This window comes from Gossypium hirsutum, chromosome D09 (genome assembly GCF_007990345.1).
Source record: "Gossypium hirsutum isolate 1008001.06 chromosome D09, Gossypium_hirsutum_v2.1, whole genome shotgun sequence".
NCBI lineage: Eukaryota > Viridiplantae > Streptophyta > Magnoliopsida > Malvales > Malvaceae > Gossypium > Gossypium hirsutum.
This window is the reverse complement of record NC_053445.1, coordinates 49,831,048-49,974,927: the sequence shown is the minus strand read 5'-3', so window position 1 is coordinate 49,974,927 and position 143,880 is coordinate 49,831,048. Positions and strand designations below refer to the sequence as shown.

General features: G+C 32.9%; 13 protein-coding genes, 1 long non-coding RNA gene and 2 pseudogenes across 32 annotated transcripts; 6 read left to right on the top strand and 10 right to left on the bottom strand.

The window, feature by feature from the left end:
* Window positions 1–11,230: 11,230 nt before the first annotated feature.
* Window positions 11,231–12,658, top strand: LOC107890611 (uncharacterized). Its single transcript, XM_016815123.2, has one exon. The coding sequence runs from the start codon at window positions 11,479–11,481 to the stop codon at window positions 12,142–12,144; it is 666 nt and encodes a 221-aa protein (XP_016670612.2). The 5' UTR covers window positions 11,231–11,478; the 3' UTR covers window positions 12,145–12,658.
* Window positions 12,659–15,105: 2,447 nt separating this feature from the next.
* LOC107890612 (probable ADP-ribosylation factor GTPase-activating protein AGD9) lies at window positions 15,106–18,980 on the bottom strand. 3 transcript variants are annotated; one of them, XM_016815124.2, is made up of 7 exons: window positions 18,628–18,980; window positions 18,392–18,510; window positions 16,891–17,314; window positions 16,487–16,753; window positions 15,916–16,041; window positions 15,726–15,824; window positions 15,106–15,580 (listed from the first exon to the last, which is right to left on the bottom strand). In XM_016815124.2, the coding sequence occupies exons 1-7, from the start codon at window positions 18,715–18,717 to the stop codon at window positions 15,473–15,475; spliced, it is 1,233 nt and encodes a 410-aa protein (XP_016670613.1). In that variant the 5' UTR covers window positions 18,718–18,980; the 3' UTR covers window positions 15,106–15,472. The 3 variants fall into 3 exon arrangements, with proteins under 3 accessions (XP_016670613.1, XP_016670614.1, XP_016670615.1); XM_016815125.2 differs by having other exon boundaries at window positions 15,106–15,574; XM_016815126.2 differs by having other exon boundaries at window positions 15,106–15,571.
* A 12,342-nt stretch (window positions 18,981–31,322) lies between these two features.
* On the top strand, window positions 31,323–33,947 carry LOC107890614 (transcription factor MYC2). Its single transcript, XM_016815127.2, has one exon. The coding sequence runs from the start codon at window positions 31,536–31,538 to the stop codon at window positions 33,513–33,515; it is 1,980 nt and encodes a 659-aa protein (XP_016670616.2). The 5' UTR covers window positions 31,323–31,535; the 3' UTR covers window positions 33,516–33,947.
* A 366-nt stretch (window positions 33,948–34,313) lies between these two features.
* Window positions 34,314–34,703, bottom strand: LOC107892449 (uncharacterized). Its single transcript, XM_016817532.2, has one exon. It carries the CDS (start codon window positions 34,701–34,703, stop codon window positions 34,314–34,316), a length of 390 nt encoding a protein of 129 aa, XP_016673021.2.
* A 2,891-nt stretch (window positions 34,704–37,594) lies between these two features.
* LOC107890615 (protein HAIKU1-like) lies at window positions 37,595–38,871 on the top strand (annotated as a pseudogene).
* Window positions 38,872–47,567: 8,696 nt separating this feature from the next.
* LOC107890616 (zinc finger protein 11) lies at window positions 47,568–48,715 on the bottom strand. The gene has a single exon (XM_016815128.2). It carries the CDS (start codon window positions 48,490–48,492, stop codon window positions 47,668–47,670), a length of 825 nt encoding a protein of 274 aa, XP_016670617.1. The 5' UTR covers window positions 48,493–48,715; the 3' UTR covers window positions 47,568–47,667.
* Window positions 48,716–86,645: 37,930 nt separating this feature from the next.
* Window positions 86,646–87,818, top strand: LOC107890617 (AT-hook motif nuclear-localized protein 23). Its single transcript, XM_016815129.2, has one exon. The coding sequence runs from the start codon at window positions 86,847–86,849 to the stop codon at window positions 87,672–87,674; it is 828 nt and encodes a 275-aa protein (XP_016670618.2). The 5' UTR covers window positions 86,646–86,846; the 3' UTR covers window positions 87,675–87,818.
* Window positions 87,819–89,831: 2,013 nt separating this feature from the next.
* LOC107890618 (beta-amyrin 11-oxidase) lies at window positions 89,832–94,007 on the bottom strand. The gene is made up of 8 exons (XM_041101218.1): window positions 93,891–94,007; window positions 91,777–91,911; window positions 90,953–91,691; window positions 90,781–90,870; window positions 90,627–90,705; window positions 90,427–90,533; window positions 90,224–90,345; window positions 89,832–90,140 (listed from the first exon to the last, which is right to left on the bottom strand). Exons 1-5 carry the CDS (start codon window positions 93,971–93,973, stop codon window positions 90,655–90,657), a joined length of 1,098 nt encoding a protein of 365 aa, XP_040957152.1. The 5' UTR covers window positions 93,974–94,007; the 3' UTR covers window positions 89,832–90,140; window positions 90,224–90,345; window positions 90,427–90,533; window positions 90,627–90,654.
* Window positions 94,008–97,392: 3,385 nt separating this feature from the next.
* On the bottom strand, window positions 97,393–98,468 carry LOC121220981 (beta-amyrin 11-oxidase). Its single transcript, XM_041101219.1, has 2 exons — window positions 97,691–98,468; window positions 97,393–97,568 (listed from the first exon to the last, which is right to left on the bottom strand). Exons 1-2 carry the CDS (start codon window positions 97,981–97,983, stop codon window positions 97,496–97,498), a joined length of 366 nt encoding a protein of 121 aa, XP_040957153.1. The 5' UTR covers window positions 97,984–98,468; the 3' UTR covers window positions 97,393–97,495.
* A 2,288-nt stretch (window positions 98,469–100,756) lies between these two features.
* Window positions 100,757–102,919, bottom strand: LOC107890619 (uncharacterized). The gene is made up of 2 exons (XR_001682004.2): window positions 102,783–102,919; window positions 100,757–101,219 (listed from the first exon to the last, which is right to left on the bottom strand). It is a non-coding gene; the product is annotated as an uncharacterized lncRNA (long non-coding RNA).
* Window positions 102,920–104,635: 1,716 nt separating this feature from the next.
* On the top strand, window positions 104,636–107,994 carry LOC107890621 (tobamovirus multiplication protein 2B). Of its 3 annotated transcripts, none has more exons than XM_016815134.2 (6): window positions 104,750–104,958; window positions 105,726–105,791; window positions 105,890–105,954; window positions 106,397–106,487; window positions 106,627–106,722; window positions 107,311–107,994. In XM_016815134.2, exons 1-5 carry the CDS (start codon window positions 104,809–104,811, stop codon window positions 106,672–106,674), a joined length of 420 nt encoding a protein of 139 aa, XP_016670623.2. In that variant the 5' UTR covers window positions 104,750–104,808; the 3' UTR covers window positions 106,675–106,722; window positions 107,311–107,994. The 3 variants fall into 3 exon arrangements, with proteins under 3 accessions (XP_016670621.2, XP_016670623.2, XP_016670622.2); XM_016815133.2 differs by lacking the exon at window positions 107,311–107,994 and adding an exon at window positions 106,913–106,985; XM_016815132.2 differs by lacking the exon at window positions 107,311–107,994 and having other exon boundaries at window positions 104,636–104,958; window positions 106,627–106,985.
* LOC107890620 (type I inositol polyphosphate 5-phosphatase 2) lies at window positions 107,231–110,797 on the bottom strand. 6 transcript variants are annotated; one of them, XM_041101216.1, is made up of 11 exons: window positions 110,654–110,797; window positions 110,245–110,290; window positions 110,048–110,159; window positions 109,868–109,957; window positions 109,672–109,759; window positions 109,471–109,575; window positions 108,696–109,392; window positions 108,436–108,620; window positions 108,244–108,352; window positions 108,024–108,172; window positions 107,231–107,718 (listed from the first exon to the last, which is right to left on the bottom strand). In XM_041101216.1, the coding sequence occupies exons 2-11, from the start codon at window positions 110,272–110,274 to the stop codon at window positions 107,505–107,507; spliced, it is 1,779 nt and encodes a 592-aa protein (XP_040957150.1). In that variant the 5' UTR covers window positions 110,275–110,290; window positions 110,654–110,797; the 3' UTR covers window positions 107,231–107,504. The 6 variants fall into 6 exon arrangements, with proteins under 6 accessions (XP_040957150.1, XP_016670619.1, XP_040957148.1 ...); XM_016815130.2 differs by having other exon boundaries at window positions 110,513–110,750; XM_041101214.1 differs by having other exon boundaries at window positions 108,436–109,392.
* Window positions 110,798–112,131: 1,334 nt separating this feature from the next.
* LOC107890623 (tobamovirus multiplication protein 2A) lies at window positions 112,132–116,232 on the bottom strand. Of its 2 annotated transcripts, none has more exons than XM_016815135.2 (7): window positions 115,990–116,232; window positions 115,265–115,555; window positions 114,499–114,598; window positions 114,252–114,332; window positions 114,058–114,162; window positions 113,036–113,245; window positions 112,132–112,521 (listed from the first exon to the last, which is right to left on the bottom strand). In XM_016815135.2, exons 2-7 carry the CDS (start codon window positions 115,495–115,497, stop codon window positions 112,414–112,416), a joined length of 837 nt encoding a protein of 278 aa, XP_016670624.1. In that variant the 5' UTR covers window positions 115,498–115,555; window positions 115,990–116,232; the 3' UTR covers window positions 112,132–112,413. The 2 variants fall into 2 exon arrangements, with proteins under 2 accessions (XP_016670624.1, XP_016670625.1); XM_016815136.2 differs by having other exon boundaries at window positions 115,265–115,543; window positions 115,990–116,231.
* A 2,570-nt stretch (window positions 116,233–118,802) lies between these two features.
* LOC107890624 (probable purine permease 11) lies at window positions 118,803–120,455 on the bottom strand (annotated as a pseudogene).
* A 6,846-nt stretch (window positions 120,456–127,301) lies between these two features.
* Window positions 127,302–128,275, bottom strand: LOC107892829 (putative invertase inhibitor). Its single transcript, XM_016817870.2, has one exon. The coding sequence runs from the start codon at window positions 128,065–128,067 to the stop codon at window positions 127,477–127,479; it is 591 nt and encodes a 196-aa protein (XP_016673359.1). The 5' UTR covers window positions 128,068–128,275; the 3' UTR covers window positions 127,302–127,476.
* A 3,504-nt stretch (window positions 128,276–131,779) lies between these two features.
* Window positions 131,780–142,400, top strand: LOC107890625 (regulator of nonsense transcripts 1 homolog). 9 transcript variants are annotated; one of them, XM_041101212.1, is made up of 30 exons: window positions 132,314–132,464; window positions 133,573–133,628; window positions 133,922–134,173; window positions 134,266–134,436; window positions 134,550–134,600; window positions 134,677–134,769; window positions 134,925–135,020; window positions 135,205–135,255; window positions 135,344–135,462; window positions 135,815–135,923; window positions 136,010–136,132; window positions 136,208–136,279; window positions 136,906–136,977; window positions 137,056–137,122; window positions 137,304–137,446; window positions 137,525–137,596; window positions 137,688–137,816; window positions 137,913–138,068; window positions 138,246–138,359; window positions 138,452–138,550; window positions 138,630–138,707; window positions 139,030–139,164; window positions 139,297–139,371; window positions 139,523–139,640; window positions 139,836–140,206; window positions 140,313–140,363; window positions 140,456–140,527; window positions 140,918–141,049; window positions 141,124–141,240; window positions 141,486–142,400. In XM_041101212.1, the coding sequence occupies exons 2-30, from the start codon at window positions 133,575–133,577 to the stop codon at window positions 141,603–141,605; spliced, it is 3,312 nt and encodes a 1,103-aa protein (XP_040957146.1). In that variant the 5' UTR covers window positions 132,314–132,464; window positions 133,573–133,574; the 3' UTR covers window positions 141,606–142,400. The 9 variants fall into 9 exon arrangements, 4 of the variants coding, with proteins under 4 accessions (XP_016670629.2, XP_040957144.1, XP_040957145.1 ...); XM_041101210.1 differs by lacking the exon at window positions 133,573–133,628 and having other exon boundaries at window positions 131,783–132,464; XR_001682010.2 differs by lacking the exons at window positions 133,573–133,628; window positions 141,124–141,240; window positions 141,486–142,400 and adding an exon at window positions 140,597–140,703 and having other exon boundaries at window positions 131,781–132,464; window positions 140,918–141,050.
* Window positions 142,401–143,880: the final 1,480 nt, after the last annotated feature.

Here is a 143,880-nt window from a genome sequence, read left to right as displayed (position 1 = left end):
GATAAGACCTGATACGATCTACTCTGCTGTAACTTCAGAGAGATAAGATCCTTTATTTTAATCCGCTCCACTGTAATCTCAGGGAGATAGGATTACTATCTTTGATCTGCTCCGCTGTAATCTCAGGGAGATAGAATTATCGGCTTCAATGTACTCCACTGTGGTCAGGGAGGTAAAATCTGCCATCTTTGATCTGCTTCGCTGCCAAATACAGGAAGGCAAGATCTACAATCTTCAATCTATTCCACTGCCAGATACAGGGAGATAGAGTTATCGGCTTCAATGTACTCCAATGTGGTCACATGGAAGTAAAATCTGCCATCTTTCATCTGCTTCGCTGCCAAATACAGAAAAGCAAGATCTGATATCTTCAACCAGCTCTGCTACAAACGAGAGAGGCAAGGTTTGTCTTCGATCTGCTTCGCTGTCAGTGCAGGAAGGCAAGATCTGCTATCTTCAACCAGCTCTACTACAAACGTGAGTGGCAAGGTTTGTCTTCGATCTGCTTCACTGTCAATGCAGGAAGGCAAGATCTGCTATCTTCAACCAGCTCTACTACAAACGAGAGTGGCAAGGTTTGTCTTCGATCTGCTTCGCTGTCAATGCAGGAAGGCAAGATCTGATAGCTTCAACTAGCTCTGCTACGACCGAGAGAGGCAAGGTTTATCTTCAATTTTTACTGATCTGTCCTCTAGGGAACATGACCTGTATAATGAACCTAATTATGCCTAATGATTAGGATGGCATGATCAAAATGAATCAAATGCTCCTAACTAGACAGGTGTGAATGGTATTTGAATGAATGCAGAATGTCATGAAAATGATTCCTTAATGCTTAGGTTATCATTCCTCATTGTTCATCAAGGTTCTATCACTGATGCCTTCTTGTTCAGCCAGTTTGACAGAAAACCCAAAGAAATAGACGCTATTTAGACTATCATTTCTCAAATGTTTCCAACCCTTAGGTTTGGTTAGTTCTAAACAATAGTCCTGTTTCAGGTCCTCGTATTATTTAGAAACTTTCAGAGTAATATGCAGAACTCCTTCTGCGTGTGTATTGTCAGTCCATTAATCGTTATTTCAATGAAAAATGCTTGAAAAAGATTATCAAAATGGACAAAATGAAATTTTGTTGAGAGCAAAGCTCTAAACAAACAAATCAATCAAGATAGCAAATTTTGCTGAGATACAAGATGAATAAGATGGAAAATATTATCACAATGGATAAGATGAAAATTTGTTGAGAGCAAAACTCTAAATGAACACATTAATCAGGATAGCAAATTTTGTTAGAATACAAAATGAGAATAAATTAATCAAGATGATGTATTTTGTCAAAAATACAAAAAATGAATAAAATGGGAATAGGTGCCCCAGATATCGTAGCATGAGCTTCTCTGCCCCAAACTTCTTAAGGACCCTTTTGAACTTGATATGTGTTTAGAAGTCCTAGAAGGCTTTGTTGATGCCCCAAGATGTAGCATCTCTCCTTCTTATTAATTTAGAAAGGGTAAGACTACCGCATGCCCCACCTTTGAACAAAATTTGAACTGCCCATTCATGGGTTTTCAATTCAAAACCCTTTGGTCTCAAGGCGCCCTTTGCGGGTTTTCACCTTGGCCTCTCCTTTTTCTTTTTCTTCTTTTCATTTTTTCATTTTTCTTTTCGTTTTTTCAAGTGAAGTATTTATTTCTTGAATCAGAATTCTCGAAATTAGGCAGGTTCTTGCCATCCATCCTGTCAATATCAACGCTTTTTCAGATAAGGCCTTCCACATAAGGTCCTTTCCAGTTCGACATCTATTTTCTTCTGAAGTCCTTTTGTATGGCAGGAATATTCTTTGATATCAGGTCTCCTTCTTGGAATTCTCTGGGGCGAACTTTTTTGGTGAGCTCGCGTATTTTATTTTTGGTACTTTTGACCAAGACGGATAACCTTGAATCTTTCCTCTTCAATCAAATTTAACTGATTATATCGGGCTTGGATTTGCTTCATCCAGATTCAGCTCTAACAAGACTTGAAGGGTAGAAATATCAACTTTGATGGGTAAAACTACCTCTATTCCATATACTAGTGAAAACTGAGTTGCTCCAGTAGAGGTTTTTCTTTTATTTGTTTATTTGTTTTTTTTTGCTTTTTATTTTTTTATTTTTATTTTTTGCCTCCACTGAACTGTTCATTTTGGGCGGCATGGTGTTAATAGACTGCAAACTTCTGATGTCGTGCCGTTGTTCAAATTCAATGCATTGTCTGATATGAGTATTTTTGGCATTCCATATTGACATATGATTCTTCAAGAAATTTTCTGATTGTCAGCTTTATGATATTGGCATATGAAACAACCTCTACCCACTTTACGAAATAATCGACGACTACAAAGATGAATTGATAACCGCCAGAAGCTTTTGGCGAGGTCGGCCCAATGACATCCATGCCCCTCATAGAAAAAGTTAATGGAAAAGTCATAACATGAAGAGATAAATGAAACACATAAGTCTTGTCTCCGTAAACTTGGCCCTTGTGGTATTTCTTGGTTTAACTGATGCAATCCCCTTCCATTGTGGACCAGCAGTACCCAAATCTCATGATTTGCTTGGCCATTGCAAAACCATTAGCACGTGTTCCTCGTCCAAGATCTTCTTAACCTCAAGAGCATCCACTTGTCTAAAAACATCTTTGAATTCTTAGAGTAACTCAATGACGTCTCGCTTTGTCTCTGCAGTGATACAGGCTCTAATCTTCACCTTTTTCTCTTCTCCTAAGCTCACAATTCCTCACTGAATTTTTTTTTGTAAGGTTGGATCTATTTTTTGACTTGCCTTACCATCCTTAACAAATCAGGAGATAAACTACAGTCTTGATCATCTTCGAAGTCTTGAGGATCCTCTAGACACATATCTTGCTTGAAAGAAAGTTCTGAGTCAATAGCAGTGTCGCTAATATCATTGATATCTGGGGACCTATTCTAGGGACGAAGGAAGTCTCAAAGAGCTAACGAATCAAAGGGTAATTACCTGGTGATATGAGTATGAATGAATTGGAAGGAACAAAAGAATATTTGCCAAAACAAGATACAAAGATGCATTTCGTTGAAATAAAGAATAGTGGACATGTGCCTTTTCACAAAAGGATTTTCTATTGCTCCCAGGCTTAGAACAATAAGAGCGTTCCAAATATTACTCTGAAATGGTCCTAGAAATTACAAGAATCTCCTCCACGGTCCAGTTGTTTAAAACGCCTCTAGGGATGTAGAAACAAATTCAAGATAGGTTTTTTCATTTTTAGTTCTTTTTCAAAGGCATACACATCTTCACCTTTCGAACCATCGATATATTCAAAGAATTCCAATCCATCTAGTCTTGTACTAGAGTTCTAAACTCGACGTACTTTTGGATTTTAGGAAATTTATTGTATGCAATGAAATGTAATGTTGATGCATGAAGAGATACGTGCAATGAAATGTAATGCAGATGTATGAATGCAAAAAGAAACGCTGATTCTTGATTCAATTCTATTAGAACAACTTTACTAGAAAACAAATCTCTTTACATAAAATGGATATATACAGTTTTGCCCTCGTAGGCGGAGTCCTTCGATCCTCTTCTTCAATCGAACGTTAAGGTAAGTCTCACGAATTCTTCAAAAGGGACGTCGCTTCTATCTCCGTTTTACTTGATTCGGGCCGTGACTCGTTGCTCACTCAATCTCGTGATCCTCGTTGGCTTCTCTTTTAAGAAAGTTCAGCAGCTCTCAAATAATATTTGTCATCTTTAATTCTCAGGCAACGGAGCAATGGTTGTGTAGTCCTTCATTAAATTACCATCCTTCTCTTATCATGTTTTCTTGGACCATATTCGGACAACCGTATTATTATCCACTTTATCAAGAAACTCATTTCCTTATGACAAGCTCTCTATTTAACAACCGAACGTGAATCAACACCTCTTTTTATGATGAAAATGCAATGCAATCATAACAAAAAGAAAACATGTTAGTACAAAGCAAAAGCAAGCAAGAATAAATAGAACACCTATTTGGGTGAATACTAGGGGTTCGAGGTGGTTCTACCTAGGGTGGGCTCCTAAGGTTCACTACATGAGGTTTAGTTCTAAAGTAAGGGTACCTGAACCAGCAGATTCCTCGATCCTCACCCATTATAGGCTCATACGGACTGAGTTCAGTTCAGGGGAATACATTTCCCTATGGCCATGCGGAGATGAAAATCTCACGAAGACATAGGTACGGATGTATCCCGGAAGCGATTCACTATCCCATGCGGAGGTGAAAACCTCACGAAGGCGTAGTTTCTCACTCCCACTTAAAAGGGTATGGCCAGCGGTCATGCAATGCAATGTGCAGAGGTATAAAATAAAATACAGAACACGATAAAAAATATAACTCAAAACAAAAGAGATGCAATGAGAGGATCGTAAATTAAAATCGAATTTTCAACTTTCGACAAAAAGACAAGAAATAATCAACACGTGGCTTGACTCTCTTATTGTCCCCAGCGGAGTCGCCAATCTGTTGACACCATTTTTTTGATGAAAACGGGGTCGACTTGGATTTTGAAAAAAGAATGAAAACGGGAGTCGCCACCAATCCTTTTTTTGATGAGGTGTGATCGGGTCACCTCAAAAAGTGGTTGTTTTTAATAAATGATTTAATTTTATGAAAACAACGATTTTGGTCTACGAAATTCAGAAAAAAAAAGGTTCGGGAGTCGGTTACGCACGAGGAAGGATTAGCACCCTCGACACGCCCAAAATTGGTACCTTAGTTGATTATTTAATGTCTTTATGTCGAAAATTAAAAACTCGAAAAGAATTTAAAAATAAGATCCTTCTTTATATTGCGTTATTTTTTTTTAAAAAAAAATTACTTGGATAAGTCAAAATGAAAAATGCCTTCTTATCTCGAATTAACAAGATGTCACATCCAGTAAGTTAGGACACGACACCTTGTATTTTTTGAGAGTAAGCTTTCCTTTTATTTTCTATTTAAACCTCATTTATTTTAATTTTAAAAGGATATTCGATTACTTAAAATCAACGAGAAAAATCGAATCTCAGTAAGTTAGGGCACGATTTTCTCGAATTTTCTAAATACGGAATATTGCCTTTACTTTCGAAAAATCCTCATATCGAGAAAACCACGTGTCATATCCAATGCGTTAGGACACAACATATTGAAATCCCGATAATGAGTTTTTATTTATGTTTTTTATTAAAGAGCATTCTCGAGCATTTAGATTCAACAGAAAATTAGAACCCAGCACGTTAGGGCCCAATTCTCTCGAAGATCCCAAGTATCGAGTATTGCTTTTGTTTCCAAAATTTTCCTTTTTTACGAATTCGGGTAAAAATTGATGTGACGGAATATCAATTACGATAATGCGAGTAAAAATAATACGAGCGAAGATAACAAAAATAAATATATAAAAAATCAATTATATACAATAACAAGTAAATAAACAAAATAAAAAAAACTAAAACATTTTTAAAAAAAATAATAATTGACACATAAATAAATAGATAAACATAAAGTAAAACAATAATAATAATAAAGAAATGAATAAAATTATAAAAGTTTTAAAAATGCATGTATGAATTTTAAAAGATTTAAAATACAAAAAAAACTATGTAGGTATATATATATAATGAAAATATGTATGTCTATACATATATATATATATATATATGTGTATGTACAAGAATTATAAAATATGAAAACATAATTACATATATATAAATAACATGCGCATGTATGTATATATATTACATAAAGACAAAAAATATAAATATGTATATTATAAAAATAAAATAACGTAAGTATGTACATACATTTATAAGTATATGAATTAAAATATGTAAATATATAAGTATATATATGCCTGTAGAAAATATGAAATATAAAAATATATACTTAAAATAAATAAAGAATATGTACATGTATATATATAAATTATAATAAAATATTAGAATAAAAATGAAATAAAAATATTAAATATGAAAATATATATATATGTATACACGTACATAATAAAAATATATACTAATACATAATAATAATAATAATAATAGTAATACTAATAATACTAATAATATAAAAATAACAAGGATATTTAATAGAGATATAAAAATAAACGAAAAAAGGACTAAAATTGAATTAAAAACAAAGTTGTGGGGCAAATGTGAAAGGAAATAAAGAGAAATGGGCTTATTTGAGCGCGCACAAAACATAGGGGGACCGAAACAACAATTATTCCATTCCATTAAAACACAGCACATTAGCGGGGACTAAATCGAAAAGCGCGAGAAATTATGGGGCCAAATTGGAAACAAGAAAAATGACTTAATTGCAAAACCTTGAAAAAGCGGAAGGACTGCGCGCATAAATATCCCATTCAAACGAAAACACGCGGATCCTCTAGCGGGTCGGGTCGGATGGGTCGGGCAATGGTCAAAACGACGTCGTTTTGAGGCTTAAGTGTAGCCCCCAAAACGACGTCGTTTTGGAGGGCTATATAAAGGCCTAAAATAGCCAAAAAAATCATTTGGGAGAGGGAAAGAAAAAAAAGAAGAGAGAGAGGGAAGAGAGAAGGGAGAGAGAAGGGAGGGGGAAAGGGAAGAAATGAGGAAGAAAAAGGAAAAAATGGATTTAAGAAGATAATAGAGAAAAACAAAATCACCTTCCGATTTATGTTTTCGTTCCTTGTTTCCTTTTTTTGTGTATTTTTCTCTGCTTTTTGTATTAAAATGCCAAAAAAAACAAAGAAACCCCCCTAAAATACTATCGATCCCCTTTGAAATCTCCAAAAAAAAACATCAAAATCCCCCCACCATTGAAATCTCCAAAAAACATCCCCTGTGTATATAATGACCATAGGGCTTTTATATACCCCAAAATCCAAAGAAAAATACAAAGAATTTCATTTTTGGTGTTTTTCTTTGCTGTCCTTTTTTGTCTTCTTTTGCAGGCATAGAGTGGTGGAGGCAAGTGGGTGTGCTGGTGGCAGACAACTGGTAGTGGCGGGCCAAGGTGGGGCGGCGGCTAGGGTTCTTCTCCTCTCTTTTTTTTTGCTGAAAATTGTTTAGGTTTGGGCTGGGCTTAGGGTTTTAGTCTGTTGGGCTAAATTTGGGTCTTTACACATATATATATAAAAAAACATGAAAATATTTTAAAAAAGATCAAAACTCAAAACAATATACACAAACATTTCAATATTAATATATATGTAACAATTTCAAAATAATTAAGACGATATATATTTTGGTGCAGTATTCACTACCTCAGTTTCAATTCCATAAAAAAACATAACAATTATGCAAGATAAACTCTTCATTAGTATTAGATTTTTTGGGGTTGAAATTAGGGTGTCCATCGATAGCAATGATCAATCCTCTTGCGAGTTCTCTAGATAAGTAAATCACTAGCCATGAAATGATCTATACTTGGTTGATTATTTGATTTGAATTTCTGGAGTTCTTGTAGTGCACGAATGGTCTAAAGCACAATTATTCTATTATAGAAAATAATAATGTTTTAATTTGTAGTACATATTTTTGGTGTAATAAAGAAACCAGGAATTATATGAGAAGCAAAGAAAGGCCAACATATATAAAGATTAAAGAATATTTGCCATCGGCCGTACTGTTATTTTGCACAAATGAATTTGATGCGCCTTGAAATTATAGCTCATGGCATCGCACTATCTTGGTGGCTGCTGCATTACTCAATTAAACAAAATGGAAACGTTATGTGCCCTCAAAGCTATTCCCCGTTTGATATAATAATAATATTAGAGGTGAGTTGTGAATGGGAATGCCAAGTAGAGGAAGCTAACCCCATGTGAAAGAAGAAAGGTGTGGGGTGTGGTCTTCCAATATTCCAACATGTGCATGTGTGTGTGAACGAAACTAGGATACTATTTCGCTCATTAGGGTTTGCATGCATACTTTTCTAAGTACATCATAACAAAACATTATAATCTACAAACAATTAGATATGAAGTTTGGAAAATCACACCTCAAAGTCTCAAAGCTTATAATTGGGCTACATGTATCAGAATTAGCAGTAATGATTATTAGGTAATAGGTGGGTTCAGGGCTAGTCTCAAAAAACCACCCCCCTTTTGTCATCCCTAAATAGAAATTTGATGGCTTGTTTTAACAAGATCATGGGCCTCATACAAAAATGGTGAGGGGGAATGAGTTCACTCGTTTTTTAAAAGTACTGAACCTCAAGCACACACCACGGCCCATGAAGAGATACTGAAAGCTGTTATCTTAGCCCACACCATGGCTCAACCTCAAGCACAACTTTATTTTCTGCGCATTTGAAAGTGTGGGGTGGGTCAAATGTTCAAAGGGTTCAAAGGAATTGGTTGTTAGCAGCTGGACCGACATGTGATTGATGAATGATGGGGATGGGGACACATTAAGGACGGTGGTTTGCGTTGCATTGCTGGCCAAGAGCTGCCGCTAGTCTTTGGTGGTTGAACATGAACCATCCAGAAATAGGCAGTGAGTTGGCTGGGTCGTCTAACATGGTCACGTTTAGACGAGCTGACATGATGGCTTACCGCTTCAAACTTCAAACACTTGTTTTATTCGTAAACTATTAAAATAGTTATTTTTGTTTGTCTCAAGTTACATTTTAGTCATTTACATTATCGTTTTATTATGAAATTGTCACTCTATCATTAAAATTTGTTACCTCTCAAACAATAGTTCGACGTGACAGTTAAAATGAATTTTAAATGCCAATATGGATGTTCAGCTAGGATGATAAAGTTTTTTTTTTATGAAAATAGATTACAAAATTTTGCCTTAAAACCCAATTTTCTCCAATTTAAAAATAAGCAACTGTTAGATTTTTTTTGTTACTATCAGAAAAGAGAAGAGTAGAATGACAGAGAAGAAGAAGAAGAAGAAGAAGAAGAAGAAGAAGAAGAAGAAGAAGAAGAAGAAGAAGAAGAAAAAGAAGAAATGGACGCACCAACCTCTATACTTTCTTGCTATTGTGGTTGCCCACAATAAACAAATAAACAAAGATGAAACATGTCATTTTTGTCGGTCACATATATATAGAAAAATATGAAAAGATGGACCACCATTTGGCAAAAAAAACATAATATCTGAAATCAAAACCCACGTAAAGAACAAAAAGCCTATTACTTACTGTAATCCATGCCTGGACCCTCCATCAAATTGATCATTTGTTCTTCCATCTTTAATAAAAAATCAAACTGATTGATGAAACACTCAATTTGATTTCTATTGTTTCGATTCAACAAAGATGACTATGAAAATGGATTGTTTTTTTAGTCGAAATGAAAACGAAAAACTAAAAGAAAAATGAGACTGAAGGGTTTTTTTTTTCCAGTTTCAGGATTAATCTAATGTGTTGATTTTGATTATTTCGGGAAACATTAATATTTTCCTTTAATTAATTTAGAAATTTCAATTAATTAAATTTATTTAATTAAAAATTAATTAATTTATTTGGCTGGATATTCATGTTGACATTTAAACCTATTTTAACTGTCACGTCGAACTGCCGTTTGGGAGGTAACAGATCTTAACGGCAAAATGACCATTTCGTAATAAAACGATAACGTAAATAACTAAAATATAATCTGAGTCAAACAAAAATAACTATTGCAATAATTTACCCTTGTTTTATTACATTGTTCTCTATTATTAATAATTATATACACAATATTATAATTTTATATTAAGGAATGAATTTGGCACAACACTTTATACAAAGTATGAACAAGAAGTAGAATACTTGAATGTATCATCATGTATTAGATTGATATGGATATTGCTTAGTTTATTTGAAAGGAATTACACCCATAACATGATGTTCAATTAGCACATGTTAATTTCCCTCCATATCTGTCTTCTTTTTTAATATTTAAATGATTATTTCCCTTCTTTTTTTCTTTTCTAATTTGATATTTTATCACAATTTTCTTATTTGATTTAGTTAATCTATAATTTTCAGTTTTGGAGACACATCATCAAGTAATAGTTCATGTTATTGACCATCAAGAAATTCAAGTAGGATTGTCGATTGAGTTTTAGCTCGATTGGCATGAACATTGTTGTTAATGCATGATATGAGTTCAAGTACGTTGAAGCGCATTATCCTCCTATTTATGAATTGAGGAGGAATCATGAATAGTTTTAGGCATTGTACCAAAAAAATAGATGTATACTCCATTTGATTTTTACGTTTAAATAAATTTAAATCATAACCAATTAATTAATTAATTAAATTTAGAGTTAAATTTATTGTTTTCAATATTTTTAATTTTACAAAACATTTTTTCAGTAAAAACAATAAGATCTTTTTTTGTTATTAATTCTTATTTTTGACACGTTTTTCATTTTTTATTTTTCATAATTTTACACCAAAATTTTCTATTTTTCAAAAAATGAGAAACCAAAATGTCTTTATTTTCTGAAATCAACTGAGCCATGTACTTTTTTATAGTGAATACCCCATGCTTTCTACGTGTGAACAAATCACATATTTCTAATGTCATTCTCGTAATAACTACCCAATTCACTGCCTACTCTCAAAACTCGTTATCAGAACGCAACGTTCTGTCTACCAATCCGCGCCCAATAACACCAGGACGTACTATCAAGTACTTACTAACAATTAAAAAAAATGTTAAATCCTCAGTTTGGTCCCTCTATTATTATTATTATTATTATCAAATTTAGGATTTAATCTCCATACTTTAATTTAGTCCATTTGCTTTAGTAATATCATTATTTCAATTAAAATATTTATTTAGATTATTTTTAAAAAAAAAAATTAGATACTTCCAAATCCTTATGATGTCATATATATTTTTTTGGTGTTAGAAGGCATGGTTTAGTAGTATAAAATAGAGGGGTAAATATCAAAATTGTACATAGATTTTAATTCAATGTAATGTGCAATTATACACATAAGCTTTGATTTTGAACAATTATATGCATAAAATTTTGATTGTGGTTCGAATGTATACATAAAGCTTTTGATTTCGATTCAATTGTATACATTTAAAAAAAATAAACACATCAATTTATTTTTACATCATATAAGTATAAGCATTATTTGTGTGTACAGTAGGTAAATGTAAAATGTTGCTATATTGCCAATAGTGTTGGTGGTTTGTGAAAATTGAATCAAATTAAAATTTCATATACAACATTCATATTGGGTGAAAGTTTTTGCTTAGTTTTGGGATTTATCCCTAAAATAGAGGAATTAAAGCACAAGGACTAAATTTCGAATTTAATAATAGTAGAAGGACCAAATCAGAATTTGACCAAACAAAGTTAGAAGCTAACTACGGTTAAAAATCTGACTCTTATGGAAGTAACCATGGTTAACTGATCTGCCCCTATCAAAGCTTCCCTTTTATAAACCACACCCCTAACGAACAGCTCAAAGAACCTGCGTACTGCAAAAATGGCTTTTTACGTGGACGAAGAAAATGTCTGGAAATGTGCAAAGCATCCTTCGAAGCGACGTCATAGCGGGATCTGTCCGGTTTGCCTCCAAGACAAACTAGCATCTCTTTGCCCCGACTGCGCCTACACGCTTCCTTGCGCTTGTACCGCAACCTCTTCTTCTTCCTCATACTCCTCCTTCTCTTGCTTTTCAACCGCCGCAGATGTCTCAGGTGTCGGCGCCGTCGGTCGAGTTTCCAATCTCGTCGAAAGCGAGCCTTCGTTCCGACGATCCAGATCCCTATCGATTCCTTTTCTCCATTTGAAACCCGAGAGTCTAAACGAAAAGAAGGATTTATCGGCGAGCAATAAGAGCAAGACGCCGTCGTTTTGGACGATGTTTAGTAGGGCTAGTAACAAGAGCAAGCGGTTCGACAGCGAAGATCATGGAAGAGAAGTAGAGAAAGAGAGCGCAGCGGCGGTGGAGGACGAAAGGAAGAGGAGGACGATGATGAGGAAGTCGAGGTCAGTGGCAATGACGTCAAATTCCGGCATCGGAGATTTGAAATCTTCGACGTCTACGAAAGGAAAGGGGTGGCATTTCACGAGTCCGATGAAGGCATGGAGGCAAACTAGGGTTTCCAAATTGGTTTTCCAACAACATTCTCCTTTGTATAGAGGTTGATTAATTACTGTAAGTCTTTTTTTTTTTTGCTCTTTATATTTGTATAGTACATAAGTAAAAATGCCAAAAAAAAAAACAATCGGAGCGAACGGAAAAAATAACTGAGTGAAATCGAGTCACTAGTGACAATGATTTTCATTCTGGCTTTTTGGTGTTCAATATATTACTGCAGTTGGTTAAATTTCAATGTGGTTTATTATTTTCCGTAAATTTTATAGACACGAATCCCGAAAGAAGATAGGGGGGATTAAGAAACATAAAGAATGTGAAAGTTGTAGAATGGGAAAGGGACAATATGGATGCACGGCATGCATACATCCACATTTGCATTTGCTTTTGCAGGTGCATATGGAAGAGTTGGTTTTTTGCTTTGTTGTATATTGCTATTATATTTTGGGAATAGAAAGATACTGAAAGAAGCCGACCAACTGCTTAAATCTTTCTGCCTACCCACATTAAAGCTTCCCCTTCTGATTTTTCTTCTTTATATAAATTTAATACAAGATTTAATGGCTATATTGTGGTAGTGGTCCTTTCATTTCCACTGTTTCTTCATGGTTGGACTTTTTGAAGTTGGCCTCAATGCCTTCTGCCAATTTCATGTTCTGTACCTTTTTTCCTTTTCGGTTTCAATGATTTCAGACCTCTCTCTCCATCTCTCTCTCTGCAGACAATTATCACATAAATGTATGCATATGAAACTGCTTTAATGAACAATATCCGCGTATAAAAGTACATGAATGAAATTTGGTGGGTGCTTTCTCATATTATGATTGATTTGGAGAAAATTTACTTTATAATGTTTGATAAAAATCTATTTCAATTATTTGAAACCCCTCTCTCTTTATTTGCAGATAACATGTATGCATATGAAAATGCTTTAATGAACAATATATATACATGCATATGAAAATACAAATACATTAATGAATTTAGGAAGTTGCTTAATTTCCGAAAAAATTATTCTACAATGTTTGGTACTAAATATAATTTATATTACCCTTATTAAATAAAATATAATATTCATGTATTTAATTTTTATAATAAATTTTATTCTTAATAAATATTTGGATTAAATATTTAATAATAAATTTTAAATTATTTTAAATTTATAATTTTAATTGAAAGCAAAATTGTTTCAAATTTGTCTTCCACATTTTCTAAAGAGAATAATGGATGTATAAAATTTATTTTGAAATAAATTTAGAAAACACTTGAAACCAAGTTTGTTTTAGCTAAAGGCTAACCCATAATCATATGAAAAAAGATAGTTGATTTCAGGTATTACTTTGAGCAAAACTATAACTAATTAAATTGCAGTCATAGGTCCTTCACAACTTAAACGGATATTCTCGAAAAAAAATAAGAAATACAAGTGCTACATTAATTTTGTAGCTAGGAAAAAAATAAAATCAGGTAATAAAATAAACTTGCAAAAAATCTGTTGAAGTAATAGATAAAACCAAGTAGTAGGAGGGAGGAAAGAGAAAATAGCTACTTCTCTTTTTTAAGTAGATTAATACCCTAAACTAATATAAAATAGGGTTAATTTTATCTTACTATTTATTTAAATTTCCTTGAAAAGTAATTTTTCTATTTTTTATCATTGGCTTAAAATAATAAAATTTTAAGGGAAACAAATAAAATTTAATATTAGAAAGAATATCTAAACTACAAATTAAATTTGCTAAAGTTGAAAAATAGAAAGAACAATATCATTTAATTTCTTTCTTCCTCTCATATTTGAAGGTTTTTTTCCATAAGAATTTTGGGTATCTGATAATGATGGATTAATTGTGAAACTCAAATTAAATCACATTCGAAATTCTTTCTTACTTGATTTTTTCTTCTTAACATTTAAGAGTTGAAGGCAAGTCATGTGAGGAAATGACCCACATGGAACGTGGAAGCGGGGTTTAGGTATTTGGCGGCACATAGAAATTTATTTTTAAATATAAGGTTCTCCTTTAAATGGGGTGTTTTAAATCAGACATCCTATTTCTAGTAGCGACACATATACGCACACGAACGCCATTCTTCTTTCTTCCTTCACTTCGCCAATTGGCAGGAGTTGTGGGATCCAATGAAAGCCGAAAGCTATTGTTTTAAATCGAGATAAATATAAAAAATTTGATTCTCTGAAATTATATATAATTTTAATTTGATTTGTTTTTTAATTATTAAACATTTTATTAAATAAAAATATTTAATACATTTTCAGTGTAATTTTTAAATTTCACCAGCAAAAATCAGGAGTTAAAATTTCGTCATGTGTTTTTCTTTAATATTTTACCATATATTAAGATTATTTGTGGAATAAAAAAATACATTATCAATGTACTAAATACTCTCACCCTTTATTAAATACAGTACTATTTTACATTTACTTTTTGTATATACAAATAATTGTATCAAACAATACAAATATTAATTTCGTATATACAATTGAATCAAAATCGAATTTCATAATGAACCCCAAATCAAAATTTCATATATACAAGTACACCAAGTCAAACTTAGAGACTATTTCAATTTGTTCATTGGCATCGTTATTATTATAACAATATATAAAACCTAGATTTAAGTGTGCTTAAATGCATAATATCTTTTACTTTAAAAATAAAATAAAATTTGATAGTTTTAAATTTGCGTTAAATTATTTTTGAAACTTAGCTTAGCAGCAACTCCTACATTGCAATCTGAATTTTTTTATTCAAATTAATCCATGAATTTAGCAATTATTCCTATTAAAGCCTCAACTAAGTAATTCTTCTCACATTAGAGTTTTAATTTTTTTAATGTTAGTCCCTGAATTCAACAATTATTCCCATATTAAAACCTAAACTTAAAATTATTCTCATATTAAACCCCAAATTTTAGGATTTTCAAAGAAATATCAGGGACTAACTTAGGCAAACCAAGTTTAAAAGTTAACTTGGACTAAAAAATTTCAAGACTTAGTTTCTGAACTTGGCAACTTTAAGTACTATATAGAAAAACAATTCTTAGTTATACATTCCATGACTGAATCTAAACATCAATGTAGTTTTTTTTTTTTTTTGTCAATACACAACTCCATGAAACCTTGTTACGTTTTCACGTCTTTGTGATGACAATTTACACTAAATGCCCAACACACAAACAATGCTACCATATCAAGTCCCAAAACAGCACCTGTGCGCTGAAAAAAAGAAAGTAAAAAGCTAGCTTGCCAATAAACCTGGATTTTCTCCTTGACGATATTCACTATGAAACACATTGGCTGGTAATGGTAATGTAACAATCAACTCATTTATATATGCTTTAAAACTCCACAAACAATATAATATCAGAGGATTCTGTCTTGGAAATCTGTAATAAGAGTGGATGCCAACGAACTTATTTTCTTTCCCGTCTCTCCAGCAATGTTCTTGAGGTTTGAGATATCCTGCTGTGCCTGAAAGTGTGACATTTTCATCAAATGAAAACGAAACAAATCAACTTAACAAGATAAGAGAAAAGTATATGATAATTTTCCAAATATCGTATGCACTCGTAAAATTTCATGTGAAGCATAAATGACTAGATTTAAAAAAGCATACCTGGAAAGAGAGTCGATCGATGAGGTCACTAGCGGTGAGGTCAAGAGATTTATCTATACCATGACCAAATAGATCAGCGCTGGATATGGCTGTCGAACCCTGCCAAAACACAAAACATGCTATTGATCTCACAAAACATAGTCTTTTGAGGCTTAAAAATGAAGATAGCTTTCAAGAAAGGGACACATACTGAGAATTTCTGCAATGTAACTTGAGCATCACCATCTGCTGCTCTGGTCTGATCGCCAAAATATTGGGCCGAGGAAATAGATTTTGCATTTGAGAACTTTTTCCTAGCTTCATCGGTTTCCTGAATCTGAGAATAAGATGAAGCAATACGAAACAAAATCATAAAGGCAGATGAGGGCACAAGCATAAATTAATAACGAAGACTAATCACTTTCAGGGAACCAATATAAAAGTTGAAAGATAAATCATTCGAAACTTCCCTCACATCAAATTGTCATACATTATACTACATCAACATTTCCAATATGGGAGTATTTTCCATTTTTAAATATATCAATTTGGAAGGCAAAACCATACAAGTGAAGCATTCAAGTAGATTCCTTGTGGCTCCTAATGTTGGATCAGAATAAAGTAGATTCAATCTCTAGCTATACAGGTTCGAAATTAATAACAAGTCATAAAAAGGAGCAAGATATTCTGAAACCAAAATGAGAATATTCCATCAATGATCAAATTAATCAATCATTAATGAACAAAATGTGCAAGTTCTAGGTCATTGAGAGAGGCCATACAACTTCTTGCACTTTCGAGGAATTTGAGCTTGATTTCTTCTGAAAACCATTGTCCATTTCAAATTCAGCAAAGAAGCTTGATGACTTCGGTAGAGCAACATGGCCGAGCACTTGTGGACCATCAGAATTCAACTTAGTAGATTGTGCATTTTCCACATACTCAAAACGAGATGGAAAAGGTGAGGTAATAGGTGCAGTGTTAATACTAGAGGAAGCAACAGGGACAACTGGTTCTTCAGGCTTCTGGTCATAGAGATTTTCACTGTGCTGCATTCAAGGCAAATTATGTTGTCAAGAAGAAAAGCACGTAAAATAACTCCCAAAACAAGCAATTATTTTAATAAAGAAATCCTTATGATCATTCCGCTACAATTGCATTATTCACAAAGGATTGTTACTAATACCTTATTAGTAAGCTTTCGGGCACCAAGACCCCCAAGTTTCTTTGCTCCAAGAGGCTTCTTGATGGTGCTGGTAAGAACTCTTAGAGAAGTTTTTGGCACAACAGAAATTTCTGGTTTCTCTACCCTGTCTAAGGAACTTTCTTTAGGAGCCTCCGCAGACTTGCTATCAAGAGGCCCATTAGATGCTAGTGATGACTGAGAAGCAACCGGGGATGAAGGCAAACCTGCCTCTTCTGCCATACTTTTACCAACTTCTTTAGATAGTATTTGCCTATATAAATCAGCAGCTCTTGAAGTATATTTGGCCTCAATTTTGCCTCCATCAGTCCATCCATGCTGCTTAAAGAAAACCTGTGCACGGTTGTTCCCTCCATATATCATCATTCTCAATTGTTCAGGAGACCAGGAGTCTAAATTTGTAGACCTACATAAAATTATATATATTCCTTTTCAGAACAGAAAGAGAAAACTGCAAAGACTCAAAGACATAAGCAGCAGCTCGGAAATTGCATGATGGTATCGACATCACATGATTCTCAAATCCCACTAATAAGCATGTTTCATAATAAACATAAAATGTCCAAAAGATCCTTGCTTTTTCTACCAGTAAGGACTCTTGAATATGAGCACCAACACAACAAACCCTAATAACCAGAAAATAAAGCATATGGAAACAACATACATACAACATCGTTTACTACAATGGTTTCTTGAATCAGAAAAGGAAAATAACTGCAAAGACTCAAAGACATAAGCAGCAGCTCGGAAATTGCATGATGGTATCGACATCACATGATTCTCAAATCCCACTAATAAGCATGTTTCATAATAAACATAAAATGTCCAAAAGATCCTTGCTTTTTCTACCAGTAAGGACTCTTGAATATGAGCACCAACACAACAAACCCTAATAACCAGAAAATAAAGCATATGGAAACAATATACATACAACATCGTTTACTACAATGGTTTCTTGTATCAGAAAAGGAAAATAACCTTTCTAAGTTTTTTTTTTTTTTTTAAAGTTAAATGGAGGGAAAAATATAAACTAAGATGGGAGCAGCCAATCTCATTCGGATGGTAAAATCAGACAATGAATTTATCCTCATTCATAACAAAATCTAAACCTCTTTGAAAGAAAATAGAAAATTCATAATTCAGGCACTCGTAAAAAGAATAAAAGGAATCAAATTTTCTCATTATCATTAATTTCTTCAAGAATTTGAGAAGATTGCAGACCATAGAACATAATGCACTCCAAGCAAAACTTTCTCATATAACCACACTAGATTTTTTCAGTTTTATCTATAAAACTTCCTGATGAGAGAGATGAACCGGAAGTGCAATTAAATCTTTTTTATTCTACTGTATATAACATAACGAAATATTCAACAGTTTCACACATAATTGAGAAGTGAGATAAACAAAATTAAAAACGCATCGAGGAATATAAAAATTAAATTACAAAATGGAAATGGAATAAAAAAAAAAGTAAGGATACCTGACAAAACTGATATGGACACCGAGACTCCGATGAACGGCTGAGCAATCGATGCAGAGAAAGATCCCATACGTAACAGACGCCCACGTCGGATTCTTGGCATTGCAATCGAAACACATCTACGAAATTTCAAATTCAAAAAAAAAATCAAAATCTAAGATCCGTTAACCGAAATTCCAGATCTAAAACAAAAGTTTAAAAAATATATTGAAATTTAGAATAAAAAAAATACAGACCTTGTTATCTGATTTTGCTTTCAGCTTTTTGAAAACAACGTTCTTATCGGTCAGGCTATCGGACAACGACGACGACGACGACGACGCCATGACGTCTTTCTTTTCCTTGTTTTTGTTGAAATTTAGAACGAAAAATTGTAGTTATTAAATTAAAATAAAGAAAAAGTAGTGTTCTGAAGAGGTGTGGAATGGAAATCGAACACCTCCTCAGCCCCTATGGGATGGGAATTCAAGGCTTTCTTATTATATATCAAGAATTTCAAAATTTTGAATTAAAAGAAAACAAAATGGTAATCAATGCATATAATTGTTAACTAAAAAGATTAATAATAAATACTAATTTATATAATCTTCAAACAGGGTTGATGATCTCTAAGCCCATATTTTAAAGATCAAAACCCAAGGGGTAGTTCTTGAAGTTCAAGTTTTGGGCTCATGTAAGGATCTCCCAACAAAAATCTATGGGCTCAATCTCAAAGAAGTCCTGATCAACAATTTCAGTTTTGAATGGAATCAATTATGTAGTATATACCGGGTTTTTTACAAAATTATTATAAATAAAAATAAAAAATAACTAAAATATTATGACTTTTTTATTTACCAAAATATTATTAATTTTTTTATTTATCAAAATATACCAAAAAATAATAATAAAAAATAGAAAAAAAAACCTGACACAGCCTAATCAGGCCAATCACATTGGAGGCACCAAAGGTGGCAAAGAGATGGGCGGCACCAATGGTGCTAAAGGACTAAAATGTAACTTTCTGTAGTTTTAAGGACCTGACATGCAAATTTACCATTTTGAATTTTGAAAGTAAATTGCTGCACTAAAATTAAAATGTGACTAATTGTCTTCTAAGTCCTCCTTATTTATTATTTTAATTAAGTAATAACTCTATTTTAATTTAATAAACTATTCTCATTTAATAAATTTATTTTAATTTAATAAACTATTCTCATTTAATAACTCTATTTTAATTTAATAAACTATTCTCATTTAATAACTTTATTTTAATTTAATAAACTATTCTCATTTAATAACTCTATTTTAATTTAATAAACTATTCTCATTTAATAACTCTATTTTAATTTTAAAAAATTAAGTAAACTATTTTAATTTAATTTTTTTAAATTAAAATAGAGTTATTAAATGAGAGAATTCTAATTAAGCAATAACTCTATTTTAATTTAATAAACTATTCTCATTTAATAACTCTATTTTTAATTTTAAAAAAATTAAATTAAAAAAGTTTACTTAATTTTTTTAAATTAAAATAGAGTTATTAAATGAGAATAGTTTATTAAATTTAATTTAATTTTTTTAAAATTAAAATAGAGTTATTAAATGAGAATAGTTTATTAAATTAAAATAGAGTTATTACTTAATTAGAATTCTAAGTATCTTAATTATCACTTAACTAATATTAGATTTAATTAAAAAAATTAATAGAATACCAGGCATGCCTTATTGAAAAACTAGAAGTAATAATAAAACTGATCACCTATAAATGTAACCCAAATAGAAAAAATAAATTATAATTATAAACTATTCTCATCAAATTTAGTAAATTTTTTAAATAAACTATTCTCATCAAATTACCAAAATAATACATAAAATGCGAATTAGTTTATACTTTTTTAAATAGTTTTACTTTAGGTAAAATATATTTACTTTAATAATAAAATAAAGGTTTTTATGAGTAAATTCATAGATTAAGAGCTTATTTAACTACAAAAATAGGTTGAGGGCTTGTTTATTAAATAAAAAAGTGAGTTAAAGGGGAATAAAAAGAAAATAATAAATAAGGAGGGCTTAGAAGGCAATTAGCCACATTTCAATTTTAGTGCGCACAACAGCAGCAATTTACTTTCAAAATTCAAAATGGTAAATTTATATGTCCAGTCCTTAAAACTGCAGAAAGTTACATTTTAGTCCTTTGGCACCATTGGTGCCACCAATCTCATTGGCACCTTTGGTGCCTCCAATGTGATTAGCCTGATCAGGCTGTGTCGGGTTTTTTTTTCTGTTTTTTGTTTTTTTGGTATATTTTGGTAAATAAAAAAATTTTATAATATTTTGGTAAATAAAAAAAGTTATAATATTTTGGTTATTTTTTATCTTTTTATAATAATTTTGTAAAAACCCCAGTATATATCATTAATCGAATTATCTGAAATATTGAACTCTTAATCACCACTCGAATCAAAATATTTTTGAAATTTATTAACCAAACCAAAGGAGACCCTGAACACAAATGAAATTCAAATCTTCAAGTATGTCACTTGTAACTTTTAAGTTGGTGGTTCGATTCTCTCGTATATGTGTGATTTGCACAATTAATATTACGAACTATAGATCATACCTCCACTAATTGAGGTGCTTCTCTTTCGTGAAGGCTTTAAGATTCTCGGTGGAAGCAAGAGTCAAAATCCTAACATAGAGATAATGCTAACTATTGTTGGGATTTGACCGATTGCACAACAACCAACACGTTAAAAGTTCACTCAATACAAATGAAATTCAAACTCAAATATTTAATTTTGTCTTCACTGTAGATGTTTGAACTTTGGATACAATATTGTTAAGAATGACAACCACAAACTTCAAACATGAACTATAAAATAAATATGAAAAATTCCAAAATAAATAAATAAGCAAATCTAGATAATATACATACGAAAAGTAAATTCGTTCATGTGTAGAATTATACATCTAATCTAATAGGTTTGGTTCTAAATAGTCAAACCTTACATCAATCTTATCCGCCCATGCATATGACTTTAATTAAAAATAATAATGGCAAATTTGTCAATTTGGCGGTAATGAAAGTAAGCCAACGGGCAACTTCAACATTAAATAATTGATTGTTAAATTTAAAATATTTTAATTGTACCCTCAAATTATTAATATTATATTAATCATGTTAAATAACACATAAAACATTTTATAATTAAATTTAAATAAAATTTTACATTTATAAAAATTTCGAAAATCTTAAAAATATTTCACAACAAATTTGTATACCTGTATATATAGGTGGCAAGCATAGCCGAAAAAGGTGAAGGGAAACATAATGATCACAATGTGTATGGTTTTTCAGATATATAATTTATTTGACAGCAATATTATTGAATTGGATTAATAGAATGTTTAAATGGTAGGTGTGGGTACATTGGATGCAAAGCTAAAACACAAAAAGGGGTTAATATATCATTAAATTTGAATTATGCGGGCGATTTGGAATTCGACCCGATTAAAAAAGGGATAATATCTCCTTACTAATTAGCCATCCCTATTAGGTCTCCATTAACTTGTAGAATATTAGTAGGATAATACGTGTCGAGTTTATGTATTATATTTAATTATCACCTAATATGTTATATCAGAAAATCATGTCTTATAAATATTAAAAAAAAAACTTACAAAAAAGATGACAGAAAAAGCCTCAACAACAACATTTTCAAAAATAAATATATAAAGAAAATAAAAAGGATAGATTCAACAATTATCTTTTATATTAAACCCTTGAGTAGTGGAATTTTTATTTTTATTTTTATTAAAAAAAACCCTAGTGGATTGGCCTTAAAAACCCACTTTTTTTTTGTGAGGAAAGTAGCCTTGAGAAATGGCCAAGATGGCTAAATTTTTGTTTTGTTTGTGGACCTTGACTGCCTGAATGTGGACATATCAAGATAATCAAATGGGCCCAATTAAGAAAACAAATATAGGGTTAGAAATTAATTGTTAAAAGCAGCGGGCGGCACGTTTTTAAAATGCAACACCGCATTTGATCAGTCATTTTCTGCGACAGGATTCTTCTTAAATTATAAAAATAAAATAAAATTTAAATAAACTACCGTCAATGTGACTAAACTATTAATAAATTTATGTTTTGATCATTCAACTTTAGAAGGTTATAAAATGACCTTTGAACTATTCGAAAATTTTCATTTAAGTCTTTGAATTGTTAAAATTGGTGTTGTATGGTATTCTTTGTTTACACTCTACCCTAATCGAAAACTCTCATTTTCTTTTTCTTTGATATTTATATCATTTTTCATGAAACAATAACGTTACATGAACTAAAATTTAAATAACTTTCTTCTCCGAATTTTTTTAATAAATTTTTTTTTAATTATTGGTGTTGATTTTTTTGGGTTCATATATGGCATTAACTACGGTCACATAGAGTCCCGACCCGAGATTGACCTTGTCTCACCTCGACATCATCTTTGTGCTATATATTAAGTGTATTAATTAATGCCTTTTATAAGGTCAAAAAGTTATATTTTGCATTCAATTTCAATCATTCTTTACAGGTTTTTTTTTTCACACAATCATAATCTTCATAGCTCAACCACAATAATTTCACAATATTTATTATACTATATAGTAGGAAAAGGTATCAGCTTTGCCAATAATTATGTAATATTGTATTTTTCTTCTTAAAATTCAATTTAATTAACGTGTAAACTACACAACTTAAAGATGAAGAACAATGCCATGCATCTTTTTCATGACCTAAACAATACTTTTTTATATGCGCATTTTGTCAAGTTTTTTAAATGTTATTATATATAGAAAAGTTCATTTGAATTTGTCAAATTATTTATATATATAGCAAAGACGTAGAAAATAATATATTTAAAAAAAGCATTTTAATTATGCTCCGTGGTTGAAGTTATCATGTCATTGTTTTTTTTCTTACATTATAATGAGAATGTGTTGGTCTTCATACAATGAACATTAATAGCATATAGCTAGGTAATAATTTATAATTTTTTTCCAACTAGGGTTGGTGTTAGGCTTTTACCATGTTGTCAAAACAAAAGTGAAACAACTATACAAAATTATAGTAAATTATAAGCTTTATGGTTAGTTGGATGAGAGTCAGGAGTAAATCTCAAAGCATAATGGGCAAACAAAGAACATCATTTCTTAACTTTTTGTTGCAAAAAAATGTAATTTTCGATCGGCGTTTATTTTTAATACAATACGTTTAGCTTAGCTTTGTTTTGTTTTTTTTTCTTATGCTACAGTATTATTATAATATTTAATTTTATTGTTACTATTTTTTTACACTGATTACAAGTAAATACACCGCCGCCCAAGGCTCTAAAATTTCAAATCTTCTCCATTTGCTAGATATCCAGAAATTTTCCTTGCTCCACAACTTTTCATTTGCCTTTTTTTATTTATTCAGATAATTAATCATGAAATAAAATAAAGTGTGGTAGGTTTTTAGTTAGATATGATGAGCCAGAATCCTCATCCAAAAAGAGTGGACCACCCCAGATATTATAAAAATAGTGACATTTTACACTTATTTAATAGGCAAGTTGGATAAAGATGTTCTAATCCCATGTTGGTGCAAAATGAAAATGACCACAGTGATAATGGGCAGGTCACTGCCCTAAAGTGGTAAAATTTCAATTTAAACCTTATATAATTTATAAAATTTTAAATTAGTACTATTAAGATTATATTTTTAACCCTTTAAAAATTATAAAACATAAGTCATTAAAATAATAAAATTATATTTTTAAGATATAAGTTAATTCTGCCACTCAAAAAAAATTTCCGACTCCATCATTGATAATAGCTTGAATGGTACTTTTTGTCCAATGAAGTATTTTTTTGAAATAAAAAAAGAAAGCCACTAAATTGTTTCGACTTATATTTTGGGAAATTTTCATTTGTACCAGAATTTCAAAACAAGATTATTTTAGGGAAAAAAAAGGTAATATTTTTTAAAAATTATTTATACAAATAAAGCAAGTAATGGTTCTCCGGAAAGGATTTCCCTTTAATCTCCCATATCTTTACTACTAGGCCTTTTTTATTATTATTACAAGATAATAGATTAATAGTTAAATTTCAAATTTAATTTATTTAACTTTTTAGATTTAATTTTCAATTATACTTTTTTTATAAAAAATTTAGATTTATTTTTTTTACATAATTTAATACTTCAAAATTTATAATGTTGTTGATTAGTCTAAATATTTTATTCTAATTAAAATATTCACTTGAACTTCAAATATTGCTAACATCATTAAAATTCTTTGTTAAATCTAAACTCGTTACAATGTCAACTTTTAAAATATCACACTAGCAAGTTTAGTACAAGACTTTTAACAGTGTTAAACAATTGGATTTGAATTTTAAAATTTGAAAAGTAAAATGATTAAATTTCTCAAAATAAATAGTGTGATGATAAATTTAGCCCTCCATATTTATATCTTTTGTCAAACCGGCCACTATATTTTTTAGCTAAATTCAACAACTAACCTTCCAAAAAAAATCAAATAAATTTTTTAATAGAAATTTTTACTAAAACATTATTTTTTTAACGATGTTAGCATACAAACCTGCATGGTAGTTTATATATACTTCATATTGATATTATACTATTTATTTTATATGCCACACAATAAATCATTTAAAATTATAAAAACATTCAAAATTTCAAATTTTAAAATTAAAAATATATATATAAAACATTTATAAAAACAGTATAAAGTACAGGCGAATTTTCATTCAGGCTGTCATGTTCAAAATTTTAATGTTTTAGTCAATGTTTATATTTAAAAATATTTATTAAATATGTTTTTAATTTTAAAAAATAAATAAAAATATTTTTAAAAAATCATTATAACAATCGAGACGAAGAAAAAAATGCCTCTATTGCCGTCTAATTCTCCTTTTGAGTTGTGAACATAGACCTGTCTGCAGTACTGCATACTATCTGATAGCCCCATTGCAATATTTATAATTATAAATTTACAATAAAGAAGTAATAAATATATAACTAGTCCTTTAATAAAATTGGCGTTGGAGCAAATAAAAAGCCTGCTAAAAATATAACAGGCTCGTCGCATGTTGAAAATAAGTTGGAAAATTATAGAAAAGGGCCTAATTATTCTGGAGGTCCTCATCTAAATGCCACTTCCCACTATAATCCAACTTTCGAAGTTCCGATTGAAATGGAGTTAACTCTAAATTCAAATGTGCTTTATCTTACGAAGCATTCGACAATGATTTTTAGGGATCATATTGGGATTAATGATAATGATTCTTTGGAGGTTGGTGACCTGACGAATTCTGAATCTAGTATTTCAATCTCAGAACTGCTTGGGACAATTGGGAAAGACACTGTTACTAGGAAAGATCGGGTTCTTAATAAAACCATTAAGGATCGTGGCGAGCGTTTTAAGACTATTAAAAACACCAAGGTCTCTCTTTCAGATTCAATGAACTCTATGGTGACTTTAATAAATTTCTAGATTGATACTGAGCCTAATAAAGTTGTGGGGGTTCCGAATAGCAAGCATCAGAGTACTGGAATTGCTTCTAGGGAGTAGAGTTGGAATGATAGCTTAGCTGTTTTTCTAAGTAGGGTTATTGTAATGTCTTTTTCATTCACCAGAAAAAAAAAACTTTTATTAACCCATGCCTTTGAAACTAACTTTAGTGGCAAATGTAACATTTCAAAAGTTACACAATTGCCACTAAAGTTATTGAAATGTTACATTTTAGTCTCACATCCCTAAACTTTCGTTAAGGAAATGATGTGGTAAGGTTAATAACTAAAATTAGACCTTGAACTATAACTAAATTATTAAATTGATACTTTTTCAATGTTTTCTTAATAATAATTCTATAATAATTAAATGGTAAATTGCTCAGATAGTCACCCAAGTTTTAACGCATTCCTATTTTAGTCACCAATTTTTTTTTTGTTAATTTAGTTACTTCTATTAGATTAATTGCCATTTTTAGCTACTCCACCGTAAAAATGCCTTGGTCACTAAATGAAATGTTGACATGGCAGTCTTTTGATTGATAGAATAACAAATTTAGTCCTTAAAACTTTACACATTTTTCAAATTGTTCCTAATTCTAAAAAATTTAATAAAATTAACCCTCAATATTTCCATATTTTTTTCAATTTAGTCCAAATTCAAACAATTTATAATTTTAAAAACTTTAAAATATATAAAATTTATTATAAGAAGACATAAAAATATATAAAATTACATAAAGGTTTAAATTTGAATTTGGTTGAGGAATTCAAATTAAGATTTATTGAATCTTAAAAAAAAGGATTCAACAAATTTTAACCCTTAATTTCTCTTGAATTTTTTAAATCAATATTTCATTCTTCTTTTTTTCTTTTAAACCCAATTGAGCTAAACGAGTCCTTTGAATTAAAATTTTGAATCAATCACTACCAAATCCAACCAGCACCGTGATCAAACAATTGGTTGAGGGATTCCAATTAGAAAGCCTTTGCTTATAGAAACATCTCTGGTTCCATCTTGGCCGCAAAGTGCTGGGCTTTGACGGATTCAAATGCTTAACGCTAAGCAGTGGTTCACTGATCGATTTTTCCCCATTAAAAAAAATGGAAAAATGAGTTTGGGTGTGTTTGTATATATATATAACACAAACTTTGAGTGTAGGTTTAATGGTGACTGGTGAGTACTTGATGACGAAGTGATGATGGAATTTGGGTCTGGTGAAATTGGGTATGAATTTGGTATGGTATTTGAGGTTGTGAGGTTTGGGTGAGAGCAAGAGAACAATGGGAAGCTTGAAGATGAATGAGGAAGGAGATGAAGAGATGAATGTTGTTTTACAAACTTTCTCTATTTTGTTTGGTTGACCAGAAAATTTGGTAACAATAAAGAAAATTTTGAACTTTTTTCCTTGTAAGTTTTTAATCACAATGCTATGTGGTTTCATATATCAAACGTAGAAGCATTTTGTGGGTTTTTCATGATTTTGAATTTGGAATAAATTGACAAAATTTGTAAATATTTAGGGTTAATTTTGTTGATTTTTTTAGAATTAGGACCAAAGGGAAAGCCTTTTTTGTAATATTATATTTTTATGTCTGTTTATAATAAATTATATATATTCAAGTTTTTAAATTATAAATTTTTTGAATTTGGACTAAACTGACAAAATGTGCAAACATTAAGGGTTAAATTTATTCAATTGTTCTAAACCTAGGAACAACTTGACAGAATATTTAAAGTGTTAAGGGCTAAATTTGTTATTATAACAATTAAAATATTGCCACGTCAACATTCCATTTAGTGACCTAGGCATTTTTAACGGTGGAGTGATAAAAATGACAATTAATCTAATAGAAGTGGCTAAGTTTTAAAAAAAATTCAATGACCAAAATAGGAATGCATTATAACTTAGGTGGCTATATGAGTAGTTTACCCTTTAAAATTTTTAGGATTATTATTAAGAAAATCAAATTGATATTGAGGTTATAGTTAAGTGTTTGTTATTAACGTTTTGAATTAAACGTGCCATGTCATCCTCTTAATAGAAGTTAACGAATGAGTGATCAACATGTAATATTTCGATAACTTTAGTGACAATTATGAAACTTTTGAAAGCTAGACGTCTGAAATATAATTTTAATTAAAGTTTAGAGACAATTGGTATAGTTTACCCATGTAATAATTTAAAACAATCTTAATACACTAAAATAATTATTAAAATATATAGGTTTAGTTATGCCCAAATCCTTGTACTCTTCATAATTTCCAAATTTAGAACCTCTTCTTTTATTGTGAGGAATTCAGTCTATGTATTTGTTTCATTTGAAAATTAAAGTTGAAGTGATAGCAGTGTCAAATATCTAATTAAAAATTTAAAGTTAAATTGATAACACAAATTCAAATTACTAGAAGAAAGTTAATAGCGTTATTAATTAAATTTTATTTTTTAAAAATTTTTTCAACAATAATTTTTAAATCAGACAAATATAACGATGAAATTCTTTAAATTAAAATTAAAAAGACTAGATAATATGTTTTTATATAAAAATTAAATTACCCATAAAATTTTTATATGTTATTTAAACTATCTTTTAATTTTTTTTCAAACCTCTTAATTGGAGGATATTTTAATTTATTACTTTTAAATTGTTGCAATAATGATGCCGTATATTCTATTAATTAAAATTTAAATTATATACTAAAAAGGTATTTTAAAATGTTAAAAAAATCCAAAGCATACATCAAAACCTACATGTGTACCAAAACGTACTAATATACACCTGGGGTCCAACTCCAAAGAGCACGTGAGAAAATTAATTTTGGAGCGTATACTTAATGGTAGGGCCGCAAACTCTATAACAGTAACAACAACAGAAACAACAGCGACGGCGGCCATCCACTAATACCATTTAGACACGTCACCCGCCAAGTGTGAACACGATGATGCTTTCCTTCCATTAATTTATAATTTATTTAATAATAATCATTAAAATATTTTAAAAAAATTTTAAGTGACTACATGGTTAAAATCATTGTTGTATGACATTCTCTATTCGAACCACATACATTAATTAAAAGCTCTTATTCCTCTTTTATTTTATAATTCTTTTTTTTATAAAACAATTTTGTACGTCAGGAATTTACGAACCAAAATTCAAATAACTTTCTTCTCTGATCTTCGACATTGATCGTTAGATTGATTTGGACGTAACGTATGTTTTTTTACCCTTCGATGGGTCTTGGCCGAATCGTCACTTGGAGCTCGCGAGCCGAACTTCAAGAAAAACCTTAATAACCTAGTGACTTAAATTTAATATTAATCAAGATTTCAAATCAATAATTATTTTTATTTTATTTTATTTATCATTTTTAAAAGGTTAAAATATGCTATAGGCCTCTATACTATTTACAGATTTATAATTTAATCTTTATAATTTTTTTTTAGAAATTTAGTATTTATACTTTACAAATCTCAAAATTTAGACCAAGTTTTTAACATTGTTATTTTTGTTGTTAAAATTGTTGGTGTGAAGATTTAAAATTAGAAAAAAAACTCATTTGATAGTAGTGTAACTAAAAAAAGAACGTCATAAGGAACTTGAATTTAACAAAAAAGAAATGTCTAACAATTGGATCTGGGTTTTGATAACTAAAAAGTAGAGAAACTAAATTTCTAACCATAAAAGTATAAAGACCAAAACCTAAGGTTGTGAAGAGTGGTTTTCAATGGTTGAATAATTTTATTTTGGAAGTAAGAAGAGGGCTAAACCTATAACTAATAATATTCTCGTAATAATATAGGGTGTAATGCTGATTACCAATAAATTCTATAACTAGCTTATGCAAACAGATAGAAAATAATATTCAATTCCTCCATTGTTACGCTAGTGGGAATACTTAAAAGTGATAGATTCGCCCTTAAGGTCTTCTCAAATGTGAAACATTGTTTGTTGTATGAGTTTCAAGAGCTTTTTGATCCCCACAATCTTTTTCTTTTGCAAGTTGGTGTTGCCGAAGCAGATAGCCATATGAGCTTAACTTCAATTTGTTGTTTATTATTTTAAAACAAGTAAAATGATGTTAAAATCAAATTTTACATGTAATTTGATTCTTTATAATTTTTAAAGCATTAAATATTTTTTTTTATCATTTTTAGGGGACCAAAGTGCAAATTTACCTTTACTAATTTAAAATTTTAAAAATTTTAAAAGTCTAAATGAAAAATTTTCCATTTTAGGGGAGGCCGAGCCTAGGGGTGTTCAAATTTGGATTAAAACAGAATTAACCAATCGAACCGATCTTGGAGGTCAGTTAATAATTTTTTAGAAGTTCAATTATCCGTTAATTTGGTTCGAAACCAAGTAATTAACCGAACTTAATAATTAATAATACAAATTATATGTAGTTTTAATTCGGTTAATTTGGTCAAATGGACATTATCAATTTATTTATTTTTATATGTTTTATACTTGTTTTAACAAAAAAAACAAAGACGTATAAATTTTGGTTAAATCGGTTAACTGATCGAGATAACTGAAATAGTTCGATTCAGTTAATTTTTTTTGAAAAAATTTCGATTCGGTTAACCGTTTGATCACCTTTAGCCGAGCTTATGTTTTCTTATAAAGAAACACCATGTAACATTTTCAACCCTTCCTTTTAAAAAGAATGATACAGTTTCTATGGTTGCAAAAATGGTCTTATTTGTTTTTAATTATCTAAAGACTAGCCTAATGTTTAAAATAATTTAACAACTTGGGGCACAGTCATGGGAGAAGAAGAAGAAGAACCTTCTGGATAACTTAGCGCAACGTCTATCAATTTCCTTTTCATGTAAGAAAGGTAGAAAGTAGATTTATGAGCATAGCAGGAAGACATATAAGAGGGAGCCGCCAGTCTAGGCATGCAAAACAATGAAAACATCCATTACAGAAAAATATGGGGATCTGTTTGACAATTTCTTCATAATATGTACCCATTCCTGTTTTACTTCCATTATCATAGGCAACGAAGTCGCTGTTAATACAACTAACAACACCCACTCATGCACTTTCTTTTGCAATTCCCAATACTAAATAAATATTTTTTCTTTAGAAGAAAATGGGGATATTTATTTTGAAAAATTTGATAATATCTATCCTTCAAAGGTCAAATTTATAAGAAAGGTCCCCGCATGTGATTTATATAATTACAAGGAGATTATAATAGAGAGGCTAAATCATCCAGAACCCAACAGTACAAGGAGCTTCTAAAAAAATTTACCACAGTGGGAGCTTAGCTTCTAATCCGGACAGTAAAGTGAAACAAAGAGAATGTAGACACGTTTCACGCACGTGCTCGAACGAAGCCTATCTATGAGACACAGCTACGCCGGAATTTATCACCCAGTACTCGGGCCTTCGTAGAAACCGCCTTTATTTTATTTATTATTGGGTTGTCCAGTCTCTAATTCCTCTATTTCCCCCAACCACCCTTAGAGAAAGTAAAAATAATCAGCCCAAATATTAAATAAAATCCCAAAGAAAAATCTAAATCTAAATCTAAATCCCCCCATTGCCATCCTCTCTTCCTCGTAACCAAATCTGCCCACTTTATATGGAATGAAGGACTATGGGTTAGCACCGACGATGAATCTATGGACGGACGATAACGCCCCGGTTATGGAAGCTTTTATGAGCTCCGATCTTTCGTCTTTGTGGCCGCCGCCGCTATCCTCTGCCTCCACTTCCACTCCAGCTGCTTCTGCTGCCGGTGGTGGTGGTGGGGGGCACGACCTCTCCGTGTCTTTCCTCGCCCAACCTCAGCCTTCTGTTTCTCTCCTCAATCAAGAAACCCTTCAACAGCGCCTCCAGGCGCTCATCGAAGGAGCCCGCGATTGTTGGACTTACGCCATTTTTTGGCAGTCCTCGTACGATTACTCGGGCGCTACCGTGCTTGGCTGGGGCGACGGGTATTACAAAGGCGAAGAAGATAAAGGGAAAGGGGAGTCCAAAGCTTGTTCGTCTTCAGTTGCGGAACAAGAGCACCGTAAAAAAGTGCTCAGGGAACTTAATTCTTTGATTTCTGGCTCCACAGCCACCGCCGACGACGCTGTCGACGAAGAAGTCACCGACACCGAGTGGTTCTTTTTAGTATCCATGACGCAATCTTTCGTCACCGGCAGCGGGCTCCCGGGGGAGGCGCTTTACAATTCCAGTCCGGTTTGGGTTGCCGGTTCGGACCGATTAGCCAGCTCGATGTGCGAGAGAGCCAGGCAAGGGCAGCTTTTCGGTTTGCAGACGATCGTTTGTATTCCGTCGGTGAATGGCGTTGTCGAATTGGGGTCAACGGAACTTATCACGCAAAGCTCAGATCTGATGAATAAGGTTCGGATTTTGTTTAATTTCAATAATGGGATTGAAGCTGGTTCTTGGTCTGTGAGTAATAACACAGCTGATCAAGGCGAAAATGATCCGTCTTCGCTTTGGATTAGTGAACCTAATAATGGAGTCGAACCCAAGGATAACAATAACAACGGCAATCACAATCCGCGGATTCAGGACCCAAGTACGAGTAGTTTAACTGAGAATCCAAGTTCTATTCATGGTGGAAATCAGCAGCAGCAGCAGCAGCAGCCGCAGGGACAGAGTTTCCGCTTGAATTTCTCCGATTATGGCTTTGATGGGAATAGCAGTGTGAAGAATGTGAAATTTTCAGCTCATTTGTTGAAACCAGAATCCGGGGAGATATTGAACTTTGGTGAGAGTAAGAAAAGTGGGAATGGGAATTTGTTTTCAGCCAATTCTCAGTTAGTGGTGGAGGAGAATAAGAAGAAAAGGTCGCCTACTTCGAGAGGGAGTAATGAAGATGGAATGATTTCGTTCACTTCTGGCGCAGTTTTGCCTTGTTCGGGTGTGGCCAAACCCGGTGGCTGTGCTAGGGATTCGGACAATTCTGATATCGAAGCTTCTGTCGTGAAGGAAGCTGATAGTAGCAGAGTTGTGGAGCCTGAAAAGAGGCCTCGGAAACGAGGAAGAAAACCAGCGAACGGAAGAGAAGAGCCTCTGAACCACGTAGAAGCAGAGCGGCAAAGAAGAGAGAAGCTTAACCAGAAGTTTTATGCGCTGCGTGCCGTGGTTCCTAACGTATCAAAGATGGATAAAGCATCGCTCCTTGGTGATGCTATTTCGTATATTAATGAGCTTAGGACAAAGGTGCAGGATGCAGATTCAGAGAAAGAGGAGTTGCAGAAACAATTAGATGAGATGAAGAAACAATTGGCAAGTAAAGAGTCTTGTTGGACGGCACCACCACCGCCTGATGAAGACCGCAACATGTCGAACAAATTGATCGAATTAGATATCGATGTCAAGATCATCGGATTGGATGCAATGATTCGAATCCAATGTAGTAAAAAGAACCATCCAGCTGCAAGGCTGATGACTGCCTTGAAGGAGTTAGACCTCGACGTGCATCACGCTAGTGTGTCAGTAGTAAACGACTTGATGATCCAGCAAGCAAGCGTGAAGATGGGGAGCCGGTTGTACACACAGGAGCAGCTCAGAATAGCTCTAGCATCCAAAGTTGGAGATGCAAGATAAGAGAGTGATGAGCAGAGCTTGACCTGTGTAAGCAATTGGGATCATTAGAGCTTGAACAAAAATGATAAAATAGAACCAGAGTTTCATTGTTTAAACTGGCAGCAGGTCTCTGGGACATTTTATGGCTCCCGGTAGCACAAGCTCTGTAAAATATTGTTCCATTTTGCACCTATTATTTGTGTTTAGTGTAGGTATTAGTCTCTTAGCGGTGATCTGAATCAAGGTGGGTTGATTTCCCCCATTAATTCATCACTGAAAACAGCCTTTTTGGTGTTAAATCTTGTAGTTGTATGCCTTCACTCTTCAATGTATATTTGTTTCATTGGGATAAGTTTTACAGGACCTGAAGCATACATGTTTTTGTAACCTTTTGTTGCATGCTTCACATGTTTTGCCTTTTTAATGGGACAAACTGCTTCCCTGTTTTTGCTATATGTTGGGCCTCATATGGTTTCCATGCTAATACTGCACAGACAATTTGCATTTATCTTTTGAAAGGATTGCATCTCAAAATCTGCCTTTCTGCATCATTTTTGGACTAAAACTGAGTTTAGATGTAGCAGGCACCAACATCTTCTTTGGGTAATTTTTAGAAGCTCAAAAGCTAATAACAAATAACAACAAAAAATAAAAATACGATGCTTCTTCCTTTATTCAAATACAAATTTGGCGGTTAAATAATGAAACAGTGATTTAATGAATAGAAACAAAAAAGAAATAAATGAACGATCAGATTACGTAGCCAAGCCATGCACTCTGTATTGTCTCCTTTTCATTGGTTTCATAAGTAAATCAAAATCAATGTACACTCATCTCTTTTCCCGTCTGTTGAACCCTTTGTCCCCTCAAATCCTCAAAGCTCCAATCCCTCCTCATGCCCGAGCTCCTCACCAACCTTGGCTGAGCGCCGACGTTAGCTTCAAACCCCATCGTGCCGTAAGTTGTAGCGATGGTATTAAACCGGATAGGACCCTTCTTTATCTTCTTGGAAGGAATCCCCGAGGTGCTGCTGTTGCTGCTTGGCTCCTTACCCATTTGTTCATAACCTTGAGGGCTCATATTCCCTGACCAACTTCTATTTAACCCTACACAACAAGACTTACTGATGCCCGTTTCTTTACCAAAATCAATATCATCGATTGAATTTGTTCTTTGCAGGACAGGGCAGGTCCAGCAATTTAGACTCATGGCTTTTGTTGTTTTTTTCTCACTTGTTTGATGGTCAAAAGAAGCACGTCAAAAGGGATTGAGGGGTTGAAAAGAGATGTTTTCCATTGCAGTTCTAAGGGTCTCTCTTTTTTTCTTTTTTTTTTGTGAGGAGGTGATTGGAAAAAACAAAAACAAAAGAAGCTTAACTTATAGTTTAAAAGGATATTGGTATTAATTTAGTATCATCCTTTTTTTCTTTCTGGTTTGGGGATTTATGTTTATGTTCGCCGCAAACACAGGTACACCAATTCTAAGTATGGTAATAACAAAAGTTGTGTGTGATCACTGATACGACCATTTCCTGTCATTTAGGTAAAGCTAGCATGATTAATTTAGCATTCAACCATCACTTGTTTATTTTGTGATGTTAACCACCAATCATAGTGCCATTCTAACTTCAATAATCCATCAAGTTTAGATTCTTTTTCATCACCCATCTGCCTTGTACAGCTTCCAAGCTTGAATCTTTCTTTATTTGCTTTTGACAAAAGTCAAAGCTTGGATCTTGTTTCAATGGATAATATTAATATACTGCAGGTGTAACAAATCAAGGATGAGTGTGGCATCAACGCTTTGTCTGAACAACTAAGTTTTGAAGTAACATCACAGTAAACCCATCTAAAGGCAGTTAACAAAAATTAATCCTACGAATCAAAACAAAGCGTAAAAAAGAATATAAAATTTTCAATGTTGCTCAAGGATGTCTGAGAATCTAAAAGTACTAATTTCAGGGTCTTAATGAAAGGATTATCCTTTAAGCTAGAAATTTCAAGGAAACGAGCATTATTCTTACATCAAAATGCAGATTTCATAGCTTTTCTCTGAAAAGAACAATAACAGCTTAAGAAAAAGGGTTAGCAGAAAGGGGTAGTGGCGCAGTTGGCTAGCGCGTAGGTCTCATAGCTACATTGAGTGATCCTGAGGTCGAGAGTTCGAGCCTCTCTCACCCCATTTCATTTTGAACTTTTTAACTTGGATCGTTAAATTCATTATATTTTATTTTGGTGATTTTTAATCTTTATATTTTTTTAACATTAAAATTCCACTCATCATCACTTGATAACTAGTAATTTCATCAAGTTAAAGTTCCGCTATTTTTAAAATTTGATGTGGTAAACATATTTTTATACGTGTAATGTCAATTCAAATTGTTATTCCACATATTATTTTCTAAAAATTCAGTTAATAAATTAACGACTATCATTTGTGTTAAGACAAAGTTTATAAGTATAGGAAATTAGAATGATCCAATAGGAGAACACAGACTAAGTCTACATTGTATGTGTAATACATGACTAGCAACTAAATTTAATTGAACAAATTGAACTATTACTATTTGGGTTAAGACTAAAATTGACCAATTCAAAAGGATAAGGACTAAAATTCATCAAATTAAAGTAAAAAGATTAAATCTACAACTTTCGCAAAGTATAAGGGCTAATACTATAACTTACCCTACTTAAAGCTTGTTCCCACATAATATTTCCTCCGATATCGACAATGTAATGTGGATGTTTTGGGCCCTTTGTGTTTGAATTCACAATAAGATATTCAACACCTACTCAAGGATTGTTAGATCTTTTAGAATGTCTAGTGTTCTATTTATTACTTATACAAAGATTTCCCCCTTTTCGGTGGGGATTGGGAGGATCGACTCCTAAGCAATCTCTCCTAAGGCTTGGTCTCTAAAACTGAAAATCCCTTGGATTGTCTTATTCTCTTTACATTATGGGAGATATGGCTTACTCGTAATGCTCTGGTCTTTGGAGCAGATCATCCTAAAGAACAACTCCTTAATAGAGTTATCACCGTAGCGGTTGAGTTCTTTGTCTTTTCTCCAACAACAGATAAGAACGACTTACGATGTTTTGTTCCACTGTCATGGAAACCACCCTCAGTGGATTGGTTCAAACTTAATACGGATGGATCATACATAAAAAACCTTGAAAGAGCTGGTGTTGGAGCTCCCATTAGAAACCCTTCTAGTGACTGGCCTATTGGAGCATATTGTTATATCCTAAAAGCCACCGATGTTTAAACTAAACTCTGGGTCTTTAAGGGTGGACTCACTATGGCTAAGAATCTAAACATTTCCCAGCTAGAAATAAAAGTGGATGCTACTACTATTTTTCAAATTAAGTCTTTTGATAAAGTTTCTAACATGTACTTATCCTCTTTGATTGATGAGTGTATAATGCTCCTCCATAGTTTGCCTTTTAGGTCACTTAAGCATGATTTTTTTGGAAAGGAAACCAATGTGTTGTTGCCTTAGCTTAACTTGGAAGTAACTTCCAACCTGATCTCTCTTTAATGGTTGATGCTTGAATTCAAAATTGACTTTGCTTATATAGAATTCCTCCTAGTGTTAGCTAAGGATATACTGGGTTGAGATGTATATCAAACAATATATTAATTTTGGTTTAATATTAACTAGTTCCCTTATTCACCAAAGAAAAAATTACGGTTAAAAAATGAAGGGAAAAATGGTTAAAGGAAGAGCTTTTAACAATAAAAACAATTTGTATCCCAGAGGCAGGAACGGCGTGGTGGCGCAGTTGGCTAGCGCGTAGGTCTCATAGCTTCCTTGAGTTATCCTGAGTTAGTACTTTTTTTATTTAAGGGCTCGGTCCAGCAAGCCCATTACCTCAACCCATAAGTTTCATTTCCTAAAAGTAACTCTCCATGGACTGGTACATATATTCCTAAATCATAGGGTCAAAGAATAAAGGAGAAAGCTTCCAAATGGTGAGGACTTTATAATTGCATGCTGAACTGATATAAAATTAAAAAAAGGAGAGAGAGCATAAGATGGATTAACAAAACTCCACATTTGCAGTCCATAAATTAGTTCCAATTAATCATGAATATTCACTATTGAAAATCAACGTATTTATTTCATTTAATTAATCATTTCAATAATAATTTATAGGCACCCTCAACACCGTCGCTAATTCCATTTACTTTGACAGTCTTTATTAACTCTTCCTCGTCGCTAGTTACTATTCTTCTATTTACTATTTTATACGCATCGTTTTACCGTCACTAATTTATGCGCGATTCGAAGAGTGGGTATATTGATCGTCTAGGTGTGAACAAGATTGGGAAGAACATACGGAAGAGTCCACTGCATCGACCTAATTTTGCTAATACTGCAACTAAGCAGCAGCCGCCTCAGCCTCAGGTTTACAATATAACCAAGAATGACTTCAGGAATGCTGTTCAGCAGCTCACCGGTTCGCCTTCACAAGATCTTTTGCCTAGACCAGCACTGAATTCTCCTAAACCCCACTGTATGAGGATGCAGAAAATTTGGCCTCCTCCATTGACGCCTGCTGTTCCGGTCCCTACCCCTGCTTATCCACTAGCAACAGTTCCCCCTCCGGCGCCTTACAACAACAGCTTTGTTAAACCTGGCAAATATGAGCAACCATTACTTACAATGTTGCAACCTACGATATATGGAGATGTTGTTTGGGCAAACGTGACTCAATCTCCTATCTCGAGTCTCGACTTATATGCGATACCTTCAGACAGCTCTTTTAGACCCAAGGCCGGTTGCAAACCAAGGTCAACCTCAGGCTCCACCACCATCTTCTAGTTTACTTCCTAATCCACCAACATCAGCTCCCCCTTCCCTCATAGGAGTAAATGGATCCTTAGCACCGATCCTAACTCTCGCTTTTCCACCAACGAACGGTCCTGCCCTTTTACCCTCACCTACTGGTTTCATGAACTTGTTGTCGCGCTGCTCCCCATACCCCGCACCTTCCTCTGGTCTTGTTTTCCCATTGTCACCTTCTGGTTTTTCTCCCTTTCCAAATCCAAGATGGAGAGATCAATAGTCCATTGTTGTTCACATGAGTTCCATGCTTGTCGAGGAACCCCAACCAGGACCTTCTTCATTCAAGGATCATCTCTTCCTCATGGAGGTTCAATTGTGAAAATATAATGTACATACAGTACAGTGCTGTAACTTGTAAGGAGATAGGATCACAGGTATAAAAAAAAGTTATATACTAGGCAAACTAAGTTGAAGAAATCTTGTGTAGTTTTGGATTAAAAATGAAAGATTGAAGCAATTCTGTAAACCTTGTAATCCATGAATTTAGTTACATTGCCTTGGCAAATCTGGAAAAGCAAAATTGTACATTTATAGTAAAACTACAAATAATTGTAGAAACCTTGATTTGTGTCACAACTCACTAAATCCTACAAAACAATCCATTAAAATAGTGTGGACCATGGACCAAAACAAACAAGCATACATTAATGAAAACAAACATTAGTTATATTTTTATCTTATTTTGTTTCTCCTATTTTAACTTTGTTTATCTAATTATTAAATTTAATTTTAATGGCTAAAATAATAATTTAATTAGGTTAATTTATACATATATCTTTAAACTTCAAAATGTTTTAATTAAACCTCCAAAACATCAATATTACATCAATTAAGTCCGCGCTCCCATCGGATAGAGTCAAACCCACGTTCCAGTGACTGATTTTTGCCGCACTGGAACATTAATTTTTCATTGAAGTATTTTGCTTCAATTGAAAAGCAAACCTCTATTTAAATTCCGTCCCCCTAAAAAGAAACAGTATAAAAGGATTACATCAATTTGTTAACATTAATCAAGCAACGACATATTTCGATCAACAAGTAATAGATCTTATACCGAAATCGAAAGTTCTTCAAACAACTGTAAAAAATTTTCCCACTTTAACCCTGTTTTGGTTTATTTTACAAAGAAATAAAAGTAAATATCTTAGATAATATATATAAAATTAATAATTATAGAAAGTAAATAGATTATAAATTTTATTATAGAATTTTTATATAAAAATATAATAAAAATATAATTATTATTTAACATAAAAGAATTTCAATATATTTTATTATATAATATGAGCATAATTTGAAACAATTTGAAATTTATTATAAATAAAATTTTAATCATTTTAATTATTTTTTAACAAAAAATAATTTAATTTATATTTTATTTTCAATATAAATAACTTTTTTTTATTTATCTTAATCTTACCTAAAATACTTCTTACATCATTGATTTTTATCTCACCGCTACCATGACTAATTTTACTGCTAAAATAATTAATCTCACCAGCGGTGGGCTCCATTTAGATGAGTGGTGAGTTTAGCTCCTATGAGATTAAAAAAAAGCAGTGGCGGTAAGATTAATTATTGAAGCGCTGAGATAGTAGTGAGATTAAAATTATTGGTAGAATACGTGTTTAGATTCAACAATGAGATGAATAATAGTGAAGAAAGAAAATGACCATTAAGGATATTAGACTAAAATATGTATACAACAACGAAAATTTTAATTTGATTTATTTTATAAAATTAATAAATAATAAAAAATATTAAAATTATAATGATTTTATCAATAATTAAAAATAATTAATATTTACTATTATCCATTAAAATGTTTATTTTTAATTTATTAATATAATTAATAATGTCAAGCCTTCCAAGTGAGGAGAGGGTGGGCATTATTACTATTACTATTACTATTTTTAGCTTCAGATTCTAAAAGCAGAAGAAACATGAAAAAGGGAATTCTATTAAAGCAAATGGCTGTAGTTGGGAGGTTTAGTATGTTCGATTACTATAGAAACAAGAGCATGGGAGGTTTCCATCCTTCATTGGATGCCATTGTGGAAGGGCTTGACTATGCATAACCCACTGCGAGAAGTGCTTGGGTTTGAATGGCAATTCATGTGATAATTTATTTATGATGTTTGACACCATTGCCTTTGCGCCCAGACTTCCCGAGAAGCATCATCTGAATTCTGATGACAGCTTTCTTTTGGTACAAAATTTGATGAAATATCAGAGATAGTGCACATAATTTTCAATCTGTGGCAGTAATTCACTCCCTTTTTATCCTATGCTCTAATGCCATTGGATGATGATATTATTATTATATATGCATTTGGATTTGCACAAGAAATGAGTCAACATCATAATTGGTTGCCTGACATATATATAAAGTTAACAGACATGGCAGCATCAGCTTTCCATTCAATATAGAGAATCCTTTTGTCGGAGCTGTTTTTGTGGTTCTGTTTCATGCTATTCCAGGCCGTAATCTCATTCTAAATAATATATATTCTTATACTTACCTGGCTGATCTCACGCCCTACCAATTTCGCCGCACAACACTTTTGACTAAAATGTTATTTGGGGAATTAAGGGCAACTGTGAGGCCAAAACCTTACGAGCCCTCAACTTCATTCGTTCATTCATTACATTCATCAGTTGTCTTAATATGCTAATTTATACCTACATGAAAAAGACATCAGCATGTTGATTAAGCTCTAAATAGTATAAAACTACTATGGAAATGACACATGAAGTCTTAAAAAGGACCTACAACACAAGTGTAAGGAATGAGAGTCTCTCTCTCTCCCCCTCACTCTCTCCCTCTTCTCCCTCTATACCCTTACTTTGAACTATCTTCTTTCCTCTCACGTGCTCCTATCTTTGAAGGGTCTTGTACCCCAATCATCCATAATCACCTAGACACTCATGGTTCTCCGCCCACAGGGTGAATCATAGCGAATCACTATAAGGTTTTTTGACATGAGGAACTACTTTGAAACCCAATGTATATTTTTATAAAAGGTAGTGGCTTATAAGTCCACACAACAATAGAAGGAGTGTTTAGTGGTGGCTTAGGCCTAGCCACTCAATCATTTAGCAAACCCAAAGTTTAGTATTTGTATCAACTCAACCCAGGACGCCGTTACCACAAAGGTCCACGAAAGAGTATGGTTGTGTGTGCAGTGTGGGTAAAAGAAGTGTCACTATATAGTAGCAGAGATGGGGGAAAGAAGAGCCAGCGGCTTCCCATCCCATCCCATGCATGCATGCATGCAGCTGAAGATAAAGAGAAAAAGGCAATGATTACTGACTTTCGTTGGAGGGGATGATTTAGGAATACGAGCCACTCAGTCCCATGCATTGACCATGACTAGTCCTTAATACCCCCATCTTCACACGCACCCTTTTTTCTCCCATTCATGGTTTGATGGAGTTTTCTGTTTGGTGGTTCATGGTTGATGGAGTTCATCATGATGTATGATCCAATGGGGGACCATGCAAATAGGGTGATTTAATTAGTACCTAGGCTAGTTGTTTAAAGTCATCTCATCAGCTCTATAAATGCAATTGTCTCAGCTTAGCTGGCTACGGAATTTGGTGGGGTCGAAGAAACAAAGGTCTCTAACACAGATTCAGTATCTGCTGTGATGGTACTCTTGCCACTGCCACCCCATTACTTATGGATTCATACATTTCTAAGCATATATGTACAAAAACAGTAAAAAACCAATTCTAGTACAAATCATTAAATTCCGTAAAAAATAATTTAACTTGGCATGTAAATTTTATATGAAATTACTTAGAAATATATACATTTTTATAAATTTCCTTGTTATATAATTTTTTACATGTATAAGTAAAAAAAAAAGAGTTAAAAACAATTTTACATCACTAACATGCAAATCCAACTTTATTTATCCATGGTATAATGATTTTTTTAGCCCTCCAACTTTACAAAAAAATTATTTTAGCTCTCCATTTAATTTTTTGTCTCTTTTAGCTTTTCAATTTGTATTTTTTGTCAAATTATCTCGAAATGGATGGAAAAATTAACGTTTATTAACTTTGTTGATATGGCATACATGTGTATTGCCACGTGGATGACATGTAAGCATTTAATTATTTTTTAGTTTTAAAAATATTTTTATACTTTTTAAATTTTAATGATTTTTAATTTTAAAAATAAATTTTATATATTTTTATAATTTTTTAAATTTTAAAAAATTAATTGAATGTTGATGTGTCATCCCTATGTATGCCACGTCAAAAAATTTAAAAAGCGTTAACTTTTCCATCTATTCTGGGTGATTTGAAAAAAAAACACACAAGTTTAAGTGTTAAAAAAGGTGAAAAAAATAAATGAAGAGCTAAAATAAAATTTTTATAAAGTTAGAAGGCCAAATAAGTCATTATGTCATTTATTATTATTCGTTAAAAAAATTAATATTTAATTTATCATATTACATTTTATCTATTACATTCTATCCAAATATTATAAAAATTTAAATATTTTTATCATTTTGATCAAATTTAATTACTTTCAAAATCGTAACCAATAACATTAGCAATAACATACTATTTCCTGCCAGTTTGATAAATAAAAAAAGCCCTAGTTGTAGATTATTCTGAATTTCAGTTTATTTATTTAAGAAAAGTAAAATTAATTTATTAGACAAATGTATTTTTTTAGTAAAACAAAATATGTTGTGTAGTAAAAAAGACAAATTTGTAAAATATACTTTATATGGATCAAAAGGAAATAATGTAATATGCTAAATAAACTCATTTTTACATTTCGTGTGTGATTCAATTTGCATGGAAAGGAAGTGATGATGAGACGTGGGACATCAATGCAAGTGAAAGTGACCCAAAACCACTGTCTCTGCTCAAATATTTCAGTATCCAACATCATGTGTACTAATTTTTTCCTTTTTTTCTTTTACATAAATGTCTGTCTATAATTCAGAAAATATCAATCATTTTGTAGCATTTCCAACTTTAAAGAAGAAAAAAAATTACACCCAAAGAATATTAAAACATAAAAAATTATATGATTCAATTAACGGTTTTGTAGCATTTCGGTATATTTTGTAGCATGGGACGTGGATTATTAGTTTCTCAATGAATACCGATCGTTATTGAACTTTCGGAATTCTCAACTCGTTTAAAATTTTGGGCTGAAAAGAATAATTCTCGAGTTGGATAACACTGAAATGATTCAAGCTATTCAAGAAATGTAGTTGATCAGCATTACTCAGTTATGACACTTGCTATTAAGAATATGTTACAATTTCTATGGATTGATAAAGTTACTCATACCTTCATAGAGAGTAATAAGGTAGTTGATGGGTTAGCATTAATGGCGTTCTCAAGTTCGGTAGGCAAGTACTTTTTCATGTAACCGTCGGATGAAGTCCTACTACCACTACATGATGATTATTCCGAAGTGACTTAGCCCCAAATAGTTTAAGTTATATAGTTTATTCTTTCTCTTTCTACCAAAAAATAAAAATAGCTATCTTATTTATACAGCTTCTTGAAAATCAAGTCCCCTTAATTGAATCATAACCTTTATTGACTTGCCAGGCTCACAAGAAAAATAAATTGAATTTGTGTTATTATATTATTAAAAATTATCATTTAGTTTTTAATTTGATAATTTTTCAATTTGATTTTTATTTTTTATTTAAATTAATGTTATTAACAATTTAAGTAATTTTTATTATATCATTAAAAGGTGATAACCTGACTCATTAAGATTGTTGATTTTTTTTTGTGTGTGGGAACATCATTACCTTATTTTGTATATAAATTCAAAGAGAATTTAAATTCACTCGACTGAGTAAAATTCTATGTTGGGCGATATGATATGATGTTTAGGAGCAAATTAAGGATCTAATCTTTGGGTCTTCTTTAAAATTTCAAGTAGCTAAAAGTAGGAGTAAAATTGTATGAAATTAGGGGAGCAAAACTTGATTCGATCCGAAAAAGGTTAGAAAAAGTTTTAAATTTTGAGTTAGTCGAATCAAATTATTCAAGTCAATTAGAATAAGTTGTTGGAGTTTCGAGTTCGAATCGAATTGAATTTTTAAATAACTCAAATAATTCTAATAATTCAAATAAAAAATTGGTGTAAATACTCCTTTGGTCCCTATCAATTTCAAAAATAAGCAAATTGATCTTTCTCTCAACAAAAAATCCAAAATATTTTTAAAAATTCAAAATACTTATAAATTTTTTTAAAAATTCTAAAAATATATAAAGAAAGTTAAAATTTTAATCTAAAATAATAATGTTGGGACCTGAATAAGTTAATTAATGATTCAAGTTTATCATACTAAAGTATCTTATTTTTTTATTATTTTGTTTTGAAAACTTTTTCAAATATATATGGTTTCAAATTTATTAGCTCAAACATGAAATTAGTGATACTGAAACAATATTTTAATTTGAAATGTTTAATTTTTTAATTTAACTTGAATAATTTCACTCGATTTGACTCGAATTCCATTTCATTCGATTCAATTCGAAAAAATTTTAAATCGAATTAAGATAATAAAATAAAACTCATTACCTCAAAAGTTTTTCATTTGATTCAACTGGATTAGATCTAATGCTAAACCTTGCTTTGAATTCTACATTTGCAAGCACCAAAAAAAAAACTGGTGTGCTTCAATTATCAATTTCAGGCCATGGGTTTTTGTCTGTCCAATAGAATGGACCACACGCACGTGTATCTATATATATTTGATTTAATTGCAGAAAATTAAACAAGAAAATGGACCACAAAGTTAGGATTTATAGTATAAAAAATATTTTGGAAAATGTTATTTTTAATTGGAGTTCAATTTCAAATAAAAATTGTATTTATAAAAATATTTAATCCAATGTAATATTATAGGGACTAAATTAATATATTTGATGGTAGAGAGACTAAACATTTGGATACATTCACCAAATTAAACGTGGTGAAGGTGGTGCAGCTTTGTGAAGGAGGGGCAGCAGCATTGCAGGCCTAAAATAGGGTCCAGTGGAAACGACATAAGCCGACAAAAAGAAAACAAATTTAGAAAAGAGCAGATAAAACTCACCACTAGGTCACTACTGCAAGCCATAAATAATAATATCCCCATCAACTCTACTATTAGTCCCTCTACTTGTATGAATTTAATCTTTTGAACTTTTATTTAGTTATTTTTTTTAAATACCAAATTTCAATCCTCATTATTAAATAAAATTTTGTTATTTCCAAAACCTATTATCATGCCAATTGGAAAAATGGACTAAATCTACAACTATATGAATGATCAGTAGTTCGAAGACTAAAATTTCAAAAAGAAGAAAGAAGTAAAATGACTAATAACAAAATTTAACCATAACACTAATAAAGGTTAGACTATCCTTCTAAGCAGCCATGCTTCTCCCTATGATAAGAACAAATTTTAAATTTATGAATAGTATAAAGATTTATGGTTTATTTTAATAAAAAAAATTGAATAGGAAGAGTTGGAGGGCTACATTGTACATGGTTGGTGGGATATATCAATATTTTATGTGTCACATTGGGCACATTTTAAAATCATATATTATTGATTTATAAGAATTTGTATGCTCTTCCTCAATATTTTGGAAAACTTCCATTTAATTCTGTACCTAATAATAGTAATTTATGAAGTTGATATTACAAACTAAATAATTTCTTTTGTTGTTGAAGAATTGAATTTGCAATTTAATATTTTTGTGGTTAAATTATTATCTTAGTCCCTATCTATAAAATTATATATAAAATATAACCTCAAGATTTTCTACATATAAGTATCAACCTTGGATTTCTCAACTACACATATCTCATGTGGCCATATCATGGTTATGTACATATAAAAGTGATATATTAGGTGGATTTAATTGGCATAATTATAAATTAAATCGGTTTTGGACCAAATTGAATAATTAAGGAGGAGGTTTATTATTTATTTTTACAAGCCTTTCAACGGTGCATATTTGAGTAAAGGCATATGGTTCATTAGTCAACTATCTTTATTTGTAAAATTTAAAAAATTCATTGCAGCATTTTTTTTATTTTATTTTTTAGTAATTAATCTTGTGATCCACAAGAAAAATTAAAAAACCCATGATGTACCAGATAATAAAAATTCCTCAATACCATATAATTATATATACATACTACATGATATTAATGGTGAAGGATTTTTAAATCCATCTCAGAATATTCATAAATCCCTATGATTTAGGTTTCAGGGCTTTGAAAATTAAAACAAGCAAATGCACTCATTCAAATCTTGTTTTCCCTTTCCCAACGCTAGCTCTCATTTTCTTGAAGAATAACAATTTAACACCGAGGCGAAAGGGAAGCCTGGAAGCCTTCTTATAAAGTAATATTTTTCTGATTTAATCACGGGCTTGATCTCGTCATTATTTATCTCATTTCTTAATCATGTAGTTAAGGGTTTGATCTCTACTCATAAGAATGGAGCACATTTCATGATCACTGCTCTTACCAGTGAAGACGCTGATTATAATTAAAAAAAATTAAAAGATATGGATATGACGTCATGATAAAGGGTTCTTAGAGTGAAAATGAATGAAATATATGTATATAACTTGATCTGTATTTCCTGGGGGTTATCCATAAATGTGTGGTAAAAGTAGCTAGTTTCCATTTCTAAGTAACTAAAATGTTGCAGAAGACACACGGGGTTTTATTAGAGTTGAATCTTTTAGCCTTAATTGAAATAGTCCCCACGGAAATACATGCCCACATCATAAACTCACCTTCTCACTTTCTCTGCAAAACCTGTACCGCAGACAATGACACTGCACTGCTCTTTTTACCACTCTATCAATCTAAGTCTAACCCAAATATTTTTCCTTTCTAATTATTTTTGTGAGTAATCTCTGGTTAAATTCGAAGTTGACTTAAATCAATTCTAAGTTTACTTAGACCAAATACTTAATTGAAGGTAAAATTTTTCTATATTATTTTATTTCCTTTCAAAACTTTTGAAATTGTAAAATTTTTTATGGTTTACTCGAACCCAAACCCTAATCTTCATTTCATTTCTTCTTCTTAGATGACAACAATAAACTCTTCTTTCTCTTTAAATTTACAGCCTGCTTTCCTCTTTATTTTCTTTTAAATTCACACATTTATGAAATCAAAAGTTATCAAGCATTTAAAAAAAAAATCATACACCCAGTTAAAAATCAAAACTAGACACTTAATTTCTTATTCATTCCATTCCATTGGCAGTCTTTTAGATATAAAGAAAATTGCACACTCAGTGATCTCTTTGGTTTTCAAGATGTTGTTGGACGTTTATGCCCTAGTCGAAGCTCAAGATCAAGCTCTTCAAGGGGTATTTCCTTGTTGCTGATATTCAATCCCTCGTTGAGATTATTATTATCACCCCGCGTCCTTGAATGTACTGCTTTGGTTGAGTAACAAAAAGAAGAAGAAGAAGAAGAAGAAGAAGAAGAAGAACTATTTAACACCGGAGGAGTTGCCGGAAAATTTATGGGTGACTGCGTTGCTGCCGTCACCGCCATCAAGTTGTAAGAGGGATATGGTGAAACGGAGAGAAGGGTAGAAGATGAATCGATGGGCCATGCATCCATGGGTGGAGAAGAAGTGAGAACCCCATCACTAGGGTTGTGTAATTGGTAGAGAAGGCACAAACCACCATTTGTGACGAATTCTTGTGTGGGTATTAAGAGAGTGGATGAGGAAGTTGTGGATGGAGAAGATGGTGAGGTTGGGTTGTTTAATGCACCATTACCACCAGCAGCAGCAGCAGGGTGTGCTTGGTGAAGCCGAGCCCTGTCACGGTGGTGCACATTCATATGACCCCCGAGGGCTTGAGCTGAACGGAATTCCCTTCTACAAAAGCTGCAAGAATAAGACCTCGGTGGCCAAGTTGTGCCCATTACATTACCTGTGTCCTCGGCAAAGGCCCTAACCTCCCATGAATCATCGTCTACTTCATGAGACTGTCCCTTTGGGTACCACATCAAGGAACCAACGGTAGCTAAGTTAGTATCGAGCTGATGATGGTTGTGGTTTTGTTGAGATTGGGCTAACTTTTGAAGTTGGGTCAATGAGAGAAGGTCAAGCTCAGCAGCCATGGTGGTTTGTTGAAATATATATAAAGATAGGAGATGGAGAGTAGATAATGGAACATGGGGTTAAATATAGGGGGAAGCAAATGGGGATGGGGTTTGAGAAGGTAGGGACAAATTAGAACCCTAACACCGAGCATATCACCCAAGCATTTGGATTTTTGCAACATCAAACCTTAATAATGACTTAGCCCACTCAACTATCTTTCTTGTTCCCCTTTGTGTGCACGGACAATTTATGTCCTACTTCGCCTGCAACCCCATGTTTGAAAAAGAACACGTCTATTACTATAACCACATATTTTTATTTGTTGAACTTGTTTTACCTATTACATATTCTTACCCACGGATTATCTCTTTGCTAAAATCTTTTAAATTTTTGTTATTTGATTTGTTTTGATTGCAAGGTAAGATAATGCTAACGAAGCTTGGTTTTTTCTTTTTACTTTGTAATGTGAACAGAGGTGTAGTTGTAGTATATATGCCCAAATAGCTAAAGTGTGAAGAAGCATAGGATTACATGTATAATCAAACATCCATTTTTCTCCTTTTGCTTGTCGTCTTCCATATGGCCTCATTTATTTGCCAATGGTGAACCCAAACCTTAGAATGATGAATTTAGTCCCCACACCCTCACATTTTATTCCAATATATATGTATTTTACACCATGACTAGAATTACTTATAGCCCCTCCCAACCTATAAATAGAAAGATAATACGCTTCAACGCGTTCAAATCTATACCCTCCTGCACTGACAACAATGTCCATGCCAATCAAACTAATACTCAATTAACTAGAAATAAATAAATTTAAATGCAGAGGTTTTACGATAAAATTCCCATATTTGCGGACCACAAAAAATTAAATATGAGTTCCACTTCCTTCGTACGGAATTTAAAATTAGAAATGATTAGACGAAAGCATTTTCCAACCGCTCTCAACTTGGATGTGGACTGTCATTACATACATTGATAATTTGGTATCTAAATTCTTCATATTCTTTTCTTCTTCTTGCATTAGCATCAACTAAACCCTTTTTACTAGGAAAATGTCTTCATATCTTACCAAATTTATCTGTAAGTAGTTGAAAAAAATTGGAACGGAAATTTTTCCTAAATATTTGGACTAAACTCGAATATTAGAATAGACAATGTTGGCGGGACTTTACTTGAATATAAGGGTGAATTTAGACATTTTTTTTTAATGGGGACTAGAACTAAATTATAAATTTTTAATAGTTCAAAATACAATTTTATCATTTATTAATTTCTAATTTCATCACTTTTGAGGGACTAAACAATTTGTTTTTTTGAGAGATCAAAGTATCTCGTTTCCCATACCAACTACCTTACTAGATGAATCGTTTCCCATACGCACAACTCCACCTTCAACCGAACTGTATGTAGAGAACCATTTTCTATTGGGACACATGTGGAAAGAACATCCCGAATCTAGGATCCACTTGGACGTGAGCTTGGAGTTATCGCTCGTTGACACTAACAAGAAATCATCACCGCTTTCATCGGCCAAATTAGCACCAGCTACATCTTCCTCGTTACTCTCAGCAGCTCTTTTATTTCGCAGTTTATAACAATCTGCTTTGACGTGACCTAACTTTTTACAATAGCGACACATTTTGTCTCGTTTCTTTGATGCTACTAAAACGGAAGCTTGCCTATCTGCCTTGCTATCCAAATGAAGCTCATTGTCGAGTTTGTCTCTACTCAACAAATGACCCTTCACATCTTCGAACGAGATTTTTTCTCTGCCATAAATCAGGGTCTCCCTGAAAGACTTGTATGAAGGGGGTAAAGAGCACAATAATAGCATAGCTTGATCTTCATCATCAATATGAACCTCAACGTTCTTTAAACCATTTAAAAGAGTAATGAATTGACTGATGTGATCTCTAAGAAGCTCACATTCATTCATGCGAAACGTAAATAGACGTTGTTTCAACACTAAACGGTTAGCCAAAGACTTAGTCGCATAAAGAGTTTCTAACCTTTTCCACAAGTCGGATGAGGTCTTCTCCATCAATACCTCTTGCAATACCGTATTCGCGAGGCACAACTAGATTGCAGACAAGGCCTTTTCATCAAGCTCTTCCCATTCTATTTTATTTAGATTCTCAGGCTTTTTCCAGGTAAGAACCTTTTTCAAACCGGATTGAACTAGAATTGCCATCATCCGAACTTGCCACAGATTGAAATTTGTCTCACCATCGAACTTCTCAATTTTAAACCTTGTTGTTGCCATATCTGAATGGACTGATCTATAAAAATTGAACTAGCCCTGATACCACTTGTTAGGAATCGACCCGATTAAGCAATAAGTAACAAAAATAATGAAATAAATTGAGAAATTGAACACACAAATTTAACGTGAAAAAACCCCTCCAAAGAGGATAAAAAACCACTGGCAAAGATAATTTTACTATAATGACAAAAGAACGAAGAGTACAAAAGATGGAGATAAAACTAAACCCAAAAACCCGAAAACAAAGAACCCTCAAAACGTAAACACAAAATTCTCTAAATGTGTTATGAGTTCTAATATCTAATGGGTGTTTTTACTAAGGTTGTAAAAGAGCCTATTTATAGGCTAAATTCATATGTCAAATAATAATAAAATAATCTAAACTAATCAGTATTTGAATGAAACAAATAAACATAGTTTAACTAAAAGATTATTTCTCAAATTTGACTGAAAATAGAAATCATACTTAACAACTTTAAAGTTATAAATTAAAATAATGTTCAAAATTTATAATTCAGTACTTTTGGCTCAGCACAAAATATTTTTGATTTCACCTATGTTACAAGTAGTATTTTAGTTTTAACCAATTATAAAAATATGATTATACAATTACTTTTTAAAAAAGGGGTAAATAATAAAACAGGAATTTTTTTAATTTAATGGGTCTGAACAATTTCTTTTAAAGAAAAAGCAACTTTATTTTCAGTTTTTCTTTTTGTTCTTAATATCAACATGTCGGGAAGTTGTTTCGAAACAATTGATAAATATAAATAAAAGAGACAAATGGTGTTCTCGTGAGTCGTGACATAGCTGTTTTCGTCAATTCCGACTTCAACTAGAAACAATCATATCTTACATTTCTTTAGGGCAGAAAAAATCCCTCAATTAAGGGTAAATTATATCGGTAATCATTAAATTATCAGTAAATTTTGGTCATTAAATTTTTTGAAATTATTTTTTAGTCACTTGGCTGTTAAGTGTTAACTGCAACTTTTTTAATTGATATAATAATAATTTTAATCTCAAATTTTATATTTTGTCAATTTGATCTTGATTCCATATAAAAATGATAAAAAAAGCTCAATTATTTAAAAAAGATAGAGAAATCCTATATAAGAATTCTAGAAAAATACAATCTTGAAAATTGACATCAAATTTGATTTCACAAGCCTCTATAATTTAGTTTCACAAGCATATTGAATGATACTTTTCTTTATTTCCCATACATATTCTTTTTGGTACAAAAATAAGGAAATGAGGAAACTAAATTTGAATTACCCCCTCTCCACAAGAGTCGCTATGGAGTAAGGGTTTAAGTCTCGCCGAAAGCGTCTCAAGACAAACCAAACCTCTCTCGATGTTTTGAGCTAAATTCGCCAAGTGATTTGCGCAACTATTTCCATCATGATGAATGTGTCTAACCTCGGCCATCCATCATTCATTTATCAAGTTAAGCAATCTATAATCAAAGTACCTAGAGGATATATTCTCAAAAGGTCGTCGAAGGAACTATACCACCAGTAGCGCATCTAACTCCACCACGAGCCGACGAATCCCCAAGGATTTTGTGAGACAAAGACCGGCTGAAACCCCCCATAACTCTGCCTGTAGGCTGTACATCAACTCGATATTCACCATAAATCCTCCAATCCAATGAATCTCGCTATCTCGGATAGGACCCTCGGTTGAAGGTAAGCATGAGTGAGATTTTATAGCCCCATCTGTGTTGAGTATGTAACTTCCTTGAAGCAGTTTTGTCCATTTAATCTAGCGTGGTCCTCGAACTAACCTTAGCTTAACAATACTCATGGCAACAAAGATGTCCGTAGCAAACTTCAGCATATTGCCACCCTCACAAACCTATTGGATTTTTCCCTTGGAAAACAAAATTATTTCTACTTTTCTATAGTCCCATATAATGGAAATAAATAGAACATCTCAAGGTAAATTAAACTTTACTTGGCACTAAACTAAATACTAAAATTGTTATTATACTAATTAAGAAGTGTCACTTAATAGGCGGGGATAAAAAATAATTTTAAAAAATTCAGTGATCAAATTGTATTTTTTTAGTTAAGTGATAATTTATTAATTAATGGTGTAATTTACCATTTAATTAATTTACAAGAAAAATTAAGCAAACAAAGCTTACCCCTTTTTAAAAAAAATTATTTTCAGCACTTAAATTGATTTAAACTCCCCAACGGGGCGATCACATGACATTTGATGAACAGATTGATGTTGTCGGTATCGATTTGGAAACATATTCTTACACAATGATCATCGATTCCACTAAGACGATGCCAATTACAAAATGATGAAAAGTTGAAGAAATTATGTCAACAAGCTGTATATTGATCCAGGAATATCACTACAATATTTATAGCTTGCAGAAATTTTTAATTTATATTATTAGATTATACATTACTGATTATTACATGATAATAACACAAATAATATCAATTAACCATTTATTCATTTAATATATAGGATAAATTAAAATTAATAAATGACTTTCGTTTTCAAGGGTGTATTAGGTAATATTATAGTTCAGCCTAGACCTGTTTGAAGGCTCTCCCGAAATTTAGGAGGGTTTAGGCAAAAATATTAGGTTTGAAAATAAACTTGGGCAAAAAAATTAGGACTATTAAAATATGGGTCAGACTCAGGCATTGAACATTCAAGGCTCGAGATCGAGCCGACCCAACATGTTTTGAAGTTTATAATGTTGTATATTATGTAATTTGTAACACCTTAAAAAAATAAACATATATTAAATATATAATACTACTCTAATGTAAACATTAAAATAATGTTAAGAGGAATATATAAAAAATTTCAATAAAAAATAAAATTATTAATACTAAAAATAATATGATATAAATATTTTTAAGAAAATATTTAAAATATGATATGAACGGGTCTAAAATGAGTTTAGATTTATTTTTTGCAAACATAGGCAGGTTTGAATAAAATTTTAGGTCCATATTTTAGGTCAGGCTTGGGCAAGTATAAAGTATGTCAATCATGTTTAGGCCCGGCCCGACCATGACCACCTCTAGTTTAACTTCAAAAATAATAAAATTTTGATTTAGTCCTTATAAAAACTATAAAGATATATGTTAATACAATGATCAAATTATATTTTAACTCCAAAAAAATATAGAACTCGATCTTGTCCCTTCCTCCAAAAAAAAATTTGAATTCCACCTTAAACCACATCTAAAAGTCGTTGCAAATGTTCTAATTTTACACTATAATATTTAATGCCCTTCTTGTATTATACAAAGACGCAAAATGTGATTGCAAAATTTAATTGTTAAAAGTACATTTTGTTAAAAATACATTTAATGCCCTTAATGTATGTTGCATATTTCTTTTGTTCAATAATTATTCGTTTAAATTTAAAATATGATAATGGAGATGAAAAATGGTTGACACGAGGTATAGCAAGGGAGGAAAGTAAGGAGGAGTAGGTTGTGGTTCTTGGAAGTCGATTCACTTAAAAAGACGAAAAGTCAGAAAACAATAAGAGAACAAGTTGATTACTGGAAGAGAGAATGATTATCCAAGGCAACTTTAAGGTGCTAAAAATGGATCTATTTTTCATCGATGGGAAGATATGTATAGAATAGGTTCTCTTGTCCACCTAGCATGATGTGATGGAATAAACGCTCAGCCTCACCAAATGCATAAAAGATATTCACAAACGTGATGGATATGCACAATGGGACTCAGTTTGTTATGTATTCGATCAATACAAAGTTGTTATGATTAGGTGGACCCCTCATCACCTTGAAAATATATTCACACCTAGGAAGTGTTTACACCTCAAAGTCGGATACCTGAAAAACAAATGTTTATGGTGTTATTGAAGAGAGAGAATTTGTGAAGAATGAAAGGATGCCATTCCTCTAATTAGAACAGAAGATCAATCGGTGGATATTTCACATTACACTTTCAAACTAGTAAGAATATGACCCAATTACAGAAAGGCCCAACATTGTACCTCTTATGATATGGCTAAATATATGAATCAAGCCCATTATTGTAACTTGTGGATCCATCTATTATTAAATACACAATTTCAATCATGAAAACAACCTCAAATAATATAAATTAATCTCTAATTAAGTTTGATATTGTACATTAATTCATTGATAGATTATGCTTGACTGAAAAATTATAGTATGTTTTGTTATTGTACTCTTTAGAGGCATGTTTATTGAAATCACTTCTCAATTATTTAATATTGTGATAAAATCAAACTAACAATATCCAGTGAAGATTTAGTTATTCTGTCTCATTGTGATAATTATGGATAAAAGCATTACAGAGGTTTCTGTATTAAGAGATATATTGTATTTTTCTTTCTACATTAGATCAAAAAGTAAGTTGGTCATTCTATTAAAATTTTGTCTATTTTTACTGTTAAAAATTGGTCTTTATACGTCAGTATGAGGTACATGTCACATGTCACTATATGGTTATTCCGACAAAGGAATTAAATTTTTAAAAAAATGACCAATTTACTTTTTTACCGATAATTATATATTATATATTACTTTTCTTCAAAATTAATATATAGTATATAAAACCAGATGCGGGTGTTTATTGAATGATGGAATCTATATTTGTTTCATATTGATAGTATTTATAATGTTATATATAAATTTTTGCATTGTAGAAAGGTCGGTGGAAGTTGAGTTAAATTCTTTGAGTGTAACAATGTGTTAATGATGCCATAAAAAGGGTTTCTCTAACTTCTAACTAATCATTCCATTGTTTTGGAGGTTAAAAATTGTGCATATATTTAAGCCAATATTTGGTATTACCTTTTCATAGGGTTTTATGTATATATATATATATAGTAATTTGGTGGAGCCTCGGATTTAAGCATAGATTAGGTATGTTGAAAATTACTTTGTTTCATGTCCGGTCTATATTGATGATTTCATTGAGATTACCGACTATAATTTTATATATCATGTATAGGAACAAATGCATGAACTTGGCCTCCATGGGAGCACCTACTTGGAAGTTTCATATGATGGCTAGTGGTGAATTTGGAGGAAAATAAACTATAATTAATGAATATAGTGACATTTAAATTCCTTTTGCTTTATATGGGAGGAGATTGGATTGTATATCATTCCTTTAAATTAATCCAAATTTGTTTTGTCAACTAGTGATATTAAAAGGGTAAATAAATGAAGAGTCGGTAGGTTGACCTATTAGTTAGATGCAACCAAGGCATTAATTAGAAATTCTTTTTTAATAATCTCGATCACATAAGGTTTAAAATTATATATAGTCTCTCCCAACTCATAAATAGGAAGATAATACATTTCAGCACATTTGAACTAACGTCCTCCTACATTGACAATAATATTCATATCAATTAAGGTACGACTCAATCAACCATTAGAATTTGTTTATTACTTTGGATGCGAAAATTCCCTTGTACTGAAACCAAACAACAAACCCTTGCCCTATAAAGAAAAACGTTCCAATCCAACAATTGACCAAAATTTTGCATTCAAGCTCTGACTAAAATGCATTCAATAATATAGATAATATATGGCACATCATTTAACCATTTATTGGACAACTAAAACCAAACCATAAGTTAATAGCTCCAAGTTGCTCAATTCATATCCATATTATCAAATTCAAAATAATTTAAAAATCTTAAAAAAAACTCCTGAATCTAACTGTAGATTTAAACTTAAAAATCTTATTAAACTATATAAATCTCACTATTTTATTATTATTATTATCTCAATTATAAAAGTGAGTACTTTTGAATTGGGTTGTACTTAGTTGACAATATGGGTTACCAATGAAATGACATTACTAAACACCAGTTAAAAAGAGTCGATAAGAAAGACTAGTAACAAAACTCCAATGACTTTCGTCACTCCACATCTCTTACATAGGACTAGGTTAAGTCACTCTGACATGTTGCTATAATCTTTGTGCCAACTTCCAAGTGCCCAACCCCCAACTAATTTCCAACTATTACCTTTGAATGTATTTGGGTCAATCTTGGTGTTCTAAGATTAGGTTTAAAACTTATTCTTCCACCAATCAAAAACATTTAACTTTTGCTATCAAAATTGCGTGAAAAGCAGTAAAAGTTGATATTTAGGTGTTTTTAGTTTTTAAGTTGTGTTTGATTCAAATTTTTACATAATCACACTTAAATTTATATCTTTTTGTTCTAACAATAATATCGATGTCAAATTTTTTATTTTTACGTTTGGCCAATTTTCGGCTATTAAAAATTATCTTATTTAAAAATGTTTTTATCGTAATAAATTATACTTTTTTACCTAAGCTTTAGAAAGAAATTTCTTTTAATAACACTTTTCAATACGCTATTAATAAAGGCTAATGATAGTGTGTGTAGAGGTTAGGTGGATGCAAGAAAATGGAATTGACATTAGTGATTCCTGTCTTAAAAATCTTCTTTATTGGTCCTTTTAAAGTACGAAGGGACAATTATGAGCATCAACAAAGTCCTTCACTACCTCTTTACTCTCCATTACTTAGAAAGTGCTCCTAACGCGCCTTCTTCATTAATCATTATGCTTCATTAATTTTGTCTCCAGCGGAAAAACTCTTTTCATTAAGCTGATTTTTTTCTTCAAATTCTCTTAAACTGTATCATCTTCCCTTCATATATTTTTAAAATTTGAAAATTTTGGTCCGAACTAAATGATAGCTATTAAATTAATTTAGTTAATTTTTGTTATTTTTTAGATTTGATATGTCAAACACATGATCGCATGTACAATGGTATATCTATTTTGTTATTTTCACATATTATTTACTAAAAAATTTAATGAATAGATTTAATCGTTTATATTAAGACTGAAATTTTTAAGTTCAAAAAATATAGTCACTAAAAATGATCCAATTAGTGAACGTAGACTAAATATATAACTTCACGTATAATACAAGACTAATGACATAATTTAACCAAATAGATTTAATTAGTACAATTATGTTAGGACTAAAATTTTAAATTTCAAAAAGTACAGAAACTAAAATTGATTAAATTAAAGTATAGGTACTAAATACACAACTTACGCAAAGTGCAATGTCTAATAGCAAATGTTGACCTTTAGCTTTTATTTTTAGGTAAACTATATTAGTAGTCACCTAACTATTCGATTTTTCTTTTCTTTTTTAGTCACTAGTTGCTAAATTACTAATAAAAAAATAACTTGATAACTTTTAAAATTGGTATAATAGCAACTTTAGCTCTCAACATTACACAATGTGTAATTTGATCATTTTTACAGTTTTACTTTTATTTGTGACACAATGTATGAATGTTGAGACTTAAAATTACTATTATGCCAATTTTAAAAATTGTCGCATCATCTTTCCATCAACTAGTTAACTTCCGGTGAATAAAAAAAAATCGAATAGTTAAGCGACAAAAAAATAAAAAGACTTACCAATAGTTGGGTCCTTTACTTTTTAGAACCAAGGTTTATCATTTATAATGATTCTTTTTTATGATCATCTCTTCCAATAACATTATTTTTAATTTTTTTAACAAATTATTTCTAAGATTTATATTTGAGTTTTTCTTTTTAAAAAATGTAATACAACTTATTACAGTAAATTTTAAATGATTTAATAGGGTTTGGCTGACTAGGTTTATATTTAGAGCAACTAGTCTTTTTGTGATTTTATGAGAAGTATTTAGGAGGTTTTTGTATTATAGGGACTATGTTAAATTAGATCTTTTATTAATAAATGGATCAATTTAGTTAATTATTGAAAAAATCAAATAACTCCAAATTAGAATAGAGTTAACACTTGGTGTATAAAAAAAATATCTTGAAAATTATTTTTTAACTGCAATTCAATTCCAAATAAAAGATTTTATTTATAAAACTATAAAAACTTTAAAAACATTAACTATATTTGTAACACCCTAAACCCAACCAAGACGTCCAGTCCAAGTTTAGAGAGTTACATCATGGATACTCAATTGCCACACAAATAACACAATAATACTAAACCATGCTTCGCATAATATTCATCACAAAGATTAGTTAAGTGTATAATCTTCCAAAGTCATACTATCATAGTTTACCGAAACTCCTAACGTAATATTTTAAAAGAAAGGTAAAAGCTTGATCGAGCTCTCGTGGCGCCGACCCGTTCAAGACGGAGAACCACCTGAAATCCAATCAATAACCAAAATGAGTTGTGAACTTAGTGCGTAAAAGAAATTTGTTAAACTAATGCTCACTTATAAAATAATTCTGAATTCAAAGATTCAGTTCGATATAGAAGTAATTTCAGTTCAGATTAAGAGCAGATTAGTTACATATACATGTAAGCAATTTCAGTTCCATATATGATACAAATTAGATTCAAATGCAATATTCCTACCCCCATCCGCTACACACCGTCTTCGGCCATCCCTGCTAGATCAGAACAGGAAAAAGCGCCAGAATCAGATTTATACACATTGTGGCTTAACCACGATTTCAGAACAGATTACATCCTTCTTCGCAATATCTTAACCCATGCAAATGCAAAGCATAAATACCCGTATCATGTTTTCAGTCATTCTAATTTATTTCACAAATAGATAAGACAATTCAACATCAGAATAAGTATCATAGTATACATATAACTATGTTATTCACACATCAATCTCAGAGTATCAGACAGTTCTCATATAATCAAATTCAATCATTCTTACATTAAGGAGGCCAGTATCATTGTTGAGCAACATTCACAGCCTCAAAAACAAGTTTCGAGCCCCAATAACATGCCACACGGCCTGTTCACACGGCCATGTCCTCCGTCCGTGTGGTTCCGAAGCATAAATAGTGAGTTACACTATTTGGACACACACCTGTGTCCCTGCCTGTGTGACTCACACGGCCTGAGCACAAGTTCGTGTCCCTGGCCGTATGGTCTTGTACTACAAACAGTGAGTAACACGGCCCAGACACACGTCCGTATCCGTTACCCGTGTGAGCCCTGCACTAATATGGTCACACACAGCTTAGACACACGCCCATGTGCCTTGCCTGTGTGGCCCCAAATCGATAAATAGTGAGTTACACGGCTAATCACACGGCCGTGGCACACACAGCTTGAACACACGCCCGTGTGTTTGGCCGTGTGGCATCGACAGCCACCATTTTCGACGACTGAATTTTGCAAAAATTAAGGGTTCAGGTATGCACCTGTAGAGATTTCGAAGTAACAACAACGCAAAAGATCCTCGAAGCCTAAAACAATCATTCAGTAACACAATTTAACCATTTAATCAATAGAATTTCCTGATTACACATTTAATGCCTATGTCGAAAGTTCCGACACGAAACCTTCAATGGACCCAAACTTACCGAAACTTCAGCAACAATCACGAAAATTGTTGTGTTGCTATTCCTTATTCCTAATATTCTCGCCTATTAGGGAAACAAACGATTATTTATCAAAGATTCTCGTAACTCACAAAATACCCAATTCAAAGCAAGTTATGAAAACGAAGAAAACCGCGGAAACACTTACATTGACAGTTACTTACCCGATAGCCTTCTAACCAGCGACTAACAATAAAATTTCCGTTAATACCGTATCTCCCACGACTTCGATTAGCAAAATAAAATAAAACGAAAAAGAACGAAGAATAAGATAGAAGTGATGAAGAAGAAAGGAAATTAACCAACGTTAATTAAATTCCTAACTTCCAAGCAGATTTCTAACGTTTGACAAAAATTTTCCTTATCGTCCCCTTCAGGACTCGAACACGGGACCTAACAAAATACAAATGCTTAACTAGTGAACCAACAGACTCATTCTTAGCACAATTTCACACTGAATTGAACTTAACTGGGTAATGTATGATTAAGGGGCATAAGACCATAAATACATAAATGCAGAACTTCAAACCTTAAATGCAGAAGTAGAGCATAAGACCATAAATACATAAATTTAATTACTGCAGATTCTCACAATTAAATTCTTAAAATTTTGGGGCGTTACAATATTAAATAGTAAATTACATTTATTTAAACAGGAAACCTTAACTCTATTCTAATTTGACTTTATAGTATATGAACTAAATTGATTCATTTAATAATAAATGGACTAATTTGATCTGGTCTCTATAGTATAGGGATCTCTTATATAACTTATTTTATGGGTAGGTTAGCTCAAATTATAAAGAAGACGTTTCAAGTAAAATAAATTTATTTAAAATATATATTTATAAAAAGTTCATGTAAAAAGAAAAGATTTTGGTTGAAATAGTAAAATTAAGGTTTTAGAGATTATAATTTCTACTTCAAATCTCATCAAGTGTGAGTAATTTTTTAATTTTTTATTTAAATTGATTTTAATATACTTTATATAAAAATATATAAAAATCCCTCAAATTAATATTTTACTTTGTAAAAAGAATAAGCTTTAATGCATTTTGCAACTAAATTTGTGTCCAGTTATCTCGTCAGATTAACTTAATCAAGGATTTAAATATAGTATAAATAGATAAAAAAAGAAGAAGAAGAAGTTGAGATTGGGGTTTTAAGCATTACTTTAAAAACTAGACCGGTGGTCAAACTAATCAAAGCACTGATTCTCGGTTCAATCAATGATCCAAAAATAAGTAAACAATTAAAAATTAGTCAAATATTTAAAAAAAAGTTAAAAATTTGTAAACCAATTCAAACAATCAAAGTGCTAATTTTTTTGTCCCCACTTTCATTTTTTATCGATTCTAAACAATTCATTCAGAGGTCAATTCAATCTCTTTGTTTGAATCAATATACTGACTAGTTCCTGATCCAACCAGCCGATCCAATCTAGTTTTAAAAACACTATTATTAAGTTGATATTTGCGAAAAGCAATTTCTTTTACTCAAATATTGGAGTTCAATGCATGATCACTACAGGAGTTTGCACCCTATATGTTAGGAGGAAAGTACTGCAAAGTACAATTAATAGGTCTTCCATATGCAAGACAAGTGGTGCTCGAATTCTATGCAAATATTTTGAGGAGCATCATTGATAACCAAGGCAAACTCTACTATAAGGTATTCGTTCGTGGGAGGTGATATGACTTTACTCTTGCCTTGATCAGAAAAGTGTTCAATTGCTACTATCAAAATATAGTTGAGTTGGAGGAATCCTTGGACACTACTGCCTCTATCATCACCAACAATCTTCATATCATCTACCCTAAAAAGGGGAACATTCAAGCCTCATCCCTGGCAGTATCTATGCAACCTTGTTTAGCGTTGCCACAAGAAATTGGGTACCCAATAGCCAAAGGGATGCAGTAAGCAAGAAAGTTGTATTGGAGATGGTTGAATTCAATCTTGTTTAATTGGTTTTGAAGAGGTGGTGAAACATGCTTAGAAAGTCCATGCAAGGTATCTCTTGCCTTTCCCCTATTTAATATTTCAAGTACTAATCCTTCATAATCCAAGGCTTGTGTGTGCCACTAAGCAACTTGAAAGAGCAATGGTTGAGTTAAAATTTTCACTAAAGCGGCTTAAGGGTAAGCACATTTCTGCTAATCAAACTGGTCAACTTGGTGATGAAGAGGAAGAACTTGAAGCAATAGAACCTAAAATGGAAAATGAAGTGCCTACTTCCATAAGCACTTTGAGCAACCTTGTCGGGTTCAATAGGAGAATGATCGACCACTTGTCTTCTTCTATTGACTCTTATAACCCAGTCATTGCCAAACTATGCATAGAAATTCGAGTTATCCAAAAGATTCGAGATAGGGAGATTGCTTTGCGTAATGATCTGTTAGCTCACCCCAAGTAGTGAAGATTTGGCATTTATTTTGAATAAAAAGGGGGAGTAGTGTGATAGAAGTTGGAGGTGCTGATTGGTGATGGAATCTAGTAGTTATTTTGATTCTCATATTGTCAAAAGGAGAGATTCTTGAGGTAAGTTTTTGAAGTAGTTGGTTAAGTGCCACAGAAGATTGGACTGGATCAAATTAAGCAATTGGATCCCTTGGATTGTGAAGAATGAAACGAGTCACATTGAAGAGTGAATCTCCAACAATCCACTTTACTTTGACTTTATTAGTATATTGCTTTTTGCTACTTTGTAGCTGCAATTATTAAAGGGGTTGGATTGTAATTGATCAGTAGTATGTTAGCAAATCTTGAAAACTTTTACATATTGAGACTTGTATAGGTTTTGTATGAGAATTGAAAGAGCACTTTATTGTTTATTAAGGAATGTATTCTGTGAGTGCATTTGAAGTGTAAACATGTTATGTTTAAAACCTAAATTCTCAGGGGAGAATTTAGAGGTGAGTGATCTAGTCCTGAGGCAAAAAAGTGAGATTTACACAATGTGAAGCATTAGGACATGATTCACTTGTTGTATTGGTGAAAATAACAGTAGACTTACTCATTGAGCTAGGCTCCATAGATGTGGAGAAACGAAACTGTGTAAACAATATTTTATGTCCACTGTTCACTCTTATTTTGCTTGTTCATCGCAATGACAATCGAAGTGGCTACCACTGGGGAAGCCACTAAGAGACCCAAGGGGCCATGGCCACCCCAAGGTTTAAATTTTTTTCAATTTCCTCTTTTGTATATATACCATGGCCCTCCCAAAATTAACATCCTGGCTCCACCATTGGTGACTATAGCAATCTAGTATTTCCCCAACATATTAAGGTTGTAAGCAATTAGCAATCATCAATTATTTTATATATACAATCATGAACACGTGGGTGAGGTATCCAATGAAGACGCGTGATTTTTAAATAATGTAAAGAAAAGACTTTGTCAAGTTTTGGGTTGCCATCTTTGCTATGGTTGAAAACTGTAAAATATCAAATATGAAATGCATGCAATTATGGATTCATAATGTAAAGAAGATTGGAATTATCAAACGATTTAAAAATGAGAAAGAAAAAAAAAACCTAATTGCTGCTTGGTCGGAGAAGCATTAGAATTGGTTAGGCTTTCATTTTCAAGGGCTGGCACAGCATGAACTTGCAGGGTTGCCCCTATGAGGGGAAAACAGAGTTTAATATTTAACCCAAATCGACAAGTTGTATTAAGAATCGGGTCAATCTTTTATTATTTCATAAATGGCTTCAAATTGAAGAAGATTAATTTTAGAGTATTCTAAAAGGAAAACAAATTCAAATCCGTGAAAAGGTTTTCACATTTTCCCCATATTATAGATTTAATATATGATCATAATTAAACCAGTCCTTAAATTTTATAGAAATTACAAAAAAGAAAAAATTTAAGTTCTGATAAAACTCAATAGATATAAATCCTCCACTTTAGAAATATTTTTTTAATCTATCGATTTTTTATGTTCATTTTATCAACCTATATTTATTATTTATTAAAATGTTATATGCATATTTTCACTTAAAAGGAGATTAGGAACAAACAATAATGCAGGCAACTTCATGAAAGAAATAGGCATTAGATAAAGTAATGTCATCCAAATTGCAGAAAGTCAAGCTAAAGGCTAAAACAAGGAGCAGTGACGGCCGATGGAGGAGAGAAGGGCCGTCCAGAGTGGGGCCGAAGGAGGACCCTCGCGCCGCACCACTATTCCTCCCATTTTTAAATCATTTTAAATAAAATTTTGCCCCTAATTTTTCTATTCTCTCTTTCTTCTAAAACCAAACAACTACTCTAACCATGGGTAAGGTTTTTTTTCTCCTCAACTAATTAAGTACTTTTTTTTAAAGGGAATCTACAAGTATAATTATATATGTAAATTAGTCTCTCTAAAAAATGGAGTAATTTAATTCACGATCAATTTTGAACAATGACTATTAATCGCAACATTAATATTATTATCAATTTTATATGATTTTAATTGACATAATAACAAATTTAGTTTTCAAAGTTCATACATTCAATCTATTTATATATATATTATTTTTTAAACTTTTTAAAATTTTATATATTTTTCACGTATTCTTTTAGAATCGAGATCAATTGATAAAATATATAAAAATTGAGAGCTTAATTTGTTGTCATTTTAATAAAAAAATTATGTACAATTGACAAAGAATATTAAGTATCGTGTTTAATTGTCCGCTTTCAAAATTAACATAAATAAAATTTACTTTTACCAATAATATATGACTATAGTAAAAATCAATTTAGCATAAAAGAATTAGATAGAGCTGACATACAACCATTGAAATGCAAAATAAATGTAGGAAAAAATCGACACACCGAATTTATGCATGATGAGAACCAAATCAAGCTTCAATCTTTGTCAGGGCTATAAAGGTTTCATTTGTTGAAATTAATGATTAAATCACAATAATTATTATTTATTTGTTGGAGTAAAAGATAATTATTGTCTAATTTACTAATTAGGATAAGTAGGAGTTTAACTCTAATCTGTAACCATCAAAGATAGAAGGCATCATAGTAAGCTTAGTCCTTAATCTTATATTTTTTTGTCAATTTGACACTTATTTTTTTTAGTTAAATTTGACCCTCAACTTTTTAAAAAGAGTTGAATCTGACCAACAACCTTTCGAAAAGAGTCAAATTGTTGTTTTTTTAACGAAAATACTGACTGAAATGTTAAATTTTTAAACATGAAAACTTTGATAGCAATCTATGTGTATTTCATGTTATTTCTTTTGAAATTTTATGAACTTTTTTATTTTTTAAATTTTTTCTAATTATTAAATTATTTGTGGATGTGGCATATAAAACAATTAGTGTCATATTAGCATGAAACACACGTGGACTGTCATGTGGGTTGTCACACTAACATCATTAAAAATTAATGTTTTAATTAGCATTTCCATTAAAAAATAATTTGACTCTTTTTGAAAGGTTAATGATAAAGTTTAGCTTAAAAAAGAATACGAATCAAATTGAGAAAAGATATAAAAATTAAAATTAAGATTATAAATGTGAGGGAGTAAATATGTAATAAAGTTGTTTTCTTTATACATACTAACTCATTATAAGAGTAAAAAAAAATTATCCAATCCCATATAAATTTTTATTGATCATAAATAAAACTAAATCAAATAGTTATATAGAATTTAAGAAATAATTTTTATATAAATATCTCGTTTTGAGAAAAATTAATATATATATTTTGGTTTAAGAGTTCAAAAAGTCTTTAAACTTTTTCAAAAAAAGCTATTAAGCTCCTGCTTTTTTTTGTACACATTTGGGCACTTAAACATTTAAAATGCATCAAAAAGGCCTTTAAACCCTTTCAAAAAAGTTATTAAGCCCTTACTTTTTTTTTGCAGTCAATTGGGTACTTGAACTTTTGAAATGCATAAAAAAGACCCTCAAACTTTTTAAAAAAAAGTAATTAAGCCCATGTTTTTATTAAAAATTATAAAAAAATTAAAATCAATAAAAGATATAAATATTATTAAATTTTAATAAAAAATTCAAATATTAAAAATTAGAAAAAAATACAAAATCTAGAAAATATAAAATTTTATAAAAGTCATAAAAAATTACAAAATATATAGATATATAAAAAATTTATAATTTTTTATAATGTAATGGCCTGAATTTTCAGTGGTGTCGGAACGGTGATTCGAGATCAATAAATCCGAAAAATGAGTAGAAAATATTATTAATTTAGTGAGTATAAGTTTAATGTGAAGTTAGGAAAATTTTTTGAAATAGTGAATAGTGTACTAGGAATAAATATTAAAATAATTAGAATCGAAAATGAGGTATTGAAACCCCAAAATTCATAAACTGAGCCATAAATATTTTTAGAAATATTTATAGAGTGTCATTGAGTTGGTATTAAAGTTTCGTTAGAAAATTCTAACGTTTGGGTGGTCAATAAATTAAAAAGGACTGAACTGAAAATAATGTAAAATTTATTAAAAGTGATTAAATAGATTAAGTGATAAATAAGGAGGGACTTAAGGCATAAATATGCCAATATGGGATAGTTGAGACGGCATAAGAGAAGAAAAATCTGAAAAAGTGATGTAATAAGGGCAAAATTAGAAATTTTGTAAAAATTAACAAATAAAAATCTTAATTAATAGAGTTTCTAGGTAATTCTTCATATTTCTCAGCCAAAAACTCCATATAAGAGTCCCTCCAAACTGGTTTTCATATATTTGAATCATATCGAGAACCCGAAGCAAGCCGAGGAAAAGAAAAAGTAGCTGATTAGTCCCTCAACTTTTACAAATTCTGCAAATTGACCTAGGTAAGTTCATATGGCTGAAATTTAATGATTAAATGTTAATTTCATGAATTATATAATGTATGATGAAATATATTTATTGTTGAAATGAGAATAAAATAAAAATACGAAAACCGAATAAATGATCAAATTGAGCAGAACGCCGGATTTGAGTACTTCTGATCAGTGACAAGTGATAAGTGATAGCTTCAGCTACACTTATCTTATCAGTGACAAGTGGTAAGTGATAAGTGGTAGCTTTAGCTACACTTATCTGATCAGTGACAAGTGACAAGTGATAAGTGGTAGCTTTAATTACACTTATCTAATCAGTGACAAGTGGCAAGTGATAGCTTTAGCTACACTTATCTGATCAGTGACAAGTACAAGTGATAACTGGTAGCTTTAGCTATACTTATCTTATCAAGGACAAGTGATAAGTGACCATATGTAAGACCATAGTTATACTATGGCAAAGTGGAAGTGAAGTACTCAATTTTCCGTAACCGTTCCCTAATTTTGATTAAGGATGGTAAGTGACAAATGGGCCCAAAAGAATTATAGTAAAAGGATAAGTAGTAGTGAGTTTATACCAAGGGACTCACCAGTGATTGTGGTTGACAGGTAAACTTAGTAATGGTGTATAATGTATAAGTGTATAAATGTTTGGTAAGATTTATGTTTTATGCCTATGAACTTACTAAGTTTCTATAAGCTTACTTGAGTGTATTCAATGTCTCTTGTAGATTGATGTGAAAATATACGGAGGATCGGATCAACACTGAGGATCACATTATCCAGATTATCCCTGGTAGCTTTTGTAAACTTCCTTTTTGATTTATATGGCATGTATATAGTTTGATGATAATATAAATACTAAAACTTGTTTAATGAATATGTATTAAAGTAAAGTGAGATGAATATGCTAAATAGTATAATTATAATTGAAGTATGATTTGGTATCAAATTGATTGAAATAGATTGGTTGATTTGGATTGATCTTTGTTTTTAAAAATTGCAGGGAAGGTTGAATATTTATAAAGGGATTATATTGAGTTTTTTAAAAAATAAAAATAAAATTCGGGACTTTGCAAAAAATTCCCTATGGTTTTGATTAAATCCCGGTTTGGTCTCGAAGTATGTTTTGGGCTTTGGAGACCTATCTAAAGGACGTCATGACATGTTCTAGTAAATGAATAGTAATTAACTTGTAATAACGGGAAAAATTAATTAGGTAAACTTCGGTAATGCCTCGTACCTTATTCCAACAGCGAATACGGGTAGGGGGTGTTACATTTAGTGGTATCAGAGCCCGGTTTAGCCGGTTCTCAGAATATGTGTGATGTGTAAAGTGTTTAGAAATACATGCCATATAAATTTGTGATAGTGTGATGTGTATGATCCGATCTAATCTTTGTTATTTTTATAGATACTCTTCGATTATAATGATGTCAGATATACCTGAATGTACTGAGCAAGAAGAAGTTAACAGTAGAATACAGATTTCTGAACAAAGGACAAGCAATGATGTTTCGATATCCCCAATGCGGGAGCAAGAATTAAAGAATATGATTTATTGGATTATGAATCAGTGGTATAATGAAATGATGCAAGAAAAAAATCAGGCTCAGCCACCTCCTCCCCCTACTGCTCCATTGGTGGTATCCCCGGTTGCTCCTTCACCTCCTACAACGACTGAATCCAATAAAAGTTCTCCATTGGAAAGGCTTAGAAAACTTGGAGCCGAAGAATTTTGAGGAAGGACTGATGATGACCCCGTCAAAGTTGAATACTGGTTACAGTGTTTGATAAGAATTTTTAAAGAAATGGCTTGCTCACCAAATGATTATTTGAGATGTGCTGTGAAGAAATCTAGAGAGGAAATTAGTCAAACTATATTAATGCCGAGAAGATTGGGTAGAGATAAATCAAGACAATCTGATTTCAGGATATTCGATATGTAACACCCCTTACCCGAGACCGTTTCCGGAGTCGAGCACGAGGCATTACTTAGCTTATCTTACCAATTCAGAGCATAAAAACTAGGTTTGAAAATTTATTTCATTATTCGCAGCAAATCTGTCCAATCGCGCAGCAGTTACTAAATTAATTATAACTTGAGCTACAGAACTCGAAAATTAATTCTGTAAATTTTCCCTGAAACTAAACTCACATATCTACTCACCATAAAATTTTTAGAATTTTTTATTCAGTAAATTAGTACAGTTTATTAGTTAAAGTCTCCCCTGTTTCACCACCTGACTGCCCTGACCTCTAGTCACTAAAAATAAGTTTTCTCACTGTAGGATTTTCATATGAAGTTCTTACTTGTTTCTACAGAAAATAGACTCATTAAGAAATCTAAGCATGTAAATTTCAACTCATAACCATTTTTTTACAATTTGTAATTATTTTATAAACTCAGAACAGGGGACTCCAAAAACAGTTCTGACCCTATCTTACTAAAATTCACATATCTTAAAATATAAATTTCCTTTTTCTACACCGTTATTTTTCCATGAAAATAGACTCAACAAGCTTTAATTCCATATATCATTCACCCTCTAATTCATTTTATACTATCTTGGGTGATTTTTCAAATTCACGTCACTGTGCTGCCTGAATTCTGTTTCTTTGCAAAATTTTATCCTTTCATAATTTCCATGCATAATTTATCACCTAATCTTTCATAACAACAAACACCTTCATCCTTAATCATTTTAATAACCATACATCATCAAATACTTACACATCACTCATTAGCAAAATCATCATTACAAACATACAAAATAACTAAATCCCTATACATGCCATAACTCAAACGTGTTTCGATATAAAATACCGAGCAGTTGTAGTTGATAGTGTGGACGATCTCCGACTTCTTTAGGATCCTTGAAGTAGCTTTGCAATACTATAAGAGAGAGAAATAAAAGAAGTAAGCATAAAGCTTAGTAAGTTTACTAGCAAATAAATAACAATATTTAACTTAAATAATTAAACTCAATGTCTATATCTCTAGTTTACTCTTTAGTTAATCTCATACTAGTTCTCTTACTTGTTTACTTAGAATACTTGTGTGCATAACTTACTCAATCCTTGCTGCATCGTTGAACATCAATTGATAGTATAATAAGTTCTTAAGTCTCACAACTTACCTGAGCTTGCCATTTATGCTTTAAACTGAACTTTCATGAACATGATTCGTTTACAAGCCCATTGAGCTACATTGGAATAATAAGGATCCTCGGGTCTCTTCTGATAATAACATGCCAAAGCCATGTCCCAGACATGGTCTTACATGGGATGTTCTCGTGATGGTGCCCATGCCATGTCCCAGACATGGTCTTATAGGGGACCTCTCATCTCGGTGCCAACGCCATGTCCAAGACATGGTCTTACATGGGACCTCTCGTCTCGGTGCCCATGCCATGTCCCAGACATGGTTTTACAGGGGACCTCTCATGATCTTAAGGATGCCAATGCCATGTCCCAGACATGGTCTTACATGGGATCTCTTTACCCAAATGTCATGACATTCGTATCCAGTACCATCCTTATGTATCAACGGGACTTTTAAATTTTAATTCTCTATCATTTCATGCTCGGATCATCATCAAATAAATTCATAAAATAATTCATAATTGCTGGAAATTAACAGCATTAATAATGAATATTGAAATATTGCATTTATTTACCGTAAACTTACCTCGGTACCAATTATAGCCAAATTCACCAACTTAGTCTTCAACTTTATTCTTCCCTTTGTCTAACCTCGAGTTTCATACTTCTTGATCTAAAATAGTAAATTTAACTTATTTAATAATCACATTCATCAAAACAGCCCTCGACTCTAACTTTTTCAAAATTACAATTTTGCCCCTAAACTTTTACATAATTACATTTTTGCCCCAAGGCTCGGAAATTAAACTTCATCTCTTATTCTTATGTTTTATAACATTCTGAACATTTTTCCCTTCTATGGCAACATCAAATTCCCACTCTAACATGTACTTATGAACATTAGGTATTTTTACCGATTATGTCGTTTTACTCGTTTTCACTTAAAATCGCTTAGCAAAAGTTGTTTAACATAATTTCTAGCTTCATATTCTATCATAAAACATCAAAATAAACACTTTTCACCTATGGGTATTTTTCCAAATATAAAACCTAGGTTAAATTATTGCTAGAATAAGCTAAATTAAGCTACCGGGATCTCAAAAACGTAAAGAACATTAAAAACGGGGCTTGGGATCACTTACTATGGAGCTTGGAAGCTTGAAAACCCTAACTATGGCTTCCCCCTTGCTGATTTCGTTCATATGAAGAAGATGATGATTTTTGCCATCTTTTTCCCTTTTAATTCATTTTAATTACTAGATTACCAAATTGCCCCTAACTTAAAAATTTTCTATTTCACTTATCTCATGTCCATTTTTGTCTACCAAGTTACCAATGGTATAATTACCATATAAGGACCTCCAATTTAAAGTTTCATAACAATTGGACACCTCTAACATGTAGAACTCAACTTTTTCACTTTTTACAATTTAGTCCTTTTGACTAAATTGAGTGCCCAAACGTCGAAATTTTCGAACGAAATTTTCAAAAAATCATTTTGTGAAATTTTAGACCATAAAAATATAAGAAAAATAAAATTTTTCTCATCGGATTTGTGGTTCCGAAACCACTGTTCCGATAACCTCAAATTTGGGCCATTACAACTCTTCCCCCCTTTTTAGGATTTTCGTCCTCGAAAATCTTACCAGTAAAGAGATTCGGGTATTGCTTCCTCATTGTCTCTTCCGGTTCCCATGTTGCTTCCTCAATCCCGTGCTTTTGCCATAACACTTTCACCAGATTTACCTTTTTGTTTCTAAGCTCATTTGTTTCTCGTGCTAATACTTTAACCGGTTCTTCATTATAAGTCATATCCGGCTGAATTTCTACTTCTGTTGGAGTAATAACATGTGAAGGATCTGATCGATATCGTCGTAGCATAGATACATGAAATACATTATGAATTTTGTCGAGTTCCGGTGGTAAAGCCAATCGGTAAGCAACTGGTCCAATTCTTTCTATAATCTCATATGGTCCGATAAATCTTGGACTCAATTTACCCTTTCGACCGAACCGGAGAACTTTCTTCCAAGGAGACACTTTTAAGAATACTTTATCACCCACCTGAAATTCAATCTCCCTTCGTTTAAGATCGGCGTATGACTTTTGACGATCGGAAGCTGCTTTTAAACTATCCCGAATCAGTCTTACTTTTTCTTTTGTTTCCCGAATCAAATCAACCCCGTGTATCTTCTTTTCACTGAGCTCTGTCCAATATAATGGTGTTCTACATTTTCTACCATACAAAGCTTCATACGGAGCCATTTTAATACTGGACTGATAATTGTTATTATAAGCAAATTCAATCAAAGGTAGATACCTTTCCCAATTACCTTGAAACTCTAATGCACAACATCGGAGCATATCTTCCAATACCTGAATTACACGCTCAGATTGGCCATCTGTCTGAGGATGAAATGCAGTACTGAAATACAACTGAGTACCCAAAGCTTCTTGCAATTTGTTCCAGAAACGAGACGTAAATCGGGGATCTCTGTCTGATATAATGGAGACAGGCACTCCATGTAGTCTAACAATCTCAGATATATACAATCCAGCCAATTTATCTAAAGAATAATCCATACATACTGGGATAAAGTGCGCGGACTTTGTCAATCGGTCGACAATTACCCAAATGGCATCTTTCTTCCTCGGAGATAACGGTAACCCAGATACAAAATTCATAGTGATTCTTTCCCATTTCCATTCCGGTATAGTGATTGGCTGAAGCAACCCCGAAGGTACCTGATGTTCAGCCTTAACCTGCTGACATACTAAACATCTTGATACAAACTCAGAGATATCACGTTTCATACTCGGCCACCAATACGTCTTTTTCAAGTCATTATACATTTTATTACCTCCCGGATGTACGGACATAATACCACTGTGTGCTTCGTGTAAAATCTTCTGTACAAGTTCTGAATTCTTCGGTACACATACTCTGCCTCTGAATAATAAACAACCATCAGTTCCAATCTGAAATTCTGAATCATTACCTGACTCACAATGCACCCGTTTAGCCTGTAATTTCTCATCATTCCTCTGAGCTTCACATATTTGTTGACGAAATGTCGATTTAGCTCTCAATTCAGCTATGATTGAACCATCATTAGACAGTGACAACCGGGTATTCATAGCTCGTAAAGCAAATAGAGATTTTCGGCTCAAAGCATCAGCTACCACGTTAGCCTTACCCGGATGGTAATCAATAACCAAATCATAATCCTTTATCAATTCAAGCCACCTGCGTTGTCTCAAATTCAAATCTTTCTGTGTCATCAAATATTTCAAGCTTTTGTGACCAATATAAATATGACATTTTTCACCATACAAATAATGCCGCCATATTTTCAATGCAAATACAATAGCAGCTAACTCGAGATCATGTACCGGGTAGTTTCTTTCATGTGGCTTAAGTTGTCTTGAAGCATAGGCTATTACTTTATCTTCTTGCATCAAGACACAACCCAAACCATTTAATGATGCATCACTATAAATAATAAATTCCTTACCCGGTTCAGGCTGTACCAACACAGGTGCTTTCGTTAACAACTCCTTCAATCGGTCGAAACTTTGCTGGCATTTTTCTGTCCATTCAAATTTAACATCTTTCTGTAATAAACGGGTCATTGGAGAAGCTATCATAGAAAATCCTTGTACAAATCTCCGATAATAACCAGCTAAACCCAAGAAACTTCTAACTTCAGATACATTCTTCGGTGGACTCCAATTGACAATAGCTGAAATTTTACTCGGATCTACCCTGATGCCTCCTGCAGATACAATATGTCCGAGAAAACCTACCTCTCGAAGCCAAAATTCACATTTACTGAATTTAGCATAAAGTTTCTTTTCACGCAGAATTTGCAACACTATTTTCAAATGTTCTGCATGCTCAGTTTCATCCCGAGAATAAACTAAAATGTCATCAATAAAAACTACTACAAACCTATCTAGATACGGTCTGAATATCCGGTTCATCAAATCCATGAATACTGCAGGTGCATTAGTCAACCCAAACGGCATAACCAGAAACTCATAATGCCCATACCTGGTTCTGAAAGCTGTCTTTGGCACATCTGGCTCTTTTACCTGTAACTGATAATAACCCGATCGGAGATCAATCTTTGAAAATACTGTGGCACCTTTCAGTTGATCAAATAAGTCATCAATTCGAGGCAATAGGTACTTATTCTTTATAGTTACCTTATTAAGCTGCCGATAGTCAATACACAATCTCAAAGACCCGTCTTTCTTTTTCACAAATAGAACTGGAGCACCCCAAGGTGAATGACTCGGACGAACAAAACCTCTGTCAACAAGTTCCTGTAACTGTGCCTTTAACTCTTTTAATTCTGTAGGAGCCATACGATACGGAGCTATGGAAATTGGGGCAGTTCCCGGAATCAGATCTATAGAAAATTCCACTTCTCTTTCTGGTGGCAACCCTGGTAACTCCTCTGGAAATACATCAGAAAATTTACATACAACTGGCACTGCCTGTATCTTTGACTCAGATACCTTAGTATCCAACACATACGCCAAATAAACATCATACCCTTTTCTAACACACCTCTGAGCTGTCATAACTGAAATCATATCGGATAATCCCTTTGTCTGATTAGATTTAACCCAAAGTAATTCTCCATTCTGGCATTTCAACACAACATATTTTTGTCTACAGTTTATTACTGCATCATGCTGAGTTAACCAATCCATGCCCAATATCACATCAAACTCATCAAAAGGCAATAACATCAAGTCAACCGGGAAACAAATACCTTTTACCATCAGTGGACAATTTTTACAAACTTTATCCACTATCACAAACTGGCCCAGGGGGTTCGAGACTTTAACCATAAATTCAGTAGGTTCAACAGACAAATTTTTAACAAATGCTAATTTTATGCATATATATGAATGTGTAGAGCCAGGATCAATTAATGCAATAACAGTAGTATTATAGAGAGAAAATGTACCCGCAATTACATCAGGAGAGGACGCCTCTTCACGAGCTCGAATAGCATATGATCTTGCAGGTGCTCTAACATCTGATCTAACCGCTGAATCTCTGGATGCACCCCTATTACTCGCCCCCACTCCTGGGTTTCTCTGCGGTTTATCTCTGGTAGGAGCATTACCTGATCTCACACTCGTTATTTCTTCTCTTTTAGTTGTTTCAGGACAATCCCGAATAAAGTGATCGGATGCTCCACATCTGAAACAAACATTTTCACCTGCTCTACACTCTCCGGGGTGGCGTCTCCCACATTGAGGACATTCCGGTCTAGGAGGTCGAGTACTGCCAGTACTTGCAACTGTAGTGGTTTGAGCTCTAAAACCCTCGAATCTTCTACTTCTGCTTCGGCCAGAATATATATGTGGAAAATGTGATCCGCTAGAGAGCTCCCTAGGCCTCTTAGATGTAGACTGAAATGATTTACTCATTTGCCTCTTCTTTGTATCCTGCACTCCAGCTTCAGCTTTGCTCTTCTCTTTTTCTTTTAACAAGTCTTCTACTTTACAAGCTCTTTCTACCAGAACAACAAACTCTCTGATTTCCAATACACCCACTGATAGTCGGATGTCATCATTAAGCCCATCTTCAAATCTCTTGCACATGTTGGCTTCGATGGATACAAATTCCCGAGCATACTTACTAAGTCTGACAAATTCGCGTTCATATTCAGTCACGGACATCTTACCTTGTTTTAGCTCAAGAAACTCCTTCCTTTTCTGATCTATAAATCTCTGGCTGATGTACTTCTTTCGAAACTCCTCCTGAAAGAAATCCCAAATAACCCTCTCACTCGGTACGATAGACACGAGAGTCTTCCACCAATGATAAGCGGAATCTCTGAGAAGTGAGACCACACACTTCATACCTTCTTCCGGTGTACAAGATAATTCTTCAAAAACCCTGATGGTATTCTCAAGCCAGAATTCTGCTTTTTCTGCATCGTCATCTTTGGTAGCCCGAAATTCTTCAGCCTCTTGCTTCCTAATCTTATCAACAGGTGGTCTCTCCCTGATAAATATACCTGCAGCTGGGGAAGCTACATGGGGAACCTGTGAATCTTGAGGGGGTGGAGGTCTTACAGCCGGATTCGTACGAACGAACTCGGCAAACCAATCAGTCATGGCTTGGAAGAAGGCTTCTCTAGCTCCTCCTTCCTGTCTATCTGATGCAGGTCTTTCACTAACATTAACATCTGATGGCACCGTCCCTTCTGCGGGAATAGGCGCATTACTCTCTACTTCATTTGTACTAGCTCGTTCAGGATCCATAACTATAAAAGAAAACATTTTAAAATCATCAGGAGTCGTCACACTATCAAAATATATAAGTATGGCATGTATAGGTAGACTCTTATTCTTACTGAGTATTTCCGAGAACCGACTAAACCTGCTCTGATACCAATAAAATGTAACACCCCTTACCCGAGACCGTTTCCGGAGTCGAGCACGAGGCATTACTTAGCTTATCTTACCAATTCGGAGCATAAAAACTAGGTTTGAAAATTTATTTCATTATTCGCAGCAAATCTGTCCAATCGCGCAGCAGTTACTAAATTAATTATAACTTGAGCTACAGAACTCGAAAATTAATTCCGTAAATTTTCCCTGAAACTAGACTCATATATATACTCACCATAAAATTTTTAGAATTTTTGGTTCAGCAAATTAGTACAGTTTATTAGTTAAAGTATCCCCTGTTTCACCACCTGACTGCCCTGACCTCTAGTCACTAAAAATAAGTTTTCTCACTGTAGGATTTTCATATGAAGTTCTTACTTGTTTCTACAGAAAATAGACTCATTAAGAAATCTAAGAATGTAAATTTCAACTCATAACCATTTTTTTACAATTTGTAATTATTTTCTAAACTCAGAACAGTGGACTCCAAAAACAGTTCTGACCCTATCTTACTAAAATTCACATATCTTAAAATATAAATTTCCTTTTTCTACACCGTTATTTTTACATGAAAATAGACTCAACAAGATTTAATTCCATATATCATTCACCCTCTAATTCATTTTATACTATCTTGGGTGATTTTTCAAATTCACGTCACTGTGCTGCCTGAATTCTGTTTCTTTGCAAAATTTTATCCTTTCATGATTTCCATGCATAATTTATCACCTAATCTTTCATAACAACAAACACATTCATCCTTAATCATTTTAATAACCGTACATCATCAAATACTTACACATCACTCATTAGCAAAATCATCATTACAAACATACAAAATAACTAAATCCCTATACATGCCATAACTCAAACGTGTTTCGATATAAAATACCGAGCAGTTGTAGTTGATAGTGTGGACGATCTCCGACTTCTTTAGGATCCTTGAAGTAGCTTTGCAATACTATAAGAGAAAGAGAAATAAAAGAAGTAAGCATAAAGCTTAGTAAGTTTACTAGCAAATAAATAACAATATTTAACTTAAATAATTAAACTCAATGTCTATATCTCTAGTTTACTCTTTAGTTAATCTCATACTAGTTCTCTTACTTGTTTACTTAGAATACTTGTGTGCATAACTTACTCAATCCTTGCTGCATCGTTGAACATCAATTGATAGTATAATAAGTTCTTAAGTCTCACAACTTACCTGAGCTTGCCATTTATGCTTTAAACTGAACTTTCATGAACATGATTCGTTTACAAGCCCGTTGAGCTACATTGGAATAATAAGGATACTCGGGTCTCTTCTGATAATAACATGCCAAAGCCATGTCCCAGACATGGTCTTACATGGGATGTTCTCGTGATGGTGCCCATGCCATGTCCCAGACATGGTCTTATAGGGGACCTCTCATCTCGGTGCCAACGCCATGTCCCAGACATGGTCTTACATGGGACCTCTCGTCTCGGTGCCCATGCCATGTCCCAGACATGGTCTTACAGGGGACCTCTCATGATCTTAAGGATGCCAATGCCATGTCCCAGACATGGTCTTACATGGGATCTCTTTACCCAAATGTCATGACATTCGTATCCAGTACCATCCTTATGTATCAACAGGACTTTTAAATTTTAATTCTCTATCATTTCATGCTCGGATCATCATCAAATAAATTCATAAAATAAATTCATAATTGCTGGAAATTAACAGCATTAATAATGAATATTGAAATATTGCATTTATTTACCGTAAACTTACCTCGGTACCAATTATAGCCAAATTCACCAACTTAGTCTTCAACTTTATTCTTCCCTTTGTCTAACCTCGAGTTTCGTACTTCTTGATCTAAAATAGTAAATTTAACTTATTTAATAATCACATTCATCAAAACAGCCCTCGACTCTAACTTTTTCAAAATTACAATTTTGCCCCTAAACTTTTACATAATTACATTTTTGCCCCAAGGCTCGGAAATTAAACTTCATCTCTTATTCTTATGTTTTATAACATTCTGAACATTTTTCCCTTCTATGGCAACATCAAATTCCCACTCTAACATGTACTTATGAACATTAGGTATTTTTACCGATTATGTCGTTTTACTCGTTTTCACTTAAAATCGCTTAGCAAAAGTTGTTTAACCTAATTTCTAGCTTCATATTCTATCATAAAACATCAAAATAAACACTTTTCACCTATGGGTATTTTTCCAAATATAAACCCTAGGTTAAATTATTGCCAGAATAAGCTAAATTAAGCTACCGGGATCTCAAAAACGTAAAGAACATTAAAAACGGGGCTTGGGATCACTTACTATGGAGCTTGGAAGCTTGAAAACCCTAACTATGGCTTCCCCCCTTGCTGATTTCGTTCATATGAAGAAGATGATGATTTTTGCCATCTTTTTCCCTTTTAATTCATTTTAATTACTAGATTACCAAATTGCCCCTAACTTAAAAATTTTCTATTTCACTTATCTCATGTCCATTTTTGTCTACCAAGTTACCAATGGTATAATTACCATATAAGGACCTCCAATTTAAAGTTTCATAACAATTGGACACCTCTAACATGTAGAACTCAACTTTTGCACTTTTTACAATTTAGTCCTTTTGACTAAATTGAGTGCCCAAACGTCGAAATTTTCGAACGAAATTTTCAAAAAATCATTTTGTGAAATTGTAGACCATAAAAATATAAGAAAAATAAAATTTTTCTCATCGGATTTGTGGTTCCGAAACCACTGTTCCGATAACCTCAAATTTGGGCCATTACACGATAGACCTGCAGCAAGTGTGAGTAGTGCTCAGAATGCTCCCCGGCCTAAGTGTAAATATTGTGGAATACATCATTTCAGAGAATGCATGACTAAGATGGGGGCTTGTTATAAATGTGGGGCTACTAATCATCTTATTCGAGATTGCCCCTAGGTGCAAAAAGATGAAGTGGAATAAAAAGAGATACAGAGAACCACTCTCTAAAGAAGTAGACGTTCGGGCTAAAGTAGTGCTATAGGGACTACCCGTTCGGGTATGAGGGAATCAGTTAGTCGATCAGAGAATAGAGTACTAACACGTACCTACGCCATTCGAGCAAGGGAAGAGGCTACGGCTCCTGATGTAATTGCTGGTACTTTCTATCTTTATGATGTTATTGTTTATGCATTGATAGACCCTGGGTCTACTCACTCATATATTTGCACTATGTTAGCATCTAAAAAGAAATTATTTGTTGAGTACACTGAATTTGATATACAAGTCACAAATCCATTAAGTCAAAGTGTGAAAGTTAATTTGATATGTCGTAATTGTCCACTAAAAGTGAAAGGCTATAAATTTCCCGCTGATTTGATGTTGTTACCCTTTCGGGAATTTGACATTATTCTGGGGATGGACTGCTGAATGAAACATAGTACGGTAGTGAATTGTTGTGATAAACAGACCAGTTTGAAATGTCAAACAGGAGATGTAATCTTAGGTGGGTTTGAAATTATGAGTGATACAGTCAGAATTATTTCAGCTCTTTCTGCTCAGAGATTAATACGCAAAGGCAATGAAGCATTCTTGGCCTATATTCTTGATACTCGGGGTTCCGATTTAAAACTCGAACAAGTGTCAGTGGTGAATAAATTTCCTGAAGTGTTCCCTGAAGAGTTACCCGGTCTACCATTAGATAGAGAAGTTGAATTTGTAATTGATGTGATTCTCGGAACAACTCCTATCTCAATGACACCATACAGAATGTCTCCAACCGAATTAAAAGAGTTGAAGACGCAGTTGCAGGAGTTATTAGATAAAGGGTTCATCAAACCGAGTATGTCACTTGGGGTGCACTTGTCTTGTTTGCGAAAAAGAAATACGGTTCTTTAATACTGTGTATAGATTACAAGCAGTTGAACAAGGTAATGGTAAAGAATAAATATCCTTTGCCTCGTATTGATGATCTATTTGATCAGTTGAAAAGTGCTGCAGTATTTTCCAAGATAGACCTTCGATCCGGATATTATCAATTGAAAGTTAAAGAGTGTGATGTGTCGAAAATTGCCTTCCGAACCCGGTATGATCACTATAAATTTTTGGTGATGCCATTTGGTTTAACCAATGCTCCTGCTACCTTTATGGATTTGATGAATCGAATTTTTCAGTCATATTTGGATAGATTCGTGGTTGTGTTCATTGACGATATATTGATTTATTTAAAGATAGAGTCCGAACATGCACAACATTTAAGGATTGTATTACAGACTTTGCGGGAGAAACAGTTGTATGCGAAATTCAGCAAATGTGAATTTTGGCTCCAGGAAGTTGCGTTTTTGGGCCATATTGTATCAGCTGATGGAATTAGAATGGATCCAAGTAAGATAGCTGCAGTGGTAAATTGGAAAGTTTCGAAGAATGTTACTGAAGTACGGAGTTTTTTAGGATTGACAGGTTATTATCGTTGATTTGTCAAAGATTTCTCAATGATTGCCTTACCGTTGACTCGATTACTACAAAAGAATGTTAAATTTATATGGTCAGGTGAATGTTAGCAGAGTTTCGATCAGTTGAAAAAGATGTTGACAGAGGTTCCAGTATTGACTCAACCAGAATCGGGTGTACCGTTTGTAGTATATAGTGATGTGTCTCTGAGTGGTTTGGGCTGTGTACTTGTGCAGTCAGGCAAAGTGGTGGCATATGCTTCTCGACAATTAAAACCGCACGAGAAGAATTATTCTACACATGATTTAGAATTGGCAACGATCGTGTTTGCTTTGAAGATATTGAGACACTACTTATTTGGTGAGAAATGTTACGTGGATACTGATCATAAAAGCTTAAAGTATTTAATGACTCTGAATGAGTTAAATCTGAGACAGAGACGATGGTTAGAGTTGCTGAAAGATTATGATCTTGTCATTGACTATCACCTAGGGAAAGTAAATGTCATAGCAGATGCACTTAGTCGGAAATCATCATTATTTGCATTACGGGCATTGAATGCTCATTTATCTATTAATGAAGATGGTTCTGTACTAGCAGAATTAAAAGCTAAACCTGTGTTCTTTCAACGGATTCGAGAGTTACAAGATGAAGACCCACAATTGGTGTCAAAATGATAGATGGTTCAAGATGAGTTGAGCTCAGAATACTCCATTGATTAAAACGGTATGTTATATTATCATAATAGAATATGTGTTCCGAATAACTTGGACTTGAAAAATGATATTTTATCAGAGGCTCACAGTAGTATGTGTTCTATTCACCCGGAAAGTACAAAAATGTATTGTGATTTGAAGAAAATGTATTGGTGTCCCAAAATGAAACGGGAAATCTGTGAGTATGTAGCAAGATGTTTGATTTGTCAACAGGTAAAAGCCAAGCATCAAGTGTCGACAGGGATGTTACAACCTATTATGATTCCAGAGTGGAAATGGGAACATGTCACGATGGATTTTATATCTAGATTACCAGTAAATCCGAAGAAGAAAGATTCGATCTCGATAATTGTTGATTGGTTAACTAAATCAACACATTTTATTCCAGTCAGAGCAGATTATCCTCTTGAAAAGTTAGCGGAGTTATGTGTGTCAGAGATAGTGAGGTTACATGGGGTGCCGATATCTATTATTTCAGATCGAGATCCGAGATTTATCTCGAGATTTTGGAATAAATTACAAAAAGCTTTGGGCACCAAATTAAATTTCAGCACAGCTTTTAATCCCCAAACCGACAGGCAGTTAGAGCGAGTGATTCAGATTTTAGAAGATATGTTAAGGTGTTATATACTTGAGTTCGGCGGCAACTGGGAAAGGTATTTAACTTTAGCTGAATTTGCTTATAATAATAGTTATCAAACTAGTATTAAAATGGCACCGTTTGAAGCTCTGTATGGAAAAAATTTGAGAAACTAGTGGGAGTGGACTTGATTCGAGAAACTGAAGAAAAAATTCGTATTATTCGAGATTGTTTAAAAGTTACCTCCGATCAACAAAAATCATATGCCGATTTAAAGAGAAGGGATATAGAGTTTAATGTGGGTGATCGTGTATTTTTGAAAGTGTCACCGTGGAAAAAAGTTTTGAGGTTCGGCAGCAAGGGAAAACTCAGCCCACGATTTATCGGGCCGTATAAAATTATTGAAAGAATCGATCCAGTAGCCTATAGATTGGCTTTGCCCCCTGAAGTTGAAAAGATTCATAACGTGTTTCATGTGTATATGTTGAGACGATACAGATCAGATCCATCACATGTAATTCCTCATACGGAAATAGAGCTCCAACCTGACATGACTTATTCAGAGGAACTGGTGAAAATTTTAGTTCGAGAAATTAAAGAGTTAAGGAATAAACGTGTACCACTAGTTAAAGTGTTGTGGAATCGACATGGATCTGAGGAGGCAACCTGGGAAACGAAGGAATTGATGAGATTTCAGTATCTGAATTTATTTACAGGTATGAAATTTCGAGGACGAAATTTCCTAAAAGGGGGGAGAGTTATAATGGCCTGAATTTTTAGTGGTGTCGGAACGGTGATTCGAGATCACTAAATCCGACAAGTGAGTAGAAAATATTATTAATTTAGTGAGTATAAGTTTAATGTGAACTTAGGAAAAATTTTTGAAATAGTGAATAGTGTACTGGGAATAAATATTAAAATAATTAGAATAAAAAATGAGGTATCATAACCCCAAAATTCATAAACTGAGCCATAAATATTTTTAGAAATATTTATAGAGTGTCATTGAGTTGGTATTAAAGTTTCGTTAGAAAATTATAACGTTTGGGTGGTCAATTAATTAAAAAGGACTGAACTGAAAATAATGTAAAATTTGTTAAAAGTGATTAAATAGCTTAAGTGATAAATAAGGAGGGACTTAAGGCATAAATATGCCAATATGGGATAGTTGAGACGGCATAAGAGAAGAAAAATCTGAAAAAGTGATGTAATAAGGGCAAAATTAGAAATTTTGTAAAAATTAACAAATAAAAATCTTAATTAATAGAGTTTCTAGGTAATTCTTCATATTTCTCAGCCAAAAACTCCATATAAGAGTCCCTCCAAGCTGGTTTTTCATATATTTGAATCATATCGAGAACCCAAAGCAAGCCGAGGAAAAGAAAAAGTAGCTGATTAGTCCCTCAACTTTTACAAATTCTGCAAATTGACCTAGGTAAGTTCATATGGCTGAAATTTAATGATTAAATGTTAATTTCATGAATTATATAATGTATGATGAAATATATTTATTGTTGAAATGAGAATAAAATAAAAATACGAAAACCGAATAAATGATCAAATTGAGCAGAACGCCGGATTTGAGTACTTCTGATCAGTGACAAGTGATAAGTGATAGCTTCAGCTACACTTATCTGATCAGTGACAAGTGACAAGTGATAAGTGGTAGCTTTAGCCACACTTATCTGATCAGTGACAAGTGGCGAGTGATAATTGATAGCTTCAACTACACTTATCTGATCAGTGACAAGTGGTAAGTGATAAGTGGTAGCTTTAGCTACACTTATCTGATCAGTGACAAGTGACAAGTGATCAGTGGTAGCTTTAGCTACACTTATCTTATCAGTGACAAGTGGCAAGTGATAAGTGACAAGTGATAAGTGGTAGCTTTAGTTACACTTATCTGATCAGTGACAAGTGGCAAGTGATAAGTGATAGCTTCAGCTACACTTATCTGATCAGTGACAAGTGACAAGTGATAACTGGTAGCTTTAGCTATACTTATCTGATCAGAGACAAGTGATAAGTGATCATATGTAAGACCATAGTTATACTATGGCAAAGTGGAAGTGAAGTACTCAATTTTCCGTAATCGTTCCCTAATTTTGATTAAGAATGATAAGTGACAAATGGACCCAAAAGAATTATAGTAAAAGGATAAGTAGTAGTGAGTTTATACCAAGGGACTCACTAGTGATTATGGTTGACAGGTAAACTTAGTAATGGTGTATAATGTATAAGTGTATAAATGTTTGGTAAGATTTATGTTTTATGCCTATGAACTTACTAAGTTTCTATAAGCTTACTTGAGTGTATTTAATGTCTCTTGTAGATTGACGTGAAAATATACGGAGGATCGGATCAACACTGAGGATCACACTATCCAGATTATCCCTGGTAGCTTTTGTAAGCTTCCTTTTTGATTTATATGGCATGTATATAGTTTGTTGATAATATAAATACTAAAACTTGTTTAATGAATATGTATTAAAGTAAAGTGAGATGAATATGCTAAATAGTATAATTATAATTGAAGTATGATTTGGTATCAAATTGATTGAAACAGATTGGTTGGTTTGGATTGATCTCCATTTTTAAAAATTGCAGGGAAGGTTGAATATTTATAAAGGGATTATATTGAGTTTTTTTAAAAAAGAATAAAAATAAAAATTTGAGACTTTGCAAAAAATTACCTATGGTTTTGATTAAATCTTGGTTTGGTCCCGAAGTATGTTTTGGGCTTTGGAGACCTATCTAAAGGACGTCATGACATGTTTTAGTAAATGAATAGTAATTAACTTATAATAACGGGAAAAATTAATTAGGTAAACTTCGGCAATGCCTCGTACCCTATTCCGGCGACGAATACGGGTAGGGGGTGTTACATATAAAGTCGTAAGAAAATTATACAAAATGTAAAGAAAGATAAATTTCATAAAAAAAACTTTATAAAAATTATCGTACCAAAAGAAGCATTTTATAATTTTTCTATAACTTTTATTGATTTTTACTTGTTTTATCATTTTTTTTACATGTCACGCTATGCTGCGATACGTGATGGCTTTAATTGAAAAAAAATTATGGGTCGTTAGTTTTTTATGATTTTTATAAAAGTTTACAATTTTTTATTTTTTTACGATTTTTATAAAAAATTCTAATTTTTTAAAATTTTTATTAAAAATTAATAATTTTTCTAAATTTTATTATTTATTATATTTTTTTCTAATTTTTAATTAGAGCAGGGGCTTAATTGCTTTTTTGAAAAAATTTGAGGGTCTTTTTTTATGCATGTTGAAAATTCAAGTACCCAATTGAGTAGAAAAAATAAGCAAGGGTTTGAGGGCCTTTTTGATGCATTTTAAAAGTTCAAGTGCTCAATTGAGTGCAAAAAAAAAAGGAGGGGTTTGATTATTTTTTTTTAAAAGTTTGAAGACTTTTTACGCTCTTAAATCTATTTCTTTTGAAATTAGTTTTCAAAGATGTATTCTATGAAGCAAACGCATCATAATTATATTTATTACAAAATATTATCGAAGCATTTTTTTTTGACAATCGAAATTTATCTTATAATAAATACAATATTTTGTATAAGATTTAATAATAATCAATACCCAGTTACACATATAAAAATAGATAATGAGACATTAAAACTAGAAAGGTTAAATAAAGTTAAATAAGATTTAAATAAATAATCTTATTTGCATTATTTAAATATATTTTTATATTATAAAAAAATTATAATCTATATATTTATAAATATTATTTAATATTTAATTTTATTATTAAAAATTGAAATATTAAATAATTTAGTTAAAATGAGAAATCATATTAATAATTATTATATATTTTTAAATAAAAACAATAAAATTAAAAAATATTATTAATTGAATATTATTACTCGATTAGAGTTACTTTTTATCTAAATATTATGGGTACACACAAAGAAGTTTTCAATCAAATTGGTCAAAACTGTAGTTAAAAGATATCTCCATGTATTATTTAAGTCCACGCCCCAAAAAGACGAGAGTATGATTCGCACAGGGGTTGCTAGCTGGCAGGTGATTCCACCCTTAAAATACCAAATTTTTTATTTACCTCTTTTAAAATAAAAAGTGCCATTATAAAAATTAAAATTTAATTCCGTAGCACAAAAATTTTGGTGATTTCGCACCCTGCATCCTCGCTATTTTTCGTTTTCATTTTATTTAAACTTTAAGGATGAGAAAATGATTGCGATCTTTCAGACTTAGGGAGGGTTTGAATGAAGGATTGAGTGCGGTGCGGTGCGTTTAACTTATTTTTTATTTTATGCTACAGTATTGCTACAGTATCTAATCTCACCGCCACCGCTGTTTTTACATTAATCGCAGGTAAACGCACCGCCCATCCAAACCCACCCTTAGTCCCCCCTCTCTTCGTCCTTGTTTCTTTCCCTTTTCGTGGATACCAGTCCTTCTCCTTGTCTTTTATTTTCTTTGAAAATAATATAAAAAAGCACTAAAACCTTTCTCTCCTTATTTCTTCGGGCCCCCAAACAGGCCCTTCCCTTTAATCTAACTCTTGATTTATTATATATAATTTCTTTAAGAAAAAAAACTATTTTTAATCCATTATTTTCCCTTGCTTACGGCTGCCCTTTGTTGCTCTCGCATGGCGGGTCTTGATTTAGGCACTGCTGCTTCTCGCTACTTTCAACATCTTCAAAGACCCGACCTTCACCTCCATCACCAACCTGAACCTGAAGATCACGAAGTTTCAAACAATCGTCACGGCCAAGATGATGATGGTTCCCACCAAGCTCTGGATTTAGTCAACGGTTCCCACTCGGGTGACCTTGTTATAGCCCGTAGGCCAAGGGGTCGTCCTCCAGGTTCTAAAAACAAGCCCAAGCCTCCGGTCATCGTCACTAGGGAGAGTGCAAACACGCTCCGGGCTCACTTACTGGAAGTTGGGAGCGGCTGTGATGTGTTCGACTGTGTTGCCAACTACGCTCGGAGAAGGCAAAGGGGAGTGTGTATACTGAGCGGGAGTGGTACGGTGACCAACGTCAGCATTAGGCAACCAGCTGCGGCTGGAGCTGTTGTTACCCTTCATGGCAGATTCGAAATATTATCACTTTCGGGTTCGTTTTTGCCGCCGCCAGCTCCTCCAGGCGCCACCAGTTTGACAATCTTTTTGGCCGGTGGGCAAGGTCAGGTTGTTGGGGGAAATGTGGTTGGGGAACTGATGGCGGCAGGACCTGTTATTCTCATAGCATCGTCGTTTACAAATGTGGCCTATGAGATACTCCCTTTGGAAGAGGATGATGACCAACTGCAGATGCAAAGCGGCGGCGGCGGCGGAAACATTGGAGGGAACATGCTTACCGATGACGGTGCTGTCCCAGGTGGGTTGCCTTTCTTCAATTTGCCACCCAATATGCAGCCTAATGTCCACTTACCAGTTGAAGGATGGCAAGGAAACTCAGGTGGTACATAGCTAGGCGTTTTATTTTAGGTTTTGTTTTTTTTTTAATTTTTCCTTCTTTTTGGGATTTTTGGAATCTATGATTTGTGGAAATGGTTCAACAACTTTCTTCCCCATAAGAAGTAGTTTGAAGATGAATTAAATAACTTTTCTTCACTCTCCTGCTTCCATCTTTACAATTTGCTTTATACCTATTATTATCTCATTCACTTACAATGTGTATATATATCATTTTCCTATTACATCAACATGGCATAGACTATGTTCCAAATTAAATCTTGTAGGAGTTTGGTAGCATATCATTGTGTTTTTTTTGTACTGCTTTTAGGAAATTGCATTACATGGGGTTAAAGTTTTTTTACTCTTTCTTCCCAAGTTGCAGGTTTAATCTTTTGAATTTTGACGTAGTAGTGGGCTTGGGCTTTAACTTTGTGATAAAAAATAAAATTGTCAAAAAATAAATTTTGTGGATAATTATTATTATCCTTATCGGAAATGAAATTCGAAATTGGAGAGACAATAAAACGAATTTTATCTTCCTCTATTGCGTATGCATATATAATTTATTTAGAGCAAAAATAGAATAGAAATATACATCTCCCAAAAATCCTATTTTTACTAATAATCCTTGTTCTTGGATCAGATTCTAACGAATCGAATATTTCGACAATTTATAATAAACTCTTTCTTTATTAAATTCAAAAATTCAACTTAGAAGACAAGAACAATAGAATAATAAGAAAAGTAAGAATAAAGTAAGATAATAAAGAAAGTGGATTATCTTATCATAAACCTATTTTATTTGATTTAGAAAGATGGGCAAGTCCTTTTATTTAATTCTACTAGTCATATACTATGCATACAATTGTAGATTTAGTTCATATTATCCAAACAGATTATTCTAAGCCTCTATACTTTTCGAATTTTGAAATTTCAATCTTAATGCGAATGAGAGCTATTAATCTATTGATTGAATTTTTAGTGAGTGCCAATCCTCTCCTTAACAGTCCTATTTGCCTACTTAGATTTTATCTATTATAGAGAGATGACTGCTACACACCTATGACAACATTATTATAGAAAGATAACCGTTGTAAACTTACCATAAAATTTATATAATAAATTTCCACCAAATAAAGAAATTGGGAATTATGTTCATAAAAGAAAGAAAATGAGAATCAAATCAACAAATTTTAAAAGATGTATAGCAGGTGCTTGCGTTATTGCTTTTATGTATCTTTTATTTACATTCTGTCACATGATTAATATAAAATTCATAAATCTAACAAGTTCAATTAACCAATATGAGTTATTTAAATTAAATAATTTATCATGAGTAATTAAATTCAAGTAATCAGTTTCTAAGTTTATGATATTTTAAATTCATAATACAATATTTAATTAGGGAGCTTAATAGTTTTATTGAATTAATATATTTAATTTCACTCACTGAAGATCATTTTCATTTAATAAAATATGTTTAATAGATTTTTTACATGAAATTTAATCATTTTATTGAAATAATATTTTAATTAAAATCATTTTCATTTAATAAATGATAATTAATGGGGTTGCTTATATGAAATAGCTATAATTTTATTTAAAAATTTAGACAATATTTTGTTATAAAGAACTAATTTAATAAAGAATGTACTCCTTAACTATGGATATTGTTGTTATAAGTAAAATATATTATAGAGAATTAAAATAAAACATAAAAAATTGGTTCTCCAAGAAACTTGACTTTTATAGTAAAATTTTGTTATAATGGGTGGCTGTTATAAAAGAGGAAAGATTGCATGAAACAAAGATATTACCCATTTCCAATAGCTTTATGCAACATCAGTAATTTTATCCTGAATTTCAGAATTTCAATTTGGATTTGATTTTGTCCAGGATGAAAATGTTGAAGTTCAGAATGAAAATATTGATGTGGAATAAAACTATTGGAAAAAGGGATACAGATGATGTGGCGTCACTGTTTCATACAATCCTTTCCTATTAAAGAGAGGGTTGACTGCATGTGGAATAATAAGTTGACATGACTTCACAGTTTACACATGATAATATGTTTACCAAATCAGATTTTGGAAATAATATAACTTAATAAATTAACAATAATCATTTGAGTAAGACCAGAATTTTAAAATTCAAAAAGTTCACGAACTAAAAAAAAGATCAAATTAAAATATAAAGATTAAAGTGGTAGAGAAACATACATATTCTTGTTTTTGTTTATAACTATAAAAGAAATAGAAAATGGAAGGCACCTAGAACTGAACACATGTTTGTCTTTTTTATTGCATAGACTGTGTTAGCTACACTAAAACTGGAAATTAGAAGCTGGGAACCTTTTTATTATGAACTAAAGTAGTAAAGCATAATCAACGGATCTTAATGATTTTGGCAGGACAGTTATCAGCTGGATCTGGTGAAGGGAAATGATTAACAGGACCTCCTGGATTAAGTTGTTCAAGCCTGCATATTATGAAAGTAAAAGATTTTAACTTACACAGTGACCTAAAATGTACATTACTAAAAAGAAATTAAGCCAAACTCACTTATAGTTGAGGAGGAAATAATGAAGGAAAATGGTGATTTCAAGTTTGGCCAAATCAGCTCCAGGACAGGTACTACTTCCTGTTGAAAAGGGTAGAAATGCCCCTGCTTTGGGTATAAAATCCTGGAAACATTTTTGAGAAAAAAAAAAGCATAGTTATTACAATGCCATGGTACGAGGTCATTATTTCACCATTTTACTTACATCCCATCTTGAAGGAAGGAACTGGTTTGGGTTGGGATAAATTTCAGGGTCCATATGAACTGCACTTGTCCATACCAACACTTTCCAGCCTTGTGGTATCAGGTAGCCTTTAAAAAAACATATTAAAAGCAACTCTAAAACTGGGAAAATGAGTAATTAAACACGTAGAGTGGATCTGGTGAAATTATAGAGAAACTAACCATTGAGATAAGTTTCATTTTTTGCTTCTCAAAAGATTGAAAAAACATTGGCGCCTATTCGTAGTGTCTCATCAATCACCTAAAAAGTTATACAACAGTGATTTCATATTTGCAAGTGGAAATGATTGATGAACATATAAATCTTAATTCTAACCTTGGATAGATATTTCATTTGTTTAATTTCGGTGAAGGTTAAACCTTTCTGGGAAGAAGGTCTTCTTTTCACGATTTCCTCTTGCTCTTCCTGAAAAATTGGAATTTGAAATCCAATAAAAAAGTTAAAACAGATGAGTTGTTTTGGGTAAAAGACCGAAATCCCATTTCACCTTGGCCTTGTGCAACAGACGGGGATGATTATGGAGATGGATGGTGGCCCATATAGCCGTTCGAGATGTAGTTTCACGAGCAGCAATGAAGAGCCCGATTAATAAACCAACAAGGAGTTCATGGTTCATTGCTCTCCCATCCTCAAAATCAGCTTTCTCAATAAAGTCGATTATGCCTGTGTTTGGGTTGGGGTCATTACATCTCCTCTCTCTCCTTTCACCCAATACACCTCGAATCTTATTCGCCAGCACCTTCCTGGCCTGGACTGCTCTATGATATGGAAAACCAGGGATGTTAATGGGAGTGGTATGTAATCCATGGTATACTTTTCTATAATACTCCTCCATGGATGCAATTTGAGTATCGTCAGTTCCAGAGCCAAGCAAGATGGCTATAATGAGTTTGAACACAAACTTATTCACCTCAGGAACGAAAAGGATCGGTTCCTTCAGCTTACTACATTCTTCCAGTGTGTTGATAACGATTTTCTCAATGGTCCCTAAATGCGATGAAGGTGGTTGGTGTTGATTGAGAGCCGTGGTCAATAGCCTGTGAAGTCGCTTGTGACTAGAAATGTAATCGAATGGCACATGATCACCCAGAATCAGATTTGAAACAGGGTAACCCCATTGAAAGTTGTTGTCATCTGTCAACACTTTCCTACATAACTCCGCACTGCAAACTATGATGCTTGCGTTCCCAAACAAATGGGTCTTGTAAATCCCTGTTTTACCGTACCTGGATTTGCTTCCATGTTAGTTCTTTTTCCTTTAAAGAAGGTTGTTAGTTTGGAGATTAAATTAAAGCAGGGTTGGCAAGAGACCTTTTCTTCAAATTGTTGATGAAGGATTCTGGGTTTTGGGATTTGTAAGCTCTTATGAAAGACCACGTATTCCCAATCAATGGCCATCCCATATCACCTGGAGGGAGAGACTTAAGCTGCTGCTGCTGCCCTAACCTGTTCACATTTTATCATTCATTAATTTTTCCAGTGAAAGGTTAATTATCACTTAAAAATTCTAATGGTCCTTTTCGATGTGCAATAAGATTAGTTCTGATGACATTAGAAGCTCTTATGGTTAGGTTGGATTGAGTTCGGATAGGATACATATATATTAAAATATTTTAATTGTTGTTTCATTGTTTTAATATTATATTAATCATATCCTCTCGTTAAATACATATTTCAAATTTAAATCCAGATGTATTTTAAATATGATTTGAATGTGCATAAAGTGACGTCTAAACTAACAAAAAGATTTGATTAATACAATATTAACATTTTAAACATTTAATTCGAATATTTTAAGATATATTAAAGTAAGTACAACCCAAATCTTTTCAAACAATAAGAAGAGATGATAGTTTGAACACTTTCTCAGTTGGGGTGTCCATCTAGAAAAAAATTAATTACTTGCGATATAGTATGAAACGGTTGAGTTAAACTAAAAAACCTATTTGAGTCAACTGTTAAAACAATTTTTATAAAATTTTAAATATTTTTAATCACTAATTTATTTTAAAGGGGTCAAATTCAGAATCATAGTCTAACTAATTCAATCATTAGGTCGATTTTTAAAAAAGATTAATTCGACCATTGATTTGATTCCGAAAACATTGGCTTGAAAAAGTAGTAAGGCGGATCTAATGCTAATTAACACCGGTTATTTATCTGCTGAGAATTGAAGTCGGGATTTGCTGGTGCCATTGAAACCGTATGCGGTCAAGCTTACGGAGCAAAGCAATATCAAAAGTTTGGAAGTTATACTTATTGCGCAATAATGTGTCTAATTCCTATCTGTCTTCCGGTTTCATGGACAAGCTATTAGTGCTAACGGGGCAAGACCCTGAAATTGCGAAGGTGGCTTGGAGATGCGGGTTATGGCTTATACCTGCGTTATTTCCCTACTCCATTCTTCAGTCTCGAGTTCGATATTTCCAAATAATTTATATTAGTCCCTAGTCTCTATTTCGATTAAAATGTTAACATGAATTTTTTTTTCAAAACACCAGTTTAGCACACAAAATATATTTCAACATAAGTTAGAGAATTTGTGTGTTTTCAGAAAAATATCCACATAAATATTTTAACCGAAATAATTAAGGGCATTAATTATTTGTAATAACGAATGGTATATAAAGGTAGAGAAATATATTTATATAAAATTAAAATTTATGGACCAAATTCTGAATTTATGCATAGTAGAGAGGAAATAACATTATGATAACGTAAGATTTTATTTTATCTATATATAAAAAATTGTAAGAATTATATATTTGATAACAATGATAAAAAGAACAAGCTAAATTTATCAATTTGGCCTTTATTTCTTTTTTGAGTTAAATTTGGACCTTAACCTTTTAAAAAGAGTCAAATTTGACCATTAACTTTTTAAAATAGAGTCAAATTGATTTTTTAACAAAAATACTAACTAAAATGCTAAATTTTTAAGCATGGTAGTCCACATGTACTTCATGCTAATTTTTTGAATTTTGAATTTTTAATATTGTTATAAATTTAAATTATTTATTGACTAGCATAAAGTACGCGTAGACCACCACACGGGTTTGCACACCAACGTCGTTAAAAAAATTAACGTCTTAGTCAGCATTTCTGTTAAAGAAAAATAATTTGACTCTTTTTGAAAGGTTAATAGTTAAATTTAGCTAAAAAAAGGGGCTAATTTAACAAAAAAAATAAAAATATTAAGGACTAAATTTATTATGATGTCAAAAAATATATTGAAAAGAATCCCTAATAGATTATTATTTGACACGTGTCTATTTTTTTAATATTGGCTTTTGGTTTTAATATTTTTATTTTCTTAAAAGATTTAATGTTTTATTTTAGAAAGAAATAGTTTGTTTAAGTTTAATTAAATTAGAAAGATGAATTATAGGAATAAAAAGAAAAAATTCAAACATATAAGGATTTACCTCTCATAGGCTTTCTTAAGGAATCCAAATGAAACAGCAAATGTTGCCACAATTATAGCAATTCTCCACAAATCTAACTCCATTTCTTCACTTCTCTGTGTTTTGGGTTTTCAAGTATAGGAGCTCTGATTTATAGTACAAAACTCATAATTAAATGCACCCATAAATATTAAAATTTTGCATTAAATAAACATCCAATTCGATTACCAAAATTTAGGTATTTAATTTATACTTGAAAACTTATCACACATGTATACGCGTAGAAATCACAAATATATAACATAAATGTGTCTCTAAAAATAACTTATAATAAAGAATGAAACATGTACACGAAAATTAATTAATAGTGATACACGAAATATGTACGATATTAAATTTTTTTTTAAAATTTAATTTGTTTATGAGTCAGTATTGATCAATCTTAAGTCGATGTCGAGTTAAAGGTCTTACTAATGCAATTGGTTCAGGTTCAAATCCCACCATAAGCATATTATTATTATTTAAATAAAAAGACTGAAGTACCCTCGAATAATAAAGCTTATTTTAAATGTGAAAGGGCATTTTCGTAATTTTTAACTGAGTTGGTGATCCGATTGAGGGTAACACCAACTCAATCAGAAACTTAAATCATAGCACAGTATACAGTTGATGAAAGTAATAAAATGTGTATAATAAAATTAAAATATATAAAAATATGCATATTTTTGAAATAAAAAAGATTAAAGTATCTTTAAATAATATAACGTATTTATATTGTTTATAATTATTCTAACCGTGCTGATAACTCGATTGGGGGTAACACTAACTTAACCAAAAATTTAAATAATAGTAAGTAGAGATATGGAGAGAGTTTTAGATATTTACAGTGCTTTTATGGCTCAACCGTGCGACATGGGTAGACTCCAATTTGCCTAATGTTTTTAATCTGTTTTCGACGTATCAGCTCTCATAATTAACGCGTTAGGCATTATCAGACTTTGAATGAATAGTGATTAATTGAAGCCGGCTGCTCATACCAAAGCCTGCCAAACCTGCTTCTTATCCTTTTTCCATATTTATGTTTTGTATATTAAATTTAAGTAGTTTTATATTTTATCTAAATAAAAAATATTTAATACACATAATCAATGCATGGAATAAACAATTAGTATTATATATTATAAGTTCTAAATAAACAAATGGTACTCCTCATTTAAAGCGCTTACTTTCACTTTAGATAAACTACTCTTTTATTTCTTGCCTTTTTTAAACCATATTAAACATAATTTAATTATTATGCGTATATTATAATTTTAAATTGATCTTATTATTATTTTTTATAATAAAATTCCTTTTTTAAATTTTAATTATAATTATTCGCCATAAATTAATATTTTTGTTAGGACAAAATTTATAATAAAAAATGGATAATAATTTTAATATTTCAAATCCAAATTTTTTTGAATTATTTTAACAATTGATATTTCTATTTATTATAATTTTATTTATATACTATTAATATATTTATCGATTTTTTTTATGTTGACATTAAATTTACACTACTTTTTATTTCTTTTTAAAAACAATTACATTAACAAAGCTCGTGTATCTCATAGGTCTGCAAATTAGTATTATATATATTATAGGTTCTTAGGTTTTAATGAGTTCATACTATAAAAATTTGACATGTAGCAAGAAAAAAAAAAGCATACGTAGATGTGAAAATTCAACATAAACCCTCCTTATTTTTTATTTACTTTAATTTATACACAATCAATTCGTGCATTCATCATTTTATTAATAAAAAAAAAACTCAAAATCCTCTTAAATGTTAACTATTTTTTTATTTAATAGTTAACATTTAAGAGAATTTTATAAACTTGATTTTTGAGTTTAATAAAAATCTAGTTTAGTTCTTAATTATTTAGGAACACATGGCATATTCATAATTTTTTTACATTTTAGAAAAAAATAGTTAAATATTAGTTTTGGTCCCTTAATATGCTTAAATTTGAGATTTAATCTATGTTTTTTTTTTAATTTTTAACATAATTTAATCCCTATATTTTTATAATGTTATTAATCAATCTAAATAATTAATATCATTAACTTCTGGATTAGAGCATCATATGATTATATATAATTTGAATACTCTAAGAGTCTTAGAGATAGTCATGTGGCTTCTTATTTGTTTTGGGTTTGCGTTGCTTTTCTTATATTATAAGACAATGGTCAAATTTCAATTTAGTCCTAAATTATGTTAAAACTTGAGATCTAATCTATTTACTTTAATTTTTGACATAACTTGATTCTCTACTTTTATAATGTCATTAGTTAGTCTAAATAGTTAATATTGTTAACTATTTCAGTCAAAATGTTGTTGTCAATTTTTTTCAAGAACACTATTCCAACAAAAAAAATTATCATGATAATTTTAAATGGATGTTTTAAAGAAAAAAAACCATAATTAATATTTCCAATATTATTATTAGATGACTATTAAGTGAAAATTTTAAAAATTTTAAAATATCTCACCAAAAATTTTAGCGAAAAAGACTAATTGGTTAAACTTCATAAAAGATTTGGTGACTTGAATATCTCCTTAAAGCCTCAGCACATAAATACTTATTTAATAGATTTATTCCTTTAAACATATTACAAATGTTTGTTTTAGAAATTTTATTAAATTCCTCTACTTCAACTTTAATATAATTTTCAAAAGATTTTTTTTATAGTTTTTATAAACAATTTCTAAAAACTATTCCAAGGTGTAATCATTTTATAGTACATGTAAATCACACTAAATTAAAAAAATTTATTTCTTTTTTATCTTAATCAATGATCAAGGTTTCGATCCTCACTTTATATATGAAGTAGCTTTAAAATTCGTAAATGTCTACCTGCAAAACGCAAAGTTGGAAAAAAAAAATCTTTACTTTTGTCATTTTTTTACACCTAGGGTGTCCTCAAGCCATATTAATCCATGTGGAATAGAAAGCCTTTTAATAAATGCGCTTCTTCAAGTTGAAACTTGCATTCTTGACCTTAAAATGGGGACTTCAACGATCAACTTTATCGGTCACTTTGTATTCTTCTATTTATAACTATCGAAAAGAAACAGACGCATCTGAATCAAGTTGTCTTTTTTATTACATGGGTTGTTTTTGCTGGGGAACCTTATACCTGTAAACTAAAGTAGAAGTTAGTAACAATCCCGAGCATAATCAACGGATCTTAATAATTCTGGCAGGACAGTTGTCAGCTGGATCTGGTGAACAAGGCAAATAATTAACAGGGCCTCCTGGATTAAGTTGCTCAAGCCTGCATATTACAAAACTTGTATTTTAACCTTTTAAATTGTAATCATTGTAAAGAAAAAGGTCAAATTTGGTTTCCTTTTCTTTGTATGGTACTTAATTTAGAACTTTAATTTGATATAATTTTGTCCTCCTACTGTGCTATCAATTTTGATTAAATATAATGTTAGAGGACTAAATTAAAAACTAAATTTCCAAATTGAATACAGTACAGATATGAAAAGTATAATTTGATTAGAAATTTTTGTAAGTAAACCCACTTATAGTGAAGGATGAAACAATGAAGGAAAATGGAGATCACAAGTTTGGCTAGATCAGCTCCAGGACAAGTACTACTTCCTGCTCCAAAGGGTAGAAAAGCTCCTGCCTTGGGTTTAAAACCCTGTAAACATTTAAAACCCAGATTAAAAAAAAAAGAAAAAAAAGAAGCTATTGTTTTGTGTATTCTCAGTGTAATTTAAGTTTATTGAACAATGGTTAATGGAAAATCTGCATTTTACTTACATCCCATCTTGAAGGAAGGAATTCTTTTGGGTTGGGATAAATTTCAGGGTCCATATGATCTTTGAGTTTGGGTCATTACGTTTCCTCTCTCTCTTTTCACCCAATACGCCTTGAATCTCTTTCACCAGCTTCTTCCTTGCCTTGACTGCTTTATGGTATGCAAAACCAGGGCTGTTAATAGGAGTGCAAAATAATCCAGAGAATAAATCTGTATAAGACTTCTCCATTGATGCGATAACAGTATTGAAAGCAATCTTATTCATCTCATGGAAGAAAAGGATTGGTTCCTTCATCTTACTACATTCTTCCAGTGCACTGGTAACAATTTCTTCAACACTCCCTATATGAGCGGTTCGTTTCGAGTGAGACTGCTCGTTGTTAGCCTGTGAAATCGCTTGTGACCCGAACCCGATATGTGATCCGATGGCATTCCATCCAGAACTAGACTTGAAAGAGGGTAACCAAAATGAAATTGCTCATCATCTGTCAACACCTTCCTGCATAGCTCCGGACTACAAACTATGATGCTTGGGTTCCGAAACAAATTGGTCTTCTAAATCCCTGTTTCACCGTACCTGGATTGCTTCCATCTTAGATTTGTTTAAAATATTAAGAAGCCTGATTATGGTAGAGACTTAAACCTTCGTTTCAAATTGCCGATAAAGGATTCTGGATTTTGGGATTTGTAAGCTCTTACGAAAGACCACATGTTCCGATCAATGGCCACCCCATATCACCGGGAGGGAGAGAGTAGGTGTTGTTCCGTATTTGATTTAATACTTTAAAAAATGATAAAAATTTAGATTATTAAAATGATAAAATTATATTTTTATTATCGTAAAAATATACAATTTAATTCTAATCTCACCGGTGTTAAAAAAATAATTCAAATATTTTAAAATAAGTAATATATATTTTTCCTTTGAGTTTGAAGAATAGGGTTTTGCAGGTTCCTGTCCCGCTCAGTTGGTTTCTTAAGGATCCAAATGAAAGAACAAATGTTCCCACAATTACTGCAACAATCAACCACAAGAAAACTAATCCCATTTCTTTAATTCTCTATACTTACCCCCTAGTCTTTGCCCTTGAGTTTCTTTGTTTATAGGAGATAAAATTTATAGTATAAAGTTGCTCTCAATCATCTTTAAACTCCTCTTAAATGTTTTAACTATTTTTTTATTAAACTCAAAAATCAAGTGTTAAAATAATTATATTGATCTTTTAATACAAAATTATATGTCATTTTTCATTCAAAATCATATTTAAAAAATAAAGAAAAGAAACAGATGGATTCTTGGATATAATCAGCTTGTAGGGATTTGTTCTGTTTTAGATGCTGAATTGTAGTTAAGATTTATGTTTTAGATGCTATTGATAAGGGATTTCAAAGAGTATCTATCGTTTCAGACAGTCTAGAAGCGGTACAAACAATTCAAGGGAGTGCTACTAAGGTGTCGAACTCCGCCTTGGTTAGAAGAACTAATCTACATTTAGCTAAATTGTTGCTATGAACGATACAAAACTTTTCCAAAGATTATAATAAAGAAACTGATAATCTAGCTAATATGTATGTTAGTAATAATGGTAGTACTCAATTTTTTGTTACGCCTTTGAAGGGGTATGGATATACCTCTAGTTAGTTTTATGTTATGATGTTTCATTCATCAAAAAAAAATATAATTATTGATCATTAAAAAATGGATTAAAAACAGCATAAATACTAAATATATAACATTGTTTATAATCATTAATAATAAAATATTAGTATTTATTTGTATTTCAATCAGGTTAAACTCATGCTTAAGATTGCCTGTCTAATTGTCTCTTTGGATGGACGTTTACTTTCATTGCATTACGTTTAGTTTTCTTTTTGTCTCATGCTACAATATCTAATTTCATCGCTACTGCTATTTTTATGCTAATTACAAGTAAACACACCGCCCATCCAAACGAACCCTAAGACTCAATTACTTTACAAGTAAAAAATAACTCATAAGTTTAGGTAGAAAGTTGTTATACATGCTACACTAAAACCGTGGTCCTTGATGCCCAAATGAAATTTATTGGCCTCTATATTGGCTTCGTTAGCTGTTGCTTTCCTATTCTAAACAATTAGCATATATTTAAAAATATTAAAACTGAAAATTGAATAAATTCATTAATTATTTGGACCCAACATCAAGACATTTTGAACTATGTTTTTGGTTTTATTTTTGTCACACAACTATACAATTTTTTGTTGTACTCATTAAATTTTTTGAAATTAAATATTTTAGTCACTCTCTCGCTAATTTCATTAGATGAGAGAGTGACAAAAACTGATGTGGGCTTTTTTCATTACTCTAATAACAAATTTAGCTATCTAATCTTTATACATTCTATCAATTTGATTTTAAACAAAAAAAATTAATAATTTAGCCCTTATTATTTACAAAATTTGTCGTTTTCATTCAAATTCTAAAAATTTTAATAAATTGAACCCTCGATATTTGCAGAATTTATCAATTTAGTTCTAATTCTAAAAATTTCAAAAAAGTAAAAAAATATTAAAATATAATCATTTTTAGCCATTGAGCTCATCTTTTAATTTTTTGGGGGAGCTAAAATCAAAATCAAAACAGGAAGCGTGTCACCGCAGAACTAATCTATTCATATATTTTCTTCTTTGAGTTAAGGTAATTTCACCAATTTCCCTTCTTCTTTTTTTTTTTACTTCAAGTTTTGTATGCCTTAATTCAATTATTATTTAGAAAATATAAGTACTACATTGAACATTTTATGAAAATATAAGTCCCAAATGTGATATTATCCTTTTTTTTGGAAAAGTAAAACAAAACATATTGCCGGAAGAATGGAAGCTGGGTCTCCTGGGTGAAAGCCAAATATCCTAACCACTGAACCACAATGGATGAAATTGAAAATTAAAGAAATTTTAAATTTAAATTTGGTCACTAAATAACAAAAGAATGAATATGAAGACAGAAGAAATTTGGTTAGCAAATAACAAAATGAACAAAATTTGAGTGCGAAGATGAAAAATAACAGGTAGCAGAGAAGACTATCAGGTTCAGAAATTTGAGTTTTTAACACAACATGGTCTCTACAAAAGTATGTTTCCTTATTTACATTGATATGGGGAGAATCACAAGCGAAACAAATCCACATTAGGTGTAAAAATCACACAACACTACAACAAGTTCAGTTCTAGAAATCATTAACAGCCACTGTATGTATTAAAATCTCCCATTACAATTTTGTCTCCTTTAACCTGCATGGTTCCCAAGCACAACAGGAGGCACTTGAGCATCAGGAGACGTATCGGATATCGAAATCAGTTCAGATCTATATTTTTCAGCTTTGTCGATTGCAGCCACAGCGCCATTTGCACCATCTATGATTTTCAATGCATGATCTGAATTCGGATCAGTATCAGGTACAGAATAAGATATCGCAATAAGCAACTCGCGAGCTAGCTCCTGAGTAAACTTTTCAGACGGTACTTTACTATCCATATAATGGCAATTTTCTCCTGCAATCGAAAACCGAACTTGAATCTTATTTTGATCAAAGGATAAAGACAACGGTAGAGCATATACAGCTTGAACAGATTCCTGTCATTTGAAACATCATTTTACCATTCAATTACATTCAGAAATGACACATTTCATACATAGACCCGATCTAACATCAGAGGCAACACTAAATTAGGAGTTGGGACAGTAAAGGCGAGCGACATATGCATGCTTGCATTGTTCGGGCTAACTTGTGGACTAGAAGGCCATTTTATCAATATATCTAAGTGACATTTTTTTATCTCATCAGCTCATGACTTACCCATTCACAATTCTATATACCGCAAATCTAATTCATAGATGGGCAGATACAAGACATCAATGAGATAAGATTAAGCCCCCAAAACTAGCTTTCTGAGTCCACACGCCTATTACTGGGTTATTTCTCTGTTAATCTCAACACTGCCAAGTAGCGACCCGTATATGAGCACATCTCTTGCCTTTGGGATAAATTAAAAGAATTATCACTACGGAATCACATGTTTCATACAAATAAGAAACAACATAACATCAATCAAAACGGTCTATTATAGCTACAGTAGGTATAACAAGTCCAGCTACACACAACCCATCATCAAGGTGTCGAGAGAGTTTGAGAAAGAACTTGGATAACCAAATTACTAGGACTCATAAGCAAGAAACTTCAAATAGAGATCTTTTTGGAAAACAAAATCATGACAGCAAATAAACAAGGCAGTGTTTCATGACCACTTTCAAATTCCTAGATTTGTTGGATCCCTATATAAGGGTGAATTTGAAAGTTCCTTTTTGATACAATTCCTATACAACCCATAAGCCCCCCAAACCCTTAAGTCAAAGAATAATACACATTTGAGCATGCTCGAACCCACATCCTCGACAGCATCAATGCATTTGAAAGTTCTATATATACATATAAACATCTCACCACTATCTGAAATTCATCTACCTATCATAGAAAGAATTTTCAGCTAAAAGTGACATACTAAAGCTTTTCTTCACAGCTAACAACAGAATCTAAATGTAAGATTGCAGTAAGCACATTCTCCAATGGAAATAAATTTCAAATTACAGAGTAAAACTTCAAACCCAGCAGATCAAACAGCAATTTATTGTGAAAAGAAAAAGAAAATGAGTTCAAATTCCCCGTAATACCCACATCAGTTCTCCCGTCAAGCTCACGAATTTTGAATCACCAGGGAAACATCCTCCCTTCCCCTTCAACTAAAAAGACGGAAAAAGAAACCTCCTATTTATCAACCCATACTCTAACAGTTAGTATTACGATATTTTGATTGGTTAAACTTTTCATGGCTCCAATAAACAAGAAGAAATATAGGGGTTCACAGAATTTAGAAAAACCGGTTCCTTAGGGTTTCCGATTAACCAACGGGAAAAAGGGCAGTTAAGATGATCACGGGACGAGGATCATGGTATCAGCCAATAGTAGAATTTACAGAAATAAATTTGTGAAAAGAAAACAGAAAATAAATAATCCAAAGGGGTGTAAAATCGTAAAACAATTATCGAAAAAATCGTACCTTTTTTGGATGGTAAAAGAAAAAACTGGATAATTTGACCGTGTCTGAACAAAATCCTCCATTTTTTTGGTCTTAAATGGAAGCTTTTAATATCCTCTGTTTTAAATGAAATTACACTTTTGGCCCCACCTGATTAATAAATAATTAAATTATGTATCATACAATTTAATCTTCTTTGCATCTCCATTCACGTTTCCACTTTCTAGAAATTTCACCTCTTCGTTAAACAACATAATTGAAATTTAGTCTTTTCCTTCGTTAAACATAGAAAATAATTTTTCTCTAAAAATAAAGATAAAAAATAATTTTATATTTTTTATGGTATAGGTATTAACTCGCTTACATTGTAATAGAGGTGTTCATGGGTTAAGTCGAGTCGAATTTGAGCTGAGTTTTAGTATGATATTAATATATTTTATATTTATTCAAACTTTAACCTGAACTTAAAATTTTGCTCATATTTGCAAAAGATTAACCTAAACTCATTTTACGTCTCCATTTATTAAAAAATATTTATATTAAATTATTTTAATAGTTAATAAATTTATATATTTTTATTTATTAAATTTTTTTATATGGTTAACTTTATTTTAATGTTTATATTACAGTAGTATTTTACATTTAATATAGATTTATTTTTTAATATGCTCTAAATTATATAATATAAAGTATTATAAATTTAAAAATGGGTTGAGCCAAGTTTGGACATTGATTGTTCAAGCCTAAGTCCAGTCTATATTTTAAATCTGCCTAATTTTTTTTGTCAAAACTCATTTTTCAGATTTAGTATTTTTATTCAAACCTTCCTAAATTTTAGGTGAACTTTCGGGCCTAGATAGATAACCCGACTCATGAACAGCTCTACTTTATATTAAAATTAATATATAAAAAATAAAATAAAAATATAAAATATATCATCTACTCTGGAATATATCATCATCTTCAATTCACCAAATTTAATGAACTAACAAAAAGAATCACGAAATTATTATACTAGTATTTAAATTTTAACGTGTCACCCTTTTATATAAAGGTAAATTTATTCATCTTTGCTTCCTACAAATAAACCCTTCTTCTTCCTTGTTAAACAAGATTGGTTATATTTTTCAGCTTTTAAACAATTACTCAAAAATCCTTTAACCTCCATATCCAATATGACCAGTGGGAGTTTTGTCAGGGTAATAAATTCGATAACTGGGTGGAAGAGTGACGCCCAAAGTAGCGCAATACCCTTTAATTTGATCACCAAACTCAGGACTTAACCTTCCATGATTAAACATCCAATTCTTGCACTTGCTCGACATACCCTGAACCGCTTCACAGCATGCATAGCTGAGCTTTATCTTCTTTTTAACCAAGGGCGCATAGATTTCATGCTCGCATCCATCTGCTTTGTTGATTTGTGCCCAACACACCCTTGGGTCTGGCATGTGTCTTTCATCCCATCCGACAACTGACAAAGCTGGTGTGATAGCTATGGCAAATGCTAATGCTAGGATGAGCAAAAGGGTCTGCTGCTGTTGCTGTTTAAAATAACCCATTCAGGTTTATTGGAACAAAGGATAGATTTGTTTTGTTGCATGGGTTTTATGCTGGAAATTTATACGAGTTGTTAAAAATGTTGAAGGAGCTTTCAGTAATGGTGGTATATGTGACAAGTTAAAGGGATTGTGTATTTATTGCAGGTTAACGTAAGAGCGAATGTTGGTCATTTAAATGCCATTAATAAAGTAACCTGTAAGAAAAAAAAAAAAGATAGACTTTTCACCACGAAGAAACTGTTTTCAGGGTATGAATCTATATAATCAAAGCACTTAAGGACGAATATAACACTTGTAACGTAAATAATCTCCTTGTTCCTGGGCTGAAAATGGGTATTTGCTTCTTCAAAAATGGAAAAGCTCCAAGGCTAGAGTGGGCTCAGAGACTCGTATTGGGCTTTATCTCCTAACAACACAAGTAATTGGAGTACATATTTTTTTTTTTCTTTAGGCTTTGTTGTGAGGTTTCTGGTTTGTTGAAGAAAATGGCAACAGCTGGAAGGGGAGGTCGAACTGTGACGGGGGCGAATAGCAGAGAAGGAACAGCAAAATCAACAGTGAATGAACAGATTTCCCAGGCCGTACTGTCCACCTCTAATCTCCTTCATCTCATGCAACAGTCTTCTCCTTCTCGGGTATTTTCTTTTTCTTATTTAATACTGGCATAAGCTATCTAACAAACCCTTTAATTTCCTGTTTCTGATTGTGAATTTTAATATCTTAATCAATTCTCTTTGCCCAAAGACAAAGAAAAATTATCTCTTTCTTTTCCCCCTTTGGGTGTCATAGTTTGATCTGAAGTATGGGGTGCCTTAGATTCTTAGCTGGAGATGAAAGTACTGAATTTTTGGGTTGGGTTTTGTTAGATTGATACTGAGAGAATGATAACTTTTATGGGTTAATGTTAGCAGACAAAAGCTGATCATCATTTGAATTTTTTTTTTTTGAAAATTTTGGCCTTAATTTTGCTCAAAAGAAAAACAGAGTCTCTTGTATCATTAGCATATATATATATAGGTTCATTGATGTGGACAATAGGCATAATCTACAAAATATGTTTAATTCATACTATTCCTTTTTCTTAAAATTTGACCAGTTTTCAGGTCTAGCTCTTGTTTGAGGTATAATTTAGAATAGTATTTTTAGTTTAACCACAGGCAGGGAGCAAAATCGTAAATTACAGTAATCTGACAGACTCCTTGAAGAATCTGCCTTCATACGATCCTGTCCATATTTTATCATATAGGTCTTCCAACGTTGCAAACTCAGTTAAGAGCTCCTGAAACTCTTACCTAGAAAAAGAGAACTTTCTTTTACTTGGTTGTTGATGTGCGTGTGCCACTTGAATCCATCTTTCGAAATTTTTTGCACCATGATATCTTTGATTACTTTGTATCTACAGACCCAATTGATGAAACTTCCTAAAATTCTTTTGGCCAAAGCTCCTACAATAAAAAATACAGGGCAGGTATATGACTCTTCCACGCTATAATAAATATATCTACACACAATATCAATTGCAAACTTTTGTAATTTGATCTGTCTTCTCTGTTTCATTGAATGCAGATGTTAGAGCTGATGCCTAGGGCTATTTCATCACTTGATGCTCATATTGATAATGGATTACAAAGGTTGAAATCTTGTGCATCAAGGCTGTACCATCAGTTATTGTCTGTTTTAGCATGGCATGTAGAATTCGGCATCATTCAGTGAGCCAGTATTACTTGCAAGAAAGTTGTTAAGTTGTTGTGTTATCGTAGATTACAGGTCAGGGAAAAAGGTTTGGTAATTTAATTTAGGAATTAGGAATGATGTAAACTTGCTGACACGTGTACAAGAGATGTTCCACAAGATGGTATTTAAACCCTAAATGTGAAGTAGACATTTGTTAATGCCACTCAATTAAGAAGCCATTTACTTAATTTGGTAGATAGATCCATCCTTTTCAACTGACTATACCGTGAATTATAGTCTCGTGCAGAAAGTAGTGAATTCCCTTTGCTGCCTATTATCACTGAGCTATAGTACTATGTTTCCGTTTTCCTTGGCTCATTTTAGTTTCTCATTTTGCAGTGTTCCACATCTGAAAACGGTAATTCAGTTACTAGAAAATATGGAAAGCAGCCAGCTTAGTTCTCTGTCTCAAGCACGTCTCTCACGAGCGGTATGGCCTCTCTTGCACATTTCAGTGTTTGTGCCTTTGCACATATATAAACATATGTAACTAGTAATTGCTCGGAAAATGCTTTAAAAGTTGTGAGTTTTCAGTTGCTTTCTCTTTCTTGAATCCCGTTTTATCCCAGGAATCTCAGCAGGCACATCAGCATCCCGAGGTTGGATCACCACCTTAAGTTCCTAGCCATACTACTGTTCTCTCGGCCATTAGTTTCTTTAATCAGGTCAAACCTTCTTGTTCATAGCTGAGAAAGATTCTAATCTGTAACTTTTGTAAACTGAGTTAGAGCAGTGTACAACTACTCCGGAGAACATGTTCCTTTTACATCTATTCTCATAATACGTCTCATTTTGCTGTCTGTTCTCATTGAATATGATAGAGAATAATTCCTCTCTGTTTTGCTTTCTCCGAAGACTGGAAACATGTTTCTACTTGCTACCTTGTAAGGATGCCCTCGGATTTTTTAAAGTAAAATGAGGTTCCCTATCATTCGTTCCAGTTATTTTTCCTTCTTTTTTTTTTCTTTTGAAACTATGATCTTTTTCTCATTGTACTTTTGATATTGGCTTTGTTAAATGCGGTTCGTTAGAAGTCTTTTTATAAAAAGAATGATCTCGTAAACAAAGGCATGCAGATTATGGTATGCCAACAACTATGGTACAGCAAAATCTGCTGCCTAAGAGCATATGGTCGAAATACTGGTTCGACTAGAGGGAATGAGAAATTAATAAGTATCTGCAAGCTATACTTTATTTTATGCTTTTGGAGGGCAATTGATGAGTCAATGAATGAAGTCCTACATTTATGTTAGAGGTGATGATCCACAGCGAGGCAAAGATGGCAAAGCGACATGGAACACAGCAACGGGTAGTGTGAGAATGCAAATGTGGTGACAGAACAGGAAAAGAAGGGAGTCTCGACACTTGCTGGACGCAGAGCAGAACAGTCAAGGCGCTTGTTTGCTTAGTAACTCTTTGATTCTTGAGGTTGATTGCCTGGTTTATGCTAAAGCTCTAAGTCTTCATTTTCATCAAAGAAAATCTCAGGATGGACGGCAGCTGTGCTAACATTGAGAGCCCTCTGCAACTTCCGATGGTCCAAGACTTCAACTTCGAGTAAAAACATTGAACTGACAGGTCGATGATCGGAGAGTCTTATTTCTGCTCGTTGATAACAAAGTTGTTTTATGCCTTTACCATACCAGAGTATACGATCACACCTACCAAGGTAAGCATATACAGAACTTAATTAATTATCAGTTACCATTGTGCCAGGTCTGTTGTGCTTTCAGAAACTTTCCGAAACTCTGATATCTGGTTTCTTGCTAAATTACTCAGATTTGAGTGTGAATGTTGGACACTTTATGTGTCCGACACAAGGATGTTCACTTTTTCTTAGCTTTTTCCTGTTTGTAAAGGGTTTTCAGAGGGTTATATCTCAATACTCATGTCAAGATATGGAAAAATAAGAGCCAGAGCAACATAGGTTTCTTGTCCGGGTACTTTTGTAGAAACTCATGCTTACCATGCCGGAGATCTCTTCTTCTCCCCTTCTTTAGGGTTCTCGCCAACATATCTATTAGAATTCATTTCATACTTGTAGGTAGGAGGAAAGTCTATGACCCCTTCTTTCCATCCATTGAAAATGTGCCCGCTATGCAGTTCATTATGAAGCTGTGGCACAGAATCGAAGCCATTAACGTCGTTTCTCTTGAAGCCATTAACTAAGTTATTGTGATACTGACCTGATCATTTTTGAGTAGTTCGTCCCAGCGCTTTAGAGCAACAAGCTTTCTCACCTTAGTGTCCGACATGCTAAGACGATAGTTCAGATCCCCAAACCAAAATATCTGACTGTTGACAGGGGCCACCATTGGCACACATTAATGTTCCTGGTTGAATATATTGATAAGAAAATTGGTTGACATTTTGCTTACTCGTGAGATGGGATTGTTTGTGATTGATCTGTATCAATGACGGATGAGAAACGTGTTCGTCGGATAATTTCGTACACATCGGCGTTGCGTCTTTGTTCAGCTCCATCTTTATGACCTGATGTCAAATGCGAACACACAAAGCACAGCCTGGATTGGAATAGAGTCATGCTAACAGAAACAGATCCCTGCAAAAAGCAAAATGCCATGAAGCCAACCACAGATTGTAAGACATTAAAGTATGGAGAGGCATGTAAAGGTACCTTGTTTCCCATGTAGCCCATAAGACCAACACCTACAGGAGAGACTTTCAAATTGTTAACATGTTTCCTCAGCCTCTTTCTCACCCATACAGATACGTAGATTCCAACCATTTGCTTGCTCACTATTCGCACGTACTTTGTCCTTGATCTTCCCCTATCATTGCCATGTTCCTCGATTGCTGCTTCCAAGAAACTATCATCCTCTTCTTCAGAAAACTCATCAGATATCTCGGAGAAGGAATCAACAACTTGTTCCAGCTTCTGTTCCTCTTGCACACAAATTGAACCCAAGTTTTCAGAACTATGGTGTGATCTTCTCAATCGGCTCCCTTTTAACCCCACATCATGAGGGTTGCAGGTGGTGAAATTGTCTGTCAGATTAAACCCAATTCTTGTTGAGCTGCTCAATGCTGTCCCCAGTTTTGGGGTTTCCTCTAATGAGTGTTCAGGCCAGACATAGTCATTAGCAGTCTCCAAATACTCCAATGGCAGGGCAGCTATCTCATCTGCTAATGCATCTGCAACAGAACACGTCCGTAACACAGGAGAAGATGGGGCACTATGGCATTTATGTTTGCTTTCAGGTTTCAAAGATTTGTTCAGAGTTCTTCTAATTATTGCTTCCCATTTAGGAATTGGCCTGTTATCCTCAGCCCCCAGTACATTTCCAGCATTCAAAGGGACCACCTCCTGGAACCTGCAAATACTCCGAGTATCATATACGGCTATGTGCTGAACACAGCTATAAGATTGGACGGGGAAAGAAAATACTCACCCGATAATGTAAATATCTGCTAGCTGTTCGGTGCAAAGCCAGTCATCAATGATAAGATCATCACATGGAAGTCTTCCAGCAACATTCCAAGTGCCTATTGTCACCCTATAGGCAACCATGATTTGTTTCAAATAAGAAATTTATAGCAACACCTTAGTTAAAGGCTTACACTTTTAAGCATAAGCAATCTTGCAGGCAAACCTCACATCCTTTGTGTTTATGTACTGTACGCGCAGAGTTTCTGATTTTCCCCTCCGGTGCCTTAACCGATAAACCTTAGATGACGAATCTAAATGACAAAACATCAAAAAGAAAAACCATATGAAACAAAGTTTAGAATTGACAAATTAGTAGTAGATAACAAAATAGATTCACAGTAATTAACTAAAAAAATTGCCTGAAATTTGGCTGCTGCAATCTTGGTTTTGCAGTGTGCTGTGGATATAATCGTCACCACCATTCAATCTTGAATCTTTAATGGAATAAGCTAGTGGGAGTTGCAGAAAAACATCATTGAAGAAACTGAAAATCTAAGGAAATATATGATTATGATAATGATAAATATATTATGATGTACCATCATCTTCACTCTCGGTTTCGGTTTCAGTCTCGACCTCATCTTCGCTAAAATCATACACCTTTGGCTTTATATTCAACCATTTCTTCATCACAATGGATGGCCAAAAGGCCTGAAATACAACACAATTGACCATGCTTATCATTAAAACATTGCAGTTTATATAAATTCACGCAACACCGAAGCTTTTTCTTTACCTCAAAACGCTTTCCCTTCCTAGTCTTCATAATCTTACATCAAAATCTGGGAAAACAGGGCTTTAGAAACTTAGATTAATAACCCATAAAACTAAAGAAAAAAAAAGTCACTTTTAAGACAACAGAATTTTTGTCCTAAACCAATCACATAAATCATCAAAGTGAACCTTGGATTCAGATGATATGTTCTAAGACAATCACAAACACTGAATGAGAAAAGAAACTATAATTGTCAAGAAAATAAAAAGAGCATAGAAAAACTGATCACCATCCCATCAGCAACCATGATTTGGTTAGAGTTAGACCCCACCATATAACTTGAAATAGGTAGCTAAACAAAATGGGGTAATCAAATATACTATAACATGAGCTAAATTATATCAATATATAGTAAACCATATTGTTATACATGAAAATATAGTAGATGTTTGAATATTTGATTTCATCAATTGTAACATTAGGAACCACAAAATGTTTGATCACCGGACCCATATGTGAAGTTGAACGGCTCTCTCTGGGTTTCAACTAAAAAGCCCCATCAACTTTATTCTTTCACTTAAAAAGTAAATTAAAAAAATACTTTTTTTATTTTATTTTGAAGGTTGTTGATTATTAGGAAAACAGCCATGCAAAGAATAAGAACATAAGTAAACAGGAAAGACAGAACAGGGAGAATAATATTAAAAATTCTTCCATTTGAAGTGTTCATCTTAAAATGATTTTTTTTCTTAATTATGTTTACATTCTGATGTAAAAAACATGATAGACAAATAAATAATTTATATGTATGCTGAAATTATGCTTAAAGGTTTTACTGTTAAGGGATTCCATTAGTTTCCAAACAACAGTACTAAATTCTCAATATTATAGCTGGAAAACATGTCAGGCCAGCTCAAAGTCCTAATCAAATCGTTCCATTACATAATGCTTGAGGTTAGGCAAAAATAAATAAATAAACGATAGGCTTAACCTTTTTTTATTCCTTAAATAATTATTATTCCTTTTCTCTCTTTGATCCTTTGCAGAAGTATCTATTCTCTTCTCTACTTGTTTGTCTAAAGACTGCCTACCTAGATAGATGCATGCTATGATAAACAAAATCAAGTCAAAGAAGGTATTAGCTCCCAAAGTACGAATATTTGTTTATGAGATCATTGTCTCCCAATAGAAAAGGATGCAAATGTTGGCATTTGAATCTCAAATTTATTAAATACCACCTTTTAAAAGTGATTATATAAAAAAAATGAGTTAAGCTTGGTGTTCAAGTAAATAAGAATATTATGATTTTATAAAGATGTGATTGCCAACTTCAAAGTACAGCAAAGCTTTCTTTTTCCTCCATTGCTTTCTAATTCCATCTTTTTCACGGTGATCACAACCACGAGATCATAAAGCAATTTGAACTGTATATATTCATGTTGCTTCCTTATATATACTCATTAAAATCTTATTCCAAAGTTTCCCATCACTCTTTACAGCTTTCACGTGAAAATGTTTTCATATATATATACATTTATTACAGCTTTCACGTAAAAATGTTTTCATATATATATATACATATATTAAAAACTTCATCTACTACTAATACTATACTGCCTTTACCCCAATGGCTCGTATATATCACATGATAATTCAATATTGGATAATAATAAACATATATATAAATGTTTGTGGAGTAGCAAATAGAATTACTCACGTCGGATCGCATTTGATTTGTATGTATGTATGTATGTATGTATGTATGTATGTATGTATGTATGTATGTATGATTTCAACACTCAAGTATATTATATGCCAGTTTTTCGCATTATAAAATTCTACATACATAAGCTCGCTCCATTAACAAGTTTGCTGCTTACTACCATTCATAAAATGAGAAGGAACAGATAAGTAAAGGGCAGAGTTGCATTCGGCTCAGGATTCAACTCATTGCCAAACCCTAATGTAGCAGTCAAATTTTACACACAAAATGGTGGTTATGCGTTTGGGAACAAACACACATGTTCTCTAGAAAAATGAATGAGTGGGGAACACATAAAGCTCCTATAGATTGTGTACAAACTCAGCAAAAAACAAAATAAGACCATCATCTGAAAAATATGAAGTTTGTCACTCCATCGACAATGCAATAACCTTCCTTCGGAAACCAACCAACCAACCAGATGATCATCACATAATGGTGCAACGGCTGCTTTCTTCTGCTGGTTGCGGAGCTGCCTGCTGGTACCTGTTTGACTCCGAAGGGTTGTAGGTGAACTCGGACGTATCCAGACCATACTGATATACATCCAGTGAAACAATATTAGAGCAACAAACAAAAGCAAAAGGTTGAGAAAAATAGAGATGATACAGAGGAAAACAGTAAGGAGAACAAAACATGGAAATAGAAGCAAACAGGTGGTTGTGTAGGGGCCGGACTGGTTGGTAGTTGGCGGCAAGTTCAATTGGACCATCCCAAACAGGGGTCAAAGGAAGCTATTATATCAGAGTACACCAGTACAGACACTACGAATATAATAAAATCTATGCACTAGGGCTCTGATGGTCGGAAATATCAGCTATAGAAACACATACACTTCGTAAATGAAACATTTGATTCGAGACTTTACTATACAGATTATATGTTAATCCTAAATCCTTGATGTTTAGTGGATTACTTGATTCAGTGACAAGATCTGAAGCCTCGAGAAAAATCAAGGCACAATATGAGAATTGGTCTAACCAAAAATTTACCAGACAGGACAACAATATGTCTACATCAAAGAGAAGGAATTTTTGGAACAGAAATCACCTTTTCCCTCATTCGTGCACTCCAAGCATCATTTCTGCTGGGTCGTTGATCAAGGCTGCCAGTAACAGGAACACCTGTAGCTGGAACTGGTGGCCTGTTGATTAAAGGCTGTCTGATTTGTTGCCTTGGTGCAATGAACTCATCATCACTGTCATAATCAGCAGGTACATTGGCGGCCCTAACCATAAGGGCTAACAAGAAAATAATAGCCTGCAAGTTAAAGTTGATTTCACACCCAAATCAGTAGAATTAATGACCAGAGAAATTATATCGGCCCAGATGTTATTCTAAGAGAGAAATCAGTGTCATTTTTCAATTGATTCAAGGCTTTATTTTGATGTATAAGAAGTACCAAGCAAAGTCACTTCAGTTCAAAGCAATAAATATCAGAATTCATCCATCAATCAATTTCTGTGCCATTATCATCCAGCAGAAAACAGAGTCATAAAACACATCGTTATCCTTTTTCATGCATCTAAAGTATCTTGTAATGCAATTTATCAACTAATTTTTTCCTTGGTGAATCATAGCCCAACAGTTTTCTCCAAATGAAGGCCTCCTAAAAGTTATCTAGGACTATAATGTCATATGTAATCATCTTAACCATAATCCACACAGGAAAGAAACAAACATGCAATGTTCCCAATTAATGATAGCTGATGAAGTTTTCAAGTTTGCTTTAGTACAGTTAAATTGAATGCTTTTCAACTTTAAGACTTGATTATGGAATTTAAATAAGAGTATATCTCTTTTTGTATGCTAGATATTTTTGCAACAGATAATCTACTCAGTAAGGACAGGAAAGTCCTAGACTATTCCGTGCTTTGTTATCCCAAAGAATCCTATCATATTCCCCAAAGCTAAATGACGATACAAAGAAACAAATTCTTAGGGCTGAGAAAAAAAAACAATTAGCATATTCTAAATGATCAGTTTTTTGCAAGTCAATGAGCGTGATTGTTCATGAATGTGAAGAAATTTTCAAATCCTCAGGATTAGGATAACAGTCATGTTACACTTACCTCTAAGACAACAATTCCAAGAGCTACCCATTTGACAATACTCCAATTTTCTTCCAGAAATTGATATATCATATCAAAATATCCTGTTTTATCTGTCGGGAGTTCCTAAAGAAATTAGCATTAATTAGATAACCAAAAACACCAGCTTCAATTAAATAGGGGGGAGAAGGGACCAAAAAGTAAGAAAAAGTTACTTCTTTCCAGCTTTTGTCGAAGAATATGAAAGCAGCACATCCCAGCTCCACCAAGATCAACAAGACCACCAACAGTGAATACTATGTTGCCTTAAGGAAAACAATCATAATTATAGAGAAGAAAAAAGATTGGAGATTAAAAAATTAGCAATTTATGAACTACTGGATTATAATGTTGTTAGGATGTTACACAATATCTATCTCTTAATTGCCATTGTGGAAAACACCGAAGAAGTAAATAGGATACACAACTCAAACAGCATAAATTCCGCGTCGAAGCTCCAATACAACCGAAACAAGATATAACAAAGAGAACCACACCTACTCCAATAAACAAATATATAAACCTGCAAAAATAGAAATTGAAAAGTTAAACAGAAGAGAACATGCGGAAAATTCATATAGACTTGTGAGTGGAATAGAAATTGGACAGTTAAATAACTAGTTGAATTCCTTTTGAAACTTATTCACTAACAAGTAAAATACATCTAATAATCAGCATTAGATCCTTCACCAATACACACGACCATGAGAAAATAAGAGGTTGGCATACATATCACGACCGGAAAACATAATATGTGATAGAATATGACACACAAATTACAGCTGCTCAAGCTCCAGCTTAGCTGGCCTTGAACTTTGAATCAAGATCAACCCAGTCTTTCAAAACCCAGACAAAAAATTGGTTAGCATTGCTCTCTCACTGCCTTGAAACTGTCCTAACCATCCTATTGGAAATGTCAAGACTAGAATACCTAGAAGGAAGCCTCAAAATCATTTCGATAATGATCCCTCCAATCCATTAGGTACCAGTACATAACAACATGATCCCACCAGTATCTGGGGATCTCAGAAGCCGATTTCATTCAAGCTAGCATGACTGAATTTCAAGCACAGTGCGTCAAAGTTCTACTAAATGCAGACATTTCGTCAAAGTTCTACACACTCACATTTTTAATTCAACTAATGCAAGCATTGCTAAACTAATAAAGAAATGCGAAAAAAACTCATACCATGCTTTTGGAAGATTATCGAAAATACTAGACGAAAGAGACACGGCCATGAGCATGGGCCGACCGAGCTGTATTTGGTCAGTGCCCACAGGTGACAAAAGCATGGCAACATCAGCAGCTCTTTTGTACTCAACAAACAAGTAGATCCCATATCCAACCATTGCCAAACCAACAAGAGTCATCAAGAAGTTCAACAGCTTCAACAAGCATTCTAGGCATCCTTTACAAGCCATCCTCAACAATGATCTTTTTTTATCCTCTTTATTACAGTTCTAATACCTGTTTCATCAACTTGTTCAAAGAAAAATAAAACACATTGAGACTTATATCAATAAATTAACCAACATATTGCATGAATAACTGAAATATTTATCTGGAAAGAAAAATAACAATAAAACATTTTTTGCTGATTAAAAAGCAGGAAAAAGGTAGCTTCTTTTATATACAAAAAGAAGAAAGTATAATTTTTTTTATATTATAAAATTCTGGAGACCACTTAAATGTACAGAATTCTAGGTTTAATTACTGGGTTTTCTAAGGAAACAAAACTGGGTTCCCAGAATTCTTGGTATCGTCAAATCCCAAACAATTTCTCAACGAAATCATCTGATTTATGCAAACGATCTTTACAAGTAAAATCAAAACCAATCCAATGCTTAAAAATATTATATAAAGAATTTCTACCTAACATCGCACGAAAAAAACAAATTGAATCAATCACTTACAGAATTTCAAATGAGGAATTCGATTGCAAGCTTGAATCTTTACGCTTTAGTAATAAAATTAAATTGAAATTTTTTTTTTAATTTCTGAGATGATGTTTGTGAAACAAGAGAGGAAGAGACTCGATAGCGGAAAAATTATATATCTTTTAGCGTATAAAGACGCTTTTTTTCAATTTTTGCTATTTTTCTTGTCATGACAGGATGGCATCGTAATTTTTCGACTTCCTTTTTTCGGATTTTATTCGGTGAGGTCTAAATGCCATTATTGCCCCTTTCGGTTAAAGTTGTTAGGTTATGAAAATTAGGATTAATTTCACTAGAAGTCCTCAAATTATAGACTAAATTATAATTGCTTTTTTCATCTATGCTTTTGTAAGTCTACCCGTCAACTTTGATATTGATCCCGGTAATGGGATGGAGCGGTGTTTTGATTGTCTCGATCCCAACTCGGAAATTCTTTTTATGAGGATAAAAATTAAATTACAATTTTTTGATAATTATTTTAATAGTTTTATTTTTATAATTTTTAAAGGATTAAATTAATTTTTTATCATTTTTAAGGAGTTCAAAATGTAATTTTATCTTTATTAATTTAAAATTTTAAAAAACATAAATATAAAATTTTTAATAAAAAAAATCCGTCCCAAACCATGATGTTAAGAAAAAATGTTTCTATATGATCGTAGCAATTAACAAATTTTCTATCTCTATTCTTTTTTATTTTTCGTATGAAGCAAAGTTTAAATGTCAATTTGAATCTTATATTATTAAAAATATTTATTAATCTAAGGTATATATATATATTTAGAAAAGCATGTTAAATCTTTAACATCAAAACTAACGGGAAGACTTAATTGTAATACTACTTCAGCTTAAGGTTTCTGTTTCTGAAGTTTAACGATTAATTTAATATTTTGGCTTATAATCTGGGAATTAACCTTTAAAATTATTTGGTTTAAAGTGTTTATGCCCAAACTAATTCTAAGTTCAAGCTATGCGACATGTGTTGCTTTTATTTAAAAAATTTCATGAATTTTGTGAGCGGTGGTGACGCGGAAGGGCCTGGGCCGAAAATTTCACGTTAGATCATTAAAAATTAGGTCTTGAAAAGAAAATAAGTATTTTTTTTCATTTTAAAAAAATTAACAATATTTTATGTATCACCCCTTTGGTGAAGGTTACATGAAAAGCTGCCTAAAGTATTGGGAATTATCCATATTTATGGAAAATTAAAGATATGGGTATCAAATAATGGAAAGTCAAAGATATGGATATCAAATATTGGAAAGTCAAAGATATGGGTATCAAATATTGAAAAGTCAAAGATATGGGTATCGAGATATTGGCATAATAAAATCTGAGATATTTGCAATATATGGTCCCTAAATTGTAAGTGACTTTGCAAGTTGATCCCTGAATCTCAACTATAAATAGGCATAATCATCTCTCATTCTGTATCTCAAACTTGCCATTCTCTACTTAAGGCATTGTTTTCTCTTTCTCTCTTTGTAAATTCTCACTTGTATTTTGGAGTGAAATATATTTGGTAGTGCCCGAGGACGTAGGCAAAATTTGCTGAACCTCGTTAAATTCTTGTGTTCTTTATTGTATTATTCTGCATGAATTGTGTGTGTGATTGTAGTGATTTATTGTGCTATTAAATTACGCTTGAGGGATATTCTGGCTAGGAAAGACCTGGTACTTAAGTGATCCTTGTGATCCACCTCTCTTTCCTGGGAATTGAACTTAGTGTGATTTTTTAGTACAATAATTTTACTCTTTTACACGCTTCTGCACAACATAAAGATTAGATGTTTGTTTTTTGTTCAAGAATAGTTTAACCTATTTATTTAATTGTTAGGAACTAGCATTGACTTTCTTGTTCTCTTATCTATTTTAGCATAATAGAAAAAAAAAACCTCACCTGTAAAATTAATTGTAGCAGCCACGCCGAAAAAACAAAGCAAATCAAGCAGGAGTTGTAGAGAGACATGAAGAGGCAGCAAAGCAGTTGTTGGAAAAAAAAATAATAGCAGCAGGGTTGCAGAGAGACGTGAAAAGGCAGCAAAACAGTTGCCGAAAAAAATAACAGCAGCAGGGGTTGCAAAGAGACGTGAAGAGGTAGCAATGCAGTTGCCGAAAAAAAAATAATAGCAGCAGGGCAGAGACATGAAGCAGCAAAGCAGTTGCCGGAAAAAAAATAATAGCAGCGGGGAAAAGACGTGAAGATAAATTTTTTATTAGGGTTGAATAATTTTTAATTGGAATTTTAAAGATTTATGGTTAAAAAATCTAATTAAATGAGGTGTAAATGACATGTAAAATTTAGTTGATATATCATTAAATGATTAAAAAATCTAATTAAATGAAGTGTAAATGACATGTAAAAATTATCTAACATGTCATTAATTGATTGGGAAGAGACACGGGTAGCGTAGCGTAACTGTTTGATACAATTATTTTCCTTAATTTCAAGAGCAAACTCTTTCACAAGACTCTATAAAATTTATTATTATTAAATTTACAAGTACTTGGTAAAATTTTATTAAATATCATTTTTAAGTTCCAGTTTCTAAGTATTTTTAGTCGGTATAAATCAATTATTGGTGAAATAGATCGAAATTTGAGCAAAAATAAAACTTATGCTATGTGGTTTCGATTTATGCTTGGAATAGAATCATCTACCATGTCTAAACCCTTTAAACATGAATAAGGTTGATGGAGTTGGCTATATACATTGGGTTTGTGGAATTAGTTAATAAGTCATACATGCTTCATGATATGGCACATGCTGTTTTGTAATTTTTGGCTGATTCTACGAATTAGCTTCTTGTTTCATTCTAAAAAAGAACATAAAATTGTAAACTACACACTTTTACTTGATCCTATGTGTTTTTGATGAAATATCTTTCATCAATACAGTCCATCCGAATGAATCCTTAAAACATAAGATTTGATCCAACTGAGCATAGGTTACTGGGCCCTCATCTGTAATCTGGTCATTCAATTTGCAGACTCAATTCAATGCATATTGAAATCTCTAGACCTGGCCTGTAAGACCCAAAGAAGCTTCATTGGAATTTGCCTTCATTTTCTTCTTCACCTTGGATTTAGAATCATCCAAGTACTGTTGGTAAATGTAGGAAAGGAAACCCCAAATAGCCAACAGCATAGCCATGGCCTTAATTCCATCCATCTTATCATGGAAGAATATGACAGCAAGAATGGGAACAACAGGCGAAGTCAATGTACTAATCACATTGGAGAACAAAGATGATACTTCAAATATCAATCCCAGCAAACCTATTGATGCAACCTGCCATGTCACTGCTGTGAAAATCAATGTCATCATATAGGATACTTTTCCTTCTTTATATTCCTTCATTTCCTTGGACAAACTTCTCCATTCTCCGCTCGCAAATAGCCCGACCACACACCCACAGGTGGCCACGAACGAAGGGTAGATTTGCATATCCAGGACGGCGGAGAAGGTCTCTCTTTTTATAACCTTTCAAATGACAATTGCACCAGTGAAAGGTACAAGGAGTAGGTGGCTGATGCCCCGACGGTGCATAGGAATCCAATCACGTACTTCCCTTTGGAGACCGTCGAGGCATTCTCGGAGTCTGAATTAACTGCTAGGAGGGAAGCAGAGATGGTAAGTAAGATCACAGAGTTGAGTATAAAAGGAGAGAACTTTTGGGAATTAAGGAAGAAGGAAAAAACAGCATTGAAGGCCAACTGTGTCGCACAAAGCAGCGAATACGTCGAGACCGGAAGGTACAAAAGGCCATACGAGTACATCAAGTTATCACCCGTCAAGAGTAAGCCAAAAGCAGAGTAGAGAAAAACAAGGGTCGAAATCTTCGGTCGCCTTGGGACGGAAGTAACACTCACGGGGACAGATTTAACAAACGGTGAGAAGTAAAACAAGAAAGGGAGCAAAATTGGGAAGCCAGCTGATTGAACAAATGTTGCCATCCATTTACTGTTCCCACCTTTATCAAAATACAATCTTCCAAGCAAAATAGCAGCAGATTGGCCAGAAATAAGAAAAAGGATGTAACTTATTACACGAATCCACCACTTGTAATGTTTAGGTTGAGACTGATTTGTAAAAGGGATGTCTTCATCTTGGTTCTGGCCAACAACTATTACATAAACAAAGAAATTTGCAGACATGAACACTGGGGTTTTTGCTTCAGTTCTAACAATTTTATTGAACATAAGCATGGAATAACTATGTTCCTCAAATGGTGTTTCATAACTAACCTCTTGTTTGCAGTTCAAACGTTTGAGCTTCTTCCATGAAGGCGGTGCAGATAATAATAAAACCTGTATAGTTAATTGAGAGATAAAATGCCTTTTTTCTTTTTCCAGTTATTGGGAAAGAAGAAAGAGCAGTAGACAGATATAAAGATATATTGAACTGATTTAAGCTGATAATAAGATAGTGTTCAAGTCATTGATGCGTTGCCAGTAAAGACACGTTGAAAGAGATGGGCTTCTTTTGTTGGCTTAGGCATAGCAAGTTGTTTGAATTTGCGGCTTGGAAACAGAGACTAAGAGCCGAAATTTTATTTTTGGTCCAAGTTGACAACTTACGTTTTTCCAAAAAATTAGGGGTAAAATCTCAACTTAGGCACAATTAATTACAATCTAATTAATTTTGAGAACTACGTGAGATAATAAAAGTTTTTTTTATTTTAATTAGTGGTTGAGGATTCGATTCTTCACTCTAGTATGGAGTAGCTTTATAAATCGTGATCAACATCTATACTTATAATAATCTTACAGAATATAAATGATTAATTATTAAATTAGCTCCAGTAAATACTTTAAAATATATATATTTAGATGTTTGACCATATTAAAATTCTTTATTGCAGGAAAGCTTACTCATTTTATAACTTAGTTTTCTACTTAGCCGGTTTTATTGGTCAACAAATTATATAATTAGTTTTCTACTTAGCCGGTTTTATTGGTCAACAAATTATATAATTAAGGTCAAAATACATACTTCATTAATTTCTTGATAGGTTATTGAGATTACATAGCGTGACAGTGTTTGATGTTGAAACCTTTCAAAATCTTGGCAGTATTTCAATTGTGACTATTAAATGTTTTCAAATTTAATTTTATTTAAATTTTATTATATAAAGATTTTTTTAGAAACTAATTTATCTTTAAATATATTTTTATTATGATTGTGTTTTACGCTGCTTATTCTAATTGTAAGTTATTTGAATATATATCGTTTAAAATTGTAATTATAGGGGTTGGTTTGGATATTTACTATATCATGTTTTTTTTTGAGAAAAAATTAATTATACAAAGTTAAATTCTCTAAAAGATAATCTTCAAATAGTTTAAGACCAAAACTCCCATCACGAACTATCTTAACAAGTTTATTTGTAATTTTATTCTCCTCGCGAGAGATATGTTGAATTTTTCAATGTCTTATTGAGTCCAAAAGCTGATGAATTCTCCTAACAAGAACCGAATTAGAACCTCCCAAAGATACGTCTTGAATAGCAATAACGGCTTCAAGACTGTTCGCATAAATTAGCTCATTACGGTAGCCTCATTGCAGAGTAAGTTTCAAACCATCTAGAATACCCCAAAGTTCGACATCAACGACCGTGCACATGCCTGAGTATCTGCGAAAATTGCAAATCCACTCCCCATTATGATTACATACAAATTCTTCGACGACAACAAATCGTCTTCGATTCTAACCAAACCATCTGTAGTTAGTTGTACATAATTCCTTGCTGAATCCGATCTCACAGCAAGCTTCGTGAACCATGCTTAAAAGATTTGGACGCAGAGGTTATATCATGTCATTTTCAACAATCAATAAGATATTAAAGAAATGATATCAATAGGCAACCAACGATTATCAAGTGGATTATAAATTAGCCAAATTAAAGTCTTGGAAACTATCTCCACAACCTAGATAAAATAGAGGGACTATTCATAGAATTTGACTTATAATTGAAAACTAAAAAAAGAAAGGAAAAAAAAAGGTCGATAAAAATGTAATTACTGTTAACATTAATGGAAGACAATTAATAATGGTTGCCATTAACATTAATGAGAGACAATCAATAATGACAACCACCAACTTTGGAAAAGTGGCAAGGGATAATTTTTTTTTGGTCCTTGAGATAATGGGCTATTTATTGTTTGGTTCTTGAACCTCAACTATAAATAGGCCTTCTCATTTCTCATTTCAATTCATCCCAACCAATCTTTCTCTCTTAGTTTTCTCTCTTCTCCCATTTGAGAATTCTTAAGGAATTCTATTTGTTTGTAATATTTTGGAGATAGTAAAGTTATCATCTGGTTTTAGTAGCCCGAGGACGTAGGTATAATTTACCGAACCTCGTTAAAACTCTTGTGTTCTTTTTGTCCTATTTTTCTTTCAATATTTGAGGGTATAATAGTAGTATTTAATTGTGCTATTAAATTACGTTAGAAGGAATATTCTGACTAAGGAAAGACTTGGTATTTAAGAGATCCTTGTGATCCACCTCTCTTCCCTGGGAATTGAACTTTGTGTGATTTTTTAGTACAATAATTTACACACTTCCGACCCTATTGGAACAACAAGTGGTATCAGAGCCGAAGGTTAATCGTAGTATGCTCTGTGGTTGCAGTTTGAACTGATCTTCCACATCAGAAAAGATTTCCTTAGGTATATTGAAAGATTATGGAGAAAACGGTCGGTGTAGGAGCTTCAACATCGTCCATGTGGACAAGACCGACAATTGCAAATGCAAGACTGGCCGTGGAGATCTTGATGGCACGGGCCATTTTGGTATGTGGCAAAGTGAGGTTCTAGATGCCCTTTTTCAGCAGGGTCTAGACATTGCCATTGATGAAGAGAAACCAGATGATGTACAGGAGAAAGATTGGAAGGCGATCAATCGGTTGGCATGTGGCACAATTCGATCATGCCTTTCTCGAGAGCAGAGGTATGCTTTTTCAAATGAGACTTCTGCAAATAAGTTGTGGGTGGCACTTGAAGAAATTTTTTTGAAGAAAAACAGTCAAAATAAGCTCCACTTGAAGAAAAGACTGTTTCGCTTCACATACGTCCCAAGTACCACAATGAATGATCACATCACCAAATTTAATCAGTTAGTCACTGATTTGCTGAATATGGATGAGACATTCAAAGATGAAGATTTGGCTTTGATGCTGTTGGGGTCACTTCCTGAGGAGTTTGAGTTCCTAGAAACTACTCTACTTCATGGCAGGAGTGATATATCTCTGAGCGAAGTCTGTGCGGCCTTATACAGTTATGAACAGAGAAAGAAAGACAAACAGAAAAACTCAATCAGAGATACAGAAGCTTTAGTAGTCCGAGGTCGTTCATACACTCGGAAGAAAACTCAAAAGGGGAGATCAAAGTCAAAGTCCAGACTTGGGAAAGATGAATGTGCTTTTTGTCATGAGAAATGCCACTGGAAGAAAAATTGTCCAAAGCTGAAGAATAAGGGAAAAGCTGCTGTAGATGCTTGTGTTGCAAAGCATGATACCAGTGACTCTGAACTATCACTGGTTGCATCATCATCGTCGTTCCATTCAGATGAGTGGATATTGGATTCGGGTTGTACCTATCATATGTCCCCTAACCGGGAGTGGTTCTCTGATTTAGTAGAACTAAATGGAGGAGTTGTTTATATAGGCAATGACAATGCCTGTAAAACTGTTGGGATAGGTTCAATCCAATTAAAGAATAAAGATGGATCAACCAGAGTTCTGACTGATGTTCGGTACGTGCCCAGTTTGAAGAAAAATCTCATCTCATTGGGAGCCCTGGAATCCAATGGTTCAGTTGTTACTATGAGAGATGGGGTTTTGAAAGTGACATCTGGCGCACTTGTGATATTGAAGGGCATCAGGAAAAATAACTTGTATTACTACCAAGGTAGTACAGTTATTGGAGCAATCGCTGCAGCTTCCGGCAACAAAGAATTGGACTCAATACAGTTGTGGCATATGAAGTTGGGACATGCCAGCGAAAAATCCTTGCAAATTCTGGCAAAGCAAGGATTGTTGAAAGGTGCAAAGGCTTGCAAATTAAAATTTTGCGAGCATTGTGTTCTGGGAAAGCAAAAGAGAGTGAAATTCGGTACTGCTATCCATAATACAAAAGGTATTTTGGAATATGTTCACTCAGATGTGTGGGGGCCTTCCAAGACACCTTCATTGGGAGGAAAACACTACTTTGTTACTTTTGTTGATGACTTTTCCAGAAGAGTTTGGGTGTATACCATGAGAACTAAGGATGAAGTGCTTAGAGTTTTTCTTAAATGGAAAACTATGATCGAAAACCAGACTGGCAAGAAAATTAAGCGGCTTAGGACGGACAATGGAGGGGAATATAAAAGTGATCCGTTCTTCGATGTGTGCCAAGAGTATGGTATTGTTCGACACTTCACAGTTAGGGATACACCACAGCAGAATGGATTGGCAGAGCGTATGAATCGAACATTGCTGGAGAAAGTTCGATGTATATTGTCCAATGCTGGGTTGGGCAAGCAATTTTGGGCTGAGGCTGTGACATACGCTGGCCATCTTGTTAATCGTTTGCCATCATCTGCATTAGAAAGAAAAACTCCTATGGAGGTATGGTCTGGAAAACCGGCTACAGACTATGATTCCTTACATGTGTTTGGAACCACTGCATATTACCATGTGAAGGAGTCAAAGTTAGATCCGAGGGCAAAGAAAGCTCTCTTTATGGGAATCACTTCTGGAGTGAAGGGATTTCGTCTTTGATGCTTAAGCACAAAGAAAATGATCTGTAGCAGAGATGTTACCTTTGATGAATCTGCCACATTGAAAAATGTAGCAGATAAAGATATTCAGACGAGCAATACTCCACAGCAGGTGGAGTGTACTCCAAAATAGGTGGAGTTTGAGTAGATGGGGATTTGCCCAGTTAATAAGTCTAATTCTCCAGCCACAATGGAGGAATTAGAGGTTGAAGAGGTTCTGACCCAAGAACCACTAAGTACACCAGAACCAGTTGCAGTTGCAAGGCCACGGAGAGAAATTCGTAAACCTGCTCGATTTACTGATATGGTGGCCTACGCCCTTCCCGTTGTTGATGATATTCCTATCACTTATCAAGAAGCAATGCAAAGCTTAGAAAGTGATAAATGGAAAAACGCCATGGATGAAGAAATGCAGTCTCTCCGGAAGAACAATACTTGGGAGTTGGCGCAATTACCGAAAGGTAAAAGGGCAATCGGATGCAAGTGGGTATTCGCAAAGAAAGATGGATCTCCTAGCAAGAAGGATATTCGCTACAAGGCAAGATTGGTAGCTAAAGGCTACGCTCAGAAGGAGGGAATTGACTACAATGATGTATTTTCCCCTGTTGTGAAGCATTCCTCCATTAGAATTTTGTTGGCCTTGGTAGCACAGTTGAATTTGGAACTAGCTCAACTTGATGTTAAGACGGCTTTCTTGCATGGTGAGTTAGAAGAGGAGATCTATATGACTCAGCCCGAAGGATACACAGATGCTGGTGGTAAAAATTGGGTTTGTAAGCTTAACAAATCGCTATATGGATTGAAGCAATCCCCGAGGCAGTGGTACAAACAATTTGATAGCTTTATGAGAAGGCAGAAGTACACAAGAAGCAAATATGACAATTGTGTATATTTGCAGAAGCTGCATGACGGATCTTTCATTTATCTACTCTTGTATGTTGATGATATGTTAATCGCTTCGAAGAGCCAAAATGAGATAGATAAGCTGAAGGCTCAATTGAATCAAGAGTTCGAGATGAAAGATCTAGGTGAGGCCAAAGAAGATTCTCGGCATGGAGATAAGTAGAGATAGACCGAGAGGCAAGCTCTGTTTAAATCAGAAGCAATATCTGAAAAAGGTATTACAATGTTTTGGTGTAAATGAAAACACAAAACATGTAAGTACCCCACTTGCTTCTCATTTGAAACTTAGTGCTCAATTATCTCCGAAGACTGAGGATAAAAGAGAATATATGGTGAAAGTCCCATATGCTAATGCAGTTGGGAGTTTGATGTATGCGATGGTGTGTACGCGGCCTGACATTTCACAAGTTGTTGGAGTTGTGAGCAGGTATATGCATGATCCTGGAAAAGGACATTGGCAAGCTGTGAAATGGATTCTACGGTATCTTCGAAAAACCGTAGATGTTGGTTTAATTTTTGAACAGGATGAAGCACTTGGTCAGTTTGTAGTTGGATATGTTGATTCCGACTTTGCTGGTGATTTAGATAAACGTCGTTCAACTACGGGGTATCTGTTTACTCTTGCGAAAGCCCCAGTGAGTTGGAAGTCTACCTTACAGTCTACAATAGCTGTGTCTACTACAGAGGCAGAATATATGGCAGTTACAGAAGCTGTTAAGGAGGCTATTTGGCTTAATGGATTGTTGAAAGACTTAGGAGTTGTTCAAAGTCACATAAGTTTATATTGTGACAGTCAGAGTGCTATTCATTTAGCGAAAAATCAAGTCTATCATTCAAGAACCAAGCATATCGACGTAAGATATCACTTTGTGCGGGAAGTCTTTGAAAAAGGAAAAATTCTACTTCAGAAGATTCCGACAGCAGATAATCCCGCAGATATGATGACCAAGGTGGTAACAACAATCAAGTTTAATCATTGTTTGAACTTGATTAACATCCTGAGAATTTGAGCACCTTCAGGTGTATGGCGCTCGAGAGCGCATTTGTAGGCACTACAAAAGATAGCTTTATCGAATTTGGGGAGTTGAAGGAAGTGTGTGAAGATGTGATTATCCTAATCAAATCTTCAAGGTGGAGATTGTTAACATTAATGGAAGACAATTAATAATGGTTGCCATTAACATTAATGGGAGACAATCAATAATGACAACCACCAACTTTGGAAAAGTGGCAAGGGATAATTTTTTTTTGGTCCTTGAGATAATGGGCTATTTATTGTTTGGTCCTTGAACCTCAACTATAAATAGGCCTTCTCATTTCTCATTTCAATTCATCCCAACCAATCTTTCTCTCTTAGTTTTCTCTCTTCTCCCATTTGAGAATTCTTAAGGAATTCTATTTGTTTGTAATATTTTGGAGATAGTAAAGTTATCATCTGGTTTTAGTAGCCCGAGGACGTAGGTATAATTTACCGAACCTCGTTAAAACTCTTGTGTTCTTTTTGTCCTATTTTTCTTTCAATATTTGAGGGTATAATAGTAGTATTTAATTGTGCTATTAAATTACGTTAGAAGGAATATTCTGACTAAGGAAAGACTTGGTATTTAAGAGATCCTTGTAATCCACCTCTCTTCCCTGGGAATTGAACTTTGTGTGATTTTTTAGTACAATAATTTACACGCTTCCGACCCTATTGGAACAACAATTACCCCATAAACAAGCGCTTAAAATTTTTTACTACGTTTGTAACGACTAGAGGGAGCAGAGACTGTAATTCTTATGATTTAAGAAGCTATGCATGTGAAACCAGCAAGTTGACGATGCATAATGCAACATCACATAACTGGAAAACACTGTAATTTTGTTCCGTCAATGGCGACGCTTCTTCCATATCCCCAAACCCTTCCTCACACGTCGTCGTTCCGTCCATAACCGCAGTCAACCAAGCACCAGCACTCCCATATTTGCCTTCTAAAAACACCGCAACAGCATCCACCAGGGTGATAACCCCCTCGGAGTAAAGCACATCACAGTCCCTCAAGCAAGCCGAAGCAAAAGGATGACCCCACGTTTCGTTTCTCCGCAACTCTTTGATGACAGAAAGCGTGTGAGTCGCATTTTGTAAAGCTAACTCCATTGCAACTATTGCTAGACCTTGAAGGTTTGTGGTACGGCTGACTGGGATTTCCTGGAGAGATGCTGAGCAGAACGTGTAGTTGAAAACGGTAGATTTGTCGGAACATGTTTTGCAGGTTTTGTTGATTAAATCAACGGAGAACGTTCTTGTTGCAGAGATTTCATCATAAGGAGTCCATAAAAAGAGGAAGAGAAACAAGAAGAAGAAGCAGAATGATAAGAAAGACACGTGCCAATGCCGCAGCATGTTTTTCCCTTAGCTGTTGTTCTGTTGTTGTCAGTCCTGTTCCTGCATCATGTAACAAAATCTATCTATATATAATTGGATAATGATTAGCAGGGATGGCAAAATGAAAATTAAGTATTCAACCCGATAGGATTTAAAAAAAAAAAAAACCCGGCTTGGGAAATGTTGGGCAGGTATAATTCAAAATTGATCGGTTTCGTCGGGGCTCCGGAATTATTACAAAAATAGGAAATATATTATTTTAATTAAGAATGATAATAATATAAAAGTATGACAAGTGTTACTATATATCATTTTCACTCCATGACACATAATTAAAATTATATGAAAAATTAATTGAATCATTTTGCTGAAATAATTTTTCAAAATTAAATTACATATCAGATGCATTAACGATATTTTTACTTTTTTATACGAAAATTGTGACAAATCAATACAAAATTTAGTATAGTATTCATTTTCAAGGTTGGATTTAGATTCGAGTCAATTTTCAAAGCATACTCCGACAATATGTTGGGTCGAAAAAAAAAAAACTGCCCCATCAGATGCTGCCACTGTTTCTAATGGTTAGGAATTTTGTATTCCAAGGAAGCTTCCTATAAGTAGCTCAAAAGTAATTGATTCATTTTGTACCAGAAAAAAGGAACAAAACTATTCTCCGAAGATCCAGTGATATGGGAAACATGAAGAAGCTTATGATATAGTTGATAAGCTCACATCTCACATTGTGGAAAATGTGAAGGAAAGTTCAATGGTATCATCCAAAACCAAAAAACAGTAACTAAAAATGCCCCCATCAATGAGCTTTATGTTTTTAAGCCAAAGAGTTTAATTTTGTCACAAAGTGCATCTGTTTTATGGCATGGTGGAACCCTTGATGTACTTGAATTTCTTAGTGAGAATTTTAAGTTGAAGCCTCACTTTTTTTCCCCTTTTGTGTTGTTTCAAGTTTTAAGAAAGTTCCTTGTTTCCCTTAATATCTACCACATAAAATGCCAAACTCATCAACATATGTGTTCCATTGTAATGGTGCTAGGGAAAAGGCAATATTTAAAAAAAATTGAATATACATATTCAACTAATTAAAACATAAAATCAAATCAGTATAAGGCACCATAGATAAATAATTGGAAAAAAAAACTCATACATCATAAATCCGTATTCTTAAACTTGAACATACTTAAAGACGCTAACATGTTCTGACACACTCAAACTCACATCCTCCTGCATTAGCAACAATACTCATACCAATCAAGCTATAACTTAATCGCGACTAAAATAACTTAAAACTTTGTAAAATTTTACCGTTTTATTTAGATAAATCATTATATTTATTACATTACATCCAAATACCTTTTCTTTTTAATTCTGTAATCTAATTAAAAATTTTAACCCAAGTAACCTGGACATGAATTGGGCTTTAAAGGTTTGTTCCATGGGCTGATTCGATGAGGCAGCCTCCACTAACTTTGGGTCATGAAATTTAACTCAAATAGTCCGCCCCAAGCCCTGCCCTTAGAATCAGATCTTACTAGTTTCAACGTAGATTAGGGAGAGAAAAAAACAGTTAACGTTCACCAGTTACAAGCGATCCAATTTTTTTGTTGACATGGTTGACAACATCTTTTAAAAAATACAAAAAATTAGGAAAGATAAAAAAGAAAATTTGTATTTTAATTTTATTCATGAATTTAATTTGATCTAAAAATTAAAAATGGTATAAAAATAATAAATTTTATGTAATTTGATATCTAAATAAAAATAATAAATTTGTAAATCTAAATCTATTTTTTCATCAATCAAATCATTAACTTTTTTTATACAATATAAATTTAAATTGACACATTCACATACTACACTACCATACAGATGAACTTACAGATTGAACCTTAATATTAAAGATAAATATACTCTTTTTCAATCAATGAACCAACAACTTAAATTCATTAATTATATAATTTTAAATTCATACTAAAGATAATCTTTGATATAGATCTTAATAGAAGTATATAGTAGATAAATTGATAAACCTTGGACCTTCAAGAGACAACAGTGGAACATGTACCAAACTCCATTGCTGAGACAAAAAGTTGTGGAAAGTAGTTGCAATAAGCATAAACCAAAAAAGAGGGACATTAATCAGTAGAAAGCTAAAAATGTGGCTTGCTTCCATGGTGGATCCCAACAATAAGTTGGAGAGCGAGGGACGTTATATAAAATTCTAGACGTAAAAACAAGCGTAATTCAATTCAACCTTGAAATGAAAAAAAATATATATATAGATGGAAAAAGAGGAGAGGTAATTCAATTCAACCTTGAAATGAAAAAAAAAATATATATATAGATGGAAAAAGAGGAGAGGTTAGACGTAAACTGAAAAAAATTAATATGCTAAAATAAAATACGAAATAAAATTGAAACAGGGCTAATAAAATAGAAATAAGTAATTATAAATCGAGTTCAGGCTCGAATTCTATAGATAATATGGATGGTGTTGCCTATAATGAAGGGATTTTTAAGTTCAACTAACCTATTTTCAAAATAAGAGGTGGATAAATAAAGATGTATGACCCCCTTAAAATGGTAAATTTTTAATTTAGGTTCTTTATAATTTATAAAATTTTAAATTAATAATGGTAAAATTGTATTTTGTCATTTCAAAAAATGATAAAAATTAATATAACTCTTTAAAAATTAGAAAGATATAAGATATTAAAATGATGAAACTGTATTTTTACTACCGTAAAATTATATAATTTAATTTTGGTCATCCAAAAAATAATTTTTTGACTTCACCATTGTTGATACCAATATGTTTTTTTTAATATATTTAAAGAATAAAAAATAATTACCTCTAATATGTTATAGGCATATAAGTATTGTTTTTCTATTGCCATAGTTTAATGTTAACATTGTTGATTGACTTAGATTCTATTAAATAATTTTTTTTTAAGAAAAATAAGTGCATCGAATAAAAAGATAAGAATTCCCCACAAATCCACTCGACATAATTTCATGGCATTACTGGCCTTCATGATCCCATGAATGGCTAAGCCATCAATCAACGGATTAAGAGGTTAATTATGCTCAACATTAAATAAATAAATAAATCGATTGATTTTATTTGTTTGATAATACGCTATTCATAAGAGTTAATTCCATATTGATATTAATTAAGATGTTTTATTCTGTTAATAAATTAAAATTAATAAGATATCATACAAATTTAATCGATATCTATTGTATAATAAATTTTTTATTATATCATTTAAAATATATTAACGTTAATATCAATATCAATTAAAAAATAAAAGGTGGAAAGAATAATACAACCTTCGAAAAGAAGAAATATTAAATAATGCATATTAATAATTAAAATAACACATTTAATATTTTCAAAGTTCCAACATCGCCTAGAATATTTTATATATCAAATATACATTATCCCATAAGATATTATATCAGAGATCATCCTTAAATAAATAAAATTTAAAAATTAAACAACATAAATTTTAAATGTAATTTGATTTTTTTAAAATCTATAAAATAAAAATTGTCGGATAATTTGATTTTTTTTTAAAATCAAACAACGTTAATCTCACGCGCAAAAAGCTCCGAAAGGCTGAAAACCTGATACACCTTCCTCACGTGTCTATTTAATTTTACAAAACACCAACGAGGGCCTTTCTCACGTGCTATTCCATCACCTCTCTCAGCTACACCAGGTCTTTCTTCTACGCGCTTCAAATTCTTCACAACGGCGTTTATAGCACACACTTTCTCGAGCCGAAACTCAAATTTCATCTCCTTCATTCATTCCCAGTTTCTTTGAGTTCGAATTTTTGTTTTCCCCAAGCCGCAACTCTAATACTAAATAGAATTGGGCATTGAAATTTTTTCCTTTTATGGGATCTCATTTCGAGACGGCCTCGCAACCCGACCCAGCCACAGATGCTTACACATTCCTCGAATTCAACACCCAACTCGAGTCCGATTTTGGCTACACGGACTCTCGAGACCCGATTTGTTCTTGGCCGACACCCTACGACGCCACCGCCGCTGATCGCTCCGGCTCCGACACTGCTGCCTCCTCCTCTCCCTCTACTGCTTCAAAAGGAGCTGCCCGTGGCGTAAATAGTAATAACAACAGCAATAGTTGTAGTGGAACCGTGGTTGATGCGTTAGCTACGGGGATTAGTGGATTGAATTTCGAGGAGACAGCTGGGGATGAGGATGGTGGTTATGAGTACGGAAAAGGGGATTCCGTCGAGCACTCTTGTCGGTATTGTGGGGTTTCAAACCCGGCTTGCGTGGTTCGCTGTAACGTCCCATCGTGTAGGAAGTGGTTCTGTAATTCAAGAGGGAATACATCTGGCTCGCATGTTGTTAATCATCTCGTAAGTCTTCTCCTTTTATCCATTATCTTAAAGAAAATGCTTATTAAGTTTAAATGGATATTACATTGGTGTTGATTTGCAAGTTGAAGATTTATGTTTAAATATGGAAGGCATCTGTTACGGAGAGAGTGCATTAAGTAGAAAGGGTGCTTTAATTTTAGGGTGTCGACTTTGAGGTTTTTTCTTTTCTTTTCTTTTCTTTTTGGAGCTTAATGTAAGTGTATGTCGATTTAGAAACGATATGATTCGTATTAACTGTCTATGATACTTTTAGCGGTTAAATTTTCCTTCCAAGTTAAAATATGCAGTCTTGAAGGTTTAAACTAGGTAATTCGGCTGGTGATTTTGACTCAATAATGGAATATGGTTCAGAAAGGCATTAACAAGTTCATGAAATGATGGCACCATTTAGTGACTCCCCTTCCTCTTATAGGCTATTCTAAGATTAAAATAATAGAGTTTCATTTGACTTAATTGAAGGTAATTTTTGTCCTTCATTTCCTTGAGGATGCTAGGCTACTACGCTCCTGATGTTGATAGTTGGTACTGAGAGAACTGTTTTTTTCTTAAATAAAGGGATTTTCTATAAGGCAATCAGAACTCAGACATTTCTCTTAATATCTTCGGACAGATCTTTATGTTGGATTGTTGCTAGTACATGATTCTGCAGGATCTGTGTCGATATTTGTTGAAGGAAAGGGATAATATAGAATGCTATCAGAAGCCAGCCCTTCATCTAGAAATCATGCGACAGACCATTTTTTCTTGTTGGAATTGTTACATGATTACCTTTTTGTTTCACTCTAGGAATTAGTTTTGTTTGATTCACTTACATGTTGAGGATCAGTGTTGATAAGCACACCTGTGCTTTTCTTATGCTTTAATCAAATCTGCTTGTATCTTGATATCCTTCTTTCACAGCCATGGTGTGTTCTCTCGCATCTACTGGTTTTGCAATATGACTTGCTTGTTTGTTTGTTTTCTCTTTCCTTGTCCAAAATACATTGCAATCTTGAAACCAGAAGACCTGACAACAGAAATTGCAGCCTAATAGTGAGCATTATCTTACATGAACAAAAACAATTGTTTTCTGGTTTCTTCTGTCTAGGGATGATGCTGTGGGAAAATGGGATAAAGAGAACTGGGACTAAATTTTGTGATTCAGTAAGTTTACATAATGTACCCTTGTTATTCTGTTTGAAAAAAGGTACTTCCTGCCCTGGTGGCTTTGGTTTTACTGTGTTTGATAAGTTCCAATTTAGTTGTGTACTTGCCATTGTTCCATGCATATATGCTTCTATGCTCAAACCACTATTGCATCTGAGTTTCTTTTACTAAATTTATATGTTATTAACTAAGATAAATGAAGTATTTATGAACAAGTGTACTAGATTATCCAGTTGGAGATAGTCACTGGATATTGTTGATTATTGAGTTTGTTTTTTGTTCCCTTTTAGGTACGAGCTAAACACAAGGAAGTCTGCCTTCATAAGGATAGTCCTTTGGGAGAAACAATTCTTGAATGCTACAACTGTGGATGCAGAAATGTTTTCCTTCTTGGTTTTATTTCTGCTAAGACAGAGAGCGTTGTTGTTCTTCTTTGTAGAGAACCTTGTTTGAATGTTAATGCTTTGAAGGACATGAATTGGGACTTGAGTCAGTGGTGTCCCCTTATTGATGATAGATGCTTTTTGCAGTGGTTAGTTAAGGTTGGTGTTTCTTTTATCATATGACAGTCACTTGTTGATTAATGACAGTCACTTGTTGATTTGAGGACTTCCTAATTATTTCAATCTCACAGGTCCCATCTGAACAAGAGCAGCTAAGGGCACGGCAAATAAGTGCTCAGCAGATAAACAAGGTAGAAGAGCTTTGGAAGACAAATTCTGATGCCTCCCTTGAAGATCTTGAGAAGCCTGGCATAGATGATGAACCTCAACCTGTGGCCTTGAAGTATGAAGATGCTTATCAGGTGCCCAGTTTTGCCATAATTTTATTATTTTGTTTTGCTTTCGTTTATTATTGTGAGAAGACAAGAAATTGCATCTTTCCTTTGCAGTAATAAGTTGATGATTTTCTTTGCAGTATCAAAATGTTTTTGCTCCACTTATTAAGCTTGAAGCTGACTATGATAAAGTATGTATAATCCTGTTCATACTTGTTATTTTAATATGTAATTTTCATGCCTAAATCAGATTTTCATTTTCGGCAGATGATGAAAGAATCTCAAAGCAAGGACAATGTCACCGTTCGATGGGATATTGGCTTAAACAAGAAACGAGTTGCATATTTTGTTTTTCCAAAGGTGCCTTACTTCTGTGATTTAGTAATAATTTTCACTTAATTTATTCCTTTACATAATTGTGTTCTTGGTTTATCCCTCCCCCCTTCTCTCTCTTTATGCCAGTGTCTCTTGTTTTTAAGTTAATAAATATTAAACCTGATTTTGTGGTGCTGTAGGAAGACAATGAGCTGCGTCTAGTACCTGGTGATGAGTTGCGACTGCGTTATTCAGGAGATGCTGCCCACCCAGCATGGCAGGCTGTTGGGCATGTGGTATGTATCCTTTATGAGCTTGCCTATTTAATTCTGGTTTTGATGTATGCCTGTACTTATGTGATGTTGATTCTATGTATTGTTTGTAGAAACCTGATAATATTTTATTATATTCTTCATCACGTTTCAAGCATCTGGTGCACCTCTGAGAAATATACTTACAAAACTATCTCTCTTGTTTCAGATCAAGCTAACAGCACAAGAGGAAGTTGCACTTGAGCTCCGTGCTAGTCAGGTAGTTTTGATATTTCTCTGTTTTGTTGGTTTATTTTGGCTTTTGGCAAGTACTTAAGAAATTGATGCTTATTTCTGTTGTGGTGCAGGGAGTTCCTGTTGATGTCAGCCATGGATTCAGTGTTGATTTTGTCTGGAAGAGTACAAGCTTTGACCGGATGCAGGGGGCAATGAAAACATTTGCAGTTGATGAAACAAGTGTTAGTGGGTAAGTTAGATGTTTTGTTTTCTCTGGATTTCCTTTTTATTCTAGATTTTCATGGCAGATATCTTCATATATTTTTTTATTTGCCAGTTTCATGTGCTAATATTTTCATTTTGTTTACATTCTGGGCTAGCATTTTTAATAAATCTACGAAGGAATTTATTTTTGAAGAATAAAAGGGTCTCTTTAAATGGTTGGCTTCATTGCTTTTATTCTGTCTTTATTAAAGGCAAAGTTTGGCCACTCTCATTTCAACTGCCTTCTAGCATTTAAAACTTTATGTTTCTTATTGCAAATCTGTTGGACTTGAATTGTCGGTTCCTTCCAAGTAAACTAATCTGTTTGTTTCTTGCAGATATATTTACCACCACCTTCTTGGCCATGAGGTTGAGGTTCAAATGGTTCGTAATACACTGCCTCGACGTTTTGGTGCTCCTGGTCTGCCAGAACTGAATGCATCTCAAGTATGGCTGTTTGGCATCTGCTTGGCATCATATGATTTTTGTTAACTGTTTTTCACATCAAATTGTCTTGACCTTTTGTTGGACAGGCTTTTGCTGTAAAGAGTGTTCTTCAGAAGCCAATAAGCCTGATTCAAGGGCCCCCTGGCACTGGAAAAACTGTTACTTCTGCTGCAATTGTTTATAACATGGCTAAACAGGGTCAGGGACAGGTAAGAACCTAAATGAGATTGTTATAGTGCATTTTTTATTTTGTCTCTAGATCTGATATTTCTTTCTCTTATCAGGTTCTAGTCTGTGCTCCAAGTAATGTGGCTGTTGACCAGCTAGCTGAAAAGATCAGTTCCACTGGGTTAAAGGTAGAGAAGTTAGATTCTGCTTGTGGTAGTGCTAGTTGTGGTTAAAACTGTTTTGCCTTATTATTGTGGTAATTTTAGGGCTTTCTTAATCATCTTCCTTTTGCATGTGTCTTGTTCTTTAGGTTTTGGTTGTTACTAATACAATGAAAAGATTTGGAGAAAATGTACTGTACTGCTGTCAAAGAAGCCTAATTTAGTTTAAGCTTATTTCCAGTGTCATTCTTTTCTTTGTTATGATTAAATAATAAGAACTGTGATGAGTGTGCTGTTTTCTTTTCTTTCTTTTTCCCCATTAAGTATCTTATTTGCATTGCTTCCCTAGTTGTAGCTTGTCTACCTGTAAGATATCTTCTTCTCTAACCTAGTTTTAATGTCAGGTAACTATTGTGATTTTCAGTAGTGGATGCTTGGTGTCTCTTCTATTTTACATTTTTCTAGATGGAGGTTGATGGTTGGTAACATAAAGCAATAGCATGTTTAAGGTTAAAACAAATTTTAATCAACTGCCAAGGTGCTTTGGAAGCTAGCAATTCTTTGAAAATTGTACTAATGTTATTAATTCTTTAAAACTTGTATTTATCTGTAAATGGATACTTCTTTGCCAATGTGTTTTTTTCCGTCTGAAGGTTGTAAGGCTTTGTGCTAAATCAAGGGAAGCTGTGAGTTCTCCTGTTGAACATTTGACCCTGCATTATCAGGTTTGTGGTGTCTTAGTCTGCTACCCATTGCTGTTCTATATTGATCGTGTTGTTAATATTTGCTTTTACTCTATGCAGGTTCGACATCTTGACACATCTGAGAAAAGTGAACTTCACAAGTTACAACTATTGAAAGATGAACAAGGTCGGGATAATTCTCCACATTGCCCTGCTTAAACTGGGATGAAAGAGAAGGAACTTCTCAATTAACTTACAGAGTGACAGTGAATGTGCATGTCTTGTCTGAAATTGAAAATGTTAACCTCCCCTGAACTTTATTTATCTAATGCTAAAACGCCTTATTATTTTAACCATAAATATTGCAGGTGAATTGTCAAGTAGTGATGAGAAAAAGTACAAAGCACTAAAGCGAGCAACAGAGAGAGAAATATCCCAAAGCGCTGATGTCATTTGTTGCACTTGTGTTGGGGCTGGAGATCCTAGATTGGCAAATTTTAGGTTCCGCCAGGTTGAATACATCAGATATGTAGTCTTCGATAAACACTAAACAAATAAAGGCACTTACACTCTTTTTTCTCTTATTTAGGTACTTATTGATGAGTCTACTCAGGCAACTGAACCTGAGTGTCTCATTCCTTTAGTTCTTGGAGTGAAGCAGGTAATGGAATATCAAACCTAGTGAGACATGATTTGTCTTTCCTCCCTTAAATCTTTGTTGTTCGGTCTTCTAATGTGTAAATATATTTTAGGTTGTTCTTGTTGGTGATCATTGCCAACTTGGTCCTGTTATCATGTGCAAGAAAGGAGCTCGTGCTGGGCTAGCACAATCTCTATTTGAACGTCTAGTTTTACTTGGTGTTAAACCAATTAGATTACAGGTGATGTACCTATATGTTTGTTGGTTTTGCACTTCATGCAAGTGTGATTGCTAATAGAAAATACGTGTCTGATAGTAAATGTCTGTTCAATTTTAGGTCCAATACCGTATGCACCCATGTTTATCAGAGTTTCCTTCTAATAGCTTCTATGAAGGCACATTACAAAATGGAGTGACAATCAATGAAAGGCAATCATCGGGCATTGATTTTCCTTGGCCTGTGCCTAATCGTCCCGTGTTTTTTTATGTACAGGTATTGGAACTGTGGCGGATAGTGTAATCACAAGACAAATTATCTTTGGTCTCCCGTGCATATTCTTTTTTATTTATCGCTGTGTGTGTGCCGGTGGTTTGGGAGAGGAACAAAAAGAGAACAATATCGTACTGTTCTTTCCATGGTTATGCCTTGTAATTGCATAGTTTTTCTTAGATGGGGCAAGAGGAGATTAGTGCTAGTGGAACATCATATCTCAATCGAACTGAGGCTGCAAATGTTGAAAAGATTGTTACCACATTCTTGAGGAGTGGTGTTGTTCCTAGTCAGGTGATTTTGTGGACTTAACCTTTTAAATTTTATTTTCAGATTGATATCAGGCAGTATTCTAACTTTTGATTAACTGTGTTGATATATTACAGATTGGGGTCATAACACCGTATGAGGGACAAAGGGCATATATTGTAAATTATATGTCAAGAAATGGTGCTTTGAGACAGCAGCTTTACAAAGAAATTGAGGTAATTTGTGGATTTGAATTGTATGATATTTGCCCATTTATGTAGTTGTATATTATCTAATTTGTTGGGTTTATATCAGGTTGCAAGTGTTGATTCGTTCCAAGGACGGGAAAAAGATTACATCATCTTGTCTTGTGTGAGAAGTAATGAACATCAGGTTGGTTAACATATTTTTTCAAGATGTGAAATAACATTTGAAGCATCTTCATTAATGAGTTTCAATTTTGACTCAGTTTATCAGTCTCTCTGAATCTCAGTCTTATGTCAAACTAATATTCAATTTCTGCACTATTCATAAGTTTGTTGAAAGTTTTTCTTTGTGATATTTTTCATTTGTTTGGTGGATTAACCTCTAGTTATGGTGTTCATTCCAAGTCTAATACTAATATTTTAACCCTCTCTGTCCTCTCTCTCTCTATATGCTTTAATTATGGAACAAACTAACATGCTACTTTTAAACTGTTCTATAAACTTTTTAGGGTATTGGATTTCTAGATGATCCCCGCAGGCTTAATGTTGCCTTAACACGTGCTCGATATGGTATTGTAATTCTTGGAAACCCCAAAGTTCTTAGCAAACAACCTCTGTGGAATGGTTTATTGACACATTACAAGGTATCTTCCTGATTATTTTTGTAACTATGCTACTGCTAGTATATGCAAATGTTAGCGTGAACCTTAGTGTTCATTGTGCCTCGGAGAAACTCATTATCCTGGTTGCTGAGCCCTTTCTGCTAAGTTTTGCAGGAACATGAGTGCCTCATTGAAGGACCCCTAAATAACTTGAAGCAGAGTATGGTTCAATTCCAAAAGCCCAAAAAGGTTTGTCTATGGAATGAAAGGATAGTAGGATAGTGCCTGTTATCTGTTAAAATTGTAAGCTTTTTCTTCTGCATGGTGCCTCTCCCAATTTATTTTTAGTTATTAGATGTTGACGGCTTGAGGCTAATGTGAGTTCAAATCTTTCTTATAGGTGTACAACGATCGAAGAGTTTTCTTTAGCCGTGGACCTGGGATTGTGCCTAGTGATAATTTTGCATCTGCTGCCTCATCCAGTCCAAATGCGGATAGAAGAAATAGTCGTGCTCGGGGTAAGCTCTTGAGCATCTTGAGTTTACAACTTATATGCCATTTATATCATTACTTTTGGGACATGCAAGTGATATGTCTTGTACTGACATGCAGAAGAACAATAGATTATGCCTTTTTCACATGTATTATTAATGTTGATGGAGATTATTCCCTGCTTATAATATAGTGTGAGCCTTCTCATGTTGCCAAAGCAGGTGCGTATATGCCTCCCGGTCTTCCTAATGGTACTCACAAGCCTGGGGTTCAACCTACCAGGTTCGAAATGCCCCAGGTTCCTCTTCAACCATTTCCTGGTCCTCCTTCCCAACCTTATGCTATTCCAACTCATGAAGCTGTACATGGACCTGTGGGAGCTGTTCCTCAGGTCCCACAACCTGGAAACCGAGGCTTTGGAGCTGGATGTGGTAATGCTGGTGCTCCAATCAGCAGTCTTCTCCAGCACCAGCAAGGCACACCACAGAATGCTGGAACTCTTGGATCTGCTTTTAACTTCCCTACTCTGGAAAATCCAAGCGGCCAGCCATCTATGGGTGGTCAATTATCTCAACCTGGATTTGTGAATAATGTCTGTACTTATATCTTTTCCATATTATTATTGTTCTACTTCTTCTGTCTTAATACCGTCTTTGACTTCATGGGACTCTGAGTATGTTTATTATTATCCTTTAAAGATGGCAATCCAAGGGCCAAGCCAATCATTACATGATGGATTTTCAAGGGGGGTAATGTCCCGGTATTTTATTTTTGCAGTAATCTTTATCATTTATTCTATAATTGCAATTTATGTTTATTGGTTTATTTGAATATTCGACAGGACTACTTGGGTGATGACTTCAAAACCCAAGGCTCACATGTTCCTTATAACATTGCTGATTTTTCTACACAGGTATAGGCTGTTGACTTATATTTTTATTGTATCAATAATATCTTCTCAATCCCGTTCGACATACATTAGTTAGCGGGGTTTGGTGGTATTTGACTGCCATTTATTGGAGATTGCATCATCGCCTATTTGCCAAGCCTCAGTGTTATGGTCTAAAATAAGTAGAAGGGAAATAGAAGGTAAAGTTCAAACTTTCAACTAAAATGGCATTGTTGTCGGATGTTTCCTTAGAGGACATTAAAGCATTAGACAGTTGTTAAAGATGTTCAGAATAATCTGTTTCCCATGAGTTTTTCTCTTTGTAATTTTTCTGTCAATAAAACAAGAAAGTTCATTTCGGTGTTTGACTTCTGGTTTGACAATGTGGGTTGCTTGGTTATGATTCATGTGCAGGTTTCACAGGGTGGGTATGCTGCTGATTATGCCACACAAGGAGCACAGAGTGGTTTTCTAGGGAACTTCCTAAACCAGAATTCTCAAGCTGGATATTCTCATTTTGGCACTGGAAATGATTTCATGTCTCAGGTTTGCTGAAATTGCCATGGTGTAATTAGTTACTTTTTTCCTGGTTTTCTTCTAACAGGATTCTGTTTTTGCAGGAATACATGAATCATGGATCACAAGGGATGTTTACTCAGGTTGGCTTTAGTGACCCTTCACAGGATGATGCATCACGGAGCCATTTTGGTGTGAATCCCAACCAGCTTCAGTCTCAGGTTGCTTCTTGTACTATCGCATATTGATAGGGAATTATTGTCTATAAAATTATCATGCTTGCAAGATTTTAAAATTCGTTTTCTAACTAGAAAGCAGCCCAGATATTCTTGTGAATTTGAACTGCTAGTCATTGTCTGTCGGCTAACAATCTGTTGCATATTTTCTGACTTCATTTTTGGGCTACACACACATTGACCTTTTAAAGTTCTTTTTCTGTGTTAAATCTATGTCTATCCATTTGCAGGGTTTTCTGAATTCTCTCTACTCCCAGCCCTTTGCTCAGTTCAACAAACAGCCACTAAACTTGCAGGCTCCTCAGCAGGGACATGGCTCCCAAAACCAGAAACTTCAATTTAATGGTTAAGAATAAGGATGCATAGGCTTTAACAGGTTATAGTGTTTACAATTAGCAACTTGGTTTGCGCTGCCCTTGTGTGCCCAAATATAATCCCAATCTGAAGTGTAAAATATTTGCCGGTTTGAAGTCAGTTTTTGAGTTCTGCCCATATCCCCATAAAATGATTCCTGATGGCAGGAATAGCTGTAATTGAAGGGTAATATATGGCAATGGGGGCTATATGTGAACACATTGGCTGAGAAAGAAAAAGGATAACCCCAGATACCTGCTTGAAGTTTTGAATTGTTTTGGAGAATGATTATTGATTCAAGAGAGAACCATTACATGATAAGGTTTTTCTCGAAAGTGTTTGATGATAAAAGACTCCAGGCCATAATGGCCATTGATTTTTCAGGTTAAACCCGTCTGTAATAGACACAGAAGCATTTTAGAGGTGAAAATATTTTTATATAGTATGCCAGGAAAATCGCCTGTCCCTTTCAGCTCATCCTTGACATGTAATTGTACTCTTTAGTATAGGTCGGAAAAATGTTTGAAGCGGTTCATGGTGCTTGTAGATGTGAGAAATTGGGTTTGTTTGACAATGGACTTGCTCCCCATAATATGTAGAATGACATCAATGTTTTTAATGCCATTTGTCTGAACTGATGACTGCTTCTGGTATTGTATTTCTTTTCCGTGGTTTTCCCTCAAGGACAGGATGAACTCGAAATGAGGCAGGCATTTCTTTAATTCCAAACTGAAGTCACTTGAGATGATGGATAGTATGGATTCAGTTCAGCTATTTAATTTTTTATTTTATTTTATCTGGATATGCTGATATTATTAGTATTTGAATATTTGATATCCAGGTCCACGGTAGAAGGTTCAAATATTTAATTTTAAATAAATCAAGAACAAAAGTTGATTTACCAATCCATGTCCTCAAATAGTTTACATGCCCTAAAGTAAATTATTATATATAAAATATAATCAGATTCATAATTTATTAAATAATTATAAATAATGATCTGTAAAATTTGTTTTATTGTATAACTATATAATTTTGTAATAAGAAAAATAAATAATGTTAGTGAAAAATCATTATCTAAATTATAAATATATTTAAGATGAGTTATAATTCTCATATTGAAACATAAATATAATAAGTTCATTACAAAGAAAACCTTAACTTATGACTAGATGAAATAATCGCAAATGTTGGGATGCCTGAAACTACAAATGGCGCTTCCAATCTATTACTTATTAAGTATTAAAAAACCTTAATTTTTTTATATAATTAGAGCTATTTATGGGTTAAGTAGTTTATTCAGCCAGGTTAACTCAAATTTAAATAAATTTAATTTAATATATTTCATATAATATTAATATAAAATATATTTTATTATTTTTTACGTAATAATATTGGGTTTTTGGATTCACCAGGCTTGAACTTGTTATTATTATTTTTTAAGATCTAGCCTTGGCCAGCTTAACTTATAGACAAATGTAACTGATCACTTTTTTTATTGATTCATATAACTCATTGATTTTTTTATATATTATTCCTAATAATCAAAATATAAAACAAATACTATGATATAATATGAATTTAATAGAAAAACATACAGAATCCATTAACAAGCTTTATCTGGATTTCAGGGACATCGAAACAAAAACAATGGTTCCGGCTGTTTGTATTGAGGTTTTACATTATACTTTGTTATTGTAAAAGCTAGATAACTAATCAGAGTGGCGCAGCGGAAGCGTGGTGGGCCCATAACCCACAGGTCCCAGGATCGAAACCTGGCTCTGATAGAGAAGACAGAATAACAGTTAAATGGGGGATGAATATGAAGTCTTACAATTTTATTTGTTCAAGACTTTACAATTTTAGAATTTCACCATTTTATTTGAAGCGTAAAAGAAAAGCAAAAGAAAAGAGGCTAACTGCCTGCCCGCTGCACATTTCAATAATGATTCAAAGGTAATGGTTTTAATATTATTTATAAAATAATGTTAAAATGGTAGTTTTAATTTTCTCTACTTTATTATTAAAAACCTTAATGAAATACATATTAGGCTCACCTATTTTGTTGCCACCGTGGGCAAAGAATCTCTATTATTCACCTATTCTACTCAACAAACAAACAATAAATTTCATTAGACTATATTACAAAATATATCATAATCCGACTCACATTTCGACTCGAAAAAAAGTCTATTTATATACATTTTTAAAGATTTTTAGAGAGGGAATTGTTCTGACTAAATATACATGACACTTTTTTTTCATCTCTTT

Coding starts and splice junctions, on each gene's coding strand:
- LOC107890614 (XM_016815127.2), top strand. CDS start 31,536: ATGAAGGACTATGGGTTAGCACCGACGATGAATCTATGGACGGACGAT.
- LOC107890617 (XM_016815129.2), top strand. CDS start 86,847: ATGGCGGGTCTTGATTTAGGCACTGCTGCTTCTCGCTACTTTCAACAT.
- LOC107892829 (XM_016817870.2), bottom strand. CDS start 128,067: ATGCTGCGGCATTGGCACGTGTCTTTCTTATCATTCTGCTTCTTCTTC.
- LOC107890612 (XM_016815124.2), bottom strand. CDS start 18,717: ATGGCGTCGTCGTCGTCGTCGTCGTTGTCCGATAGCCTGACCGATAAG. Junction 17,315..18,391: donor GTCCATATCAGTTTTGTCAG/GTATCCTTACTT, acceptor AATTTTATGTAG/GTCTACAAATTTAGACTCCT. Junction 16,042..16,486: donor CCTCGAAAGTGCAAGAAGTT/GTATGGCCTCTC, acceptor TCTTATTCTCAG/ATTCAGGAAACCGATGAAGC.
- LOC107890611 (XM_016815123.2), top strand. CDS start 11,479: ATGGCTTTTTACGTGGACGAAGAAAATGTCTGGAAATGTGCAAAGCAT.
- LOC107890621 (XM_016815134.2), top strand. CDS start 104,809: ATGGCAACAGCTGGAAGGGGAGGTCGAACTGTGACGGGGGCGAATAGC. Junction 105,955..106,396: donor ATTGATAATGGATTACAAAG/GTTGAAATCTTG, acceptor CTCATTTTGCAG/TGTTCCACATCTGAAAACGG. Junction 106,488..106,626: donor AAGCACGTCTCTCACGAGCG/GTATGGCCTCTC, acceptor GTTTTATCCCAG/GAATCTCAGCAGGCACATCA.
- LOC121220981 (XM_041101219.1), bottom strand. CDS start 97,983: ATGAAGGAACCAATCCTTTTCTTCCATGAGATGAATAAGATTGCTTTC. Junction 97,569..97,690: donor TCCTTCCTTCAAGATGGGAT/GTAAGTAAAATG, acceptor AAATGTTTACAG/GGTTTTAAACCCAAGGCAGG.
- LOC107890623 (XM_016815135.2), bottom strand. CDS start 115,497: ATGGCTTGTAAAGGATGCCTAGAATGCTTGTTGAAGCTGTTGAACTTC. Junction 113,246..114,057: donor TTGGAATTGTTGTCTTAGAG/GTAAGTGTAACA, acceptor TTTAACTTGCAG/GCTATTATTTTCTTGTTAGC. Junction 112,522..113,035: donor GTGCACGAATGAGGGAAAAG/GTGATTTCTGTT, acceptor GATGTATATCAG/TATGGTCTGGATACGTCCGA.
- LOC107890625 (XM_041101210.1), top strand. CDS start 131,973: ATGGGATCTCATTTCGAGACGGCCTCGCAACCCGACCCAGCCACAGAT. Junction 134,770..134,924: donor CATATTTTGTTTTTCCAAAG/GTGCCTTACTTC, acceptor GTGGTGCTGTAG/GAAGACAATGAGCTGCGTCT. Junction 138,708..139,029: donor TGAGAAGTAATGAACATCAG/GTTGGTTAACAT, acceptor TAAACTTTTTAG/GGTATTGGATTTCTAGATGA.
- LOC107892449 (XM_016817532.2), bottom strand. CDS start 34,703: ATGAGTCTAAATTGCTGGACCTGCCCTGTCCTGCAAAGAACAAATTCA.
- LOC107890616 (XM_016815128.2), bottom strand. CDS start 48,492: ATGGCTGCTGAGCTTGACCTTCTCTCATTGACCCAACTTCAAAAGTTA.
- LOC107890618 (XM_041101218.1), bottom strand. CDS start 93,973: ATGGAGTTAGATTTGTGGAGAATTGCTATAATTGTGGCAACATTTGCT. Junction 91,692..91,776: donor ATCAACAATTTGAAGAAAAG/GTCTCTTGCCAA, acceptor AAGCAAATCCAG/GTACGGTAAAACAGGGATTT. Junction 90,706..90,780: donor AAATGAAATATCTATCCAAG/GTTAGAATTAAG, acceptor ATAACTTTTTAG/GTGATTGATGAGACACTACG.
- LOC107890620 (XM_041101214.1), bottom strand. CDS start 110,274: ATGAAGACTAGGAAGGGAAAGCGTTTTGAG. Junction 109,760..109,867: donor TTGCAGCAGCCAAATTTCAG/GCAATTTTTTTA, acceptor TTTGTCATTTAG/ATTCGTCATCTAAGGTTTAT. Junction 108,353..108,435: donor CAAACAATCCCATCTCACGA/GTAAGCAAAATG, acceptor CCCTGTCAACAG/TCAGATATTTTGGTTTGGGG.